The 144,179-nt window shown below is 38.6% G+C and overlaps 1 protein-coding gene across 1 annotated transcript; it reads left to right on the plus strand.

Moving 5' to 3' along the window:
- Window positions 1-2,973: 2,973 nt before the first annotated feature.
- Window positions 2,974-71,159, plus strand: SLC26A7 (solute carrier family 26 member 7). The gene is made up of 18 exons (XM_059857044.1): window positions 2,974-3,360; window positions 16,508-16,618; window positions 20,299-20,471; window positions 28,587-28,751; window positions 36,470-36,622; window positions 37,972-38,054; window positions 39,632-39,779; window positions 41,809-41,922; window positions 45,174-45,251; window positions 46,734-46,829; window positions 53,625-53,731; window positions 55,873-55,939; window positions 59,616-59,732; window positions 61,481-61,529; window positions 64,286-64,386; window positions 66,643-66,697; window positions 66,786-66,889; window positions 68,902-71,159. Exons 1-18 carry the CDS (start codon window positions 3,168-3,170, stop codon window positions 68,935-68,937), a joined length of 1,950 nt encoding a protein of 649 aa, XP_059713027.1. The 5' UTR covers window positions 2,974-3,167; the 3' UTR covers window positions 68,938-71,159.
- The last annotated feature ends 73,020 nt before the right edge of the window (window positions 71,160-144,179 follow it).

Consider the following 144,179-nt stretch of genomic DNA (forward strand, 5'->3'; position numbering starts at 1 on the left):
AATTTCTCCTTTGGAGGTCTAAGTTGGAGTACGGTGTCAGATTATTTTTTTTTTTTTAATCCCTTGAGGCCAGAGCTAGAGAATCAAACCCCCTTTCTTCATATATCCACCGTGTATGTAAACTTCCCATGTATGTAAATGTTAGAGGAGCTGAGCTTACCCCATTTATTTTTGGAACCTGTTGCAAATCAGGTTTTAAAAGCTCACCATAGCTGATCTATGATGCAATAAATATCTCCTTCTATATACTATTTGTATTCTAATTTTTGACTTATAATAATTATCTTTTTAGCATTGTACATAAAAATTCTGCTAGAATTAAATTTTTATGCATTTCCAGAACAAAAAACTGTGTAATCACTTGCAGATAGCTTTTACTTATATGAGATTATCAAAAAAGCTAATTGTGAAGCATCTAATATTACAAAGTATGCATGAATACACTGACTGAAATGTACAAAACTGAAGGTTTCTCATGCTTATCCTTTGGTGTTCCAGAAAATGAAGTTTTATTCACTTGTTTCAGAGCAAGAGCAGGTCTCATAATCCTGATAGCTCAGGTACATCATGAAACAATTCAACCTAGGGAAAGCCTGCATGGTCTGGGAGTGTATAGACTAAAGTTTTATGACTAATGAAAACCAGCTGATGGGGAAAAGTTTAAGCATTGTGTCTGTGATACAACGTGTTTCCATTAGGATACTGGAGTGTTCAAGGAAAGTGGAAGGGATTTTTTGTTTCTTTAAGATTCAAAGGTTGTAATATTTTGTAGTGAGATACAAGCTTGTTATTCATACCTATACATCAGTTTTCCCTTAAAAAGGTTGATTTCTTTGCAGGTTTTAACTGAAATGTTGCTTTGTGTCATAGGTAACTAGGAGTATTTATTAATTTCAGAGTTACAACGAAGAATTTATTTCAATAGTGATAGCATTGTCAACTTCAGGTTTATGGATAATGCAGATTTTACTTATCAAAATAATTGTTGGGGTTAAACAAAGTTTCCACAAAAATTCCACAACAGCTGTAGGATGTTTGCACTTATGCATGCACAAACTTAGAGAGAGATACCATCCTTGGTTGTTGGTGGGGGATAAAATCTGTTGATAATGGAAATCCTAGGTGTTCAGATACTAATCTGGGATTGATGAAAACTTGCCCAGTTTAACTGACTCTGCAATTAGGAGGTGGGAAAATCTCAATTACAGACTTTTTCAAACATCGTCAGCATTTTGGTGGAAGAACTTTGAGGACTGCAGAATATGTTCTTGTGTGTTTAGCCATGGTTCTTTGGTTTCCCACTGTGGGTTTTTTGCCTGTTTCAGAATATTCAGAGCTTCTAGCAAACAATGATTAAAAAAAAAAAAAAAGAGGCTAGGCTTTTTTACACAAGTACCTATATTTGGGGATGGTTTTGCACATGTATATTGAAGTGTAGAAATGCATTTTGATTTTGTGGTAAATACTGTTATAGTTAGAGGTACTGAACATTTCATCAAATCTAAGCAGCACCTGACTGCTGAGTTGCTCTCACTGTAGCTGTGAGGATTCCTGTCCACTTCTGACTATTGAAAAAGGAAAAGATTTGTGTTGTGAAAACTCAGCAGACATAAGTGCCTCAATTATGAAATCCTTGAACTGCACTTTCAGGTTAAAAAAAACCCCAAAGAAAACAAGAAACACAAACCACAAAAAGAATAAATGAAAAGAATTGATGCTTAGAGGTTTATTCTAACGAACAGAAGTAAGATTACCTGCCTTTAAAAAGAGTATGTTAATGGGTGGGCAGGGCAAAGAATAAGGATGCCAGGAATAGGTAAAAGCAAGGGTCTGTCTCAAGCTAAGAAACTCTCTCTTTCTTTTTTCTTTTTATATTTGCAATGCTATGGGACACAGTTGTGGACATCAACTAAATGTCACTCAGTACCTGTTGCATTTGGAAGCAGTCTCATTTTTCTAAAATTGTTTTGGATGGAAAATGCTTTAGGTTTGGTTTTTTTTTTTTTTTGCCTTAATCTAAACAATAAAATGTAAATTAATTTCTATATTTAAAAAAGGAAATATTAAAAAAAACTTTATTGCTTACTACAGAACAGTGATTGGGAAGACATTTCAGACATATAATGGATCTTGTATTTCAACTTAAATTTCTTTGCCATCCAGAGATACAGAAAACTTAGAGGAAAGCTTACTGTGTCCTTGCTCCATTTCAGCCAAGGCATTTAAATGCCTGAACATTTAAAGCTCTTCTATGTCCTTATCACTTTGTGTCTGAGCACTTTGTATCGTACACAAGGTGCATGACATTATTACAAGAACAAATGTTACTGGGTGAACTGTGTGTGCTGAGAGAGCCTTTGCTGAGTGGACAGCCAAGAGCAGAAAGGACTGGCTTTGAACAAGAATGATTGTCACAAGAATTTTTGGCACTGCCCATGTGAAGCCGGTACCTTGCAGTCCCTCCCTGCGCTTTGAGCTTGTTACTCTGAAGTTTGAGGTTTCAGCCTACAGAGAGATTCTGATGTTTATGGTAGGACTTATTGCTACCTGATGTTCTGCATTTGCTACATAAATAAGCTTTTTTGTGTCCTTTAGAAGACAAAATGCTGATGGAGTAAGACAAGTCTTCTAGCAGGAGCTTTACTGAGGTCTTAATGCCTCCTGCCTGTGGCCAGAAAAGCTCCCCCAGGAGGGACAAGGCTGCTCTCCCGGGCTTGGCAGGGAGATGCCTGCTCTGCTGGGCACTTGCTCAGATTAGCATAGCCCAGCCTATATCACACACACACCCAGTAATACCTCATTTTGCCACTGGAATGAGGCCAGAAGCACAAGCATTACAGGGATATAAAGCGGGAAGTTACTGGAAAGAATCGCAAACTAACGTGAGGGTAGATCAAATTTTTGCAAACAGCAGAAAATGGGAACTTTGCTGTAGACAGTTCTTGCATTTAATGTAGCTGTTTATATGACTGAAGCACTTAATAAGTGTTTTCATTGAGTATAGTTACAGAACAGCTGCAGACATCTTAAGTGCTTCTGTTCATTTTTTTTTTTCTTTGTAGTTTGGAACTGAAAAATCTCAGAAGAAAACTGGACACTGACAGAGATCTGGGGGATTCCTCCACGGTGCACTCTCCTGCCAGGGGCACTGCTTTTGGGGGGTAGGAATGATGACAGGGGCAAAAAGGAAAAGAAGTACAGTCTGGAGGAAGATCCAGGCTGTTCGCTTTGAAGATATCAAAGCCTGGTGTATGAGAAGGCTGCCTGTCTTGGAATGGGTGCCTGTCTACAACTGGAAGGAAAATTTGGTTCCTGATACTGTTTCTGGGATGATGCTAGCCATCCAACAGGTGACTCAAGGTACAGTTAACTCATTTCAAATTAATATTTTAAGTTTGTCTGGTCATACGTCATAATGTGGATTGAATCTAAATAAAAATACAAGGAAAAATATATAGTCTTAACTAATTTATAGAGTGGATGTGCAAATGTGGAAGGAAATGCATTGTGATATTTTAGCTAATTTCTGTGGAATTTTGCTATTTATCCTTTGACAATTTTTCAAACATTTAATATGGAAGGTGAGAGAGCAGTAACTATATTCATACAGGATATGGTTATATACAATGTTTTATCAGTTAAATGACCATCTTTTTTCTCTATTTCACATGGAAAACAAAATATAACTCAGTGATAATTGCACTATAAAATATGCTTTTGTGGAATAAACACGTGCATGATTACACTACTACCTGTAAAATTCCAAAACACAGTGGGAAGAGTTCACAACTTTCTGTGCCTAAAGAGTTCCTGTCAGAGACATTATCCAGGGAGAGGATCTATGGATCCATAGCTTGTGTGCTGATTTAATGCTGTATTGCATCACCTACACACCTCTTTTCAAACAGCAATACAAAGTAGGGGTGGAGCTAGACTCCATTTTACAGCTTAAAAAAAAAAAAAAAGGAAAAAAAAAGGAAGGGAAAAGGAAAAGCTTCCCAAATCCTTCACAATGACCTGCAGAAACTTTAAGTTCCAGTCATCTTGCTTAGTAAAGTGATTGCTGCGAGGAAATAGAAGCTTTTGTCAGGTTTTGATGTGTCTGATAGCATCACCTTCTTATGACAATCTCTTGTATTTCTCTCAGACAAATCACAGCTTCTTATCTCAGATGGACTTTAACTCCTTCCTTCATGTGAATGACATCTTGACATCTATTGTTTCCTAACAGTCTTCCATATTAAGTGTGCTTAACTATCATTCATGTTGTTAAACACTCCTTTAATTGAATTATGCTGGAACTTGAAACAACTGATTTGTATAAGTATTTGTGCTTTTAAAGTAATTAGGAACATCTGCATTGGCATGATTTAACTTTAGGAACCTTAATACTGTAACTCTGCAAAGTATCTCATTTCACTGGGATGTGGGTATACAACAATTGTAATTAAAATGCTGCTAATAATAGTCTGTTGAAAGTCATCAGAAATGCTATGTTAAACAGCATTTCTGCAGTGTTGGTAGTTTTAGCCAGTATTTTCATGTTTGACTCTTGTACCAAGAAGTTGTAACAGATAAATCTGTGAAGACAGAAAATACAGGTTTGTGTTTTCTGGTTTATTTCTAAGTACTCTAGAAACAATTTTATCCTTATTTTATGCTGTTTGAATACTTTGAAACTCCTGATCTGTTTTTTTCTTTTTCTGCTTGCTGCTTCTCAAGATTTTGGAAAGATTTTAGGGGATGAAATAGGAAGAGAATTAGAGACAAAAGCATTTCATCATGTTTGTGGTGCTTTAATTTGAATGCAAATATAAGTTCTTTCCCTAGTGTTGTAAGCATCCCAGCTACCAGCACTATCCTAATATTTTCACAGGAAGACTTATGGATGAAAAGAAGTTCCATTTGTTATATAGCACAAAGCAAAAACCCCAAATTTTGGGAGGTCTTAGTGTGACTGTTTTCTTCCACCCACAAGAAAAACCAAGAAATTTTGTAATGCAATGCAAGGCAGAAATTCTAATAATAGTAGGAAAAAAAGGTAATTGGTGATAACTGACTTGTTGAGCACGGTGTCAAGCTCAGCAACAAGTTTAAGCAAATCTGAATATAAGGAAATAAATCTGAATAATGGAAATATTTGGAAAAATGTACAGCTGTATTCATATGCAACAGTTTTCTGAGTGATGAAATGTGCAAACTCCTGGGTGGAGAGCAGTCCAGTAGCTTGAAAATAATTAAGAAAGGCCCTCCAAATGAGCTGTGTTTTTCACACTTTCCTTCTGTGGGATTCCTTACTCATCTGGTATTGGTCATATTCAGACTATTCAGGTTGGCAACTGCTCTGATTTGGTGTAATGTGTTTGTGTTCCCACTTCTAATCTAAATTTTAGATAAAATTGCTGATTTCTCTTTGTATTGTAGGGAAGAAAAGATGAAAGTGACTGTCCTTACTGTGTCATAGTGAAAGCAACAAAACTGGGCTGGGGAAGAGGAGGCTGAGGGGTGCAGCAAGATGGAAAGTAAAGGCATGGGATTATCATAATGTGCTGCTGGGCATTTGTGATAAAAGAGTCATTGCTGAAACCAAGCAGCCATTCTGGAAATGTTCCTATAGTTGTTTCATTGTCTGCTAAAAATAATAAATAAATATTAATTCAGAAGTCCCAAAATTCAATGCTTTTTACCTATTGAGACAATACTTGTATTTTCTCTGTATGTATCCCCTACTTTAGACTCCTTTATCTTCTTGTACAGAATATGGAGAAAGAAATGTCAAAGATAATTATGTTTCTAAAAATTTTATGAAATATCATATTTTAAAAATATCTCGAAGGAAAAAGACCCTACAAGTTCTAACAAAAAAAAGTCTTTTCAAATACACCAGTTGGCACAAAGGTCCAGCTGGACTTGCACAGTCTCAGACTGCCAAGTTAGCCAGCCACAAGTCAAAACCGGTGAAGGAAATCAGGTTTCATCAGTTCCAGCTATTTAATATTAGTTCCAAGTGTAATTTAATAATGCTGACATAGAATCCTTATTCTTACTTTGATACCTAAGGTTGAAAAAATAATCTTTGAATCGAAAATGAACACCATGATGCAAGCTTGAAGCTTGCTATATACTGTCATAGAAAGTTGAGAAATTTGAGCTTTTATGTTTTGGTAATCACTACATAATTTTTCTCAAAAACTTCTCAAAACTCTGTTATTGGTAGACCAGAGCAATATGTCTCTAAATTAACAAAATAAATCCCTAATTTTCTTGCTGGATTAGCATTCATTGCCCTCTTCCCTTTCCCTTTAAAACTTATTAATACCCCATCAACAGTCATTCTATGAAGAGTCTCCTTTCCATTTAATTCTGTATCCCTCATTCTTGCAAACAAATTCAATTGCTAGATCCATGTAGATGTATCATAAGTGCCTGACTTTCTTTTTCCTTTCCAAATTGCTGTGCAGGTAAGTAGTTCTCAGCATTATGTTCTTCACTGGTCAATGAAGACTTAGTTGATAGGAGTTAATGAACGTTATTAGAGAGCATCCAAAGGAAGGTAATGAGGATGATGAAGGGCCTTGAGGGGAAGCCAAATGAGGAGCAGTAGAGATCACTTAGTTTGTTCAGCCTGGAGAAGAGGAGACTGAGGGGAAACCTCAACATGCTTGTGAGAGGAGGTGGAAAGGCAGGCACTGATCTCTTCTCTCTGGTGACCAGGGACAGGACTTGAGGAAACTGAGTCAGGAGGGGCTTGGGTTGGATATCAGGAAAAGGTTCTTCACCCAGAGGGTGGCTGGGCACAGAAACAGGCTCCCCAGAGCAGTGATCACAGCACCAAGCCTGACAGAGTTCAAGAAGCATTTGGACAGTGCTCTCAGGCACATGGTGTGATTCTTGGGGTGTCCTGGGCAGGACCAGGAACTGGACTCGATGATCTTTGTAGATCCCTTCCTACTTAGTTTATTCTGTGATTCTGTGCTTGTGAGAAGTGGTAAACAACTACATTTACATCACTTTTTTTCTTTTCTTTCATTCACTTATTAAGTTGTCTATCTTGACTGACAACTTTTCTCACTTGTGCTTTTCTGATTCTCTGCTGCATCCTTTGAGGAGGAGTGAGTGGCTGGATGGGTACTTAACTGCTGGCTAAAATCAACCCACCACAGGCGTGATGCATCTGACTGAATCTAACCATCTGCTTTGTTAAGGGTGATTAATCATATTAAAAATTTTCCTCTGAGTGTAACAGGGATGGGCTCAAGTGTAGACACTGATGAGGCAGACATCAAAGTTTAGGTGTCTTAACCATTATATCCATGTCATTGTAGGTAATAAACAGATAAACAGTTCATGTTTGACAGGTCATGGTTAAAGGCAGGTCTTACTGTTTTCTTTTCTGTAATTCATCCACTGACCTGTCACAATAGGATTATTTGTGGGTTTTTTGTGTGACTCATACCCATAACTCATAAAAGAAGAATACTTTGATCAGCCTGGGTCTGAATTTTTCTTGGTTTCTTTACATGATAAAATTAAGATGCATTATGACACAGTCTTTCCATGGAGCTAAATCTCATTAAACTGTCATCATGTTTTTTCTGTAGCCTTCTGAACATGTGCTATAGTCCCATCATATCTCTTCAGAACGCATCTGCTTAGTTTATTTTCACAGTGGTAACTTTTATTGCACCAAGCAAATTCATCTTTACTTTCAAGGCCTTTCATAGGTGATCTTCCCTGACATTATTTCTTCATTACCAAGCTCTTGATCCATCTACCAATAATCCACTTTGCTATCCTTCTCATGCAGTCTTGTCTTTTCAAACAAAGATTTACTCGGATTTAAATTTTACAGTTATAATTTTTGGTAGCCATTCCTCAGTATTTTGCTATTTAGAATGTGGGGTTTGGGGGTTTGTTTTTTCTTGTTTTGCAGTTTGTTTTTTCCTGGGCAGAACTATGCACACTGCTCATAAAGGCTGGCATATAGAAACCATGTAGCTAGCACCATGACCCATCAGTGAGCTTCCCTGAATGCAACAGAAATAAAGCCAAGTTTGTCTGAAAAAGTTTATAAAAGAGACTCTCTGTCATGCAGAAGAATTGTTGTCAGAAGAATTATTACCCAAGTTAGTCTGCTTGCATATATATTTTCTTCCTTGAATATATATTTTAGTGTATGTGACTTATTTATGTTCTCTATGCAGGTAGGGGACACAAATGTGTCTGAAGCATTTTGGTCATGAAATGCTGTGAAAATTAAGTGCTCTGTATAACACATGAAGTTGTTTTACTCCTTCTGGATGTAAATTCCTAATGTAGGTACCTAACTTCAGACAATGTCAACCCTTCTCTCAGGCTTCTGCCAAGATCTCCCTTGAGTTTTTGATAATATAAGCCTCACCTTCAAGCTATTAATGACCAGACAGTCTCCTGCTTATACCAATATATTACTTAAATTCTTTATTTTTTTTTTTTTTGTAATTTTTTGGGTGATGATAATACTTATACCCCACACTTTTCATTATAACAATTTAAAGCTCCTTACACTTACCAATAATAGAAAAGTTTATGGGTAGGGAAATTAGACACACAAAAATGCTTTTGCTTGAAACAGAGATTACTTATGCGACACTGAGAGTTTATGATGCAGAAAATTCAGATTTCAGTGTCTTGCTTGTGATATCCATGTCTAACACTGTAATTGAGTTAAACCCCTCCAAAAACCCCCAAACCTACAAGTGCTTTTACAGCCTTTAAAAAAATAAGTGCAAAACAAAGGCATGGCACTTTCTACTGAAGTATTTGGACTGAATGGAAGCCTCAGTGCAAAATTAGAACTTTGACTCAGTTTCCTGAAGAATGATGACTTTGCCATGAGGGAAATGGTCAAGCACATGGATATATATCTGATTTCAAACAGAGAAAATGAAACACATCCAGATTGAAGGCTGAGATAGGTGATTACCATCTCAGGATTCTGAAAAAAGAGGTAAGAGTCATTGTGGATCTGCTAGCACGTACCCGAGGTGACGCTGTCAAATTTGGAATTATATTCTATGATTGATAGTGAGTATAGTGTTGTAACCCCAGTTACAAGTTTGTACTTGGGATGAGGGACTGGACCAGATGCAACCCATGGTGTTGTATTTCTCTTTAGTAATAATAATAATATTAATAATAATAATAATGTATTTTCATAATTATAATTATAATTATAATTATAATTATAATTATAATTATTGTTGTATGTTTTCTTTAGTAATAATTGTAATGAAAATACATATCTATGTAGAGCAATAAAGGATACCATAATGATGGATTCAGCTGTGCAATTCTGAGCAAGGCTCAAGGACAATTGGTGGGTTTTACTTTAGATTTATGTATTTGTTCTAAAGACAAATCTGCTGCTGCTCTCAGTTAGAGGTGGTTTTAATGGTGAGTTAAAATAATTGGAAAATAATTAGGCTATTTGGAAAAAAAAAGCCTGCTGCATGAATTGGGAGGGGCAAAGAAATTGATGGGCACTGGCAGTGCTGTCTGTTGATTCATTATCACAAATACAGTATGTTGTTTTGGTTGCCTCTGTTGGTAGAAAATGATCTCAGTAGAAGAAAAGGCTAGGAGAAGGAGCAGAAAAACAGAGATTATATTTGGGAGAAAAACAGGTTAATTAAAACATGGGAAGGCTTTTTCTTTATCAGGAAAGGCGTTCAAATTAAAAGACAGTTTCAGTACATAGAGAAATGAAAATAAAGTAACTTGAATCTGTTAAGATTTAAAATTGGAAGTAGTTCTAAAAATATTGTATTTAATTATTGGGTTCAGAAGACAGATCTCCTTATGACATAATTCGATTAATGGATGTGCTAAATTACAAACAGTTGTGTTTGGCTGTCATAAAGGGGAGACAGATCACAAGAGAAGGTCTTCACAATTTTATGCTACCTTTCAATTTTATGATCTCTTTTGAGCTGCTGCTCAGAAAAAAAAAAAAGTGGAGTTTGGAACTTCTGTATATATATGAAGAAGTTAAGACAAATGTGTGGGAGTTTCAAAATGAAAACACTGTCACTCTATTTCTGATTCAGTCTTTGCTTGCTAAGTTTGGGGAATCATAAACATTTTTCTGTTTCTTTTGAAATAAATATTTTTCTGTCTGTTATGTACTCAATAGCTGCCCACTGGAAGCATGAGGGTGTAAGATTTGGACTTTCAAACTTAACCAGATTGCAATGATGTCAGTGTTCGTAGCTTAAAAAATATATTTTTTTTTTGTAGGCAGCTAGTACAGGGATATGCTTAATGTAGAATTTATATATAGTATTATACATTTGCTGCCTTTCCTGTGACCTATCATGAACAAGAAATGCTTTGGCTCAAGTGGATTTTGGTGGGCTGTTTTTTTGGAGGGTGGAGGGCCCTTGAGACATATTTCCTTTAAAAGTTAAATATGTAGATGGCATCTGATGAAACCAGTATTGTTATTTCTGCCAACTTCTTTTCTTTTTCATTCTTCAAGCCCAATAATAACTCAGGGAGTCTTGGTGTGGTTTGTATTTTTTAATTAAACTTAATTTAATCTGGAGCTGGATTTATTGCTGAACAACTAATTCCTTAACACTGGCTGGAGACCCTGACATTATAAAAAAATTAACTATACTGCCTTCCTGCGTTCCAGAACTGGTGCCCAGTGTTTTGGAAGGCATAATGCCAAGAACTTATATAATTTTTTTTTTTCTTAGCTTTTCATGGAGGAACCCCAGCTGTGTCTTCTCAAGGGTGATAGTTGACAGGGGTTTATTTCAGGCTCTGATCATAAATGTAGACATAAATACACTCTAAGCTGACTAACTGGAGCTAATAATTTTATTAAGGGGTAAAGCTGCCTTGTAAATATACATCTGGCTTACAAATAACATGTGTAGATGAAATTGAATAGGCACATTTGGAAACAGAGCCAGAAAAACCTCCTACAGAATGCATTGGAGAATGCATGTAGTTCATGATTTCTGGAAGAGTGTCCAGTTGAACTCTGTTATAGTTCTCTCATGCAAAGAATAATGATGTAAGCAGAATATGAAATTTAACGTGTTAGTGAGAAAATGTGGGACAATGTTTCACACTTTACAGCTCTCCAGTGGAGCAGCAAGGCACTTAGGCTGCTGTGCATGCAATATTTTCTTTCTAATGTCTATAAAAATTCTTCCAAGTTACACATGTGCTAATGCAGACCTGTCTAACAGACTGCTGGAAATGTGAATTCAGCTTCTGGATGACCTCTTCCTCCTGTCCAGGTGCACTCTGGTGTGCATGCACTGCGTGCCCAGATGAGCTGCGTGGATCCCTGTGCTTTGGGTGCCTGAGCACCATGGACAGAGACTGAGAAACCCAGGAAACTTGGATCCTGGAAGGAAGAAATGACACCATAGATAACCTTCCAGATCAGAAAACTGTTAGTGCTCAGATCCTTGGCCACTGATTTGCCAAAATGGATGCCCTTTTCATGGATGTCAGAAAGTCCAGCTCATCTGGATTAAGGCCTGCAATCACTCACGACAAGTTTTTGTTTCTCCATAGCATTGATGCTTCTCAGAAGATTACCTCATAATTACCTGCTTGCCAGAAACTTCTGAAGGCTTCATTCTCTGTTTATGCTTACTGAAATACAGATACTCTTACCTATAATCCACTTTCAAAATTCTTTATTTCTGGAGGTGGCTGAATTCTTCAGGTATTATGGCTGACTAGTGGATAATAGCTCAAAGAACTGACTGTGAATCAGTTTATAAAGTCTTTGTGTTGTTCAGATATGGTGTACAATTTATCCTAAAGGGGTCTTAATGTTTCAACTCAGATTGTCTGTCAAGGCTGATAGCTTTTTTTTGAGGAGCTCTATTAAAAGAAAAGGAAACACTAGGAATTTTTTAATGCTCTGTTTTGTATATATCTATCACATACAGAAGGGTCAAGCTGTCTTGAACAGTGAAATCGTAAGCAGGTCATGCCATTCCCTTGTTTCTTCCACCATAATGCTTGCATATTTTCCTTTTGAACATTAAGATACTAATGTCACTACCTGAAGATCTGCAAAGTGACAGAATAGTGCAGTGTTTTCTCAAATCTGCCTTTGATGTGGTTGTCTGATGGCACATTGGGAGAGCTGCACTCAGGATCTGTGAAATACAGTGAATTCAGGTACTGTGGCCAACACAGCTGAGGTGCTTAACTCTCACCAGGCTGAAGGGGACAGCTGCATGGGAAGGAGCTGCACTGCACTGGAGGATCCTTCAAAACAGAGGAGGGTTGCCAAAGCAACATTGTGTGGTCTCTGAAAAATTTATGGTTCATTTTTGAGGGTCTGTCCTTCCATTTTGTCTTTACATTCTTCATTTGCCTCAGGCTTTGAATGACAGAAGAACCAAGGAATGATTTTAAGTTCTTGGTACTTTGTCACTAAGTAAGTGAGACAGAAGGTACAATCCACTTGTGCAGCCCCAGCAAATGTGCATTGAGAGAACTGATACTGAGCTTCCCAGTTTTTGGAGGTTAATGATATTATTTCCAAAAGATCATTTTGTGTTATGAGCTTTTACGAAGCCATCATCAAAGAACCCTCCAGAACTAGGTTTGTGTAGGAAAACTGTTATGAAATATAATACTAATTTTTTTCTTGTGGTGGAAAAAATTTTCTTGCTTTTCTTCAGTAGAAGTTAGCTGTCCTGGAGTTAGAAAATAAACCCTGGGATATGAGTCATTGGTTGTCTGATTTGTTAGTTCTCCAGGAAGTATTGATAGGAGACTGATTAAACATGTATTTTAGGGCATCCTCAAAAAATACCTTTCTTACTACATAATAGAGCTTTGTGAGAAGATGGAGAAGAAATGGAGAAATTATATTTTTCTGAAGCATTAGAGAGTGCCCACAACTGCAGATAGCATTTTTGAGTGGGATAAGACAAATTAGTGTCATTAAAGGTTCCATAAACCTGGGGTCTGACCATCTTAGTATAGTCACACTTAAGAGTAAAAGGTTACAATTCCAGAAAGTTATTTGAATATGCACTCTATCAGAAAAAAATTTAAAATATATATAGCTTTTTTTACAGTAAATATTAAATGATACTAATATTGATGCTCCTCAAATTAATTATAGGCTCAAAACTTTTCCTGTTTCTAAATTTAATTTCTGGTTTGCACCGACTATTTCCGAAAGATGTGTTAGAGTTTTCCTCAGAAGAGATGTATGTATCATGAGCATATTTCCAGATGCAGAGAACTGCTAACTAGTTGACTATGCTCTGGTGATTCATAGCTCTTCCTATGGAAAATATATTTTTATTGCTGTAGTTTTGGCTCTAATCTAATTAGCAGAAACTTCCAACTCAAACTGAGACCTTTCTCCTGCAGCAGGAGATGGCCTTGTTTCTCTTTGCATCAAGTTTGTTATTTTGCAGTTACTTGCATTGACACCAAGTGTTAAACATCTCTTGCTTTCCAGCCTGATGTGCCAGAGGACTGCAAAGCACCTGGTGCTAGTCACAGGTCGTGGTTTTCAGTGGAAGTGTGTCCCACAATGTTATCTTATGATAAGGAGGTAGTTAAAACAAACAATATTAATGTACTGTATCCAAACTTACTGTTCAGTATTTGTTTGCATTTCTTTTCATGGAATTTATATTCTTATATGAAAACCTTAATGTCACTGCCATGGGGGCTTCTCCATATTACCAGTGAAGATTATGGGAGATCCTTACTTTATGATCTATTTTCTTTAAGTATTACTCTATGGAATGAAAAAAAAAAAAAAAAAAAGAAAAGAAGATAATGTTTCCTGTCTTTTGACAGGAAAGGTTCTTGAGCAAACAGAATACATTGCCGTGAAGTTTAATATGAAAATTAATGAAATAAACTTAAATATACTACTGATTACATCTTGAAAAGTATTTGAACCTTTAGAGCATTTTATGCCTAAAAAGAAAACATGAAGTCTTTACTGATTCTATTTTATAATGCCCCTATGCTCTTACACATTTCAGTAAGTGCTACACATGCTTCAGTAATGGGAGTAAAAACCTGACAAATAGAGCCAGGACTCAAACCAAAGGCTGGCAATTTTAGCTCTGGCCTGATTGCCACAACTTCACCATGAAAAAGAATGACACACTGCCTACAGAAACTTAATACAAAATGTAAAAGGTCTAGGCATGAAATGGAGAAAAACAAGGGCCAAATTTAAACTCAGATTATCTGCCTGCAAACAAGTGATATTTATCAGCAGCAGATAATCTGGATTTATAACCATAACAAGGATTAACAGGCTCTTCCCAAAAATATTCTAAAGTACATATCTGGCTCAACATTCAGTACTGGAGCTTGTGGATTCCCTTATGCTTGGGAAGCACACAGACAGGTCACTCCATTTCAATTATGTTGTTATAATTAAAATGAGACTGAAATTATACTGATTTTTCTGATTAATTCACTTTTTAGAGAGTCAAATAATTAGCCCAGAATAATGCTTTGTTACAAGGCTGGAATATGTGTGTCTGAGTAGTATTCAACTAGTAAATTAATTCCAAATTTTCTCTTTCTGTTTGGTTTTGTTCATGTTCAAAATGGTTATAACAGAAGAGCTTTCCAGTGTTAAACAAGCTTTAAAAATTTCTTTCTCCTATTCTCCATTTCCACCCCTCCTCCATGCTCAATTTTATCTGGACTGGGTCACGTAGTTCTCTCTTGTGCTGTTTTTATTCTCCTCAGGCACACCCTTCTGTGTTGCTCTTGGTTCAGAATCTTCTTTTACCTCTACTGATCATGTGAACATGGACGTTGCACCACAATTTCAAAGAGCTTTCTGGCTTATGATACTGCTGTGCTAAGAGAAAAATGCAGAAGTGACTATCAGTCGATGCACTCATTATAAGGCTGAAGAGCAACCAAGTCCATTTCTGTTTAAAAGAAGTGTAAAACTAAACACATTTTAAAATATCTCTTCTCCAAGTCATAGTGCTATTTCGCTGAGCACAATGTGGGTGAAAATGATCCATGTAGGATTCACCTCAGCAAAATCTTCACTGTGAGGTTTTTCTAAGAACAGAGGAGGGTTCTTAGATGAACTTCTTCATTGAGAACTTGACACTTCTGACCTTTTCACATTTTCTTGTCTCCCCCCCACCACAGGCACTTTGTTACAGACTCAAATGAAAATGTAAGAAGTAGATTTTGAATAATAATGTTCAGAATTGCCTCTTTCAACCATAAGCAAGGACACTCTTTGGCACTCTCCATATTATCAAAGCCCCGTAACACCAACACTTCAGGCAGGGAATGCTTTCTGCAGCAGTTAGGAAAGCTCAGTGAGAACAATGAATCCTACAGGTTTAGTTTTCTTCGGGGATTTCACATGTACACAGAAGGCAGCTCCACTGCACAGATCTGAATCTCCTCTGTCACAGACCACACGTGGTCAGTCTCTCAGTGCACACACCTCTGCCCTAGGCTGGTGAGTACACTCAGGTTGAAGGTGGACTTCAGAAAGGCACCTTGTGTGTTACACAGGCCAGTCCTTTCTTCCAGACTGCGTGATGAGGTATGCACCAAAATTTATGGAGCAACTGTGCAAGCCAGGTTCTACTGCTCTTGGTTTCCAGGAGTAAGAGCTGTGAAATGGCTGTGGTGCCTGCTGATCTGGAGCAAGTCTGGGGAGTCTCCTGATGACTTGCAAGAAGCCAGTGCAGTCTGACTTGCTATCTTAGGTATCTAAAGCTGAAAAGCAACCAAATCTGCTGCTCTGCAGGAGTATTTCTGTTGAATGATGAGTTCCTGTCCAAGTCTTTCTAAGAAAAGGATAGCTGCTGTCCTCTATAGCTAAGCAATGAAGGTAATTAGTAAGTCTATAAAGTTAAACCTGAACAAATTCTGTTCATTCTCCGTCTCAATGTGAAAGTCAAATACTTCTGTTTCTGATCTGAGCTTTACATGATGAAAGAAATGTCAATGTCTAAAGGCTTACAAACCCCAGGCACCTAAAGAGGGTGAACTCTGGAATAGTTTTTTGTTTAAGAAATTAGGAGAAAGCAGACTGAATAGGCTCCATCCAAACCAAAATTACAGGTTTTGAAATATTTGTAAAAAATAACCATCCCACTGCCTGGAGACCGCCTGGCAGTCTCAAACCCACATTTGTGAGGGTGGGGGTAAAACATTGCTGCCTCCTCCTGTGAGGCCTGGCTATTAAAAGAGGCTTGGAACCACTAATGGAGACAACTTGGAAACATGGTAGATATGTGGATTTTGATGATGAAATGAAAAACCTTCCACTGTTATTTCTGATCCTTATTGTACAGTAGCTCACTTACACTCTAGGTTTTAATAAAGGAAGGTGAGTGTTCTTTTCTCCTGCTCTTAATACAATTGTAGACATTTCCTCATGAAAATAAGAAACAACAAAGCAAACAGAACAGTTTTATCTTCATACAGTGAAGTAATTCTCTTTAAATTTCTGTAGGGCTGGCCTTTGCTGTTCTGTCTTCAGTCCATCCAGTTTTTGGTTTATATGGATCTTTTTTCCCTGTCATTATTTATGCCATATTTGGAATGGGACGTCATGTTGCAACAGGTAAGTGTCTGTTTGCTAAAGTCATTTTCAAAAATAAAGAACCGTGTACTGAAATTTATTCTTGTTTAAAGGTCAATGGAAGGAAAATTATCTATGATTAAACAGAAATGAGATGGTTTTGTGCTTCTCTTTACAACTATTTTTTGTCAGTTAAAGTACTTTAAAGAGCCTCATTAAGAATATATTGGAGTTACTCCTGCCATTATAATTTAATATCGCACTGACACTTCCTTTGTAAATGTAATTTAGTAAGAGCTTTTGTATTTGAACTTTGCTTTAGAAATCTGCTTCAGGCTAAGAGTTTAACACAGGGCTCTGCCAACAAGATGTATGTAAATGGAAATTAAAAAAGTTCGACTGCCTCTTAAACCACTGAAAACACACATTACTTCTCACCTGTCTAAAACACAAATCCTGCATTTCTCAGGAAAAGAAAAACAAAACCAGCCTTCTGAGCCCATTACCTGCTATTGTATTAAAGCTAGAGACTCTCCCAATAAGGACTCTTATCCTCTTGCAGAGTACTTGGGTAGACAGTGAGAGATGCTGCCTGGCTACTCTGTGGGTAGTTATGAGTTACTTGTTTACCCTCAGCAGAGCCTCAGCAGCTGAAGAATTGAATGGCTTTGTGCTCCTAATAGGTTGATGAATGTTCTGTTTCTGAGCCCAAAGAAATCAAATTATAGAGGGCAGCTGGAAGTAATACTCATTAGATTGAACCACAAATCCTTTGCTGTGCAGAAGTGGGCACTTGATGGCCCCTGAAGTTTGCAAGAAGGGTGAGGTAGGCGCAGTAGCAGCAGACAGCATGGCTAGGGAAGCACACAGCATGGCTGGGTAAAGGGAAGCAGCCCCTGGGGCTGTCAGAAGATTTAAGCAGGGAGGAGGTATCTCTTCCTTGAAGAGGAGAAAATCTCCTGAAAGGACAAAAGATGGTTCTGGGTAATCGCACTCCAAATGAACTCTGCAGAGTCTGATTGAACAAGTGTGTATGCATGTTCTACTAAAAAGTTAGCAACACATTTTGAGCACCCTTTTTGATCAAAAATATTCACTTATATTATAAAAAAATACAATTCTGAATGGCTGTAAATTGTCTTAGAGAAAAAGGAAAGTTGAAAGTTTGTTTTCCCTGGATGTACAGAGAGTATTTGAGCCTTTTGATGTCCAAAAAGGATCTGTAGACGTGTTACTATACTCACGTTGAAATGACTGTATTCAAGTCATGTTAAAAGGGAAGCATTCCAAGAAAAGGTGGAAATTTAGAATCTGGAAAATAAATTTTACTCTTGAATACAGACAGATTAAAACTTTAGGCTATATTAAAAAACTATTTCAAAACAAAAAAAAATTAGAAATGTATTGTCAGAAGTTTGTTGGTGTATGATTATTAGGAAGACAAGAATCCATCATATGTAGGAAAGATAGGTAAGCATCTGGCTGCCATAAATTCTAGTAATGAAAACAGTTGAAAAAATAGGTAAGTATGCTGTTAAGTCTGATGTTTTATCCTTGAGAGGCAATAGTGTTCAGAGAATGCCTTGCTGAGTTCCACAGGTTCATGCCTGGTGTGGAAACTCTTCCCATTTATAATTCTATTTTAAAATTTAATCTCAAAAAAAAAAAAACCCAAACAACAAAAGAGTTTTCTTGCACATATGGATTTTTTTTAATTAATAAATTTGAGTGACATATATTGTTGATCTTTTGAGAAGGAAGGTCTGATGCTTTTGTTCACCCAGCCTCAGTAAAGGCATTGTGGTGTGTAGCTGAGTGTATAGAAGCCATACTGCTTGCCTCAGCTGCTCATAATTCCTTATGGACATTGGAGACAACCTCTTCACTTACCAGAATTTTCTGTAAGATCTGTGATGCTCTCCATATGGGCACAGGCTGTAAAAATGTTCTTTGTGAAGGCAGTCAGGTTAGTATGAAATGGAAAATCCATCAATGGCCCTGCTCAGTTAACTTTTATTCACTTGAAATGCCTCTTCTTTGGAAAAGCTGATCTAATTGAAGAGATTTCTCACCTGAGCAGCAAACACATACAGCTTTTCTTGACTTTTGTTAATGTAACTGATTTTGAACCATCCTCTGAGACAGTTTTATCTGCCATAAAGAACACACACACGTCTTTAAGATAGAATTTCATGTAAGCTCTTTTCAAATTTCATTTTATGCAAACATCTTACAACCATAGAATGGCCAGGTTTGGAAAGAACCTTAAAAATCTTCTCGTTCCAACCCCTCTGCCATGGTCAGGGACACCTTCCACTAGGTCAAGTTGCTCAGAGCCCCATCCAGCCTGGCCTCGAACACTTCCAGGGATGGGGCAAAAAAAGCTATGTATAATCAGACCCTGTTGGAGAGGAGTTAATGTGACTTCTGTAAAGGAAAATCCTACCTCACTACCATCTAGACTACTGTATGAATGTCAACAAGTGCATGGAGAAGGGATATACTTTGAATATAAGATATCAGAATGGTCAAACAGCTACTGATAAGGTTCCGCACAAAAGGTTACTAAAGGAACTAAGTTGTCCTTGTGACAGAAGAAAAGTCCTTTTATTAATTATTAGCAGGTTGAAAGATATGAAGCAAAAAGCTGGACCTCATGGTCACTTTTCAGGGTGGTGGTATCCCTGGTGAGTTCTTGAGGAATTCATGCTGTGAGCTTTACCCTGTGAAGGCCAAGGTGAGGGCAGGACTGTGTACACCAGGTCCTGCAGCAGTAGAAAAAAGGTGAGTTCAGAGAGAAATTGCTTTAAAAGACTTTTAAAGTATAATTAAAGAAAACAGTACAGCAGATGCTGAGCTTCTGCACCCTGCTCTCAGAGGACATTACGAAAGGAGAAATTACAGGCAGGTTCAGACAGACCTTTGACAAATTCATGAATGCTATCCACAAACAAAATCAAAAAAAGCCAACTAAGGAAGTACTTCACTAACACAACAGCTATGGATGCTGGCAATAAGGGCAATAGCCCACAGAAAATACCCCGGCTTGTGTGCTTTCCCCAGGTAACACATCTGACTATCACAGCTGGAGGCAGAGTACTGGGCAAGATGGGCCAAGAATGGCCAAGATGGGTCTGAAATAGCAAGATATTCCTATGCTCTAATAGCCCTACATATCTGTGTCTTTTAATGTGGAATTGCCATCCTCATTTATCTTTGTGTCATTAAATGTACTTTACCTCTTTCAACAAATAAATGGTTTTTTCTCATAATTTTCCTCCATTTATTAGAGTGCTAGGTACTCTTTAATGGGCTAGGTACTATATATATACATATAGTGTGAATTAATTGCCCTAGACATTTGAATGGTGAACACTTGGGAATCTCAGACAAATAGCTGCTTTATCACACCCAGGGTGAGTTAAAAGCATTTCTCATAACTTGAAATCATTTTAAATTGTTGTATTTGAATCTCTTTTGTAAACCTGTCTTAACAAATGTGCTAAAAAAAAAGATTCACATTTAATTTGCCCATATAAATGGTATTTTATGGGAAGAAATGTGTGTTACATAGAAAAATTACCTTAAAATTGTTCTTATGATGACAGGAATGTAAAAAATGGCACTTTTACTTATAATGGCTGTTTTGAAAAAGAGACCATGAGTGATGAGTACAGACAGATATACAATTATTGGTGATTAATGTGTGGCTTTTTTTACAGGAACTTTTGCTTTAACTTCCTTAATATCTGCCAATGCAGTTGAGCGTCTTGTTCCTTCAGTCAGAACTAATTTCACGGCAAACAATAATTCAGGAATTTTGGGTTTGTCAGAATTTGAAATGCAGAGGATTGGAGTTGCAGCAGCAGTTTCATTTCTAGGAGGAATCATTCAGGTTGGTGGTGATCCCATTTTCTGTATGCTACTGATGTACTGCCTTGGTTACAGCCATGACATTTGTAATAGTTTTTATGCTTCTCTGAGAAAAACTAATGAAAGCATCTGCTTCAATGGTCATAAATGATGAAATTAATGTAATTTAAGAATTTGCTATTTTTTTGTTGAGATGTAGTAATTATCTGTATGCATTCTCCCAGTGTTTTACTATGCGAAGTAAAACCACCTTCAGTCAGCTTCACCACAATACTCACTTGCAGTTGGTGTCCCTTTTCCTTCTTCAGAAACAAATATGAATCAGCTCCTGATAAGCACTGACATATTCCTGAGGCTTTCTGTTGCCCTTGGCTTGAAAAGCAATACTATACAATATCCAATAATTAAAAACAGTAGGGAAAGTTTTCAATTCTCTTTAGGGTTCACACACCCATCATTAAAGTGAAATAGTAAAACAGATGTCTTCAAATGATTCTCTAAAGTTTATTTAATGATCAGAGGCCTTTTATATTTCTTCTTTTTTCTTATTTTGGCCAAAAGGGCCAAATGTCTTTGTCCATTGCCAGTTGCTTAGGTCTTCAATGAAGGCTTCCCTCTTTCCTTGTAAATATTAAAATAGAAGTAATGTGCCAGCATATGACATTGCAACACCTCCTAGGTATCTGGGCTCCTGAAACAAACCCAGACCCCTCCACTTGGTGCTTTGGATCTCTGTCCTGTGCAGAGGATGAGCAAAGGGGCCCAGAATGGGATCTTCAGCAGCCGACGTGCTTGGCAGGAGCTGGGCGTGTACTTGTGTTAGTCAGTAGGATATGGAAAGAAGCATTGTTATTTCTGCTGTGTTCTTATAATTCTTTTATTGGTTTATGACAAGGATTCTTTTATTGGATTATGACAAGGATTCTTTTATTGGATTATGACTTGGGGTAGGAGCATGAGGGACAGCCTACACAGAAAGCAGAGCTGATGCAGATTGTGCCTGGCTGTGGAAACCCAGAGCACTGGGAATATTTCTCTGTCTGCTCTGGGGTACCCTGACCCCCAGGGGAGCACTGACTTTGACCCTCATTCATGGAAAAAGTTTCCTAGACTTCAAGAGACTAAAATCCACAAAAGTGTGCAATAGATTATAGAGAGTAGTGTAGGTGTATCACTTGGTGAGAAATTTAGGTTTTGGGTTTTTTGTGTGTTGTAGATGGAAGCAAGATGGAAGGCACAGGGTGTCATCCTGGGTTTCTTCTTCATGCTTCTTTTTCCTTCTTCTTCATGGGTTTGAGTGGCATTTTGTAATTGAGCAGAAAAGTCTGCATTGTGAGCTCTGTGGGATCAGTCATTGGGTTAAAAGGGGAAATAATCCAGGTGTCAGTTCTTAATTGGGTCGTTTAGTCTTAAAAGACCTTGTAACACAAGATTGTTGGCCATTTTGTGCCTTCTAATGAAAAGCTGCCAAAATCACAGTAGTGAGACTGTTTTACTGATAAGAAATAATAAACACCTGAGTTCCAACATGAGCTACTGTCTCAAGTGCCTTCAGTGCAGACCCAGAGAAACTGATATGGGGCTGTGCCTGCACGTGCTGTCCCAATGTGCAGCCCAGCACTGCATCTTACGCAGGGTGCTCGCAACAGCAGAGCATGAATGGAGCTTCTCATGCAGGAGTCCTGTGCCCACAGCTTGGAAAGCTCCTGGATCACCCCCAGAGAGGCCAAAATGCCTCATGTGGGAAGTGGGTGCCTGCATTCATTTGATGTGACTTCAAAATCCAGCACAGAAATTATTTTGCTCGGTGGCTGCAGAATCCCGTTAGGTGTGTGAGTCCTCCAGACCTCTTACTCTTTCATCCTAAAAGTTCTGCTTTTTCATATGCCTTCCACTGCATCAGCTGATTTATCTCAGCCTATGTCCTGTTTAATCCTGACTGGAATGAGAAGAACTGGTAAATCCTGTCTGCCTCTTCAGAGAGGTCTGGCAGGGAACCGTGCCACGTGCATGGGCTGCTCTCCCAGGTCAATAATGTCACTTGCATTAGAATCACACTAACACAGCTGGTGCTTGCCATGCTGCCACTCGTCCTTTGTGTGAGTTTCATGGTTGGAGGCCAGAGTAAAACACTTATTTCCTAAAGATATGCCTTGAAGATACTAATACTGCAATATGCAGGTGAAAGTCCTGATCAAGGCTGAGATTAAACTCTGCCATCTTCCCAGGTGCTGTTAAGTGTGGGAATCTGTCTCATCAAGATTCCAGTCTCCCAACTAACAGTTGCTGCAAACCCCAGATAAGGTGACAGGGCACATCTTGCTCTTAATGGAGAGCTAAATCAGTCACCTTCTTCTATTTATCAGATCAGATTAGATTAGAAATTAATTAACAGCCTGAAATTAATGTATGTTCTGGGACAAGAAGAATAGCATGATGCATTTTGAGGCAACAGCTTTTCATTAAAGACATTCTGAAATACAAAAAGAAGTTGTTTTTTCTGTGTAGTTGGTATCTGGGATGGTAGTGCTCTGGGAAGGGAACAGATCTGGGTAATGTTATCTAGTATAAGAATTTAATTTTCTGAAAAACAGTCAGAATGCAGTTCTCTAATCAGCCACTAATTGCACAAAAACAACAGATGCTGTGACTAATCCCTACCTTGGGCATCCTCCAGACAAAGGATGAAAAGGCCTTGCCAAAACAGCTGTTTCCTTCTTGGAAAGAGTGGGCAAAGAGCTGTACACCCTTGGCCTAAAAAGCAATTTGATGCTATTTTTCCAGTAGCCTGGCTAAGTACTCCAATCAGCAAATAATGTTGAAATAAAAGGGAAAACATAAAAAATAGTGAGTAATGGAGGGAAGGCGGGGGAGGTGTTTTTGAGATGAACTGCTCTTGGCTAGTTTGTGTTTATTGCAGACCACAACTGTGCATCTGTGTGTGAGGCAAACTCTGAGCAGGCTCTGTGAATTTCAGTGCCATCTAGATATTAAATAAATTAGCACTGTTTTCTGATCATAAGACAAGGATAGGTAGAGATTGTCACAATTGAAATTTGGGGTTTAGCTGCTTAAGTTTTTCTCAAAGTAATAAATTTAAGAGGCCTAAACTACTTCTGAAATCTAATGGTTGAGGAAGTGTTCATAAAAGAGAAAGGATATTTAGTTATATTAAGGGGCGTTCTGATGAAGTTAAAATAGTATTAAAATAGAAAATAAGTAAACCCAAAAAAAAAACTGTAATTATCAAACCCATTTAATATAATGCATTCATTATTTCATTTTAAAAAGCAGAATGGAAGGCATAATTAAGATTTTTTTTTTTTTATGTTTGTGTAGCTGCTGCTCTATAAAGATAAATAGGGCATGGAAAACAAATCAAACTTATAAAAATCTTCCCTGATGTCAAATACCTCGGAGGTATTGATGGGGAGAGAAAATGATGGAACACAGCAGACATCTATGGAGTAATTTTGTAATTAAAATTGGATGCTGCCTTTATAACATTAAAAAAAATCCTCAAAAGAGCTTTTGGGTAAGATTTGTTTTTTCCTTATTAATATATGTGCAAGAATGCTTGCATAAATAAGTGTCTCTAAAATAATCTCAGCATACTAAAATGAAATTCAAGATTAAGATTTGCTGAATCTTAGAGGAAAGGTCCTTGCAGATCAAACTGAGGAAAAAAAATACCCTAGGAAAAAATATCCTAGGAAAATACCCTGAATTATCTTAAGACCACTGTGTTATAGACTTCAACTGGGTATTCTTCTGCAGAGGAGAAATCCTTGTTTTTTGCATTCCAGTCTTGTAACATTTTTATTAGCAAGTTTTTCATCTACAGTATTTTAAAAACTAACACGTAATTAGTTGCTGATATACAGTGTTGGATATAAAAATCTTTCTGGTTTTCAGGAGAACAAATTTACACAGTCTATTATCAATTTGCTTAATAAAAAAGGAGCACATTTGAATAAGAAGTGTGTTTTTGTAAGGCAATATTCTTGTCCAAATCTCTATTACCCTGTGAGAAAAATGATGCTGCAGTATTCTGTTACACATAGCTCTGCATGAGGAAAAACATGAGTCTATTATACAGTGATAATCATGAAAAAAGTTCATCTTTCTTTTACAGTGGAAATACCTTATTGCAGGCTCATATTCCATATTTTGAAAACTACAAGTAGGCTGGGTGGGAGTTCTGGTTCCCACAATTATGGTAACTATGTGTTAGTACAAAAAGACCATAGAAAAGAATTTTAAGGTCCTGGAATGAGAAAAATTCTCTGTGCACACCATCAGAAGTTACCAGACTCTCAAGACACCCAGAATGAACATAGGAGCTGCGAGCTGCAGACCAAAATCTAGACATCTACCAGTTAGATGTCTCTTGAAACAGGCCATGGAGAGTTTTAAATTGGCAACTCAGCTGAGTTGAACTGTGTCTGACTGCTGTCTTCAGAGGTTCCACAGAAGTCTTCACTTTTGTTGCCTTGGATTTTGAGATAACCAATATAAAGTACTAAATGAGTCTCACAGCCTGTGCTGGTTTCCTCCAGGAGATGCTCCCATGTCTGGCCTCATCTACCCAGCCATGCAGCAAATGATCAGAAAGGGCCCCACCACTTTGTCTGCTGTAACAGTGGAAAACCCCTTCCAGAACAGTGGAGTTTTGAGGGGTTTGAAATTCATTCTCCAAAGCTGAATCTGTGCAGCAGGCAACATGATACCACTCTTCCAGTTTCTGGGGACAGAGAGTTTGACATTAGTGATTTCCAAAGAGCTGTTGAGTGATAAAAATTTTTACTGGCCATGAAGTTAAATTGACTACATGTTGAATGGAATTTTAATAATAATAATAATAGACTGAGCATGTTGTCATGGGAAGAAAGTATTGAAAGTGGACAAGAACCAAAGGTTCTGAATAATGAACATAGAGGGCTTTGCTTTTTGCAATTGCTCATTTTTCTTCTCCTGGCTAAATTCCCATTCTGTTCTACTTGTCAGAATAAAATTATGGAGCAGTAAAGACAGCTGCAAAAAAGGTTCCCTTTGTATTGTCTTTCTTTCATTTTGAAATTTACTTATTTTTTCCAATTTTTTTCTTTTGGGAATCACACCTTCCCCCACTTCTCTCTAATCACTTCACTGTATACCTATTTTCTGTCATCTTTTCTCCTTTACTGTGCATTAACTCAAGGCTGCTTTTCCTCACTTTCTCATATATTGCTTTTTCTTTTCTCTGAAAGGTCTTGATTTTATTTACATGAATTTATTCAAGAACATATACGTGGTGAAACCAAAATTCATCTCAAGAAATTTACTTCCTAATGAACCTTTTTACATGGTATTATGAACTGGAAGTGCCACACAAATAAACAATAGCCAAATGCCTTTCAAACCACTTTTATACTGTGCATATTCTTTCCCTGAAATCTGCTTTTATCTTCTAGGAACTAAGTTCTTAAAAATTAACAATTATAGATAATTTTAAAATATGGTAATTTTTTTTTCTTTTATGGGTTAAGAAAATCTCAGTATTATGACAAATAATAAAAGGAAAAAAAATTTGGACTTTTTTTTTTGTTGTTGCTGTTGTTCCAGCACTTTACTGTCACTTTTCTCTGTAGTTTGTCTGCATCAGGAACAAAAATAAATCATAAAATATACCAGAAAATAAAGTGGAAGACCTGAAAAAATGAGCATCACAACCAATAGCCAAAATAAAGCAGATTGTTAGACATTTCTTTAAGAATATTGAACTTTCTAGGCTTTGGTCAGTATTACTGGGTGAAAGATTTTATGACATAATGCAATGTAACGTAATTGAGTGCTGTCAGCTTAGCTAAGTTTCAAATGGTGTTTCTCCAAAATGCAGCGGCAGCCAAGCTTAAATGGCTCTTGCCCAGCATGGAGGGTTAATTGCAGAGTCAATCTGAGCCTGTGTAAATACTAATAATTTTATCTGTCAGGAAAATTCACATGCAGGCTTGTTACAAAACTTTTTTCCTCCTCTCGATCCAAGCAGTTTCTGTCCATTACTCACATTGCAAGGACAGCATGAGGTTCCCATACCAGTTTGTGCTGAGAATAACACCCTCCACCCAGAATGTTTTCTGTTTTGGTTGCTTCATTTTCCAATCTTCTCCACGGAAGGTGTAGGGGTGCACATCATATTTATTTAACTCTCATGTAAATAAAGAGTAGCATGTTCATGCCCATGAAGTACTGCCTTTGTTTCTGGAAGTTCTGAGCTGCCTTCTGCAGGAAGGAGAGGGCACCAAGTGCTGCTTGTTTAATTGAGTGGCTACAGAAATTGTCTGACTGAAACCATACCCATGGTTTGCATGTATTTTACATAGCCCATGGTTCCATGCACTCAATAAAAACTGAGTTTGAAATGTGTTCTCTTAGCTAGTACTTCAGCATCCTCTTAAAATGCTGAAGACTAAACAAAAAAAAGTAAAAAAACCAAAAAAGTAGATATGAAAGTGATGCTAAAATTTCTAAGCTCAGAAATAATTTTTCTGTAACTCAAAATAATAACTTTCTCTGAAATGCTAATAGTAACTAATACTTCTCTGTGATATTTTGTAGTATACAGAATTGTCTCTGTGGTTTTGATTCCATGGCTAAATAAGCATCCAATTTCCTGGAAACTAAGCTATTACACAGTTAGAAATTTCACATTCAGACAATAGAAACCAATTTTACAAAACAAACAAAAATTCCCAAGGGAAGGGAGAATTGAATTCTTATTGAATTTTGCTATGGTGAACAATGTTTTAAATATAGTAGTAGACACACTTTTAGAACAAACAGCTAAACAAAGTATCTGAAATTAGTAATTATCAGTTTTAGGCCCGACTAACCAAATTACTACTCACTGAGGGTATACAGTAATTATCATTATTGGAGTCCAATCTTGAATGGCAATCAATGTTCCAATTGCTCATAGTAAAGAGCAATTTACATGCTATTAGTGGGAAGTAGAAGAAAAATCCCAGATTTAATCTCTCAAATGGAAGAGGATATTGCTCACTAGAGGTTTTGTGGTAAATTAAAAGCCACTTATTTTGATATTTTTGTTTGTTTTGTGGTACTATGCCCAAAGCTCTCTGCATACAGGTGAGTTTTATGGTGAGAACGTGAATGGTGTTCAGGCATAAAGAAAGATAACATCTGAAAATAACAGCTTTAGCTTCAGAAAAAAAGAATAAAACCAAAAAAAGCAAGGGAGACTGTGATATATTCCAAAATGATGATATTTAGTATGGTAAACACAAAATGAACCTCTTAGAAGGCACTGCAACAAACAACTCTGTGCCAAGAGCATGTAACTTTTCAGGGAGAAGAACAGCAAATGTGAAAGACCACAGGAGTAAGAAACTGCAAAACTCATTGTGAGGGGAGGTAATGTAACTTAATGTGGATCAGAAAAGCATGAAGTGTTATGTAAACCACAGCAGCAGCTGTAGTCATGTAGAATTTTTTTCAAAGAATGAAGTGGTATCAAATCTCATACTTTGGAGAGAAAGAATGTTCAAAGCCCAGGGCAAGGGGAGAAAACAGTTGAACACAACAATACCTACAATAGTTGCAGATCCTGCTGTAGTTTAAATTTCTGGATTAGAGATCTCACCACAAGAGTCTCTATAGCACATCATAAATTTGGTATCTGTTGAAATTACTAATTTTGAGAATCCTGATAGTGACATTATGGCAATCAGTAAGCTGGACCAAGATATGGCTCTTGGCCCATTCAGGCTGTATAGCAGTGGAGCAGGAATAAGTCTAAGAACCAGCCTCACTTTTTGAGTTGCTGTACTTGTTGCAGTGTTGAGTTGATGTTTTTATGGTGTTTATTGTTCTCACACATTCGAGTAGGAGAGAATATTTGGAGTTTCTCTGAGTCTGCTTTTGTTACTAAACCAGTGTTAGAGTCTGGTAAACTAGTGAGTAAAATAGTGCAGGAAAACCCACAGAACTTCAGTGGGTTCCATTTTCAGATAGATTTGTCCTCCAAACGACTTTTGCTTTGTATCTTTAGCTCATTTATCTTATAACTTATTAAAAGGACTCTGACTCATTGTCCTATCACCAAGAAGCTGCTGATCCTCCTGCCTTTGCCTTTTAGGTAGTGATGTTCATGCTGCAGCTGGGCAGTGCCACTTTCTTGTTAACAGAACCCGTCATAAGTGCCATGACAACAGGAGCAGCTACACACGTCGTGACTTCACAAGTGAAGTATCTGCTGGGGATGAAAATGCCATATATGTCAGGGCCACTGGCATTTTTTCATGTGAGTTCAGTGAAAGAGATATGTTACTTGATTACTTACAATTTTATTATATACACTATTTGCCTCTGTGTAAGAGAATGAATTTGTTATGCACATGTGTGAATGAAGAGAAGATGAACCTTCATCTTGCTTTAACTGTTTGTAAGATGAGATTTGGAAAACCTGATAGAGAACTAGCAGGGAGGGGTACAGTGATTAATTTAAAATATGTTTCAAAGGGTATCAATAATCTCTTTTATTATCCTGAGCCATTGTACACTTATACAGAGAGGGTAATCTCTCTCTGGGTCAGCATATGGAAGGAATATAAATGTAAATATATCTTCTTCATATGCTGCTGAATGAAATCTGACCATCATTGTGGTAAAAGGAAAACGACTTGTGCATCTCCTATGCAAAAATTACTCTGGATACGTAATTTATTATTTTATTATATGATACTACTTTGCCATAAACACAGCAAGTGGACAGCTTGAAGGTAATTTTTATAAAATGGATGCTGCATTTCATGCAGTATTGTTGCAAATGAGTGGTTAGGCTGCGTAAAGCATCATCATCAGGGGTATTGGTAAAAAGCAGGTATGAGCTTACTATAAACTTATGAAAGTTTGACTTAACAGAGTTCAGTGGCAAGGTTCACTCTCCTACTTTATTCAAGGATAAAGCATTCATAGGAAAATTACATTAGTATCGATTTAGAGTGGATTACGTGGAGACTGAGGATGAAAAAGGGTAAGGGTGCAAAGGGTATGGACACAAAAAATAAGGTGTGCAAAAGAGTTTAACAGAAATTCATCGCTGAGTAATTTAACATTTATTAAGTGATTCAATGGTTTTTTTTTAAATATAGCAGTGACTTAATTACAGTTTCATGATAACAACATTCACACCATAATAATTTCACATGCACACAGGCAGAGATAAGTGCATGTCTGTCTGTGAGTGTAAAGGTGCTATTCAAAAATTCCCCTCGACTTCAGGGAAATATTCACTGCAAATGCCTGAGTGTTTCTCACCAGGCAGGGGCTGCACCTCGAGGAGTCTGTGTGCATGTGTGTGTGTGTGTGTGCATCAGCCCAGGGGCTGCACCTCGAGGAGTCTGTGTGCATGTGTGTGTGTGTACCAGCCCAGGGGTTACACCTCGAGGAGTCTGTGTGCATGTGTGTGTGCATCAGCCCAGGGGCTGCACCTCGAGGAGTCTGTGTGCATCTGTGTGTGTCTGTACCACCCCAGGCCTCGCTGTGATGGTCTTTTGAGTATTGCAGACTTGAGGGTTCCCGAGCTCTGAGAGGTCCCCAGGCTCTGAGAGCCCCACAGAGAGGGAGGTGCTGGCACAGCCCACTGTGGCCCAGAAGAGCTCAGAAGCCCTCATTTGGGACTCTTGTGTGCAGGGTCATAAGGTGATTTACTTTAGTCATCAGTTGGTTTCCATCCTGGCCATAACCCACGCTGGCAACTACTGGAGTTCCCAAAACATTTGGAAATTGTTTCCAAAACTTCAGCAACAATGGTGCTGCTCTATTTGCGCTCCAGCTCAGGTAGGGAATGTTCCAAGGCTGTCAGGGGATGAGTGATCACCCTTTGCTCCCCACCTCAGCCCCACAGTGGATGTTGCTGTCACAGTGCTTTCCCACCCGTATCATGTGACAGCACCTGCTCTGCTCAGGGACACGTCCCCACCCGGCTGGTTTGGGCAAGGCCAGGAGGTGATGCACCACCACCACCAGTGCCATGGCTACAGCCCGTGGAAAGGACATATTTTTGGCTGATGCCTTAAAGAGCAAATCTGAATAATCTTATTGCACAAAAGTCACAAACATATTCTTGAAGGTAACTTATTCCAGAAAGCCCTGAGTTTCGATGCTGTGAGCATAATCTCTTGGCATTATTAGTGTTACAACAGTGCCTGTCAAAATGATATTTTGCTCATAATAAAACTGTATTTACTTGCTGAGGTGATATCTACATTGCACTGATAGTGAGACCTCATCTAGGCAGCCAATAAATTAGAACACCTTATTTAAAAGCACCGACTATGTCTTTGTGCCCTACTATGTGCTTTATTTTTTCCCATTATTTGGAAAATTTGTTAATGTGAAATCTTGAATAGAAGATGTTGCTTTTTAGAATGTTTTTTTCATGGCATTTTATAAATTGGATAGCTTTTCATATGGATAACACATTTGTTAAGTTTTTTACAGGACCAATTTATTAATGAAAATTAGGAGCATGTAATAAACACAAGTAATTTATCCATTTATCTTGTAGAAATATACCTAAAAGTGTCATAGCTATTTTTATGAGTGATCATTTGGCTTATTAGACTATTAAAAATGGTTCTTCACATTTTTTTTCATTATTTAAAAACCTTTTCATAAATGATTCTTAATATAAAATGTGAATAACCTCTTTTTCGTGGTGTTTCCATGGAGACTATACTTACATATAGGAATATTGTCATCTTGTAGAGATGACTGGTGTTAAGTACTGCAGCCAAGGCATAATCAAAATATACATTATGAGCAATAATAAAGAACAGCAGTGATATGAAGAAATATTTCCACCTTGGTGTGCTGATGATATCATAAATGAGGTCATTCAAATGCTTTGAAAGAAATCTATTCCCTTATCCCTTGTATTTTTAATGCATTTGAAACAAGTTCTTTGCCTCTCTCTTCTCTTTTGAAATCAAACCCCTTTGAACATATTCCAAAGAAAAACTTCCCTGATTTTTTAAGGTTCTGAATTGCTCTGTAAATTGTGTGAAAGTACATGACCAAAACCCAAATCTACTCTGTACAACTTGAAAGAATGATAAAAAAGGGGCAGTTTTACTACATAAATCTTTTAAAATATTTCTGGTGTCTGTTCAGACTTACGAATTGCCTTAAGAAGGTCCAGTATCTCAGTCAAAAGCACCAGAGCCAGACTTCAACAATAATTTTCTTCTGTGGTTGTTAGTTTCATGTAAAAATTATATTAATTAGATATAAGGTAGTTTGCACATATATCTAGAGAGTGAAAGGCAACTTTGGCATGTCTCTCTGGACACGTTCTTCACTTCAAATTCTCAAAGTCCAAAGACTGGTACTTGTGCTACATTTTTTTTCTTTGTCCACTCCAAAACACCTCCCACTCACAAAACCAATTGCTTTGCCTCAGGCAGCCTTTGGGTTGGCAAAGCAAGAATAAGAACGTTTAATAAAGTGTGATAGGAGAGTTGCAAGCAAAGCAAGCCAGTGAAATGAATTCTTTATAGCATGTGAGATCATGGTTAAATACGTAGGAAGGAACTTTGCATATGGAGAACAAATCTTGTACATTGGCCCTGAGCCTGTGGTATTTCTGTGTTTACACATAGGTTATGTAACTAAATACATTTTGTTTTCCCTGTACATAGTTTGTAACATTTCAATTGAGCTGCACAGTGCAGCATCATCAGCTGGTACTTTGCAAATGGAAAAGTGAAGGTGAAGAAGAAAAGCAGTGAGGGAATAATGCATGTGAGATCTAACTTTACAAGGGAAAAGAAAAGAGTCATCAAGTTTTACTCAGCATCTGAAAACAGAAGAACATACTTGTATTTCCCCCTTATTTGTGTATAGATATATTATCTTTCCACATGTTTCTGAGAAAATACAACACTGCAAAATGACCTCTAATGTAAGAAACTTGCTTTGCAATATGGGGTCTTTTGTGGCTCTGTTGCAAAATCCTTGTGTGGTTTTGCTGCAGAAAAAAACCCCAAACCTTCACATTCTGCTATCAGTCCTTTCTTTTCACCCTTTTTTTCCCCAACTACCTCTACAGTTTACTGCATTTGCCTGTACATTTTTCCTCCAGTGTGACATACCTAAAAAACATCAGAATGAAATATTTTGAAAATGAAATTAATTTGTCCACTTTTAAAATGTATTTTCTTAAATAAAGTGTTCCTTTAATTCCTTTGTTTGCTTCAACCTCTATACATATTTTAGAGCTAATCTTTTGGGATTTCATGTAGACATTAAAAAAAACCAACTCAGAGCACTTAATTAATACATCCAAATACACACCCTTTCTAGAATATAAATATTTCCAATGTTCAATATCACCTCAAAACTGATGGTTTCCCATGAGAAAATGAACATTCAGTGTCTGTATATATATATGTGCAAAGCTTGAATATTTTTTGTTTCACTTAGGTCCAAATTTGCATTGATTACAAAAAAGTCCACTGATTGCTCATTATATTGTTACAAAGGTTCTATTAAGAATCTTTACACAAAACTAGCAATGAAACAAAAAACACAAGAGGTAGACAGCTCAGTTAATATATTATTGGTGATTTTTAAAATATTTTAAATTATAGAATGAAAAAGATTTCAAAATATATTTTAAATTATAGAATGACAAAGATTGCTTCATACACTGCAATATCAAACTAAATTCTGCTGCATAATTTCCAAATTATTTCTGTATGTGCATCATCTAAATATGTGAAATGCTGAACTTATAATTACATTTTTGATTAAAAAATCTGTAAATACTTCTATAGAATCAGATGCCAATGCTGTTGCGTGCTTGAGCTTTATGTATTTAGGTTTAAGATTTATAGTTTGATCTTGGATGAGTACAGTGACTAGATAAAATACAATATAAAATGTACAGTTTAAAGAGATGTCTGTTGTGTATGTTAATTACATTCCTGCTAAGAGCCACATGCTCTTTCTTTCTTGTGAAAGGGTCTCCTCTTTTCACTGGTCATACCATGCATTGAGTGGTTCCAGGTTTGCAGAAAATGGTTACCCAGGAACCAGCTAGTCAGTGGAAGCTCCTTAGCCTAATGAAGTAATTAATTTAATACTAATGAATTGCTGCCAGAATTGTTCTGGTGTACTACAGACACTTTGGGGGTAGGGCTGTTTGGGCTACTGAATTCAAATGAGCTACAAAGTACGGGCAGTTCCATTATTTTTCATTTATTGGCTGATGTAGACTGCCTACAGAAGGGTATGATTCAAAGAAACACCAAAGGATGTACTAGGCAGTTCATATAAAGATTTTGTGGCAAACTCTGAAAAACCTGTGGCAAAGATTTACAAGATTTGGCCACTTATTTTTAAAATTAAACGGAAATGTGTTTTTTACTCAATTTGAAAGACAAAAATTCTTGAAGCCAGTGTGCATTTTTTCACTTTGTCCAGGAAAATTAGATTTGATGGCATGAACACAGATATCTAATGCTTACACTTTAATAGCCAGCATTCATATCAAAACAAATCCCATCTCTCTGACTTCAGCAAGTAGGAATCAACCCATTTCTTCCCTTTTCTTGCCTCTTCACCTTAGATCTAGCTCAGTCTTTGGTGAGTTTGTGGGCACAGTTTTCCAGATTGCCTCCTTTTGTCTTAATTAATTGCAGCTTCTGTTTGGGCACTGGGCCAAGTCCTGTGTCTTCTTGAAAATGCATTCTTGGAAAATTATGGGTACAGATCTAGTCCCCAGCCACTCAAGATACAACCCACATATTTTCTGATTACAGTGGGGCAATATGTGGCTAAAAACTGTGGTTTAATTGCCATTCTTCAGATTTAAAACATATCTAGATCATACTACTTAGCAAGTTGATTTTAAAATACTTTTCTGGTTTCCGAGAAACGTTTGTGCTGGGTTGTATTGTGCATCCTCAATCAAAACTCCAAGGGCTACATTGGCTCTTTATGAGGAAAGTTAGTTTTCTGAAACCATATTTAGGTTGGGGTTTTTTCCCTTGCTAGGTTATGAAAATATTCACAGAGAGAAAAAATCAGGAAGTTATTTTAATTTATTCATTCTTCAATATGATCATCACTTCTTAAATGAGTGACAGAATCAGAAGAGTAGAAATAAATTCTATCATCATATTGAGTACCTTTCTGCTAAAACAGGATTCTTTCCTAAGATAATTTTTCTAATACTTTTCCCTGTCCAATATAAATTTATGAATTTAACCTCCAAACTGTCAAAACTCGTTAGCATTATACATGTATTTGAGAATAAGTTCTCTGGAGCAGAAAATTATTAATCTTTATTTTGACAAAACTACAAGTGTCACTTTTGATTTATTTTAGTGGTTTTCTTAGTCATTACCAGAGAAAACACCTACTTTTTAATACTACTATTGTTATTTCAAGCTTCACTTGCTTTATTTTATTATCCTTTATGTTGAGTTTAAAAAAAAGTTATTTGTGATGATGTCTAAATCTACATCCTAACCTTAACTTCTGTTCTCTCCATGGTTTATATTTCAGTATGCAGAATAGTTCCCAGAATTTAAATGCAGAACTCAAGGGACTGAACCTGTCTTGTTTTTTCCCTTACAGCTTTAGTAAGCATTTGTATTGCATCCATTTTTATGGCTTGCTGTTCTTTCAGGCAATATTGCTTTTCTTCATGAGGCCCAAAATAAGTTATGATGAGATCTCATTATTTCTTTATCAGAATAGATAGTCTCTCTAACTTTCTTCACCCCTTCTGTTTCAGCAAACTTGTAATTTTTTTCATTACTTTCTGTCAATGTACTACCACACTGATTTATGCCTTATTTCCTGAACCCCCAAATTCAGCATAGAGCAAAAATTATAGTTCACTGTGTCACCCGTGCTGGTGCAAAGGGAACTGCATTCTCCTGTCTCTTACTTACAGCATGATATTCATCATCAAAGACCTCTGTTTCTCACCACCTTTGGTCATTCTATTCCTGTTCTGTATTTCTATTCTGCATCTTCCTTATAATTCAGCACCATATTTCCTTTGTTCATCACAGATCCACCACATTTTTCTAACCTGTTTTACAGTTTATTGCAGCAGATATTAACTGCTGAAAAGCTGAGCTCCATAGCTCTGGCCTTGTGTCCTCTTTCCCTCTTAACTCTGCAGTGAGTAGAAAAGGAACAAACAGGGCTAGGCTGATAACTTCAATTATTTAAATAACCAGTAACAATTGTATGCAAGCTTGGCAACTATTTAGTGTGTGCAGCACCTGGACCTGACCAAAGCATGCTCCATGGAGCACTGTGTAAGGGGCAAGAGCTACCAAAGCAGGGGCTGAGGATGCCCTGCTGAAATTAATCTGGGAAAATGACCCACAGATTGCAGAGGATGCCCTGAAGAGGATGCTCATCTTGAAGATTCCTGTTGCATCTCTTCCCATCCAGCCACTATTACATTTTTCTTTCCCTTTTCTTTTTTTCTCTCCTTCTCTTTTCTCTTCTTTTCTGTCTTGTTTTTTTTTTTTCTCTCTCAGAAACAACTTTTACTACTAGCAGTGGTAGATGTTATATACTATGGCCACTACAAATAAAACTTTGTGCAAGAAACTTTACTCAACATTTTTATTCAACACTCCTTTATCTCACTGAACTTAATGAGACTGAAAAAGAAAAGGAAACATATCACATTTCTTGTAATTTTATAGCTTGCTTCTACTAATAGAAATTTGTAAATTAATATATACAAATATTCATTACATTTTTATGTATTTTTTTTAGTTTTTAAAAGTCCATAGGAGTGGTAAATTGATGATTTTCTTCTCTGTAAAATCTAAAATGCAGGCCAAAAACTTGTCCAATGACTCAGCTCCTGCAGTATTGATTCAGCTCTCACTCATTATCTGTCTGAGGTTGTGAGAAGATGCAATGGCATGTGATCCAGAATATATTTTTTGATCTGTGATTGTTATTTGCTGTTCACTATAGATTTATGCCTATGTGTTTGAGAATATCAGATCAGTTCAGTTGGAGGCATTACTTCTCTCCTTGCTGAGCATTGTGGTACTTGTTCTCGTTAAAGAGCTGAATGAGAAATTTCACAGAAACATTAAAGTTGTCCTTCCCATCGATCTACTTTTGGTAAGTACAAAATTATATATCAGGCTTTTTCTTAAAAAGCTTTCAGTGGCTCAATCTGCTAAAGTTTACTGTGCTGTGTATAGTTACCCACACCCACACCTGCCACTTATTAAACAGACAGCTGATTTTCATGGCTGTAAGTTAATTGTAAGAACAGGAAACAGTTTGGCTTAATAATAAAGAAATTACATAAGCTACAATTTGTATAATATTTTTCATATGTTTACTACTTTTTACATAATCACAAGAACATAAAGCCTAGAATGTGAAAGTATAAGAAGTTTCAAATAGAAAATAAAAAGTAACTGGCATATTGTAACTCCAAGCAAGTCTTGTGCAGGGCAGCTGTGCTTTAGATGTTGCTTGTGATTTATCTGCAGCAAAATCAAATAGTTATGCTATTACTTTCTGTCATTTTACTAACATGTTTTCTTTCAACAGTTTTTAATTTTCTTTTAACTAAATTAAAATTAGCAGTTGCATTATATTACCCTGCTTTAAGGATTAAGCTGTAGTCAAATGATGAGCAGCAGATCACCAAACAGTTTCTGTGTTTCTCTAAACCTCTAAAAGAAAATACAAAGTATGCACTCAGTTGGCTTTCTGAGTGCATTACCGCAATTACTTTTCTGTTGCTGGAAAAAAATATTTACAAGGGCAAAATGCTGGAAAAGGAGGTACTAGGGTCCTGGCCTCAGTGTTACCTTCTTAAAAATACTGGATAAAACGTACCAGCAAACTAAGGATTGCAGCCTGGAACCCTGTCCTATTGGGATTTGTGTGTTCATCTCCTTTGAAATACAGGAAATGAGTTTGAACCTCCTCAGGGTCAAACTTTATACTCCCTCTTTGTACCTGCTAGAACACAAAAACAAGAGGCAGACGCCCCTTCTGCCGTGTTCTGTGCTGAAGTCAGCGCTGCCAGCCTGGATGAGATGTGCTCAGAGAACACCAGCTGAATCAGACTGCTCAGGAACACTAAGCCATGAGCTACTTTAAGGTGCTTAGATGAATGGCAGTGCTCTGGGGCATGTGCTGAACAGAGGGGCTTTGGACTCTGATTGCCAAGGTTCCTGAGGCTTTGCAGAGAGCCATACAAATCTCTCTCATTAACACAGAATGTACAAATTCCACTAGAGTCTCACATCATTATTGTGTCCAAATCTTAGTTTCTTTTGACGCTCTTGCACATTTGCAAAAAAAAAAAAAATCATGATGATACTTTCCTGTTTTACTGGATTGATCTAAGGATAAAGGTATGAACGGCGCCATGTGCTCAGGTATGGCAATAATAGGGACCATGTCAGAAGGAACAGAAATGTAACATCTTTTTCTGCTTGAATCAATAGATAATTGCTACATCCATGGCTTGCTACTATGCTGATATGGAATACATCTACGGGATAGAAGTTGTGGGAAATATTCCTAAAGGGTAATGTGGGTTTATTATCTTGTGGCTTTTAAATACTTTTATTTCTGAGAACAGTCTCTGAAAAGGTCAAAGGAGTTTCTGAAATAAGAAATGGTAAAAATCTATTCTGCTTTTTTTCTATCTCCTCAAACACTCTCTCACAACTCAATTCCATGTTAGTAAGTTATATGTGCATAGATATCATCACAAAAATGTATCCTTGTACATTTTCATAGCTTTTATTGCTTTGTGAAATAAAAAGTAGGTACTAAGTACTTGATGATGTATGACAGGAGGGCAGGACACTCTTTACAAAATTATTACAAACTGCTTTCTGAGGGTTGGGTTAGGTTATTTTAGCAGAATTCAGAATTCTCTCCACCCACATAGCAATTTTAGAAAATGCAGTTTCTGAGAAAATGTGAAAGATTTAATTATGCTTAATCTAGAAAAGAACATTTTTACTATAGCTAATGATACACTTTTCTCCACGACCTTGAAAAGAAGGCCAAAAAAATCAATATAATTTTCTAGAAAGAGAAATTAGATTAAATGTCAGAGAAGATATTCAAACTCCACAGGTTGGCATAGAAGAGCACAGCTGTTGTGTAATCTCCTGCTTGGATATAAGAGGGTTTCCCTAAATTTCACAAAGTATGAGTCCAAGACAGCACGTTTGGAAATGTCCCTTATTTCATCTCTTTCAGTGCATGTGTGGCAGCTTGCACTGAAAGAGATGAAATAAGGGACATTTCTGAGAAAGAAAACGGTTTTTAAGTATTTAGAGCATGCTACAAATCTGAGACTAAAACACGGCTAAGTGTGCCCCTTCTATGTGTAATGAACAAGTCAGCTGTATTTGCGCAGATTTAATCAGGAATTTATTTTCTGTCTAACCTCATACAAGTAGTGTTGAAAAACAGAAGCAGAGCCTGGATAATTCCTGCATATTTTTGGGCATTTACCTGAAATACCTAACTGCCTTGTCAGTGGAGAGCATCAGAAACCTCAAGAGCACAGTTTGCTTTTCAGGCAGTGTGATTTGTGCTCTGGAAAGACCAAAGTCTTCCTGAAGAGTTCAGAGAAAATCTGGGGTAGTTTGGTTCATAACTTGAGTAGTTTTATTGCAATCCCCATTAGATGGAATAAATGTCTGTACTGTTGGTAACTGACAGGAATACAAATTTTTTTAAATATTTAAATTTAACTTTACAGGAAAGCCAACTATATTAATAAAGGAGAAAACATACAGTAGTCTCTTCTACTGAACATTATAAAATTAGTGAATGGTTGCTAATTTTATTTGTCAGTCATGGAATTAATTTATCATCATCTTTTTATGATTTCTCAAATTGAAGTATTCAAATTGAATACTCCATCTGAAACTGTTTCATCTTCTACAAATTCTCTTCTGCTGTTCCCAACAGACTGAGATCTTATTAATCTAAATTATTGAAAAATGTCACCTTACAAGTTTACAAGTAATACACAAATTATCTGTTCCTGCAGAGATTGTTTCTGTGGTATTCCCATAAATTGCAAGTATATAGAGACTACTTATCAAGTCTTTAAAAAATTACTGTCTTTATTTTTTATAGGTTGCCATCACCAAAAGCACCACCCATGAGTGTCCTGCCTGAAGTAGTCACTGAAGCTTTTGGAGTGGCACTGGTTGGTTATGTAGCCTCTCTAGCTCTTGCTCAAGGCTCTGCTAAAAAGTTTAAATACACTGTGGATGACAACCAGGTAAAACTCTTTCTCCTTACTGTCACTGAGCCTTGAAATCACCTTTTGGGGAAAGTGTTATAGATGAGTGCCCAGTAGGAAAAGTTATGTTCCATATAGCATCCTGACACCTTCTAGTGTTTACAGTAACACCCAAGTTTTGTTTAAATTATCTCTGCAGAATGCCCTCATTGGTTGAACTGCTCCTTTTGGGGAAGCTCATCCTTCAGGATAATCTTGTAATGCTACATTCAGTGCAGCATTTGGGTATTAATGCATTTTTCACTGCTCTAAGATGAGACAGCTTCTCCTCTGGCAGTTGAGCTGTTATAGATAAGCTATGATGTTAAAACAGCCACCATTAGTGAAAAGCAATTCTAAGCCAAAACCAGGTATTTTTAGTCCCAGGACTTACCTGATGTTGTAATAAGAAATTATTTATATTTATGCAAAGTAGAATTCTCACCTGAAATAAAGGTTTATTTGTGTCTAGGAAGCTGGGTGGGTTCAGAGAGTGCTGCCAGCTTTACAGCCAAAGGAGCTTTTTGTTCCCAGCTCCATTTTGCAGAGGATGTGCTTAAGCAAAGTGGGCTGTCTCTACACTACTACAGTGCTTGTCATGGTGGGTGGGTAACTCCAAGCCTGCTGGAAATCCATGGAGATGCTAATTCAAGCACTGTGGGAAGAAAGGCTCAATTTCAGATAACTGGCACTAGTACTGCGTGATAAAAATGTTGCCTCCACCTTTATGTTAAGTGGTTTGGGATGAATGGCATAGGGTTGAATGAAGACCAGTTGTTTGGCAGCTGGAGGTCTATTTGAACACCCTATCTACACAGGCTGGTCTTGCTACATCAGGTCCTGTCCTTTACCACTCGTATGTCATTGCAAAACACAGTGGGAACATTCTTGTCTGTTCAGGTCTCTGAAATATTTCTCAGTTTGAATACATTGGGCCATGAATTTCCATTGATGCTTCAGAGCCATGTTTCGAAGGAGCAGAGGGAGAATGCTTTGAGCTTAGTGCAGGTCAGACTCCAGGGTGACACACAGCTTTGTTTCAAGGCATTCCATGGAATGCAGCAAGCTGTGTGTCCCTCTGCACCTTTGGAAGTCTTGTAGCTAACACAGGTTCATTACTGAAGTCTTGGAAACTCTTTGTATGTCCTCATCAAATAATGGAGCAAAAGAGCAAACCCTCCATGAGAGGAGAGCAGTGAGGTGGTGCAGCTGTACTGCCTTCAAGGACAGGCATAGGGCTGGGCACAGGGGCTTGTGGGTGTGTGAGGCTGCAGGGTGAGCTTTAAGGGGGTGCTGTTCTGTGCTGTGAACACAAACTCCTGAGCTGGTGTTTCCCTGGCTGGATACAACACCATTTTCCTACACATTTTCTTCAGCAGACCAACTTGCTCCTTAAAGTCTGTGATGCTGAGTGGCCATGGTGGAACACTTCCTTAGAAAACACTGCTCTTCTTAGGCTGCACATACATGGTGGCTTCTCCACTTTTTGTTCCGTGAATCCTTTGTTCAGACATGTCTGCATTTTGACTGTGAACAAACACCAAATACATTTGTGATGAAGGACAGCATGCATAAGTATGGCTACCACGCTTCACTTTCACTAAAACATGCTCTAAAGGAAGAGAAATCAGCAGCTGTCTTCTTCCAGTGAGCTATATACCAGAAATGATCTGGACAGTTTCCAGACACCAGTACTTGGGGCTCTGGCCAGTTAAAAAGCAGACATGGATCAAGATGTAAATATTTTGGTTGAACTTAATCTTCAAAATTTAGCAATAGCATTTATTCTGGGAACAAAATGTCCCTCCTGCTTTTGATGAAACTGGTTCAACAGCTCTATCATTCAAATTAGTTGGGAGATCTGTTCTGTTGGGAAACCCTTTACAATGTACCTGTGGGATTTTTTCCCTCAAAAATGTGTCCATCCTTTATTATTGCTAAATTTTACATAGGGAACTCCTTTGTTGGCAAGAGGCATTGAAATGACAGCACAATAGGAAAAAACATCTTCTATTTAACGACTTTGCAGGAATTTTTGGCTCATGGCCTCAGCAACGTGATTCCTTCATTTTTCTTTTGCATACCAAGTGCTGCAGCGATGGGACGGACGGCACTGTTGTACAGCACGGGAGCCAAAACACAGGTGATGTCTTTTAAAAACACAGGCTGCAAAAAGCACAGGCTTAGAGTGAAGGATGTCAGAGAATTAAAGCTGTGATTCTGCTCACTGAAATTTGTACTGACTTATCATTTTCCTAGCCTCCCTTTTCCTCTTTCCTGGAAATGCCTCTGCCCTGTCATTTTTAACAATCTGCATGAAATTGCATCTGATCAGTGATGTCTTCCTAGGAAAGAGAATGGTCCCATTTATTAATTTTTACCTGTTTCAGTCAGTATAAGGTCTGTGGCAGCAAGGAAGTTAGGAGTTGTGTTTTCAGACTGCAGGAAAATACGTAAAAGCCTTTTCAGTTTATGTAAACTTGTCAGCATTGTAACAAAAGTGCCCTCTAATGGTGTTTAATGGATTTAATGCTACAGTCTAAACTGAAGTTTTAGGAAAAAAAAAATCACATTTCATTTATCTGATTTAATTTATCTTCTCTCTGATTTCCAAAATAAAATGAAAGTAACCTTTAGAGCTGTTTGTTAAAAAAACACAAGTAATCTCCCAGCTTCTGCCTCGTGACATGGTGTGCTTGTCCTATCCCTCAGTGTACACTGAGCCCACAGAGATGACATTTAGATTTTTGAGGATGTTTGTTGCTATTTCCTACAGAGGAATCTAAAACCACAAGCTGTTATTACTGTAGCTCAGAAAAGAGGGGGCTGTAACTGCTGAGAATGATAACTGTGGCCCTGTCAGCCTGTCATCTGTCCAAAATGTGCCTGTGAACAAGAGTGGTGGAAAACCACCTGGGGCACCTGGAGCATTGCCTCTTCCTCTGAAACTCACGGGCCCTTCAGTGGCAGCCTGCCAGATCAATGTCGTGTCCTTTGGAGTTCATTGTTATTCTCCCAGATAACAAGTGACAGGACAAGAGGAGGCTGATCCAGGGAAGGTTCAGATTAGATATCAGGAATTTTTTTTCACAGAAAGGGTTGTAAAGCATTGGAACAGGCTGCCCAGAGTAACGTCAGAGTCACCGTCCCGGGAAGTTTCAAATATTGTGTGAATATGGCACTTGAGGAGATGGTTTAATGGTGAACATGGTTGATGGTTGAACTTGATGACCTTAAAGGTCTCTTTTAGCCTTAACAGTTCCATGATTCAATGATTCTAATTTCATTTTATAGCTGTTTCTCTTGCCTTGTGTTGTATAAAGGACATTAGCTGCAAGGAAAATGTTCATGAGGTGCAAGACTAAATACAATCCATCGGTAGTTTCTCCTCAGCCATGCCTTGCAATTATTTCTCATGCAGATGCCACAATATTAAGGAATTATACAGGGCTTTACTTCAATAATCTACATGTTAAATAATTGCTAATTATCCTACAGAGTACTCTGAACTCACTTAATCATAATGAATAATCTAACAAATAGTAATCTTGAAAAGTATTTATATTAAAATATTTTAGCTACCACTTAGCTATTAGTTATTTCATGTATTTATTTGAATTTTATTGCATACAACAAGCTGTAATCCTCCCAGACATTCTCTTCTGTAATCTGTTAATGTACTGATTGTACAATTTGCAGTTGTTCTGCATCATGCTGTAGTGGCTTTTCCATGGAAGATTTGAGGTAACCTGCAGACCTATAACCTTGAGACATTTGGAGTACTTGGGCATGTTAGCTCTGGTACATATAGGGAAAGACCCTGATAAAAGGTTATTCAACACATTAAATGGAAAAAGAAACCACTATAATTGATTTCAAGACAGCAAACACACAATAAAAATCTGCTTGGTGTATCTATTGGTTTCACAGTACAGCAGTGCATACGTCCAAAAGTTAAGAGTGTGGTTATGAGCTGGCACTATGAGGGTGTTTTATTAGGCATAACAATCTCTCCCCTGCCTTCCTGGAAAACAAGACATCAGCTTAATGCTCTCCTTTGTGGCTGTCCAGACAGAATGAGGAGATGACAAGATGATCACCTATAAATATTGGTCAGGCCATAGGCAAAAAGAAGCCTTTCCTTAACTTAGAGGGAAGTCAGTTTGGCATAGCACATGGAAGAGATGCAAAGAGCCTTTCAGGGGCACAGAGCAGTTCTTTTTTCTCAAATGGCTATACCTGGATTGCAGTTTTGTCATTTGTTCCTCAGTGATATATTTTCCTGGGAGAAAAGAGAAGCGAGGAACTCTATCATGGACTAGAAGTGTCCTTCAAATAGAATCAACACTTTTTTTCTTGCTCTTCATGAAGGCAGAAAGAGGGAAAAGTTCCTTATGACTTTACCAGCAGATTTTCTGTCCCTTTTTATGTAAACACTCTGTCTATCCTTCTTGATGGTATTTTTAAGTACACCATGACTTTAATTTTCTAGTGTTTTAACAACTTGTCTGGTTTTGTTTTTAACAACTTGTCTCTTAAAATGAAACCTAATTATTTTAGTAAAGAAACATATTATCAATATAAAAATAAAGTGAGCATCTGCCTACTTATCGTCAAAAACCTTCTGTGAATCTGAACTGTATATTTATAAGACCAGAAGTACTCAGTGAGCACTCACAGCAGAATAGGACAGTGCAATTTTACTGTCATTTTCCATCAGATTAATACCATGTATACTGTGAAGAAATATGTAATTATTAGACCATATATTTTTCTGAATTTATATTACTTGCATTACTTACAATCTTTAATATAATTTTTAATGGTACCTACATTTTCTTAAGTAAATACACTGATATTAAAATGAAATTGTTAGTGGTTTCTGGTTTAAAAATAGTTTTCTTTTAGCGTTAATCCCAACAAAAGAAGTTAGAAGTCTTCTCTTGTGGAAAAAATGATAGCACACATAATTCTTGTTTAGTGCTATGACAGATCTGTGATTTAGTACAACACAGGGTGCATGGCTATAAATAAGTTGCAGAGTGACAGTGGGTGCTGAGAAACTTCTAGGATGAGACATTGCACACACACGTTCCACTTAATACCCAAATGTGAAAGTGATGCTCTGATCTGTGTCAGTGTGCTGGCAGCAGGGTCAAGCACAGATGTTGAGATCTCTCAATATGTTATCACTGTAGTTGATTAAAGGTAATAATCAGAGATTAAAATTGAAATTATATGCATCTGCAATCCACAGATACATTAACAGCTAATGCTTTCAACACCTGATTCTTGACTTTGCCTAGAATATTTTAAAATTAATCCTTTTCATAATTTCTTTTGTTTTTGCTGTTGTTAGACTGAATGATCTGCAACTCTTGGTTATTGTTTTAGGTGGCTTGCCTTATCTCTTGTGTATTAATTCTTGTGGTGATCTACACAATTGGACCTCTGCTGTACTGGCTTCCTATGGTATGCTATTTAACCTTTTTAAAGATTAAGATGTCAAACATTTTCTTAGGACAGTTTCTTTCAGGGAAAGACAGTGCAACATTTAAAACAGCTCTATTTAATTTCAGTGGCCAAAAGAATAGTAAGGGTATGATAAATCTCAAAATCATAAAGTACAGAGGTGACAGCATAAGACATAGAGATTTTAGACATATAAAGTTACATATATAGGCTATCACATAAGAGTATAGAAGTGAATTTCTCTTCTGCTTACTTTTGGCATGTAGTTTACGAAAAATATACACCCAGGTTGCTGTGGATTTGTAAATTAACAAAGTGTGGTAGAAATTAATGAAGATTCATGATATTTCTCCAGATATGCACATGATACACAGTTTTGCTTTTCAAATAAATATGACACAAATTATTTTAAATAGTGATATAAGCTTAATTACGAAAAGATTATAAAGTAATCTTATATCTCTGTCATGGATTACATCTATGCTAAGACTCTTTAAAGCAGTGTGGCATCTTTTTCACATAAGCTATATCTAGCTTTTGGTATTACAAATTAATAGTTAATTTTAACTAGAGGCATGTCAAAGCTGCTAAATACAGCTCCAAAATTATCCACAATTCTGCCATGTATGTACAGGAAGTTTTAACTCAACTATGTTTTAAACTTGCTTTGTGCTATTGTTTACATGGTGTCATGAAAGTTCTCACTTTTCAAACACAGATCCTTTTATAGCTTATTTTTACCATGCAAAGTAAGGACACTTGAAGAAGGGTACACAATATGTCCTGGGTTTTTTTCCTATACTTTTTCCCTACTTTCATTTGTTTTCCTATGGATTATATGTAAATTTTGACTGGTTTTCTGTAGGCTTTCCCCCCCATATTTTAAAAATACTTTTTGGTTTTTGCTTTCTTGATAATTTATTTCTCTTCTAATATGCTTTTTCAGCCCCATCTATGCACTGTAAGTCCATCAGTTTGTACTCCATTCTTTTTGGCTCTAGATGATTTCTTCATCCATCTCCTTCCTGAGTCAAAGAATAAAAAAACATTTTTTTTGCTTCAAAATTAATGGACCTTTGCCCTAGAGGCCTTCTATAGGGGAAGGAAAGGAAGTGAGGGAGTTACAATTCTTCACTGCATAGAAGTTGAGTGATGATTTGCTTTTGAGTCCTTCAGACTATGGCAGAATGTATTTGGCTGGTGATGCATGGAAGAGACTTGAGTAGCCCTGAGGTTTCTGTCATTTTTCTCTCAATTAGGCAGCCTGTAGATTACCTTCACCAAAAAAAAAAAAAAAAAAATGGGGATAGGGTGGTTGTTGCTGTTAGCAGCTGTCACAAGGACACCTGTGCTTAACCCATTTTCTAAACACCTACCAGTTTTTTTTATAATTTAATGATGATATTGACTGCTAAATTAAAGAAACAGCATTTGTTTTCACTAGCAACTCTGTAAATGGCTTTTGTGTTTATGTCTTTGCAGTGTGTGTTAGCAAGCATTATTGTTGTGGGCTTGAAGGGGATGCTAATGCAGTTCCGTGACTTAAAAAAATATTGGAATGTGGATAAAATAGACTGGGTAAGTAAAACTTAATCTAAGGAGGTTTTCCTGAGACCATTTGGCAAACAACTGCTAAATAAACTTTAACAGTTCTGTGACCCTAGAAGAAATAAGTGCAAAATATTATTAGTACTACTTTTGTGCACTATCAGCTCAGAGTAACAGCATCTATAATAACAGTTGTATTAAAAAATAACATTTTAACAAATGATAAAGAATCAAACCTGATGCTAGAGATGTGTATACAGACAGATCAAGTTAATGTGAGCAAATATGTGTCTAATTTTTATGTCATTTCTATCTGTTTAACATGCTATTGTAGCTCTTGTAGCATTATTGAAGAGATTTTGGTATCATCATCCTCTGGAAATACGGAATGACCACACAGGTCAAACAGAACTGGAAGCACTAGTGATGCAGAAAGATAAATATTGAGGGGTGCTGTTGGTAAATTGCCTTAACTCTTTCAGATTTTGCAAAATCTATTCCATCTACTGTTTGAACATAGTGAAAGATTCTGCACTATGAGAGAAGGAATACATGTGAAAAAGTAGATAGGTGAAAAGAGACATAGTATGAAAATCTAGTTAAACGTAATGTCTAGTCTGACAGAATTTGCACAGAATTCCAAGCAAATAGTAAATATGGATCCATGTGGAAGAAGACTCCTGGATTTCTCTTTTGTGGGAGATTTTGGGTGTAATGGCCAATTAGTGGAACCAAAATTTCTGCTGACGTCCTGCATGTTTGAGTTAACAATATTCAAAGGTATTTTGGCCACATAGTCCTTTTCTGTGGTGGGAAATACAGGTAATTGGAGTTAATATCAAACTTCTTTGAATCCACCAGTTACTTAGCATTCTATAGCAGTAATGGTTAAGTCTAGAAAAAATAATACTTTTTTTTATTAGACTACAGGGTTTTAGTATAGGAAAAACAGCTGAGTAAACAACATCAAGTTTGACTGTGAGATTTTTTATACTTGGTTGCAGAAAACTAGAGGTTCAAAAAACTTGGTTTTGGAGGTTTCTTTTGTATTATCCAGACAAAAAGTTCTATATTATTTCCTGAAATATTTTCTTCCTCAATCCGTATTCTGAAAATATTTTCTATTTCTTGTTTTTTATTTGATCTTTAGCTGAACCCATATTGCCAATGACAGAAATTATGGATGATGAGGATTGAGAATCATTTTGGGAACAATGGACTTATAAACATTGGTAGTTATGGGAGAGAGATATATCTTCTCCATCAGTTCATTGAGATAATAAGTAGTTACACTTTCCAGCAGGATATTTTGGAATCCCTCTAGATTTGACATGTCTTCACAGATAGACTAACCTGATTGAATTTTGCTTTTCTGGTTTTGGCAGAAAAGGTTGTGTGAGTAGTTAGCTATTACATCTCTGACATCTGTCATCATTTCTGACAGAGGTTATAGAACGGGGGAGTTTGCTGGGTTCATCTTTTTGACTAAACATACTTGAGCAATGATTTATCTTCAAGTAGTTTTACCATCAGTCTTTAACTTGACAGGATAAATCATCTTGCCTTAAATAACATAAAGTAAGGCTATAAACACTGATCTTGCATTGCTGCCTGCTCTGAGGAGCCCCACCAAGGCCAGTGATTTGTGTAACTACACTGGTTATTTTGGCCTGAAAGGATTCACCCCAGTAATTGACAGAACATTAGAAATGAATCATTCCATCACCCAGGTTATCCAAAGAGTTTTGAAGATAGAAACCCTAACAAAACATTTGGAAATAATTAGCAGTTGTCCTTCCTGGAACTGATTCTTTGAAGGGTGTGTGTCATGTAGAATTGAAGTCAGGTTTGTTTTGGTTATAGGTCTGGCAAATGATTGTGCATGGAAATAGAATATTATGGAGTTTGTTACCTGGTTCCTTCACACTTCTTTAAGCATCTCGCTAGACACAAATGGGATGAATAATATTTATTTGTTGATTAGTTTTCTATAAACATAATCCTTTTAAATGTAGAAGGTATGATATTGTTCAGGGGTTGGAGTTGAGGAAATAAATTGGTTCCTTGATCACAGGATATTTGGTGTTTCTATGAAATCTCTTTCAGCCATGGGTGGCTTTTTCATTCAGATTTACATCCTGCCTCTCAAATCACATTCAATTACTTTCCAGCTAATACCCCACTGTCCTTATTCCAGAGGTTTTTTTCCTACCATCTGAACTTCAGATGTCTCCTGCTTCAGTTAAGGTCTTCTGTCAGCCCCTACACCTTGGTTGGATGACTTAACAATCTCAGATTAATAACTGCATTACTCCACTATATATGTTATATGCATTACTGAGAGTGATTTGTCTTGATCTTTTTTTACGCTTTTTTGAGAACAGCCATGAAGCTAATCTGGCCTTGCCTGTAAATGCATCTCACTTTTCAGGTCCTCAGGTCAAAAGATTATTTCCTTGTCCTTCCTGTAAGCCTAATTTCTTATGCAGCTGTTTTTATTGACTTGACTAGCTGTTTTTATTCTCCAGCTTGACAGTGCTGGTGATAGTGGTGATACTCACCCAGTACTACTAAAAAGGCCAGTGAAGTTCTTGTTAAGGCTCAGGATCACAGATAAGCTGCCTTTTAAGATAGGCAAAAAGTACTGCCTGGCAATGGGTTGTTGAAGAAAAATGTTCTCTTTGCTGTTAATAGTTGGACTTGAAAGTAACCATGATGGGGGAAAAATATTTCAAAAGGTGATGTTCTAAGTGAAAAAATTATAACAGAATAAGGATCATTTTCATGAGTTAATTATATAGCAGGGATTTGAGAAGTTCAGCAATGAAATACTCTGGCATTTAAAGAGAAAAAATATTTTAAATTTACACATATGTCTTGACCAGAAAATGACCACAGCTGAGACAAAGCCAGGTTGTATGCCTGACTTTTAAAGCAGAAAAAATGGCCAGAATTTATGGTAAAAATTACATATTCCCAACATGGTGTTATAATGAGAGGCAGTTATGGATGCACGAATTGTAATTGTATGCACATATATTAATATTAAAGGATGTAAGGAATGTTACTAATTCAGCAATTAAAGTAGATCCAAGTATGAGGGTCTCATTTTTGACCAGTATCCTCCAAGATCTTGCCATTGTGAATTTCTAGGACACGTATCCAGCACCCTGTCAGCCTATTTTGTCAAAATATTTAGAGGAGGGGCCCTAGAAAGGGTCTTCCTTGAAATTTGGAGCTCATTAGTGGATTTTCTTGGGGTTTTTTAGAGCTTCTTCAGATACTATCCTCAGGAGGAAGATGGCCTTTTAAATTTGTTCATCACACATGGGTCCTGATTCATGAGAGGGCTCTCAGAGCTCTCAGGGCTCTGCCATATAAACAATTTTCAACAAAGTGGGAAACCATCTCTTCTGTGTTAATAATTTTACATCAATGACTCTTATGGCATCTTAGGTAGATTTTCTATTTTTCCTGCATTAATGAATATGCTAGTGTGAGTTATATTACTTGTGCTGTAGTTGGTATCAAAGAACTACCATACCACTTCAGTTTCATTTAGCATCATTTAGGTTGGGAAAGACCTTTAAAGATCATCTAATCCAACTGTTAACCCAACACTGCCAAGTCTACTCCTAAACCATGTCCCTAAGCGCATTAGGCAGCTCCTGCTCTATGGCTGTGGTGGGCTTCACTTGAATGCCAAGTTTTGATGAAGGGTGTGCTGAGGATGAATGCACACATTAGTCATTTGTCTGCAGAAGGACGTGGGACCATGGCCATGTCACTCAGTCCTTTGAGCCAGAGCCTCCTCCAGGACTCCAGCATCTTCTGCTGAGACAGTTTTGGAATGAACAGGACTTTAATGGGATTCTTGTTCTGGCTGTATGCTGGAGGGCCTCTATTTGAGCAGCTCATCACAGCCTCACATTACAGATAGCAAAGAACTGGTCAGCTGAGACAGGTTCATCTCTTTTGGCAGAAAAGGTTGTGTGAGTAGTTAGCTATTACATCTCTGACATCTGTCATAATTTCTGACAGAGGTTATAGAACAGGGGAGTTCTATAATTAATGTTCTCCATTAAGCAACAGCATAACCAGGTAGGAGTTAGATGACCTGCATCCTAAATTTTATTCATTCTGATAACCAAATCTATTGATTATGGTAGGAAACTAGACAGCTGTGTTGCAGATAGTTATGTGCAAGGAACTCTACCCATTCAGGCAACAGCTGATCATCTCCTCAGTTTGCAATGAAACAAGGAAAGTGCATAATCTGGTTCCAAACTGGTACAGAAACACTTATTATCACCATACCTTAGCATTGCATTGTTTAGCCCTAGGTTCAGAAAGTATTCTGCTACTTGTTTATATGATTTTTTTCCTACCAAATGCAGATTTTAGACTGTCATAAATGGTGGATGATTAGACTCTATGAAATGGAGAGTGTAGAGGAGGCAGCTGGTGTACACAGTCACTGTACCTATCAGTGCTTCTGATACTTTCTGATACATAGAGGAGTTGACATAAATCTATTTCTGCTTGTTTCTTTTCTCCCTCCTTAGAGTTTTTCTTTAGTGAAGTACTTTGAAGGTGGATTTTGTTTTGATTTTTGATATTAACATGAGCCTATAACATGTTATTGCTAAGATTTGAAAATTGATTAGATTCTATCTAATCAATAGAGTACAGAGTATCAATATACTTGGAGTTTGCAATAACCATACTGAAGCTGCCAAGGATAACTTTGATATTTTTACCACCTCTATGTTGAACTTTGCAATTACCCATGGATTAAATAAAAAGAAAAAGTCTATCAGATCAACATAACTTTCTACAAGTTTGATGCTACCTTAATTAAAGAAGAACTGCTTCCAGGCCAATACAAAGCACTGAAAGGGTGGTTGATTAATGATGGGTGGTTGAGTATGATTGTTTTGGCTCAGCCTCTACAACAATGGCAGTCTCTGATTACAGTTAAGATGTAAGATACTAGGCTGCTGGAGAGGCACTTAACTAGCTTTCTCAGTAGTCAGCAGTACTTAAACATTTCTGGCTTTGATTCTTCCTATGCAGACTTTGTATTGTGTTTTTATGCTGTTTTCTTCTGAGACATAAGAAGTTTGGAGGTCTGCAGCAGAGATTTTAGTCAGATGTGATGAGGTTCTGTTCTGCAGCTGAACTGAATTGCACTGGAGTGGATTCAGGTGTTGTCAAGGGTTCAGCATTATTATGATAGTCTAATTCTTGATCTCACTGATTTTCAGTTTTTTAGTAGTTTTGTTAGCCTTTTCACACCCAAGTGAGCTTCTTTATAAATGCATATTGGATTTATAAATCTTAGCATTACTTTCTTATTCATTAATCAGACCTCAATATCTGTTGTTCATAAAGGTGGTCTTTGCAAATACATGCACAACAATTTGTATAAGATGTCATGTTAAAATACAACTAGTGATTAAGGACAGTTTCAGAGGAAGAACTACGTCCTAACCTAGCAGCCCTCCTGTTGAAGAAACTGAAAAGTCTTTTGCAGTAGTTAGCAATCTTGAAGATAAGGGAGGAAAAGATTTCTTGACAGTCATGTAACACTCTGTCCTCTGTGAAGCGCAAGTTAGTATGGTATGAATTACACTTAATAATTCATAAAATAACAGCTCTGAAATCTGCTCAAGAAAAATCCCTGTGGTTGGGCTGAAAGTATTCTATTGTCTCTGGCTTTTGTGAGTTAAGTGAAATCATCAGAAAAGATAATCTTAAAAATGACTGTGCCATTGTAATGTGATCTGTTATTCTGCAAACATGAACAAGCAGCACTGTAATTCTTGAAATGGGCACCTGTGGGGATCAGTATATCCAGAGAAATGAAAATACTTTCCATTCTTTTTTAACACCTTTTATATAAAGATTAGATGGCAATCTTGGCTTAAGGCTCCCTCAAGGAAAAAAAAGACGTGCTTCATTATACCAATTAGGTTGGTATAAGAAATCGACTGATTTGTACTTTTCTTTTAATTGTAAAATCTGAATGTCTCTTAGCTGTACACATCATTGTAGTATGGAAAGAAAAGTGATAATTTCTGGTAAGAAAATAATTAAAGAAAAATTGAAATGTGAAAGGTTTGTAAAGTTTTTTAAAATTTCTTTTTAAAGTGACCTTAGTTTCAGATTTGCTTCTGAGTATTTTTAAAATTTGTATTTAAAATGAATCCAAAGTTTTAGTAATCAAATATTGAAAGATGGGGAAGTAATATGAAATCTCACCATTTCCATTGGAAGGAGTTAATTCCCCAGTTATTTTTATTTGTAATAGAGTTGTTTTAGTCAGCTGTACTCTGATAAATGCCACTTTTAATCAGCCTCCTTGCCAATCATAATTCCCAGTTGTATGATTAGTGGAAGAAAAGCTCTCTGTATGTGACCTCATTAGGGCACCTCTTTATGTGAAAGGAAAGGAGGATTTAAAATCTATGCAGCGAAGAAGGTGACAAGAATTTGCAATGTGAAAAATAAAATACGGGTTTTCCAAAACAACTGAGTTTATTCTGACTTAAGCTGTTAGCAGAAGCACAAATGCTATTTTAAGTAACCCTGGAAGGAACCTCTGTGAGCACTGGGAAGAGCTGTGCCATGCTGCATGGGGTCCCGCATGGGGAGGCATTACTTTAATTGCTAATTCAGTCTTCAGTATTTGCCAGTTCAAAGATCCAAATGTTCACATCTAAGAAACTATCTTAGTTTTAAAAATCTTTATTTCTGATTCATAAAACGCACATTGCTATAAAATTTGAAACTAATCACTTCTTTTTGCTCCCCTCCTTAAAGAGCATCTGGGTTAGTACCTATGTGTTTACAATATGCTTTGCTGCTAACGTGGGACTGCTGTATGGCGTTGTGTGCACTATAGCAATCGTGATTTTCCGCTTTCCCAGGTAAGAAACAATTTATTGAAATGTTCCACTAGCACTTCATTATGTGTTCATTCTGCATATTGCTTCACAGTCAGGATAGACATACGGTATACTAAATTTAACAGCTAAACTTCAGGTTTTTAGTTGCAAAAAATTGCAAGATAAGACAATTCAAAAGTAAAAGTCACATCTGTCCATTTACCGTAGACTAAGGAATCTCTAAAACATTCTATAAAATGGCATTGTTTTGTGATTTCTCTTATTATTCTACATCTGTAGGATTCATTATGTGAAGGTAGCATAAAATCAGCTGGAAGATTAATAATATTTTTTTCCATTAGGTATTTATTTGCTCCTTAAGGAAAAAGTATGTCTGGCAAGCTTTGGTAACTAAGAGCCTTTATAAACTCTTAGGTACTATGTTGCACAGGAATTGGTAGTTGAAAATTGCACTGCTAATATAGATTAATGAAACATAACTCTAGGACTATTCTAATGTCTAACAAAATGTATAAGTTCTGTGCATGACTTAGAAAAGTCGACAAATAAACTAGAGCCATCAGAAGTTTTTCTGTTTTTTGGGTTTTATTTTAATTAAATATATTATAGTTGCTACTTTGGATCATGAGTAAAGGGGAATATAGCTGAGGCTCATGATTGATTTGTGCTGCAAAATTAATTCACAGCTCACCAGTTGTGGAAATTACTTGCTGCTTGCATGCAGTTGTTTGCATGAACATTGAATCCCACTGAAATTAAGCACAATATAGACAGCTCGATTAAAATGCTTGTTAAAGTTAATGGTGTTAGACATTTGTGCACAGCTCTATTCTCATAGAATAAGTTAAAGAACCAGCATGAAAATAGTTCAAAATTTCAAGGCAGTTATAAATGATGGGAGATTGCTTCTGCTTGAATTAACCAGTACTTTTGTGATAACACTGTGCTACTCAGCAAACTAAAATTTTGGTAAATTCTGTAGTAAAGCGAAAGGCAAGTTTTCATGTTGTTTTTGTCCTGAGCCTGGATGTTTGAGGTTCTCCAAGAGCAGAAGGGGGTGGATACCTAACACAAAAGAGCCTGATCTAGTGGAGACCTCAGTCTGAACCCGCACTTATTCATGTAAATAAGACTCTTCCCAGTGATCTCTGTGCTCAGTAAAGCTGCACATGATTGTCCATACCATGTAAAGGCATTGAACAAGGTAGCAGCCTTAAAACTGGCATGGCACAGATGGGGTTAACAAGATAACGTGTAGTAAGCCATGCAGTCATGAGCAGAAGTGTTAGCAGAAGTGAAGCAAGGAAAATACCATAGATTATTTATTGTAAAGTTTCTGTTCAGATGTCAGAGTACTGGATGTGGTACATGTTATGTATCAGAGTGTATTAAAAGCAGCAGCAGCTACAGCTTCATTTCTGCAAAGATGCGAGAACAGCTGATGTTTTCAAGGCTCATTTATCTGGCCCCAATACCTGCAAACACTCCTTGTATATTGGTGCATCTGTCTCAGAGGATAGATAGTTCCATAGTCTTCTGCAGTTCAATGTGTTCCTGTAAATGACATGTTGAATCAGAAGATCCTAACACTGAGCTCCTTTTCCAAGGCAATTTTCTCTTTTCTGTCTTTAGAGAGCATAGGAAAACTGGTGCTTTCCAGTAAGTCCCCCATTTTGATAGCTAGAGTGCAATGTTCTGCTTCATCATGTAAAGATGTGTCAATTTCAATGACAAATAAAATATATTTGTTTTTCACAACCCACAGCTATTCTACATATTTATTTTCCCTTTCCTTACAATATGATTTTGCAGGTAAAAATTAGTAATTAAACTTCTTTACTTTTGAAGATATAGATTATATGAGCTACCTTGACTTGAAAGTAGCTCTGCCCAGCAAATGAAAATTAAAACTAAGATATTCTTCACAAGATAATTTAATTACTCATATTTTCAAAGTGATCTCACAATTCTAAAAGAGCTTTTTGCTCTTTAAGAGAATGATTATCAGAAAAGATAAGCAATCACCAGTAATCACAAAAATACAGATTGCATTGTTGGACCTTTAAACTGCTATGCTGTAGCTTGGGGTGTGTGTCTTTTTGTTTCTGCTCAAAATTACTAATGATTAAATGTACAGATTTTTCTCTATGTATTGATTACAGAGCAAAGACACTGAATTTGAAAAATATGAAAGAGGTGGGATACAAATACAAAGCAGAAGATAATTGTGTAAGTTAATTTATTTTTGAACTTTCTGTTTGTGTGTGTGTTTCACTAATTCAGATTTGTTTGTTTTCTCTAATTAGTTACCAGATCGTAATCGGGGAGTCAAGGGAATGCCTTTATGATATGACCACTTGAAATCTAAAGCCAGGATAATATAATAATATTATAGTTGGCCATCAGAAACGGGAATGTTTTCATGGTTCTGCTGCTTGTCTGCAAAGTGAAGTTAGGCAAGTCCTCTTAGATTTATCTATCTTAGTTTATTTGTCATTTTTAGTTATGAATTGCTCTTTAAATTTAAGGAAATATCTTGCCAGGAATGGCAAGGGCAATCTGAGCAGACAATAGCAGTCTCTGTATTATTATCAATTTTCCTAAAAGTACTTTGGTAATTTTATCATCCCTAATCTCTTTTCTGAAACCATTTCTCTCACCAACCCCTCGTGACCAGATTGTCCCAGAGGACACCACGAGGCTGGGCAAAGGGGGGTAGCACCACAAAATTGTTACAGACTGCTTCACAAATTTCATCACCCTGTGCACATGAAAAATGGATGGAAGAATCTCCCAAAGGCTGTGCCTTTTAAATCTGGCTTTTTACAAACTTCAACCAACCAGTCAGATTCTTTTGGTTATTTTCATTGCAATTATCATCAAAGTTGCTTTTTGCTCAGGTCTGTGGTAAGAAGAGAAGGGTAATGACCCAGAGAGGTGAACTCCCTCCTCCAAGATGAAATGGTAGGTCAGCAGCCAAGAGAGAAGTAGAACCATGTGTCCTCTCAGCACAGAGCCCTATCCCCAGGACATTCTGCCTTCTCCACTGTGGCAGTTTCTCCTATGTCCTTTTTCCCTTCTTAGTGCTGATGAAGGGTCTTATGTATCAGTAAACTACATGCTCAGCAGTTAGTGCTCCACCATTAAGCAGATTAAAGAATTTATTATTTCTGGCAAATGTCTTCCACCAGAGCTATCCTGGGCTAAAAATCTGAACTTCCAAGGGCTCAGGGGCATTTACTGTTTTGGCATGCTGAGAAACACTGGAATGTGAAAGGTGCATAAGAATGAGATAGACTCTGAAATCTGAATGAAAAACACTGTTTTTGAGGCTGGAGGAGCTGTCAATTATTATAAAACTTTTCATTTTTAATAAAAATGTTGTAGTAACTTTGTCAGAGATGGGTAACCAAAATTTGATTTGCTTGCTCTTTTTCATATCAGTTCATGAAGCACTTTGTACAAATGCCTATACATTTTTTTTTTAAGCTTACTGGTCCCCTGCCTTATTCCCCCCTTAATTCAGTAAGATTAACGCCAGGAACCTAATAACAAACTAGTGTCTGCAGACAGTGGGGAAAATAACATTATGTTAGAGAAGCAAATTGCTCAAGAGCTATTTCACAAAACAAAGAAGGGAAATATGCCTTTAATTGAATTTCGAGTCACTGGGTTGCAGCAGGCATTTAGGGTAATTTTTAATGTATGAATGTTAGACTGATCCAAGTTTCCCTGGTAAGTAACAGATTAGACACAAACAACAGGACTTTTAAACAAGAAAACATGCAAGCTTAATGATCTACCCTGCCATTAAGGTCTGTGGATTTATAGGGGTTATTTCATCAATATGAGAAAAGACACTTTAATGTGGAAAAAATCAAAGGGTATTTAGAAGCTTATGTGAAACACATTTCATCCCAGGCGTTCACTGGCACTGAACTCGCACCCGAGCAGAGCCAGGGCTGTGCAGAGTGCGCAGGGCAATTGCCCCGGGCCGTCCGAGGGTGGCAGGAACAGACACGTGAGATAAATTTCCTGCTTTCTTAGCAAGGACACAACAAAGAGGAAGTTTCATTTTTCTCTGAACAGTTCTTGTTAACAAAGAGTCAAACCAGAGCCAGGAATAACTGGCTGGTCAAATTTAGGCACAGTTGACCTTGTCCATTCTGGACAAAAATTATACCTAAGTCCGCCATCTGCTTGATCTGGCCTTATGATTTGAGCCTTTCAAATTTTGGACCTTGTACTTATGGAAGCTTGATCATCACAGGATTTGATCTTTGCACATCGGTCTTCCTTTTTTTTTTTTATCTTTTATCTTCTACTTTGCCACGGCACTGAAGCGTTCACTTGTCTCTACAACAAGCTGTGTATCACATCATTTTTGTGGCAATCTGTGGGATGTCAGAGCATTTCTCCATTCAAGCATATACCATGCTTTGTTTTGTCCTTATTTTAGAGCGCTATTCCATACAAACTGATACATTTTAACTGCCAGTTGAGTTTTGCCACATGTCTGACTGTGGCAAAGCTCATTTGTGGTATTTACTGCAATCACATCCATAGGTAAATTGCGCAAAGCCCCTACACATAATCTGGGGCTCTTTGCCTCAGTTTGGGATGTTTAAAATGTTTCCTTTATTTCATGGTCACTGCGGTGGTGTCTGAGAGATCATCTCATTCCCAGAAGTCTGAATAGCTGTCTACAATTAGGAGATAGTTTATGTGGTTTGTGGTTCCATTTCTGTTATGCTTGAAAGTCTGTTGGGAAAACTGCATATCTTCAATGCAATCCCAAACAATTTTTAACTGCCTAAAAAATAGTCCGTGTCAGCTCCACTTGTATTTGACTGTGACCTTTGACTGTGACCTGTTACATGACTTCTGTTAGGAAGAAAGAGTATTTTTTGACCTATATTCTCTTGCAAATTCTTGATTTTTGCTTCAATTGTCACACAACCTGTGGAAGATTGGGAGTTCAGTAGAAGCAACTTCTACAGAAGTTCCCCTACAAAACAAGTCTTTAAGTATGTCTTACTGCTGTCCAATGTATTTATACATAAATATTAATTTTCTTACTGACTTTTGAAGATGTTTTATATGTACACCTTGAGAGTGAGAGAAATAGCATTTATTTTGTGCAAAATGTCTCCCACTTGGAGACATACCTGGGGTTTTCAGAACATTATCTGGTGTCCTTCCAAAATTGTTCTGCTGTGTAACATTTGTGTTTTGAGCTACACAGTCTGACTGAAGGTGCTGGTAAGCTGGTTGTAGCTTATTTAGTGAAGTGCAGAGACAGGCTCCAGGGCAACGGAGAGCTCTCATGTAGATTATTGCGTTGGTTGTAGAAATGTGATGGTAAAGCTTTAAATGTGCCACTCAAGGTTGATCTGGATCCATTAAGTACTTTCATGGAGAACAGTCTCTGTACTAAGGTCATCTTCAGATGACCAAGATGAATATTGCCAGCTTTCCCCAAACCACCAGCAGTGTTTGCCCTAAATCCTTGTGTACTTTTCTCAAGATGCATTTGTCTTATAAAATAAATTCCCTGTCTGCAAATGTTACCTTGTCAATGTTTGGGGATTATACCAACTGAAATAGTGCTGTTATTATTGTTAGCTAATAGTTCTCAGTATTATGCCTCATAATGTGTGTGCTTTTTTTCATGCTAAATTATATTACAGATAATTTTCATTATATATTACTTGTGTTTCCATTCTTACTTCAGTTATGTGTGAAGGCTGATCAATAGAATTATCTGTTAAATCATTCTCACAATCCAAAGCTCCTCCTAGGTTAATTTACAGGTATTTTCAGGTTTTTTTAAAGAAATGAGTCTGGGGTTTGTTCTCCAAATCCAAGATGAACTTTTCAGCATTATGTTTATTTCATTCCCCAGGAATCACTAAAACAAGTAAAAATAGTTTCAGTCAACAGCCCATTAGTCTTTTTGAATGCCAGAAAATTTCGCGCTGACCTGTTAAAGATAATCCAGAAGGATGGCATGAGCAGTCAGGTATGTGATATTGTAAACAAGGTGGGATGTGCTTTACACTTCAGTAATCACCAGGACTGGCTTGAAGATTGTGTTTACTTTCCTTGCATTTCTTAGAGAATGCAATCAGATACTGAAACATAAAAAAGCATAAAAGAAAGTATAAAAAGCAACATTGGAAATTATTCATTTAGAATAAAGCTAATCCTAATCTTAATCAGATTCAATATGGACTATTTTTGCATTATTACTTGAAAATAATATTCCTTCTATTTCTGCATGTGATCCTGCAAGAGACATTAAAGCACTTATCCAAAACTCAAAAATTTCTAGAAGAACTTACATAATCTCAGCTGATATAAGGCTGGGATTTTAGAAAGACAATGAGTAGCTAAAAATATGCTTGAATAAAATGTAATTTCTTTTTTCCTGGAGATAAATCCCAGAGAGATGGACACTTCATTTCTAACTATAAATAATTTTGGGAGAATTAGGAAGAAAGTGACTACTTTTTTTCTCAATGGTATAGTTTCTTTTTCCTCTTTTGCACTGATTGTATTAGAAAAAGAAACAGTATACAAATTAGGTATATCACATTTTTGGAGAACAACCCTCTAAGTATAGCCTTTTCCAGGTTCATCTGCACATAACTACTGCAACTTCCTGCAACACTTCCTAAAAGGGAAAAAATAAATTATAATTTTTCCATCAGTGCCATGAAGACATTTCTATATGATACAATGCTTACTGTAGACAATTTCATCCAGTTTGGCAAATTGGGCTGAGAAAATCTCAGCTGTGTCTTAGATGGGTTGTTAAGAAGCAACATGTGTCTACCACCTCTGCTGTCCCTTGACAAAGAGTTGTGCTACCCATGTGTGCTTAATGGGTGGAAATTCAGCTCAGAAAATGTGATGCTTTTTTCTCTTAGTTTTGCTAGGCTGACTGATTTGGATTAGTATGATAAAAAGCCTCCAAACAGAGAGAAATTACTTAGGATTTCCATGGAATTAATTTGAGTCAATTTAATAAGTTAATTTGTACGTTACTTATAAAGGAGATTTTATCCTTTGTCTTTTCTGTAAGGTACTCAGCAGTACAGCTGCCTGAAATACTGTATTTTTTTTAAATTTTTTTTTTTGTTGTTGAGTAAATGTCTTTCTGTAGCACATAATGGGTTTGAAAAAAATGCAGTTTCACTTTTGTTTCTGTGCTCTGTTTCTGGTTTTCACTCATGTTTCTACTGAGAACTTACATATTGAAATAACCATTATAAAAATTATCCAATTAAATGTTATTCTCTAATAAATTTACACATCAAAAATGTTCTTACTAAAATATTAGCATATCAGATGAGAGAGCAGCAAGTCGAAAATTAATCAAAAGATAATCTTATAAATTCACTGCCAAGAATTTTTCTTGTCAAGAACATTTTTCCCATCTTTTGGCCACTTCTTAACCAAACCCTGCTTCCCTAAAAGCATTGTGTCCAAAACATGCTTTCTAGTGAATCCTAACTTGACAGAGGTTGAGCCAGCTAAAAAGAAATGCAAATATCAGTTTGAGCATGTATCTCAGTATTCTTCTAAAGTTATACCAGAAAATATTATACATCCAATAGGCTATTGCATAGGACATGAATTTGGAGAGAATGAGTTAACTTTGGTACTGAGAAACAGAATTCTTATGTATTGCATTGGTTTTCTCTCTTTACTGTGCAATGGATTGTTTTTTCTTGGTATGTTAATAATTTGCTGCTTTTATTTCAGTGTGAGCAGAATACATTGCTCTGTTCATTTTCCAATGGAAGTTGCCATGGTGAGTTTATTATCTACAAATGGTGTTAAAACCAAGATGGATGTAAGTGTGCAAAATAGTTCCACATTTTTCTATTTATTTCTAGGTGCACACAAGTTTTGTGGCAATAAATATTTTCAGTTAGACCAAACATTCAATGAAGCATGAATGCTAAACAGTCTTAAATTATGCTAACCTTGGCCTAGTAAGTCCTGTAATTCATTCTGGTTTTGACAGACTTTTTAAGATTTCAAAGGCAGGGAACCCCTTGAACATGCCTTTTTTACGGGAGTGGAAGGTTCTAGTGGAAGTCTCATTGCCCATCACATGGGGGTTGGAACTAGATGATTTAAGGTCCCTTCCAACCCAAACCATCCTCTGATTCTGTGTCCCTGCTTATTGCACAGGGATGAGTGTGCCTGTAAAGAGACAGGTACACAGTGAGGGAAACACTTCCTGTATTGCTGCCTGGACTGATCTTCAGACTAGGCTGAAGAGACTGTTTTGCTAGGCTCTGGTCTTGGGGTTTTTTGCATGCAGATTTGAATGTTAGTATGAAAAAGTAAAAGTAAGATTAGAACCATGTTGAATCTTTGGGATCTTTAAAGCCACATAGGAGAAAATCTCAGAAAATGTCAACTGAATTGTTGGTGACAAAATAACCACCAATATCATACAGTATATCAATACAATATATAATAAAAACCCCCTGAGGTTTTCTTTCAATTAAGGATTACGCTGGAAACTCCACTCTTTCCTCATTTTGTAGGACTTAAATCAAACCAGAGCATATACATTCCCATGGGAGAGCTGCAGCAATCTTTTGCAGTGGATACTTTATACAGATGACTTCATTGTGGATAGAATTAAAACAGTGTTTATTTAAAACACTTATAGGCATTTAAGCCACAGTAGAAAATCTGATTTGGAGGCTGTTGTCTGAATGTTTGCATTTGTTAACTAGACTCAGGACATTTTTATAGTACTACAGTGTTTAGTTAACTTGGGAGTGACAGAATGCTTTACTGTAGTATAGCAACCTATGAAAATGGTTATTGAAGATTATATTGTATTTTATTGACTATATTGTAAAATATAATGTTTGAGAAGATCATATCAGTACATATTTCAGTTATCTTGAAGATGAACTGGTTTCTCGTATTACAAAAGTGACAGAAAGCAGAAGCCTTCTTTTCTGAATGTCTAAGACCTGCCTTGAGGACTTAAATGCTGTCATTACTTATACCAACCAGTCTATGGTGATTCTTCATGGGGTCTTTTCAACAACAAACAGAGAAAAAAGAAAAATCTCTATAAAAATAAAAGCAAAATGCTGAGCTTTAATTTTCAAGGATGGGAGCATGAGGACACAATCCTTAAGCTTTATGGCAGTTGTCCAGGAAAACACGGAAAAAAAAATGTATGTCTTCATCAGAATCTTTCCTTTCTCCCTTTGGGGAATACTGTCTGTATAAGCACAAAATGAAACAGCTGCTCGGGCTCAGGCCACTGATCCAAAGAGGGCGCAGGTCTTTACCTATCCCCCCATTTAGAGGCCAGGCAGCCTCTACTGCAATTCAGGATGCAGCAGGAAATTATTACACTGTGCTGGGAAGATCACATGAACCCTTTCTGTGTTTCTATCACAGTAAATTTCCGGAGGTTCCCTCTAAAACCCTACATTTTTGTTTGTATTCATGTATGTTGGACAGAATAGAGACAGTAAATGTCTGGAAATGCAAGTCCAAAAATCTTTGCTTTCAGACTACGGTTGGAAAAGAATTACCACCGTAATAAATTTACATCATGAGGAAATTCCAAGTCCCCTCAACAGTTTAAAATCTTTGCCTCTGCTCTGCCAAAGCCATTTATCTTAACTCATCTTTACAATCAGAATTCCTTTCTTTCATCTTTTTCTTTTTTTTTCAGTTGTGTGCATTATGATAACAAACATTTGTTCACAGAACAATATAAATGAGATGTGCATTATTTCCTAGCTTTCCCTTTATGAAAGCCAGGAATCATTTATCTATGTGCTAGTTCAGGATGCATTTAGAACAGAGTGTGTTTTGATTTAGCACAAGATGGTCTGAGGCTGAAGAATGAGTATAAGATTTTTGCAAATCTTACCAACACAATTTTCTTCTCCAGCATCATTATGTAACTGTGTATTAAAAAAAAAAAAAAAAAAAAACAAACCCAAAACAAACAAACAAACAAAAAAACCCCAAAAAACCCCCAAAAACAAAACAAAAAACCCAAAACAAAACAAAAAAAAAAACACCAAGCAAAACCAGCACAGTAAGACCTTAGGAAAATTAAATACTCCACTTTACATACATTTCTTCCTTATGGGTGAATATTAAGTAAAGCCATAGGCAGGTGTTTCGGGACTACAGAAATCAGTATCATATCAGAACTTAAAAGAAAAATAGATATATTTTCTGTTTAAACCATGAAAAATCTTCCAAAAAAGAGCAGAAGACTCAATAAGAAATTCAAATTTGAAGAAAAAAATTGCTTAATTCTTGAGACACTGTTGCTGCCTAAAACATCTCCATTAATATAGTCTGTCTGTCATCACTTCTTTCCATTGCCCTAAAAGTTCTTCATTTGTTCTTCTAAAACATGGCACTTGCTTGCCTTATACCCAGAACATAACAATAAAAACTTTATTGTGATAGTTTGGGCTTATTTTGTTGAGCTATTGTCATTTTTATACCAATTTCTTGAGTATTCTCCTTTTAATGAAAGGTTTTCATTTATCAAATGTGTAGGTGAGTTGGTGCAGCCATGTCACAGTGAGCGACATGTTTTGATATTAGACTGCAGTGGACTGAATTTCTTTGACTACACTGGAGTCTCCGTGCTTCTTCAGGTATTCATGACACTAAAAATAGTCTGTATATGTTATAATTATACATATGAGTTATTGGGGCCAGCTACTAGTCACTCCACCAATGTTACTGGATAAATCTTTCATTCATAGAAAAGATGAACACAGATTTGGTATTAAATTGTACTGTGTTTGTATATAAAATTACATTAAAATATTTCTAAATATTTTGGCTAACAGAGCAAATCTACATATCTATGTGTAATGAAGAGGGGTTTTGGAACTTTTCCTTTTTTTTTTTTTAAGTTGGTTTTTGGTCATATTTGACCTTGCCATGTCAGTTGTAGAGACAAGTAAATTTACTGCTTTAAAATTTCAGATTTAATTCTGTGATTTTATTTGTATATTCTACTGTCTGCTAAGCCAGAGGTCGAAACATGATCTCCATCTTTTTTCCTGTGGGCAACTTATGTTGCAGACTGGGTTCAGGCAGTGCAGGAGTTCCAAGATGCTCCCAGAAGAATAAACCCAGCAGTCACTGGTTACTGTGGTGAATGGAACTGAGTCCAGATGGTGGCTGGCCACAATTGCTCTTCCCTTGGGGCCAGTCCTGTTTAATATCTTTGATGATGATTTGGACTAGGGGATTGAGTGCACCCTCAGTCAGTTTGCAGAAGAGACCAAGCGGGGTGGGACTGTTGATATGCTGGAGGGCAGGAAGGCTCTGCAGAGGGGTCTGGGCAGGCTGGATCAATGGGCCAAAGACAGCTGTGTGAGGTTCAACATGGCAAAGTGTTGGGTCCTGCATTCAGGTCACAGCAACCCCAGATAGTACCCCAGGTGGTGCCACAGGCTGGGGCAGAGTGGATGGAAAGACACGGGTGGACTTGGCAATGCCAAGTTAGTGCTTGGACTTGATGATCTTGGTCCTTTCCAACCTAAACAATTCTATGAGTCTATGGTTCCACATAACAAGCAGTTCTATATAGTGGATAAAAAATTATGTTCAAAAGCTGTTTCTTACACTTACATCAGATCTGGAGCTTAAAAGTTTTGTAGTGAGTGCAGAGTTAAGTGGGTATGGAAGACTTGGTTTGCATAATTTTTCTGAGTAAGATATAGGACTAGATTTGAACTTGGGTCTTGGCCCAGACCTCTTGTTGCCCAAACAATTTCCTCAATCTACTGCAGTGATTGCACAGTGAAGTAAGTGCTGCCTTAAAATATTTTAAATTAAAACTACACATATAGGCAGGGATATAATGAAAAAGAAAACTGGAAAAATAGTGGGAGTGACTATTAGCTATCCCTTTGAAATATAGGGCATTCAATATTGTATTAGTTGAAAAACTTGTGAAACTGATTTTCAAAAGGTCTTAGAGACCACCAAATTACAAATTATGTCAAAGAAGTGTTTGACAAATTTGTGAGAGGTAAGTCTGGCAAGGGCTGTAAAGTGCACAGGTTGGTAGTGCAGCCTCTGAATAAACAGTTGGTCCAAAACCAAGTTACATCTCCTCCTACCAAGATGACCATGCTCAACATGTCCTTGTTACACTCCTTCCCAAAAGATCATCACTGAAGTCAGAGATGGAGGATTTTTGAACTGAGTAAGACTTTTGCTTTATTTTAAAAATAGAATATTCTGATGGGGTTCTCACTGAATCTTCTCTCAGAATTTTTCTACTTCACATGGATCATTAAAGCATTTTTTGAAGCAGTAACTGTTTTGGATATTCCACATTTGGCAGAAAAATGCCCTACTCTGCTTTTAGAGTAATTTTTTTTTTTGTTTTGTTTGGTTTTGTTTTCAATCTTATTAATATTTTGTCTCTGAGGAGTTGAACACTTTCAAAGAAAGAATAAAGAACAATTTACTGCTGAATGAAGCATGATAGTTATGGTGCTTTTTTTGATATAAGTCTCAAAGTTTCCTAGATCTGAGTCTGGTCTGTGTGGACTGGTAGTAAGCATATGGTAAGAACATGGGAAAACACGCTGAAAAAAGAGACATGGAAATAATGCCCCTAAAAAATTCAGTCAGAAATTGTAAACTTTTTAATCAAATTCAGTTTTAATTCTCAGCAGAGCTGTAGAGTACTGTGAAGAGGCGGCAGGAAATAAATGTGGCTTGGTGATGTTTGCATTATAGAAGGGCTCGCTCTGGTGGCTGTTGGCAGTACAGCTGCTGCAGCAGCACTCCAGGCTCTGCCTACCTTGAATTTGGGCTTTTTGTGAACTTTCTTCTCTGTTGGTATTTTAAACATTTTTTTTTTTATTTCTTGTTTTCAAACATAGATTTACATGGACTGTAAAACCAGATACATCGATGTGTTGCTAGCACACTGCAAAGGCAAGTATCAGCTTACAGTAAAAATTTTAACATGATGGTTTACATATCCCCACTACCTCCTCAGTGCTCATGTTTTGTTTTATTACAGGTTCTTTGATAAAAGCAATGCAGTACGGTGGAAATCTTGACTCTGAAAATCCTGTATTTTTTGAATCTATTTCTTCAGCAATTGAGGCCATTCGGATTCACAGGGTAAGACTTACAAGCAGGAGTAGGTGAAGCTGGAGGGCTTCTTGGATGCTCACAGTGATTTGTTAAAGTCTGGGAAAGTCTTATTCACCCAGTGAACCTTTTATGTAGAAATCTTTTATCTCTCTGTAATCTACAACTAGTCCTCAGGCTGAGGAATGCAGTTTTCCGTTTTTTGCTGCTAGCACTCTCTTCCCATCACCACATCTCCTTTTGCAACAACGTCTCGATCTTCTATGATAGATCCAGAGGTGCTGTGTTGCAGTGCTTTAATCTGGGCTCATTCTCCACTGGAAAGATTTATGTCATCTAGAATCACCTAACACAGCCTCTCAGTGAGACAAATTAACTCAGAGCCAGTTCTGCATTACTGAAACTACACTCCTGTTTCTCAGCCCAGGATGCTTGGAGCTGCTTCACACATCAGAGCACTGGTCTGACTGAAACAGTTATGGATCCCCAGATGGTTTGGTTTGAGTTAAAGTCTTGTCTCTGCCCTGCACTGTACCATGCTGTGTTGGCTCACTGCTGGAAAGAGGGGAATTGCACGAGGTAGAAGAGAGAGCAAGAGGGAGAAGGGAGGCTTGAGCACCTATTTACTTGTTCAATGATTCCTGCCTTCCTTTTTAAAAAGATTGTAAACCTGGACTTTCATCTTGAACTATGTGATCCTTTTCCACTGACATGGCAGGGCAAGTGAGTGTCCATTAAAAGCAGTGTGCTTTCCCGTGGTTTTATTTCTGGCTCAAACATGGCTAGAGCTTGGCTCAGAGCCTTCTCCAAGAGACATTAAACTCATCATGGTCTGCGGTTTGGTCATTTGTCTTTTGTTCTTCACTATGTATTTAACTAATTAAATCAGACTTGCCTATGGACAAAACCACTTTCCATTGATTTATCCAGATTAAGGTGAGTTGGCACAGTTGGTCTAGTGAATTGACCAGAAAAAACATGTTCTCTTCAGCGCTTTTCAACATTTTTCATTACATTGTCCTACAAAAAATAATTTGTTAAAATGGTAACTGCAGGGCAAAAATAATGGGGTTGGCTATTGTATATTTTGTCTGGGTCTGATTAGATAAATTAGAATGATCGTTGTGTTATAAAATGTCTGCATTTTATATTGACATAATTAACTTTCCTAACATTCTTGTAAGATAGTTATGTTCCAGCATTCCCATTTTATGGAAGTGGAACATGGATAGACCAGGACAAATGTTCATAATGAAAAGGGGAGTTAAAACTCAAAGTTAAAACTTTTTATGGAACTGATTGCTGGTTTCTATCAGAGCTGCTAGGCAAGTCAAACCTCTGCATAGTGGCTTAACAGTTTAGTCTGAAAGGCTTGGTTGCAACCTCAAATTTTAAATGTAATTATGAACAGTGTACATATACTGCTGGTGCTTCTTCAGAATATTCACAGTATGTGCTTCAGGGATTTTTATGTATTCATTGTGTTGAACACCTGAAGATAAAGTGGACAGGAGTGAAAAGGCAGGGTGACTGCAATAGCAGCAGCACACTGTAGTTTATGTACTCCTCCTGTGATTTTTAAGGTGCTAAGGTCAGTAGGACTCTTGAGTGTAACACAACGGAATGGGCAGAATAGGATAGGAAAAAATACGAGGAAGGAGTTGGAGACTAACAGAAAGTGATTTGTTCTGATTCACATTTCAGCTTCCCCATATAGCAGGAAATAGTCTTCCACTGTCAGAAAGGTAGAGGTAAGAGGCCTTTGTGGTCCATTTTCATCTCTGCTGCTGTTCAGAAATGCAAAGATATTTTTAGCTACATGCTCCAATGAAAATGTTGTGTTGTTCTCATTTATATGTTTATAAATTGCTAAGATACTAGCCTATAACTTTATGCAGTTAATCTTAAATAACTTTTTTTTAATCATAAATAACTTTTTGAAATAGTGGAATTTTCAAGCTAGCAGACCTTCATATCCTAATTTTACATTATATACTAGGAAAACATTTTAATACTTTTTTTTTCTGTTTCTCTCATTTTAGAATTACAGCAAGTTCAGTGAACAGAGTGAAGTGTGATGCCCACCCATTGAGCATAGCAAGTTTCATCTGCTCATATTCAAAATGAACTACAACATGGCTACTCCTTCACTTTCTTTATCCAGTGGATCTCATAGATGATCTTTTGTATACCATATATATTTAGTACATTCAGTAATGACAGTTCTACCTTTCAGAGAGAAAATCTTTCAGCTGTGATCACTCAGAGAATTTTTATGCAATTGTTTTATAGTGTTTTATAAAATGTTTTTATATACATTTAGATACAAATTATTAGAAAGACATGAGGTATTGGGTTTACCAGTAAGGTGTATTCATTTAGGTATCTTGTATTGTAACAATAGTTGTAATATGCATCTGTAGTTTTGTGTATGTAATAGAGACATGAATTCTTAAAAGAGTATAATTGATACAGTATCTGCAGCAAGGCATCTACCAATGCATACATTTTCTAATGGCTTTACTTTGTTTAAGACAGCCATTTTCAGTAACAGGATCACATCACAGTTATCACATGCTTCCACTTTTTGTACTTAGTTTTGTATGCTTTTTAACACCTGCCCAGATCAGTGGGAGAACTTACAAGTGTATGTAGAAAAGGCAGATACATGTTGACTAAGAACACTGGATTGCCTCCCTCTATATTTGTTGTCTTGTGCTGTTATGGTTTGCTACATTTTCAAAGCCACAGATGTTCTTTAGCTCAGTCTGAAGAGGAAAAACTGGTAATCTTATAATTTTTTCCAGCACGTTTTTTTCCAGTTTGAACTGTGATTTGTTTGGTGTTGAAATCTTCAGCTGAGGAAGCTGAAAGGTAACCATAGTGACACATAAGGTGTGTGTCACACTTCAGCCACAATCCTGATGTGATGTGCAGTACACTGTGTGTGAGCACACAAAGTGGGTGGTGGTACTCACTGGTTGAGTATTTGGTTTTTATTTATGGGTTGTCAGCAATTGTATTAGATCATACTATCATATAGATACCATGTTATTTGGCAATATATTAAGGTCTTCCAGTACCTGAAGGGAGCCTAAAAGACACATGGAGAGACTATTTGCAAGAGCATGTAGTGATAGGACAAGGGGAATGGCTTCAAACTGGAAGACAGTAGGTTTAGACTAGATATTAGAAGAAAAATTCTTCACTGTGACAATGGTGAGGCACTGGAACAGGTTGCCCAGGGAAGTTATAGATGCCCTGACTCTGGAAGTGTTCAAGGTGAGGTTGGATGGAGCTTTTAGCAACTTGTCCCAGTGGAAGCTGTCCCTGCAAATGGCAGGGAGATAGAACCAGATGATCTTTAAGGGCCTTTAAAACCTAGGCCATTCTATGATTCTATGTATGATTTTTCTCCTCTTGCCTTTTCCCTTACGTGAACACCAGCAGTAAAATGTGAGTTTAGCTAAAAGGAATCATCAAATGAGAAAGATAAGGAAATAGAGGTTTTTGGTTTTTTTCACCAACTTAAAAAAAATCTATGGAAGCTAAAGGTAAATGAATATGGCACAGCCATAACAGCCATCTTACACTACAGAGAGGAGGGAAGTACAAGGAGGCTTTGTGCAGCTGACACATACAGGCAAGATCTAGTTCCAAGCATTCTGTTTTCAGCAGCAGTTACATCTGTATGTTTGTCTGGACCCTCCTTGCTCTCTCTGCCCAAAGCTGCTGCCTGCAGGAGATGAGGTGGATCATGGAGTGACTTTTGCATCTCTGCATAGTTAAGATATTGATATGCTTTTCCTCAAGTCTTGGTCACTCCACACTAGTAGATGATAATGGGAGAGAGCCACAGGGTTTTTTGCCCTTTCAATTATGAGTGACTTTTGTAGTTATTCCCTGCTTTGTTCCACAGAGGACTAGAAATGTTCTGTACAAGTTCTTTTGAGACTGCTTTGGTAATTACTATGCAAAAGGCTGATAAGTAACTGTGAGAAACTCATTATATGCAGGAGAAATAAATTCTGTATATTGTCCCAAGCACATTAATTTCAGATGCTGTAGTTGATTGCAAATGGTTCATTACATCACTGGACTCAGTAACAGGCTATAACATTTGATTAATAATTTCCTGAAACAGTTTTAGTAATTTATTAACACTTTAGAAACTATTTACAATGTACTTTAATCGTAGAAGCATCAATTTTATGTCACAGCTGAATGGAGATTTCTACTTAACTGCAAACTGAATAAATGAATAAATGGTATCTTTTCTACTAGGTTCAGCATTTGTTCTTTGTCAGCTAAATGTTTTTTCTGAAAATTTATAGATTAGTTGATTAATGACATTGTTAAAAATAGGGTCTTTAGCAAAGATAACATCACTTTTCAGGAAACTTTCACTTTTATTCTGAATGATCTTGTAAATGGAACGACACAGATACTTTAAAAATTCCTTGTAGTATTAGCCTTTTAAGAAACCTTCTGCATTAAATAATCAATTTTGTAGTTCTTATCAAAATAGCTTCTAATTTTTACTGCTTTCAATAGGAATAATTTTTGATCAGCTAAATGGCTGGTTTAGGGATGAACATTTATCTCCCATTAGCTCCACATTTATCTCCCATTAGCTCTAACCTTTCAACACTGGGCTTTGGAATAATATTTCTGTAATCTATTTTGCTATATATAATTAGCCTAAATAACTTTCTGTCTCTGAGAGTGTGCATTGTTAATTATATTCCCTGTATGGCAAGTGGCATCACTTAGGATAGTTGTTTCTCAGCAGAACAGTGTTTAAGGGGCATGTGAAAGTAGCTGCCCTTTCAATTTCTTCTGAAATGCCTGTACTGAGTTTAAGCTCTGTCAAACCAGAACTGTTCTATACAGCTACGGGCAGTGAGGGAGGGAATGTCATTTCTTTTTTACCATTGACTTGGAAGAGCAAATTGCAAATTACAAACCGCTGATGCAGTTTCCATTTCTCCACCACCCACCCTTCTGAGCCACTGATGTTTACTAAAACATGTGACTGCGCTGTGCCTGTCTTCAGATGGCCAGGAGGACACTGCCATCAGACCTCATGGACTGCCAGGTCCTGGTTGGTCTGCTGGTGGGATGGCAGTTACTTCATGTCCTCCCTGAGTTGCTCTCTGCAAATCTCTAGTGATGGCATGTTTGTGCCACTGACAGAGTCAACTAGCAAACAACTGCTTAATTCTTTGGTGAAGATTTAAGGAAACACCCTAAACCTTCTGGATTAAGCTTTGGAGGCAATCCCCACTATCAATTTCTACTCTTCTCTCTATGCTTTTTTATATAGTCTGTCCACTGGCTTTCCTCTGGCTCTCAGAATTATTATGTAAATATATGGAAACTCGACCCAAAACATCACAATTAGCTTCACTGGAATGGAACAGAATTAAATAGAATAGAGTAACATTTGAAAGAAACCAACAGGGATCATCTATTCCAACTGCCATTATTATAAAAGAATATAATAATTAGAATAAACCATACTTATTCTTCTGATCTAGAAGGGCGAAGGGAGCCAAACCTATCCTGTAGCAAAGAGCCTGCACAAAGTCTGTGCATCCTTATGGCTGTGCAGACCTGGCCACACTATCCCAATTGAGTTGGGAATTACAGTCAGGAACAATAAAGGGTATAGTTATTTGTGCCCTTCTGCTGCAGACATTCATCTTTGTACCTTCAGCCTTGTTTGCTTGAACATCCCTAGGGACTTTTCAGAATAATGCAAAGTTTCATCAAGTGTGGTTACATCTGTGAGCTTACGCTGTGTTAGCAGTAAGAGCAAACTGTGGAGATCCTCTGTCCCCAGTGATTTCTAAAGCAAGAGAGAGACTGCACCTGCCAGCAGAGGCTTGGGGAAGTCTCATTTACAAACAGGTTTCAAGTAATGAAACTAATGAGTTTACTACTCTTAGTAAGCAATTCTGAAAATCTAACAATTCACTTTGGTTCCTGTATGTATATTTACATGCTCAGACTTTATGTTGCAAAATTCAGTACATATGAGTCACCAAGCTTTTGCAAATCAGTGCTTCAATTTTGCACATTTGGTTTATTCTGCACTTCATAGGAGAACTTAAATACAAGGGTTTTTTTGCAGAGATGGTTCAAAGTTATCAGAGATTATATATTCACTTGACGTGTTTAGGAATTTTAGTTATTTTTAGGAACTTATTCTACATTTTAAATAGTATATCATGTGAGTAAAGAGTTTTTCTCAACATTTAAGATTTGATAACCGGAGTATATTAAAATGGTGATCTGATCACATGCTCTTATAGAATTTGTTTCACACATTCCAAAACAAAGCAAGCAATGAGGAAAAGAAGAGAGAGAAACTGATGTTAAAGAATGAGTATAATGGCAATTAAAAATTAGGCATAAAATATGTAATAAGGAAGAGACTGTTAACATTATATTTATGCAAATTAAATGTTTCTAATTCTTGTCATATGTCTTTCATTTTAAAGGTTATTTGCCCTGATTCTATGATTCAAGTGTCACAAGGTCTGGCTGTAGCTGCTTTGACATAATTTATTTGACAGCTCTGTGTGTCATAAATATCTAATGTAACAAGGAAAGGTATCTTCACTGTTGAATGAAAACATTAATGTGTCAATACTGTGTATGAATACTGTTTGACATTTACTAGTTTCAAAAATAAAATACACAGTATGCCTTGAAAATATGGTATTCCTATTTTTGGAAGATACTTTCTTTGTCTACAGGAACTCATAAATAAATGAAGCAGCGCAGTTCCAGAGTGCATGCTAAATGGTGCCTTCATTAAGATAGATTTTCTAAAGATCACATAATCTGTATGTTTCCATATGTTTTATAATGCATTTAAATATTTTTTCTTTTTCCAATTCCATGTATTAGCATATGCAAGAATAAATTTATAGTGAAATAAATTGGAATATGAGACAATTTGCATGTAGAAGGAGGAAAATGCCCTCATTATTTCAATTCCTTTTTTTTGCATTCTGTACTAGACACTTTGTTAGGAGATATGCTGCCTTCTCCAACCTCAAAATATATTAAATCTTAACAATGAAAAAAGAAAATTTGCCTTACATTCAGAAGTTTTATTTCCTCACAGCTCTTACGGGAGTATGGCATGTAACACATTTTTACCTCTATAAGAAATACAGAAATCTTGGTCCAATTTCTCCAGTATTGCCTCTTTGCATGCACAGTCATTTGAATATGTCTTTTTTTAATTGTCATTTGCATCTACAGATGGTGCACCTCATATCCAACTGGCACATACTGATGGCACTGCTTATGTACAGTCTGTGGCTTATCCCAGTAGAGAAGAAATGATGGGCAAACCTTCCCACCACCTCCCAATAACTGTAATGACATTAATGAAAAATGGATTGACATATCTTTAAAACTTTGGCCTTGAACATAGCAGCTTAATTTTTCAAGCCTGGTAATTTATGAAAGCATTTGCTTCTACCAAAATGAATGCAACTGTTACATTTTTTTGATTTTACAGTGGTATGAAAAAGTATAAACAATTTACAGTTCCATAAACTCCTAGATGCTAGACAGCTAAATATTCTTAATGTTAATCTTAATGGCATAGGCCATTCCCTAGAGCTAGGCTATTTTTTAGAGCTATCCTTTCCAATTACACTCACACAATAGCAAGGAAAAATCCAAGTTATCTTTCTTTGGAGTGAGATAACAGAAAAGATCATCATTTTTATTCCCAGAATGTGCATGTAGAAGCCCAAGATCAGCTCTCAGCAGGAACTTGAAAGGTAACTTGAAGTGCAACTCCTTCCCTACTGGGAATCCTCTGGCTCCACAACAGTTCTAGAGAGCATGACATGCAAAAGCAGAGAAATATCTGCTTTTTCTCATGTATTTTCCAATAAAGAGGTCTTTTGTGCTGGATAAATTCAGGTGGTTAATATTTAAGAAGAACCAAGAGAGTGGCTCATGTTGCTCTGACTGACTCAATGATGAGAAGTGTTCTCATTCCCATTGTGCTTTGATTGTGATATTGTTGCAGTTTAAAAACACAGCAAAATTGTAGGAATTCTTGAAAACTCTACAATGCTGAATTAAGCTGTACCCTGTACATTCACTTATATCCCACAAAATATATCCCACTAATTTGGACACACTGTTTTATAGTCCATTTGAGAGGCAAAATTATCTGCTCCCTTAATTGCTACTTGCAACTAATAGTTGTAAGATTTTGGGGAAGGTGCTTTTTTACACATTTGCTCCAATTTATAGGCTCGGATAGTGTAGTAAAAATGTGTACTGCTCATTGGGTCTGGAAATAAAGTCTCTCTGAGTTCACAGCAACAGTATTGGAATTGTGAGTTGATACTGCAGAGTGCATACTTTATACTCCAGTATAAATTAATAATTTCAAAAACTCTCAGCAATTTGCTTCAAGCTCCTTTTCCTCTTCTCTCTTTCTCTGTGACCGGTTTTACATCTCAGGAATTTCATTATTTTCTGGTTTAGCTTGGTTCCTATAGCCAACATCTTAATTCAGAATACCTCCATAAAGGAAGATATGTTTTGAAAGGACAAGACTAATCCTAACTTATCTGTTAGGAAAAAAAACCAGCACTTTTTTGGTTCTGGAGTGCTTCCAGTTTTTAAGCATGCTTTGGAGTATTACATTTGCAATCTGCAATTTGTGATCATTTTGATCTTATTTTTAGTAATAAAATTGTGTTTAAATCTGCTGATCACAGATCAGCTTTGGTGCTGGCCTGACTTCACTGTTGCCCTGATTTCAGAGGTCTCCAGTACACTGCGTCTTCAGTTCCCAATCCCATGAAACAGAGACGGTGACTTGTAAGTGACCCGTGATGCTCTGCGGACCTGGGGACTGCTCAATTTGCTGCTTCCTTCTGCCTCTCTCCTAGCAAGAGACAAGCTCCTCTACAGACTGCAGAGCACCACCAGCTGCAGAAGTGATCAAAATACAAGTGAAATGCTGCAGATGCAGAGCTGGAGACCAGGGCTAAGATGCTGAGCTGTGAGACTCCCAGTCATGCATGGGACTGGGAGGAGAAGGGTGCTGGGGGGGACAGCAGGATATGGGAAGAGGCTATACAGGAGAAAAAGTATCAAGTGAACAAGACTGTGATACTGTGCATGAATGAAAAAGCTAAAGAGCAAAGGTGCAGGTGGGATGTCAGGCTGCATGGAGGTGCTGGATGAAAGGGAGGCAGACCACAAAAATTTGAACAAACTCCTATGGGCAGGCCCTTGATCATTACAGAAGGTAATTTTCTTCCAAAGTGCAGTTTGCTTCACACAAGAATAATTTCCTCACAAGTGCAATTGATCCTGTTAATGTGGTTTTACCAGCATTTCAATTACTTCATACCAGTAAGAGTTTGGGGTTTTTTCTCAGTCAGACATCTTCTTCAGAGAAAACACACCATTTATAGGTGTTTCGTTCATAGAAGTACGAAGTACACATATTACAAAGCTCACATCTGCCTCTTTTCAGCCTCACAGACTGCACCTATTCAGAGAGACAGGTGGTTCATAAGGACCGGCAGGTGTATCCCAAGTCTTGCCACCTCCATGCTATGGGCAGCACTTTCAAGCACTGGGCTCAAAGCACTTCAATCATTTCTCCATCATATTCACCATTCAGATACCTCACCAGGATCCACCTGGGACAGTGGCAGCTCCATTCATGTCATGCATGAAAGAAAATTTAGCACAGGACTAGAAGTGTGCAACAAAAAGAAAGTTAAATGGGAAAAAATTTCAGTTGAAAGACTAATTCCAAGCTAGGATAAGAGTTTTAGAATAACCAGTCCCTTAGGGCTAATTAACAGTTCACTATGGGCAATGTTGGTAGAGTTTCATGGGGTACCCTGTACCCCGCGCCTTGGTGAGTGCCTCCACTCTGTCTGTGCAGGGAAAGGCCAAACCAGACAGTGCAGTAGAGCCTTCAGTACCCTCAGTACTCATGAGAGCAGCACTGAGATGCACAGCCCTGGAGATATGCAGACAGTACACAGGGGACCACCATGACCCACTGAATACCGGACAACCAAGCGTTAGCACAGGCAGAGACACTATTGCACCTTTTATCAGGAGAGTGACATCCATGTGGCTTGGGACAGCTGCTGAATCTGTCTTTACTAACATGGTCCGCAGCTTAGAATGGCATCATGCTGCCTGCCTGGGCTGTGCGCACCAATGTGTGGTCTGAGAACCTGAACCAAGTGTTTCCAGATCGCCAAAATCTACAGTGCCCAGGTCTGGACTTACCTCAGGAAGGTATCTTAACTCTTCCAGGATTTCTCCTTCCTGTGGACATTATCTGGCTGCATAGAAAAGAGGGCAACAAGATTCACTGGTGACAAGGGCAAAGACAGCAGAGGGTACGAGCTGGCGATCTAAGTTCCTGGGGTCTGGTCTTCATTATGGTGGTTTAACATTAAATACACATATTGTCCTAGGAAGAGGGAATGGTGCCCATAAGTTCCTCACTCCTATGACTTCCCCAGCCACAAAAACACAGTGTCTCCTTTTGCCAGGCAGCCCAATTAAGGCTTAAACTCTTTTTGGCATAGTTTTGTTGTAAGGTATCCTCACCAACCAGTAGGAAGGTTTTTACCCTGAAGGTAGAATGATAAATGTGAATGTTGCCAGCCTGAGAAGGAAGTTGTTTCTGCATTTCTCAACTCATACAGCAAAACCTGGGCTATTCTATTGAAGGAACTGCCCTAGCTTATGCATGAAAAGAGGACTAGCAATATGTTAGCTCTCTGCCAACCCTGGAAAGATCGATGAGAAGCATCTCTATATTTCTGCAAGGGATAAGAGAAATGGCTCACTGCTTGTTCTGGTCAGCTGTGGACAACTCTGGTGCCACCAGAGCCACAAGTCTGACCACTAGGTAGAAGCAAATGGAGTGTTCTAATACCTGAAGTCATAAGCAACTGCCTAAACCTTTTACTAGGTGTTGGAGGTATTTCCTCTGCCCACACAGTTGTCAAAAAAGACCAAAAAAAGAAAAAAAAGGTGATGTTTAACTCTGCGGTATGTAAAGTGTTTCTGCATCAGTGATTTCTCCCCCATGGAACACAGCAGGTAAGTCTTGGTGACAGTCAAGCTTAAGCTTTTTTTTTTTTTCCCTTCAATTTCCTAGCATTTGTAAATATGAGATAGGTCCTTAATGTTATATTAACATAGATTTTTATGTGTCAATTAACAGATAAATTCATTATGAAAACTCATTTAGGAAAGGGCTGACACCAGACAAAGCCTTGAGGCAGCTGTGGAGTGCTGGGATGAAACATCTGCTCCATCAAATTGCACTCAGATGCTCCCATTTCTCGGCTATTCACCCCTGCTCCACAGCATCTCAAGCAGCCACTTACCTCCTTGGGACATACAAGTCTGGACACAGACCCACACAAAGGCCAAATGTCTCCATCATATCTTCCAGGCATAACCAGCTAAAGAAAGTTGTCAAGATATGCAACCCTTTGACACCATGAAAGAAAAAAAAAATCTGTACAAGCTATATGCCATGTTCACTTTTCATGTAAGATTTGCTTTTGTTGACTTATTTATTCAGTATTGAATTTGACAACCATCTCAAATATTGAATCTACTTCTGAAACCCACCTATTTTCTGTTATGGGCCTCATTTGCTATTTTAGCTAATGCAAAAATGCCTTCCATTACTAGCTGCGTTGCTTCTCAAGACATAATAGAAATTGACTCAGAAAGTAGCATATGCTGTTATCACCCATAATAGATCAACCACATCTCAAGGACTGGAAGCCAAAATTACCATTTGGCATGTCTGTAAATTCAAATATAACGTCTGTCCCAAGTTGGAAATTAATGGAATTTTATCTATTTTATAGATATATATCAAAGCTTTCACTACTGCCATAAGAGATTTTTCATTTAGTATTTGTGTTACAGAAATTCTCCGTGGGTGTTTAATTTTGTTGAAGAGCTCATCAGGCTCCAATTTGTAAAACACATCTCCTTCTGCCTCTCTGCAGATTGTTTCCTCCACTTTGAGGTTCAGCACTTCCAGAAACAGAGAGCTGGGAGAAGCTCCCGAGAAGCTGCTTCTCTGTCTCCCTGTCCCAAGGCAGCACTCACTTAGCCCCTTCCAACAGTTATTTCTCAACAAAATAGAAGGCACTACTAAAATATTTTACACTTGTACCACATCCCTTCGTATATGCATAGTGTATGTCAAAAATTCTTCCCTATTGGTTGGTACTATTTTTAGCTTTAGTTTTTAAAGGGCCAATAATACAGAAAAAGGCAATTATTGAGGATGAACCTTATCTGAACACTTTCAGAACAGAAAGCTCCCTGACAGCAGTCAGATTTCTGTGCACATACATGGCAGGATCAGACCTTTCATGAGTAGCTCAATTCTTACCTGTAGCTGGGGTGCATTTTCGACCAGCACACAAGCTCTGGTGGGGATTTTTCATCCAATTGTACAGACTTATTTCATCCTCTGCCACTTGTGTTTTTGATGAGGATTTCTTTTCAACAACTATGGTTTCTAAAAGGGGCAAATTATGCGTCCAGTTCTGCAAACCTGCCTGCAATGATTGCCTTTAGAAATCAGTGGAGCTTTCACATGGCAGATGGCTCCCTAGGATTGAGCTCTACATAATTTTGCGATATTTTAGCTGGGGATATTTTAGTGGCTTTTTCCCTATGCATGACAGCATGATTTGCTAGCTGCTAGAAAATGTCATCGGACCCTTTCTCATTCCACAGTGAAACCCTTGGGTTTGTTTTGAACAAGCAAAAATGTTTTCCTTCCCTGTTGTACAGGACACTCTTATCCTATGAAAAATATTTCCAGATAAAAACAGTGACAGTAGAAGGGTATAAAGGTAAACCAGAAATGTTATGATTCAAAACAGATGTAAAGAAGGGGGAAGGGGTTTTGCTAAAAGCCTTTAAACAAATGTTCTATTACTGAAAATGCGTCCATCCCCTAAAATCCTTCTGGAGGACTTATTATTTCATTTGTGGTGTCAACTGATTTCTCTAACAAAGCAATAAATGCAATATAATAAATTCACGAAGTTCAGCTTTTTTGCATTTGTTCAAAAAGGATGAATTCAACGATCATTGCATGTCAGTCCACATCTAGACTGCTTCCTACAAACACACAGCAAAAGCAAAAAAGAAGTTGCTTCAAACCTCTCTCTATTTTGCCAGCATTTGTCCCAGATCCAGAACGAATTAATTCACTATCCCTGGCCAGGCCTATATCTGCACACAGAGATTGCAGTGGAATATTTTACACTAGTTTTGCCAATGGACTCTGCAGAGAACATTCCCCTTCAAGCTGGTCACACAACTGGTTAGGGGTAACAAGACATGTTCTAACCAGCTACTATAGTGCTTAAAATGGACTTGCCATGTCCATCCGATGTTTAAATTCAAAAGACTTGTCAGTGAGTGAAGTAAAGGTTACTGAGCTCCCTGGGCAGTCCACAGAATGAATTAGGAGCCCTATTTAGAAAGTTTACATTTCTACTGTGTCATTCCCCCGGAAGATACATGTAGCTATGACTTTCCATCTCTGGCTAGTAAGACTGACTCTACAGTCAATTTTTTTGTATTTTTTAAAAGTCAAAGCATATATGTCTCTATTCTGAAAGAAAGCAGATATTCAGAATGCATCTCATAGTCTGTAATATCATTTACAGCACACAAAAATACACAACTCCTTTTGTAGTTTTCTCCATTCTGATCTTGTGACTAATAATTCCTTTCCAATGTTTCCACTTGTTTTCAATAAGGCATTCCTTCTTCTCTGACCCTTCAGTATGATGGCTACTCAACAAAACTAAAATTAATGTGGCCTCCTTGTTTCCTTTATACAACAGTGCAATCAATAATATCATCTGACTTCTGGAGACAGGAATTGTTAGTTAACCTTCCTTATCGCTCTTGGCTGAACAGTTGCTGGACATTGCAGCATGTAAGAAATGTGTACAGACATTGTAAATTACAGAAAAATAGTTGCTATCTTCAAAAATATGGTGATACACCAGTCATTTTAACAGCAGGATATTTTGATTCATTGTTCACATTCACTGTTCACATAATAAACACTTCAGGACTTGAGTCTGGGCTATTGAAGAGGGGGTTTTTGTTCAAAATAATTCTTAACCACTGTACCCAAGGTATTCTGAGCCAGACACTTGACCAGAAAGGTCTGGAGACTTGGGAGACTATTCAGACTCCCACCTGAGATCTCCATGCAAATTTCATGGGATGTTCTACTTGAGCATGGAAATACAAATGGGAAAAAACCTCAGTAGTCATGGCAAGGGATCATGTTTTGTTTTGTTTTTTTTTTTTTAATGATATTGTATCAGATGGACAACAAAAAGTTAAAAGAAAGGAGAATGAATAACAAAGAATTTGCTTTGGCAGTAGAGAATCATGAATGTGTTTTGCAGCTGGTAACCAACACAGTCCAGGGAGGAAGAGTGCTCATTATTGCACCAGTGATAACAAGCCAGTACATGAAGAGTTAATAAGACCACATTTAGAAAATTAGGGAAATGGGACCTTAAGGAAGCACTCTAAGGCACAACATGCAAAGCCTTTTTTGCTAATCAAAGAGGCATTGCAAACTAGGCTAACGTTTACTTTAATGAAAGACATTCATTTTTGTCCAGCTCCTCCACAGAGTTCAAAACTGCGTAGCTGAACTCTGAACTGTCTAGTATTTTGTGTTGAAGGTCTGAACCTCTTTGTCAACAGAGAAATCAATGGATTATGCATTCCCATTTCTCAAACTCTGTTCAGCCAGTGTAGTTGAGCTCTTGCTTACAGTCACAGACTTGTAGGCCTATGTTAGTTCATGAGGATGAAACAGGAATTAATTTTGCTATAGGATTACTAGATCCAGTTTAGCATTCTTTGTACAAACTTACTGAACCACACCAGTAACTTCCTTTATGCATTCACTTCAAAACATTCCCATTTCCTCAATATACAAGCACTCCTCTCTATTTTGGAGGAATGTGTTTCCTGTCATCTAAGTAGAAATCTACACATACACATGTACAATATTCTAGAAACAGACAGTCTCTTGGTCTCCTTTCACAGTCTGAAAGATAAATCATATATTGGATGTAACTTTAAAACTGATATATCCGTTTGAGTTTTTCTCTGCTAGGGTCCTTAAAAAGTTTAGTAAGTCTAACTTACATCAGAATTCAATCACAAAGGACAGAAAATAAGGAATATTTAATATGAGAGATAATGTTTTTTGAAATTGTCATAATTTTTATTACAATTTTTTGTGAGGTTGCATCTGGAATAAAGGCAATAGTGTTGTCTTCTCCAATCTGAGATTTGAGGAGAAGTAGGTCTTACCACGGCAAAAAAGGCAGAGCATCCCTGAGATCAGTTTATCTGCCATCAAAAAACATGATCAAAAAAGAGCTGAATTTATGGATTGAACCCTTAAGAAGAGCTGATGTGCTGAGGTATTCCCTGCCTTGCCTCATAGGTGAATTCTGATAGCACCCAACAGCACCACAAACCAGAGCTGGTTAAAGAGAGGGTAAGTATGTAAAAACAAATTAATTCTTATATTTTCTTATGGAAATAAACCCTTTATTTTCATTCTTTGAGAAGGGATTGAGCAGGGGAAGTAAACTGTTTTGATTAGAAAAGCCCCTTGTTCCACCAGTTATACTGATTTGGTACCTGACACATGAAAGTGAAGTGCTTTTTGTCCACTGGCAACAGAAAAAATATTTAGTTTTATTTGAATTTTTGCACTATTAATTAAAAGGATGAACATTTTAAAATTATTTTAGAAAAATTTCATGTTAATTGCAAAATAGTTTTTCACTGGGGAAAATATCTTGATAGAATGTTGCCAATTTAGCCTGATGTAAATGAGAATTAAATCATTACATGTTGCTAGAGAATAACAATGATGCAAATGAAATTACAATTTACCAGGGAAAAGCAAGTTTAATTTATGGGAGATAAGAGCCTCAGTGGCTGTTCAGCTGAAAACTCTTAACATCCTTCCAAAGGCTCAGTCTGAATTGCATCCAATGTTTTAGCTGCAAGATATAGATTTTAATGTACAGATTTTAATTTTCCAGATTTTAATTTTAATTACAAAATACAGATTTTAATTCAGAGGATGGAACTGTCTTGACCAAAACTTCTGTGGTGTTGTGTTTCCAAGCTGTTATCCACTCCAGGAAATGCTAACACAGGCAGACTGTGAATGGCTGACACCCTTTTAATACTTCGATGCTGTTCCATTAACTTACACTGAGCTGAGCTTTTTTTTTTTTTAATTATTATTATCCATTAACAATAAACAGCAACTCAGTTCAATAATCCATGTATTTCATGGACTGTCAATATTGAAAGAAGGTGAGTTTTGGTCAGTATTTTGCACATAAGTCTTATTAACACTTGAACAACAGACATGTAAAGTTTCTCTACTTCTTTGACAGTGATTTTGAAGAATTCACAGCTCGCTTGAACACTATTACCAGGACTGAATGCAAAGTAAATATGCTCTTAATCTAAGAACACAAACAATGCTCTATTTCCACAAGATGCTTGTAACAATAATATTAATTATGTAAACAAGGCTATCATTATTGATTTCAATAATTTCTTGGTATTTAGGGAGATTTCTGCTGAAAGCACTTTGCACTCAACTTGCATTTGAAAATGTTTTAAAAAGCTGAACTAAAACTGAATAATGAACTCCATGGGTATTTCACTGCCTAACCAGACTTGTGACTTGCTATCTGAGAGAAACAGATAACAATTTTATGAAATAGCTTCTTGATAAAATTGCAATTTCATTATTCTCAAAGCACTGATTTTGAGCTAATGTACCATGAAAAAAGTAAAAAATAAAATTTATTTATTCTTTAATTGGTTCCATTTACTATCCTATTCAAATGCATTGAATATCATACTATTTGTAAGCGAGAATTTAATATAACATAAAGTCCAAACAAAATATTTAGAATTATAACTGCCATCTCAAGAATTTTTACAATTTGAAATAGAGTAATTTTTATTTTGCTAGACTGATATTATTGAGATTAGACTACAATAACACTAGATAGATTGCCAAAATAGATTGCTTCAACCAGCATGTACTGAAAAATTTTTAATTTAATGAGAAATACCAGAATTTCAGCTCTCCCCTTAATTTAATTCAAAGAAGAAAAAAAGAGAAATTATTACCCAAAAATTTCAATGGCACTATGTAATAACAGAAATTAAAAACTATGAAAGTAGACGTTGGGAAATCTTGGTCTATGAGGCTGCATGAAGACTGATATTTCTTATTATATTAACAAATCTGTATATGTGCATATGTTAAATAAAACCAAGGATTTTGGCCTGACAGTTAAAATATTTGGGGGTTTATTTTTGAGGGTTTAGGTTTGTATTGTCTTAACTGGTAGAGTATATTTATCACTTTTATCAGGGCACATAATTCATACCTACTCTTCACTTGACCTGAGCCACTAAAGCAAATGGATTACCATCAGTTCAAGTCAGTTTATACAAAGACCCTTTTCACTGACAATGCACTGCTCCAGCACAATAACTTAACAAAAGCCCCACAAAAAAGACTTTGTAGTGTATTTTTAGGACACTTTGTATAATTTTGATCTACTTCAGTATACTTTGCATACCTTCTGTGTGTTGATATTATTTGAGTTCTAAGTACAATGCACTTTGTATAACTAGAGAGGAATGAAATAGGGAATTAAAGAAAAAAAAGAAGAATCCCTTCAATGCTTTCATTTGTGGTCAGTCACCACTGTACTCCCTCTCATTTCTTTTGAGATTTGTAGCCAAGCCGAGATCTGCAGCCATCTGTTTTTAATCTCTATTCAGGATGATAGTCTGTGGATCAATGAACTCTATCCACAGTCTATAGAGAAACTGCAAATCTTTTGGGGATAATTTCCAGAGGATAATAATATTCACAAGAGACTTCTTTTGCCTTCCTTATCTCCAACTACAGTTTTTCATAAAAGAATGGTATCATAGCTGCCTGTTCCAACAATTGCTTCTATCATGATGCATTATTGCCAGTGAGCTAAACAATTGAAGTCATAAATCTTTGAGCTTTTAGCTCTGCTACCACTGCCCAAAGGAGATTTTGTGAGACACAAGTGAGCTAAAGAGAGTCAAGTGACTAAATGCAGGAGGGTGAAATGGGACAGAAAAGCTCTCCTAATACATTGTCTGGATTTTCTTGCAAGAAAACATAGCATGAAATAAAGTTCCTTCGCAAGTCTGAAATTAAGCATGGCGCACTTGCTTCAGTTAATGCCCACCAGACACCAACCATACTGACAGAAATGAGTAACTCTACTAATTGTACATTACACTGAGAAACACATATGAGCAGAAAATAATAACTACTAGTTCCTGTCCTGGTGCCCATTGATGTGGCATCTGTTGAGGATAAAATGCCAAATGCATATGCTAAGATGGGTTAATCTTGCTGGCTCTTGCACAATTCAGTGCTGAGCACTCCCCTACACTCACAGTTCTGTGCATGACCTGCAGCCATCCTGCCAAAGCCAGAAAACACATGGCTTTGTAAACCCCTGATAGGGTCTGCAATGCTGCTGCTTCTCCCCTCCTCATACTGAGGAAAAAGTGGAGAGAGCATCTGGGACTGAAGGAGGTATGGGTTCCCCAGTCCCAAACTGAATTAACTACCGGACTGGCGGACAGCACAATACTTTTCTCAGAGCTGGCTGAAACCACTGACTCTAAAGGGTCATTACCACATAAGCATGTCCATTCCCTGCAGAGGGGCATGAGGGCATGATAAATCAGCCTACCAAACTGCTCCAAAGAAAAAATAAATAAGCAGCGGCCCTTAACCCTTAGCTCTCCCAAATGTGCTTTCTTATTTCTTTCAGACAGCTGTCCAAAATGAAATTGGCATAAACTCAGGACATTCTTTTTGATCTGAGATTCAGACCTCTTTTCTGAATTGCATCCCTGCACTTAAAAATCACATCCTTGTTGATGTGAATATCCATCTTTTCAAATTATTGTCATGTAAGTTGCAGCAATCTTATCTCTCTTGAGAAAAAAACTAAGCTATTTTTTTCAGCTTCTTGCAACATTTTTTTAGGATGTTGAGATTCTACATTTTAAACATGAACAGCTGAATTCTCCCCTTAGATACATAAATGCAATTCCCACTGAAATCAATTAAAGCTGTCTTGAAATCTCGCAGAGTATCCTTAACTTTATATCCATTTATATCTTGAAAGTAATTGGACATATATAATGTGAATTGTCTAATGGAAAGATGAATCACCCCCAGCTCACTGTCTGGAAGGAGAGTTGGGATACTTGATACATAGCTTTTCACTTCCTGTAAATTTTCAGAACCACAGCTTCTCTCTACACCTCCATTTGTATAAAATATTTCAATTTCATGGTGCTAATCCCCTTTTTTTGTGAGCTTTATTTCAATATCTTGCCAAGAAAGGAAAACTATGGGGGAAAAAATTAGTTCTTAACTGAGTCTACTCTCCTATAAAATATTTCTACTCTACAATATTATGGGCAACATTTTAAAACAAACAGACTTTATAAGAAAACTGCAAGGCTATGGTATTAACCTGAGAAGTATTTACAAGGAAAATTACTACAGTGATGGAAATTACAATTGTTCCAGACTAGTTCTTATCTCATCCAAGTCAATAGATTTTTTACCACTGATTTTTTGTGCTGGACAGTTTCACTGTGCTCAAGAGCTGGGACTTTTCTCTTGCAAGTGGAATCTTCAGAGCATGTGAGAATAAAAATGGAATGGAATTTTCTTGAAAATGTGAATGCACATCAAGAGTCCACAGTAACACTGATAAGCATATTGCTTATTCTAGAACAGCTTCTTAATTCCAAACCATCTCTAGTTTCCACTAAAAATAATTATAGCATTATGCAAAATACTCTATATTAATTGCAAAATATTTTTTCTGAAGCAAATTCTGAGATACCAGTTTCACTGTTGAAATGCAAGCATTTTCTTGGTTTTAACAGCTTTAATTGTGATTTAAATAAAGTTAGGCTAGGGTGGAAAATCCACTTTTAAAGACATATCTAGCTGAAGATATAGGTACAAGTCAGAAACTGTCAGAAGCCTTTTTAGATAGCCTGTGTGAAGCACCATTCTTGGGAATGGGAGTGTGAGGACAACTGGGAGGCAGCATCTGGAGCCAAGGACCAGGAGAAGCAGCTTTTTCTGTTTCTACCACAGAGCTAGTAAGCTTTAGCTTTACATATGAAATTGTAATACTTATGAAATTCCTGACAATAATTTTAATTGAAGAGCCATAAAGTTTTAATCAAGAGGTAATCTGAAAGAAACAGCCTATTTTCATAGAGTAATAGTCTCTTGCTGGTGGCAGACCAGGCGTTTACAAAAATGAGATTTATCTTCAAAGCAGAAGATATCGATCATTTGCTATTACAATCACAGCGCTATTTCTTATACCAGGTGATGGATGGTGAAGCAATGATCGTGAGTGATGGATGTCAGTAAACAACACAAACAGTGGTGTAATGCTTTTTTTCAATAGGAGACCTCTGAACAGTTCAAGTTATAATTGCCCCTTCTGGGGGCCAGAAAACTAGGACCATTTTGAAATGAGAAAATAATGGGTAATTCATCCATAGAACAAATTTTCTATTTGAAATACCATGATTAGTCTATTTCTCAATCAATGGGCGTATAAGTACTCAATTACAGTAATTTTAAATTATTTCAAATTATTTCTGGAAATAAAACTATTTCACTAATAAAGTATAATAGAGAATAAAGAATTCTCTTTTTTTGGCATTCAGCCTGAGAGTTTCACCCAAGATCTATGAAGTGTTTCTATGAACACAGAGTACTCCTGCTGCAATCACCTGCTTGTGTATTTTTGGGTGTTGACTTCATTTGTCCACAAGTTAACTACTGGGACTTCTGGTTCCCCTCTCCTGTGGCTATAAGAATCTCAATTATCTCTTAAGATCAGTGATGAATTTTTTGGGTATCATAAGACGTGGGGGATCTCCTTTCTAATCTCTTCTTGGAGTACAGCCCTGCCTAATCCTATTTGGTCATCAATTTGCTCTTTAGAAACATCCATCGTTCATTCATCCTTTCTCAACATACAAAGAAAGTATGTGAAAATGCAATTTTTTAAAGAGAGGTGAGAAAACCCAGGTTTCTTTTATGCTGGCCATTTTGTGCTGAAAGCTGTAGGCAGGATATCTTATTCAAAAAAATGGTAAGAACGCTAGCTATGGCTTCCTTACCCCTTTTCATTTTTTTCCCCGTTCATTTTTTTGTCTTGCTCCTGAGAACTTGTTTTATCTCACAAATCATGGGATCTGCTCTAAATATTGTGGTTTATTAGCTTTCCAAAGTTCTGGGCCTCTGCCCTAATGATGATACAATAATATTGGGTAAAAGTGATTAAGCATTTTTATTTTTATTTCTACTTCTTTAATTAATTTACTGGGGATTTAGAAGCTGTGGAAAAAAAAATTCTTGTGGTCTGTTAGATAATAGAGTTGGGACCCCTACAGAACACATGAGAAATTACACTCATATCTATTTTCGCAAGTTTATTTGGCTGGCTTCAAGTCCTCTGTACTTTCAAAGAAAAACTGCAACAGAAATGAATAAAGCATTTCAAAGTTTGGAAAAAAAAAATTCTTCAAAATAGGGTGCGTAATAGGTTTGACATTGTCTGTCAAATGTAGATTTGTGCGGTGGGTACCTAATCAAACTGCTAAACTCAGTGCTTACATTCCTTTAAGAAGTGATGGAAAAAGGATAAGGGGCTTTGAAGACCTGCAGGGGGCAAGTCTCTTCTGGCAAGCTGAGGCATCTAAATGACTCCTCCTCTCTGCGGGCCTGAATGGGAACCTGGGGTTCTGATCACTGATCATACATGATGTAAGACAGATGATGCAGTCTACGTTCCCATCTCTGGTGACCGCCATGCCCGAATACTAAATCCCTCTTGCTCCTGCTGGAAGGAGGGCAGGACAAGGGCAGGGACTTTTGCCTTTCACTAGACATTTTCTTGGCTCACATCTTGCTCTCTGGTTCTACTCTGGTATCAACTCCAGCTGGCACGGGCTTCTGTTGTTGGTGGCAGACAAGGCGTGGGGTACAGGGACGGATCGAAATCTGGGCATGAAATGAGGTGCTGAGATACAGATGAGAATGAAAATGGAATTTGTCTTCTATTTTTGCACCTGTCTTTGCTGCCTTGCTCGGTAGGATTGGCCATGTCGGTGTTTCGGGGCTCCGTGGAGCGCCTGGAGCGAGCTCTCCCGCCGCCCGCCTCTGCGGGCTATCCCTCAGCAGCGGCACGGACGCTCCTCCTGCCCGGGGGCTCGGGCAGCTGCCCAGTCCCGGAATGCCGCGGTCACCAGCCGTGTCCGGCTGCTCCCACGGGCAGGCCTCCGTGCTAGGGTGCCGGCACAGCTCTCTCGGCTCCCCGGCTCCCCCGGGGCGGCCCCGGCATGGCCTCAGCCCCGGCGGGCCCTGAGCGGGGCACGGACCCGGAGCGGGACGCCGACCCTGAGCGGGGCACGGATCCTGAGCTGGGCACGGATCCTGAGGGAGGCACGGATCCTGAGGGAGGCACGGATCCTGAGGGAGGCACGGATCCTGAGCTGGGCACGGATCCTGAGCGAGGCTCGGACCCTGAGCGGGGTACGGATCCCGAGCGAAGCTCGGGCCCTTCCTGGCGCCGCTGGGAGCAGCCCCCGGCCCCGCGCTGCGGGCCCGCCTCGCCCTTCGTTTGAAAATAAAAACCGTCACCAAAACCATTGGCGTGAGTTAGCTATTAAACCACTTAATTCCCAAATCCATGCCATGGGTGATTTAGAAAGGACAATTAAAAAGCCAGGGAACGCTCTCTGTGTTTTTTTATTGTGAGCTTTATCAGCCGGTAATGCTGCCTGCCATCCACTGCACTAAAAAAAGCCTCAATACACAAATTGCAAAGGTGTTTTATAGGTACCTGCTTGGCTTCCCCTCCTCTGCCCAAGACTGTCAGAAAGTGTTTTCTTTGATATAAATAATTATTTAATTTAATTTTATTCTTTAATATTTTATTTTATTCCATTTTAGTTTAATATTTTATTTTAGTTCATTTTATTCTATTTTATTTTGCTCTGACTGTAGATTTAGTGCTGGGTTGAAAATAATCAGAAAGAGAATGGCAACGAGACAATCACCTAGTGAGAGATCAGCCCTGACTTGCTGTGAGCTTAACCACCCTTCTCCTGGGCAAAGTAAAGAGCAGCAGGAATTGGGAATGAGCCAGCTCCATCACAACTCTGTTATTATGCCAGCAACCCTAGAACATAACCCTCCTCAGGACTGGGACCAAGGGTTCAGTCTCACCTTGCCTGTCAATGCCAAAGAGGATAGGACTTGCAATTAAAACAGACACAATTCTGCTTTAATGTCTATTAATTCTTGAGTAACAAAGCTAAGAGTAGAGTGATGAAAACAAGAGTCACAGCAGGGTTAACAAAATAATTTTTTGTTCTCATGTTGTCCTCCTGGCTGCTCAAAAACAAGCTAATACCATGCTAATGTTTCTTTTAATAGACACTGCATGAAACTCGCCTGTTCACACCCTGCAGTATCTGAACAAGAACCTGGCCCAGATCGTATGTTCTGCGTCTCCATCTGTGCTGGTGGGTCAAACTGCTCTGTGAAAAGAGCTCTCCAATAGCTCCTGTATTCAGCTAAACTAGTGAGAATCTGAAGTGCCAGGGATTTGGATTGAATTCAACTTTCCTTTTGATTCAAAAAAATCCAGAGAAACTCACAACTGAAAACCTTCCTGTCTTTCCCAGGCTAAAAAGAAGGGTGAGCTGGAGTGGGAGGGCCTTTGCTCTCTCTGCTGGAGCAGAAAGGGGCATGGCACTAGAGCAGCAGGAGCAGAAGAAGCCTCTCGTGCCTGCAGTGAAACTTAGCAGACAGAAGTTGCCCCAAAAGAGGGGATCTAGTCCGCAACAGAGGTCCGTGACTGTGCTGTGTCCAGTGTGTGAGCCTTTGTGAAAGCACTTTCTGTCTTGTTCTTCACCCCAGACAATTCATGACACTCCCTGGATAGCATTAATGGAGTTGTGCTTCCTTGCATTTTCCGCAACTGCCTGTTTTTCTACTTGTCTCCCCTTTTCCGTTTCCTGTTGGCACTGCATCTTCAACTCCTAACCTCTTACACACATGCACTGGATTTTTTCACTTGCTGGAGGAGGTGCTGCACAATGAGATCCATGTAGTGAGAGTTCAATTGCTACATGTTGGAGCACGGCATATGCTAGCCAGTTTTCTCACCCACACCCCTCTCCGTGGGATTTCTCAGCACATTTGCTTCCCAGCTCCTGCACTCAACATGTGCTGCAAAGTGTCGTGGAATATCTGGGTCTGAGGCCCTGCAGTGTACAGGAGGACTCTTCCTGACTTGTATTAATATTGCTGCCAGTGAAATCTGTGGCATTTTGATTGCTTTGGAGCTCCAGTGCTGAAATGTCTTGCTTTCTGCCTACCCATATGACTCTCCTTTCAGTTTTTTGTCTTCACATGAAAGAGAGGGCAAAAAAATCTTTTGATATTTTTTGAGAATATTGCAAGATATTCTCATGAAAACACCATTTCATTTGCTCAGGCTCTTGTTCATACAGACTTTCATGACTTCCAGGATTGACTATTTTAATTTGTTCCTGGTGGTGTTCCAGATTGTTTGCTAAACTGGCTGCAGATGGTTTTGAATGTTGCTGCTGCCAGAATTGTTACTAGGACTTGATCTGCAGATCATATTTCTCTAGTCTCACGTTCCCTCTACCCTGGTGCCTGTTAAGCAGCATATGGCTTTAAAATTCTTTGCTGACTTTTAAAGCTTGCACTGGCCCTGATTCTTTTTACCTTCCTGGCCTTATAATGCTTTAGACTTTGGCTTAGGCTCATGGCTTATCTGATGTAATGGTCACTGACAGTCCAGAGCCAGCATCCAAAATCCAGGGTCGAGTATTGCTTTGGGTTTTGCTCCTTGTCATACTTTTCTTTCAGTGAAATGAAGGAAGTGAGTAGATTTTCTGGCTCCGTTGCCTAATATTCTAATGATTATTCCAAGCTTTACACTAAGCTTTTCTATATAGATTTACACACAGATGCAGACACACACAAAGTCAACATACAACCAGTATGCTCCTCCTTTAAAATTCAGAAGTGCAGGGGAAAGAAGCTTGATTCCCAGCTGATGTACAAGACAACTGGTCTAATTAATTCTGGAGAGCCACCTCATGATGACACTAGGTGAAGAGGGATAGGTCCTTGTATGTGCATGGCATGGAAAAATTTGGGAACATCATCTTATTTGTCTGCCCTTCAAATACTTTGATTACTGAAAGCTAAGGAGTGTCACTCTTAGCTGTCTATCAACTTGTGTTGCCTCAGCTGAAAAGGAAGAATGCAAGAACACTGCCTTGCATTGGTGTATTTCATCACACAATGTTTCGCTCTCCCCCTAACTAGTGAGACCCTGCTGCTGGATTTGATCCCTGCCAGATGCAGAACAAAGGACAATAGAACTGGGTTCTTCTCATCTGTCACTGAATGTGCTCATAGAATTTTTATTAATGGTGGTACAGCCCAAATGCACAATGCGTGAAATTTTGTATTTACTGAAATCTATGGGAATTTTCTTGGTGGCTTTATTACAGCCCAGGCTTTAAGGAACAAGGTGTGGAAGCAGAGTTGGCTTGTATTGCAGGGTCAGCAAGCACATGTAAAAAGTTCTTGTTGTCAGTAATTTGAGTGAGAATTGCTGTGGGGGTCACTGAGGCTCAATCAGGGGTTGCCACAGGTTTAGATCCCCTTCCAGAAAGCCACTCTGCAAGCCCAACCACTGGTATTTATTCTTCGAGTGTTAGTTCAGGGAGAGTTCCTGTCCTCTTGCTATCTTTGAGCCCCTCTGGACACTGAGATGTTTGTCTCCATGTGGGAACATAGGTTCTGCTTTCCCTATGGAAAACCATTCCAGACTCTTTTGTTTCTTTCACTTCTTTCAGAATTGCTGCAGATTACAAAAATTTCTAGAAATGAAAATTAAAAAAAAAAAGGGGGGCGGGGGAGGGGGAATCTGACTAGGGAAAAAAGTGAGAAAAAGAGGAAAAAAGGGAAAAAATAGAAGAATTTGAAAACTTACATCCATCGCCATTTAGTCTGAATGTATTCTGTATGTTTTGCTTTTGTGTTGTTCTGTCAAAAAAAAAAGGGGGAGGAAGGGGAAGAAAGTATGGACATATCAGCACTTCTTCATAAAAATCCTTTTCTCAAGAGAGTTGTATATTTTATGAAAGAAAAAGTCAAAGTTCAGATTAATTTTTGGATCATAGAATATATTAAATTTATTCCTGTGTGGTAAATTTGTCAAGGGAGAATTGTAGTACTCTATAAAAAGTTAAAAGTGCCCTAGTAAGGTTAGAAAGCAACTGTAGCCATAAGATGGGGAACACAAGACAAAGGACATGGAAACTCATTAAAGTTCATGACAATTTTCTGCCATGATATTGAGGCCAGAGGACTTATGAAGTCCCCAGGTACACGATCAGGTCAGTGATAAGTAGAAATCAGGAGTTATTTTTCTCCTGTGTGTGCATTTTAAGACTAGTGTGGGAACATGACACACGGGACTGCAGTCAGCTTTTTTAACAAGATGTTGAGCAATTAGAAAAAATTAGCTCTGGAAAATAAAGAAAAAGAGTAAACAAAAGTGTCTAAGAGCTAGAGAAGTTACTTTCCCTTTGCAGACTAGAAGCACAGTGTGTTTATTCAAGTGAAAAGGTGGATGTTGAAGCAATCTCTAATCAAACAGATATGGCCACAGCAAGAGTCATGGCTGGAAGCTCTGGCCATATGAAGATAAAGTCAGAAGAAAACATGAAACAGGCCCTGAGCAGCAATGGCAAGGAACTACTGCAACGCAATACCAAAAAACCCCAGTGATACTGCCTAAATAAGTCTAAATGCTTTTTTGGGAGACTTGTGTTCACACAAGTTTTACTTTAGTCACCCATATTACTGAGTTCACTCACTGCGTGGACACTGGATAAAATGCTGTGCTCTGAGTTGTTCAGGAGAACAGACTGAAAGAGATGTTGGCTCATCCTTGCCTTAAACTTTAGCAAACTGTGAGGTGACTTTCTGCGTCAGTCTAGGTTTCTGTTACATCTTGCTTCACACAGAAAGGTAGAACAACAACCCAAAGACATTACTTGTCTTTGTATTTTAAGGGGGAAAACAATGAATATCAATATTTTTACAGAACTAGTTAAAATGCATTTCAGCAGATGCTTTCAATTCCTTTGACTAAAGTTAAATTTCTTAACAACACCAAATAAAATTGTTTCATTTTGATTTATTTACTTGAACATTCTGAGTTCAGGACTCAGAGGGACTTTGATTCCTCACAGGAATTGTAGTTCAAATGCAGCATCCCCATTTTTCCTCAGTGATTTGGGGTCCCCAGTTCAATTGGACCTGGTCTGGTGTTTCACCTTCAGGAATGTCTGTGATGTAACTCACGCAAGGAAGCTTTTGCAGAAAAGAACTGGAGAATGTATTATCTGAACTAAACTGCTATGAGACATTTCTTTGACTTTTGTGACCGTGAGGTAAGGTCTGACTGATCTGTCTGAAGTGTTTTAACCAGCCAAGTGTTTTTCTTGGAGTCAGTGTTGCCCAGTGAAGATTCAGAAACTTCAAGGAATATTATTGTTTCCTTGCAGTAAAGTTCAGTTTTGCAGAAAATGCATTTTATATGAGAAAGCATTTGTGGAAATTTCCTGACTAGTTTTATTTAAGAACTAGAGAACCACCTCTTAATTGAAAGGCGGATGGTGCCAAATATTAACACCCCCAGGGACAGCAAAACTGATTAAATATGTGTCTAATGTTCTGTTTTTAATCCAAAGGAAACTGCTTCGATGGCATACATGTTATTTTAAGGTTTTTTTCATTTTCCTGAAAAGGCGTCTAAGTGAAACAGCATGTTCTTTATGCTGGGGTCTCATTCCCTCGGGTTGCTCTCATCGTGCTCACAGCACATAAGTGCCGCTGTTTCCTCTGAGCCAGCGGCGTGAGGCCTAGAAACAACAATGAAGAAAACACTGCAGTGGTCCTTGTATGTGCCTGACTAACTGCTGCGTCGTGAGCTGCAGGGATTGGAGACTTGAGCTTTCTTAAAATTGTTCTACATTGATGTGTCCCTTCCTGAAGTTACAGCTCCTATGAACAGCCCCACTTGATGATTATAGTGAGTGGTGGAACACTAGAAATGGCAAAGTTTTCTTCTCTTTTCAAAATCACAGATTCACAGATTGCCTGAAGTTGGCAGGACTTCTGGAGGCCATCTGGTTTAGTTCACCCCACTCAAGCAGGGCCACCCAGAGCCCTGGGACCATGCTAGATAGCTTTTGAAAGTCTCGAAAGAGGGAGACTTCAGAGCCTTCCTGGGCAACCTGTGTTAGTGCTTGGTCATCCTCACAGTAAAAGCGTGTTTCCTGCCATTCCGAGGGAACTTCCTATGCTTCACTTTGTGCCTTTTCTTCTGGTCCTGTCACTGGGCACTGCTGAAAAGATCCTATAGCCATTGATAAGGTCCCCCTTGAGCGTTGACTTCTGGTGAACAGTCCCAGCTCTCTCAGCCTTTCCTCATAGGACAGATGCTCCAGATGCTTAATCATCCATGGCCCTTTGTGGCACTCTCTCCAGTATGTCCACGTCTCTGTCATTCTGAGGAGCCCAGAACTGGGCACAGCACTCCAGGCATGGCTTCAGCACTGCTAAGTAGAGAGGCTGGATCACCTCCCTTGACCTGTTGGTAGTGGTTTGCCGAATGCAGCCCAGGCTGCCATGCATCATTTTAGTCAGGAGGGCACATTATTGCCTCATGTTCATCTTGGTGTCCACTGGCATCCCAGGTCTCTTTCACAGCACTCATTTCTAGCAGGGTTGCTCCAGAATACAATAGTGCATGGAGTTGTTCATTCCCAGGTGCAGCACTTTGAACATGTCCTTGCTGAACTTTGTGAGGACTTCCTTGTAAAACTAGGTGTTACCTGATAATAATCTTTGCTATTCAGACACAAATTACATTAAAATAGAGTGGGTGATTTAAATAAAGTCATTCTGATCTTTTATCAACACTTACTGTTATGTATTCACCAGCAGCACTGTCAGAGTCATTAAAATATCCTACCTCCTGCCATACCAGATCCACCTTCTCCAGAAAATATCCTTGTTGTTGATCTATATGCTTTAGCAATCATGAAAATTTAATGAGGTGGAGCTATTGAGGCTACCTTTAACTCTGAAATAACATTACCAAAGCTTCCAAATCTCTGCTGCCAAGAGAAGAAAGAAAACATCTTGATTTTTATCCCTTGACTTACTACCATTGCTGCACATGCTGAGAGCACAATGTACCATCTCTGAGAAAAAAACACATCTCTAAAAGTACAGATCTTTAACTTACAGACAGTGATCAGATGGTCTATTGCAATACAGCCAGGTGACTTAAGGAGATATGGATCACAGTCAAGGTTGCCGTGGTAGCTCTAGCTTTTCAATGATTTTAAGTCTCTAGGATGAGTTGTAGCAATGTTACCGTAATATCATCTGGTTTAGTGCTTATTAAGCTGCATCAAACTGTATGATTTTTCTTGAAAAACATTGCATATTTGTAGGTATATGCATATACAGTTTTTTAAAATTAAATTTGTAACATGAGCAGCTGATATAAATCTAGGTGCAGTGCCACACACTTTATGGTACTTACTTCCTGGAAAGGCTGATGAATAATTGTGATTCTGGCAAGTACATTTGCTTAGGTGACGCTAAAGCTGAAAAATGTCTTTATAATCTGGTGTTAAATCCCATTTAAGAAAAAAAAAAGTCTCATCCAAAAGTCATGTGCAAATGTAAGCAAAGGTTAAATCAAATCTGAACTTTTTTTTACAGGACAGAAATCCAGAGCTGAGGTCACATTAGACCACAATCCAATTCTGTGTAGAGCATCCTGAGAAAAAACAGAAATTCTGAGAAAAACTCAGTCATCCATAACAAGCAGGTTCTTCTCATCAGTGAACACAAAACCAGAGGAAGAGAAAAGACCAACAAAGCATTACTTTACTTCGACCGCTAATTTGTGGATGGCTAACTGGAGATGACTGTGTAACAGCAAGCAACAAATGCTTAGTGTTTATATCAAGTAATCCAGTGACATGGTCAAAGACAAGCCAAATCATTTACAGAAGGCTTTCAGTGTGGCAGAGGGTTTCAGAGGGGCTTTGCCAGTACACAGCTAAGCTCTGCTGGAGATGTTGCATTTAATTGATTCTTCATGACTGATCCTGGGCTCTGGATGCAGGAGTAGAACCATATCTTGTCTGTGTAAAAGTATTAGGTTTCTGGCTGCTGCTGCCTCTCAGATGGTTTGGAACATGGAGTTGGAAACCCCTTTTGGGAATGCCAAATACAGTCTCTAGAAAATAAATGCATTAAACATTTCCTTTCATATAGGCATCTTTAAAATATGATATAGAGCTATTAAATTTTAAAGTCACAATAAATCCAAATTGAGAAAGGTGGGAAACCTTTTGAATAGCAATGTTAAAAAAAGATAAACCTAAGAGTTCAGTGTGTACAGGTAGGAGTTAATCTCTGATCTGCAATGCCAAAGAAATGCCTAAGGGAGGAAGCAGAAGATTGTGGTGATTGGCACTTGTTTCCAGATCTGCTCCTGGATTAGATTAGGACTGCTGTATTTGTGACAAGGGTTTCCTGGCCAGAAGTATGTGTGCATGAACCACCCAGGTGGCCTACATATGAACTGGAAGTGCATCCCAACCTCAGCATGTCTGATGTGCTCTGCATGTGCTGTGCAGCTGTACACAGACAGTCAGATGGATCCAGTACATGCTGCATTTACACTGTCATCTGCACAGTCTATAAACTGCTGGGGGAATCAGACAAATGACACATGTACACAGTGTAGGATTTCTGGTTGCTTTTGGATTTCCTATATCCTAAGATTCATTATGGAGGTAAAAAGAGGACATGTCTGGGACACCCCAGACACATGGGGAATGTTCTTTCTAATGCATGATTTACCCAAAAAGTGATTTTTAGAAGTTGTAAAATACCTGTTGTATGTTTGTGGACTTGGACACGGTACTCTATGAGCAAAACCAATGCTTTTTTCACCCAATGAAAGAAAGCAAGTGTTTAATACATGACTCCTGGACCAAGCTGAGAATGAAATCATATCAAAGCAAAAATGCACCATTCAAGCAATGCAACATAGCTCCCAGATGCATAAACCTTTGGAGTAAAATAAAACCACATGATCTCCATTCATAAAAGCAGCCTTTGGTGGCATTTGCTCTGCCTTTGGCTTGCAAACATTCAAGTGTGAAAGCTTTTGTTCATGAGGATATCTGCAGGGATGTGAATACTCCTACACATGCACTGCTGATATTAAAAAGTATATAGGTATACAAACCCCTGTGTAAATAGGCTTGTCCTATAGTGATTCTCTTGAAAGCTTCTCTTCATTTTAGGAGTCAGGAAGCAGGTACTGTACGGTTTTGATGAGCAAAGGCAGACTTGGAAGAACAGAGCAGATAAGCAGTTCATGTAAACTGCTATTATACAGAAGTATTTGAAGAAATGTGTGAAAATCAATTCTGTACTTTGGTAAAGCAGTGTCTGGGAAAGGGAATATAAAGGAGATGATGCATTGCTTATAGTGATAGGTGTGCACAGTTTTCAGCTGTTTGTAAGGTAACATTTTATTGTTCACAAGGAGAGAGGCTTGAAAGATTTACAGAAAGGAAATTCACAATAAAAATGCAGCAAGTATTTTTGCCAATAGCAGAACCTCTTGCAGCATGTTTCTTTCCCTTGTCATTTCAATTCAAGACCTAAATGTTATTCACTGACACACAAACTAACAATGACATTTTAAAGCTTGCACAATGCACATGCATCCAGCTCCCCTAGGAAAAGTCAGGCAAACACCTGATGCCTGCTGGGAATTTCGCTGTGGGTGCCAGACAGCTGCTGCCCATCAGTGTTTCCAGGTGTGCTTATTCAGTTGGGAGGTCGCTCCAGCTGCAGACACAATCATAGCAGGGACTCAGGCAGGCTGGGGAGACAGAGGACATGCTCAGATTTTGCTGCTTGGGCTGTCTTGGTTTTGCCCTGATTTAGAGCACCTGGCTTGTTTCAGGATGCAGATGTTTGTTCTGTTGCCCAAGAACCAGCACTTCATTCCCTTTATAATGAGCACTGTGACCTGGGGGAGTTATTAAATCTCTGGTTCAAAAGAGTCTAGTTTTTCTCTCTCTTTGTTTCTCAGCTGACAGTCTGAAGTTCACAAACAGATTAGTGGAAGGAATATATAGAAATTAAAAACTTAATTTTCAAACTCCTCTGAGTCAAATCTAATTGACGATTTGAATTATGGCCTGTGCTGTTCTTTGTTTCATTTTTCTTTGGGGAAATCCCTGCTTATAGTTTTGCTTTGTCCTTAACTATAATTTTACAAGCCTATATTTAAAAATTATTCTGAAGCAACTTCTAGAGGCTGAAGCAATTTTAGGACTACTGCAGTGCTGGTGTGAGACCATGCAATATTCAAAATTGAAAAGATTATACCTTACTCAGGAGACTAGGTACCTTTTTTAAGACCACCAATTTAATTAAAAAACACAGGCTCTATATTAGCAGCAAGCTTACGGATCACCATATGCCAGTCAAACATAATGAAATACATGCAAATGCTAGATGGTGTATTCTTTTGTCTCTGAAATCAGCTATTTCAGTGAACACTTTCTGTGCTGTATGTGGGGATTTACTTTTTTTTTTTCTTTATATTTAAAAAATAGTGCCTATCTGAGTACATACCTTTTGAATGATAAGAAAGGTAAGAAATGATCTATTGTCAAGAATGCTTTCTTTACAGCTTAAGTCTTGGAATTCTTGTCTTCCATCATGAATGTCTGCATCATGCACAACATCGATGTCACATTGAGGTGTCCTCTTTCCCATAAACACATTTCTGCCTTTGGAGGTTGTTTGCATTGAAGGGGAAAAAAGTCATGAAATTGAAGCCCTGGAGAAAATCACTTATGCTCAAGAAACACATTTCAGCCTTTCTGTCTGAACAGGTTTGTTTTCAATTCTAACTTCATTCTTCATCACTGTCACCCATCCACTCGGCCATTTGTGTTTGAGGAGTCGGGACAGGCGAACATTTGCTCTTTGTATTGCTGCCACAGAGAACCTGCAGAGCTGTAATGTAACAGCTCCACTGACTGTCTCTGAGAATCTTAATAAAAGCAAACTAGTTTTAAGGGTCAACCTCACAACTGATAAATGTGCAAATAGAGCAAAATATATTGGGAAGAAAATCTAGAGTGTGAACCTGATGTGAAGACAACTGCAGGCACAAGCTTTCTGATTAAACATCTGATAAGAAAATAGAGTCTTAAGACAAATTCTTCAGGATGTTGCCAGTATATGACACTAAATTTATGCCAAAATGAAGGAGTTCTGAAGTTCTTTTCTTCTACAGAAAATTGTTATGTTACTATTGCAAGGCCTTTGTAAAGTTCTTTTGGTATAATTTTTGGTACATTATCTGAAAATAGTGTCTGTCTAAAGATACTATTTCTACCAGTACAAAATTATCAGAAGTTCCATAATGACCAAAATAATGTAGTGTAAAAGGGTCTCATGAGGAAATTACTTTTTAAATTAATAAATCACTTTTTTTTTTTTCCTTTGTGAATATGACCATGCTTTGCTTAGTTATTACATTTGCTGGTGCTCTCAGCTTACCCTGAAGACATACCATCATATTCTGAATGAAGTCTATTCCTTCAAATACATTCTGGTAACAGTGATAATCAAAGTATTTCCAAAGACCAAAAGCTGCTTCTGAAAGAAAGGCTTGAATCCTAGACCTGATGAGACTTTATTTTTCAAAAGTCACTTTTCATACCTATTTTTAAGTGTTTTTCTAAGTTACTTTCTCTAATTATTATTATAATTTAAAATAACTATTTTGATTAGCATGAAGCTAGAATGTCACATTTATCAAATGTCTTCAATTTCTTCATGTCTGTAATCCCACATATACAGAAAGATAATTTCCCAAGTAAAGTGCTATCCCTCCCCCTTTTTTTTTTTTTTTTTTTTTGGTGGCTAAAATTTAGATTCTATTCTTGCTATTTTACACAGAAGAAGAGAAAATACATCCAAGAAAGGGTAGTGATAAAATACATGTTTTTACTATAGTTGAGCCACAGGATGTCACTGTTCCTCTTTCACAAGAAACAAACTTCAGCTGTGAAAGTAGACCAGATTCTTCTTAAAATTACAGAAATGCACAAAAATGACATAAAAAGCACAGAAATTAAGTCAGACATTTCTTTTTGTATGTGTGAGTCAATCTAGGCAATGTGTTGCCTATGTAGAATAACAATTTAATATTCAATTCAGTCTCATCATGTACCAAGATTGATATATTTTTGGTACATCCCTCCAGACAGAACTGACACATATCAATATGTCCCATATTGCGTAAAGAGTCAGGCAGAGCTGAATAGAGTTCAGGCGAAAGTTAATGTAAGACATTAAAACTTCTTGTAGCCTTCCCTAGTTAGCACTGAATTTCTAAAATTTAGCACCCTTTGCAACCACAAAGCTGGATCTTGACAAACACATGCTGCTTCTAGAGGTTTAATATGATCCCTCCATAAGATCCTTGGTTGCCTTCATACATAGAGTTCCCCATCCTAGATGTCCCAGGAGGAAGGTGGAAATTAGCTCAGAGAGGCTTTAAGATGTCAGTATGCTTCAGGCAGTGTTTTTTGTCTGAGGGCATTGCAGAATAAAATCCTTTCCACATGGTCATCCTGACACCTTTCTTCACACACTTCCATGTGTCTGTCTAAAGATACTATTTCTATCAGTAGAGGATCATCAGAAGTCCCATAATGACCAAAATAATGTAGTGTAAAAGGGTCTCCTGAGGAAATTGCCTTTTAAATCAATATATCAGGTCTAGTTTATATAAGTCTTTTCTCATTGGAGTACATGGGGCATCTCCCTCATTCACTTCAAATCTCCTCCAAAAATACCTTGTTCAAAACTCCAGTAATATTGATCTGCCAGTTCACACAAGCCCAAATCCAGTTTTTCAAATGACCATTGGCTATTAATTCCACTTTCTGACTTCTTGCATTTTCTTAGGGAGTTATCTTGTTTTTTCTGAATTATTTCTTTATCCTGAGCACACTGCGCACATGATGAAGGAATTGGATTAGTGGCAGAGGTTTTAAGAAATATTGTGTGTGGAAGATGACTGCTCCCTGTTTTCTGTGGAATGGCTTGTGTGAAATGGAGGCATTCTGGCATATTTTACTCACCTTTCTGGTTTCTATACTCTTCTTCTCACAGCTTTGGTAAAATGGACTCTTCTATTTTCATTCTTTTTGTGGGATGACATGTAAAATATATGGAAAATGTGTAGGAAGACTTTTCACAATCACCAATTTCATCCCTGCAGCCCACTGAGATCTCGAACTGAATCACACCCCATCTTCTACATGTCTGAAATAATTTCCATACTGTTCTTTAAAATGGCAGCCAGGAGTCAGTGAGAGGCGGGTGCAGAGACATGAAACAGAAGAGAGTGCAATACCTGCAGAAATCTTTTTTCTGAAATCCATGACTACATCATCTGGCATCTCTGTCTGAAATCTAGATTTTCCTATCACTCAGGAACTCCTAAAAATAATTATGCTTTTAGTGTTTTTTATAAACAATGAGGATACTTTGCATGAATCTGTCTTTGTAGATACTCTTCCAAAAAAATAGAGAAGGTAGCAGTTTGGGGTGAGGGATTGTGTGGTGGTTAGCAAGACATATGGTGTGCAGCATAAGGACTTTACTGGATACAACTCAAGGCAGCAGCAAAATTCCCACCCACACCACCAGATCCAAACCTGGCCCATAAACACTTTCTTTATTTGACAAACCATAGTATAAATGACTTTCTGTTTTATAAATGGACTCTATAATTCCCCCTAAATAAGGGTTATTATGAATGCCACTGAGCTCTCCCATGCCAATGACATCTCATTGCCATAGGAGCTAATACACTTGAAATGTGGGGAAAATGTATGAAGATTAAGAAGGGTTTGTAGGACCTAAGCTTAATATACGGTGGCAAGGATTTCCCAGAAATATTTCAATATTTTGGGGAATATTTAGGTGAATAGCACAGAGGTAACCATAGGCTGAATAGCAGGGTTACAGTATTTAATCTGTTGATGCAAGTTGGCTGGATGACACATTTGTTCCTTGAGCTTCCTGCTTCCACAAAGAGGAGGAGGAAAATTGCCTCCAAACACTAAATTTGTGGTCCCTTGGGTCAGCCCATGCTACTCTTGCAGAGCAACTGGGTGTGAGACAGAAGTGTGGCAGCTGCATCTTCAGTAGCTTCAGGAGGGCTAAAATATAAGAAGCAGCACGGAAGATATGGAAGCACAGATATCAGCACAGGCTACCAGCTAAACCCTCCTCTTGTGTGACAAAGTTCAACTCAGGGTCTCCACTGCAGTGTTCCTGGGGCTGCTGAAACATGGCATCTTTGCTGCAGCCATACCCTGTGGTGCAGTAATAAGTTGTTCTGTGACAGCACTTTCATTGGAGCTTTTCTCCATATACACTGCTGGCAGAATATGCAAACAAACACACCAACGGTCCTAATTCACAGCAGACACAGTTATGGCAGCAATATTTTTTGCCTTTCCCAGACCATTTGTCAAATTCTACTTTGAAAGAAAGCAGAATTTTCTCCAGAAGAAAAGATAAAGGAGATCCCATTAGGTTGAAGACGAAACACGGTAGGGAGAGTGAGGGGGTTACAAAACTCTCCAGTGTCTTTTTTTCAGCTGTATTGATTTTTTTTTTTAATTTTTGTTTCATTTTAAATGAATAAAAATAATTTGTAGGCCTTAGGACCCTCAGGGGTACTGAAGCCCGCAGCAAATTTAAGCATGCTTACCACTTCAAAGTCAACTGGGCTTTCTCTTATAGCAGACTAGTTAGCATTGCAGGGGGAAAAATTCCAGGGTATTTCTCACTGGAGATGAGTGTGGAGGAAATGTGCTTGACTTCCAGGAGAAGTAAGGTGTTTTTGAAATGTTATCTTTTCTATATATTTTTATATTTTTTTCATTTTTATTTTATATATATATATATATATATATATATATATATATATATATATATATATATATATATTTAATACCTCCTCAATCCTCTGTTGTCCAGACAGTAACAGCTTCAGTCAATATGACCCGTACCATTCCAAATCTCTCCAAATCTGAGAAAATGGGCTCTCTGAGGGCTTTTAGATCCAATAAGTTCTGATTTTGGTGATCTTAGGGATGTGTGGAAAGCTGTTCTGGTTTGAAGAGACAATTACTACAGGTTTGTTTGATATGTTATGGCTGGACTAGAAGATCCCATTGGAGATGTGTGCCCAGCTGTGCAATGTGTCAGATGTTAATGTATATGAGGTCTTTGTCAGTAAGAAAGTATCCAAAGCACATGCTTAGTGCTTTCAATATTGTTGGAGAAGCAAATTAAGAGCTTGGATGGAAAATCCTAAATTTGACTCATAGCCTAGCCAAGAGTGAAGGCTGAAAAGAAACAGATTTCCTGGAGTTTTAGTGGCAGAAACTGGAGGGCCAAACCCCATTTTTTTGGAGCTTGAGCATTGGTACCAACCCATGGAAGCCACAGGTGCTTGACTGCCCCCTCCTTGGGGAGTTCTGCCAGAACTTCAGGGACAGAAATTTGTTTGGTGCTGATGGCATCTTGGCAATTCCCAGTGTCAGGCACTTAGTAGCCTCAATATCTCAGACACCTCCAAGATAAAGCAGCAAGTGAGGGGAGTAGACATGGCTGCCAAGTCCCTTCTTGACTCTACCTGTAACTGAAAATTTCATAAATAATTTTTCCCAGCTCCTTTTTCTCCAGTATCAAGAGTATGTTGGATCAGTAACTGATGGAAAGAAAGAGAGAAAGAGAGAAAGAAAGAGAGAAGGAAGGAAGGAAGGAAGGAAGGAAGGAAGGAAGGAAGGAAGGAAGGAAGGAAGGAAGGAAGGAAGGAAGGAAAGAATAAAAAAAGAAAGAAAAAGAAAAAGAAAGAAAAGAAAGAAAGAAAGAAAGAAAGAAAGAAAGAAAGAAAGAAAGAAAGAAAGAAAGAAAGAAAGAAAGAAAGAAAGAAAGAAAAAGAAAGAAAAGAAAAAAAGAAAATCCCTGTTTCCTGTTTAAATCTTTCTAACCACCTGAAAGGTTGCATTTCTATTGTGCTTAATGAGGTCAGTTCTCAACTGGGTACAAATAGTAAGAAAACAAAATGAACGCCTTGGTTCACTTCAAAACCCATGATGAAGCCACATCAACAGTTTTGCATATATCTCTCCCCTCAGAAGTACACAGGCTACGTTTTTTAAGACCAGAACTTCACAGGCTTCTTGAAATGAACAGGGTGTAAAAGAGAAGGGAATAATATCATTGGCTGGATACTAATGTCCTTCTTGCTTAAGCTAGCAGGTCTCATTATGGTTTTGCATCTTTCAGCTTACTCTGACCAAAGTACAGCACTCAGTGATATTGTGCTCATTTATTTTGTGGGCTACATCTCTTTAGGCTTGTAAAATAAGGACTGGATAATGCTTATTCATAGATTTACTACATTTCATTTTCCAATACAATAAAATCCATCTAAATATTTCAGACTTCTTTGTCATAAAACTAAAATAAAATCAGTCTAAACCACAACTAATTTCAACCATCAGCAGAACTTATTTTTCAGTCACCCTTTCAAGGCCTTTCCTGCAACCATCCCCAAGTCTTTAAAGGCAAGCACTGTACTGGGAAGATCATTAATACATTTTTTTTTCACCAAGTGGAGGAAGCAAGTTCAAAGAAGAAGGCTTCCCACAGAGAACAAACTATGCTGTGAACGTCTGAGCTACTGGAGTCAGGGTTTCTACTAAGCTATGTCTTATGATTGATTGGTATCTAAGAAGGTGCTATTTTGATTGACATTTGGGGGAAAATTGTTTCTTGCTTGTTGGGTTTTTTCCCCCTTCCCCATGTCCCCTCCCCCCCGACCCTGTCCCCCTCCATATTGATAGAACGATGAAGTCTCTGTCCAGAATAGATTCTTTGGTTGTTTTCACAAGACTGTCTCATAGAGGCTCTCTCCTTAACTTCTCATATTTTTTAAAGATGGCAATTACCTTTGAATCCCTGCATCTGTGTCAAATTTGATTGAATCAATCCAGAAGGATCAAACCCTTTTTGTCTGTGTGAGAAGCTGGATTTGCAAAACACCTGGAGACTCTATTTTTAGGAAACCAGATTCTTTAATAATCTCCCTTTCTAATGATAAGAAATGACCATTCTTTGCTGACAGTGGCTAAGGCAGTATCCCACAGGTGTAGGATCCCTCCTCTACACAAGCATGGTATGAACATGACATAGCTTGATGAGCTCTCCAGATACAAAATGAGAGAGGTGACTTGCAAGTAGGATCAATTTACACAGGAAGCCAGATTTGCTGTCACTCACATTACTCTTTGCCCAGTTGTGGCACCAAAGCTGACTTCAAAGGTAGCTCTGTCAGCAGTCCCATCACCAGTGATTCCCTGGACTGAATAGTTTCCTTTCCCATGGAGCAAACTGCTAAGTGACTCAGACTGTGCAAGATCCTTCCTTGTCACCTACATGTTGCCTTTGCTCCTCACTCATCTCAAGACCATCTTTGTAAAAAAAACCTACTGAGTTTCCAAACAATCAAGCAGAAGTCTTCTCTTCCCAGCCTCCCCTGCCCAAATATCTGTTTTAGAAATCTAAGAACAAGGTTGGTCTAGAGACATCTGGCTTCCCTCATGGTGCAGCACCACCTTATGACTGATGGCTAGACTTTGACAAACCTGTGGAAGATCCAGAAGTTTATTGGAAAATGAGCAAACAGAAGAAAGTCGTAAACGCCAGGAGGATGACCTCAGGGCTGCGCATTGCAATTCTCTGCTTTTTAAACCACATCCAGCCCAGAGTGACTTGTTTTGAAGCACTTAAAAATGCAACTGAGTGGAAATTGCTGAACAAAACATGTTATAATGAACGTGGGAGTTTCGCTGAAGTGAGAGGCATGTTGCACACTGTTTTGTCTACTGACTAATGCCACAGTCTAAGGGACAGGCATCACATCAAACAGAGGAGAGCAAGAAAACAGTGGCAACCCCCATTCACCCCAGCTGTGCTCTCTTGGCTCTGTACTGAACGTGGTGATCATAGTCTGGCAGAGCTGTTGTAGAAAATGAGGTCTGGAACACTTTAAAACATTTTGGAGTGAATTCTGTTTATTAAACACCACTGAGACCTTTTATATCAATTTTCAATCCTTTCAATAACTTGTTTTCCAACAGCACTAAATCACCCACCTCTTCTTCAGATCCTAATTAGGCCATCAATTAGGTAAATCACATCTGCTTGTCCTTTTTTCCACAGTTCCCTGTGTACAGCAGCTCTGGATATTTTAGAGTATACATCCATGTTGGCAAGGCAAGATTGGCACTGCTCCCAATGCTGTTGCCACCCTCCCTCTGTTTTCGCAAGGGTGCACACAGATGCAGCAGGGTTGAGGATCACTTCTGCTGCAAATGAGTTGGGTCTGAACAAGGGAGTTACTCTTGGCTGAAAACCCGTTAGTATACAGAAGTATAAACAAAATCAGCAATAAACGTGATCAGTTTGCATGACTCTGCACTCAGACTAATGATGAAATAGTTGCCTGGGCTTAAGCAGCTGCCAACTGCTGTCACTGCATATTCCATGTTGTGTACAACTTTTCCGTGGCATGGAGAAGGAGGAACTGATTCAAAGAGGATGCAGGTGTTGACTCACACCTGGCATGTTAGGAGGATGTACCTCCTTCACTCTGCAGGCCCACCATGCTGCTGGCAGATGGAGTGCCAGGAGATGAACAGCTCCCCGTGGCTCCTCGGTCACACGTACTGTATGCAGGGGGCCAGGGACACACAGTGCCTGCAGGGCAGGCTCTCTGTCCTGCCTCCAGCCCTACTGCACCTCTCTCCTGCCATTTCTGTAGGCACCAGCTGTTTATCTCCCTTGTTTGCAATGGGGCTGAGCCCACCCAGGGCTTTCCATTGGTTTGTTAGTCCTGACCAGGGTCACATTGTGAGTCTTAAGTTCTTGTCGGTGTAGGTGGTATCAAGAAGCCCTGAATCCTTCTATGCTGAATCTCTCACTCATCAGATGGCTTTCACTTCAGTACCTCACAACTTCAGGTTTTTTGTCTTACTGGACGCAACTGAAGAAAGAACATTCAAGTGGGTGAAGATTGCAAAATCTGTCTTTGAGATTATAGGTCCTGACTCTTCTCATCTGAGCTCCTCACAGTCATTGCTAATAAGGAAATACAAGTATGGAGTGGATATAAAAAACTACTATTTAAAACTCCCCTCTCAGAAAGAAATGTACTTATTACACTTCCTACACTTGAAAACTACTCACTAACATAAAAGGCAGTGTGTAATTGGTCCTTCATATTTAATTTGCATGTGGAACGTAATAATAGCATGCATATTACCAAAGAAAGCAGATTTTACAAGGACTCCTTTAACAACTTAAAATTGTTGGATGAGACATGTTAAAATTATACTAGGCCTTTCAAAATTAAAAAAAAAGTTTCCGTTTTTAGCCTTCAAAAGTTAAAACCTGCTATTTAAAGATTGCATCTAAGACTATTTTGTTGCACTGTGTGTGCACTTTGAAGATGTTTCAGGTGCTCTGGTGTCATGATACTGCAGTGAAGGAGGGTGCCATTACCTGAAACACCCTTGTTAAAAATTTTGGTAATCTGATTGAATGTGTTTCAGCAAAGAAATTATTTCTTGCCAGTTCAATGAAATGCAAGTTTAGACAGCTGGATCTATGGCTCAGGATTCCTCTGTGATGCTAAGCAAGCCATATAAAACCTTATTTTCCTCTGAGGATCACTAACCTCTTTGCTCCTTGCTTTCTGATCTCCAATTGCAAGTTTCTTAAGGCCGAGCTAACAGAGATGCAAAGTGCTCACAAAGGTAGAACTGGTGGATTGGAGCCATGAGAGAATGGTTCTGAGCTAAAAATTGCAGTATCATCTGAAGTATCAGGAGCTCATCATCTCCAGAGTTCATCCAAAGGAAGGAACTTGCACTTACCTGTGACTCAGTTCTTCAGAGGTTAAATTGTAGGGGTGTCAGGAATGCCATATAACTGGCATTTTTAGTGCCTGTAGAAGAACCAGAAAGAGCTCTGTGAGAACTGAAGATGTGATCAGTGTCTAATTTAAGTGATGTCTGCTAAAGTAGTTGTGGTATTGCCTGGCTGTGTGCTGAATGGGGAACACAGAGTGCTAAACTTGTGCAGTGAGTGTGCAGAGGGGCATGTCACACCTTCATGGGCAAAGTAGACATCCTTGGTGTTTCCCTGGGCTAGACCTACACCCCAAATTCCCCTGGCTTTATTAAGTTAGGGAATATCTAAGGCATTACTAAATTAATCCTTTTGATGTAAAAGAATGACACATATATTACAAAGGCCAATCACATCACTCCACAATCTTCTGGAAAGCAGCAGGTGGTACTGCAATAAGGGATTGAGCTCTACTGGAAGCTGCAGTACACTAATGGTTCCAAGGCTCATGGCAGCATAATTTTGGCAATTAATCAATCTCTCATTTTCTTCCATGTTTTCTGCCCTATTGATTACCACCCTTCAGTCTTCCCACTCCTCTTTTGAGATGTCATGGATCACAAGAGCAAATATCACACGGGCATCAAAAGGGCTTCTCCTTCCTCTCCTCTCAGCAAAAGAAATGCATTTCCAGGAATCCTTACCTGCCTGTAAAAGGGCTGTGAGGGCTCTGGGAGCATCCCCCTCTGGGGATCTGGCTGTCAGTCCAGGGCTGGCTTAGAGACAGGGCAGCCTTGGCTGATCCATTCCTTTGGGGGCAGGGGAAGGTGGTCCTAGAATGCCTAAGCTCCTGTCCCAGCCTTGGCCACCACTTGCCCCACGGAGGTGGCTGATGCCCAGGACTGGGTCTGCCCAGGCTGCCCCCTGTCCTGCCCTGTCCCTGGGTGGGGCAAGGGGAATGACAGGCTGTGAGGGAGCCCCCAGCCCATGCAGTGTATTTACAGGGGGAGAGAAAAATTTCATCAGAAATACCTTGCTCATCATTCCTTTAGACTTTTTAAAAATGAATTTCCATTTTAAAATACCAGTGAGAAAACGTTCTGACAAGTTTATACCAATACATGTAATGTACAATTTGGAGTTAAATGTGTCTGAGAAAATAATTTTATGAACCCATATACAAAACCAATGCACAAAAGCTGACCCTTTCTTCTAAAATTAAGTCTTTTTTCCCCTCTGCTGTCCTGACCGCGGCTGTGTCTGGGTCAACTCTGGTTTGAAAGGCTGGACACCATGAGACCATTTATTCTTTCAGTGGGGACAGCATTCTCTAGCTCAGTGGATTGCCACAGAGGTTCATTGCAGCAAGAATCAGTTGAGCCACAGACCCTCCAAGTTAAGCCGTTAGGCTGGATCACTCCAGCCTTTTCCTGGAGGGGAATGCAGAGGTCTCCTTTCTCCAGATCAGATCTTCCCTGGTGCCATTTCACACAGTATTTTTAAAGAGGCACAAATACTTTTGAAAGTTTCCACCTTTTTCCCACCAGCTTCTCGTCTGCATCTGTCTGCCTGCTTGCCCTCACTTGAGCTGATTTAATGGGTTGTGAGAGAGCAATGCCGAACAGTCAGGAGAAGGATTCAGGACACAGACACGCACGACTTCCTTAAAAAAATTTAGCACATTTTTTAAACTCAGATTCTTCCTATGGATCCCAAGATGGGAGAGCTGGCTTCAGCATAATCAGGATCACAGCCACAGAGATGTTATTGTCTGTATTGCCATGAAGTAGATTCTGCCATCCTCAACTGTTTATTGCCTTCTGTGGTTGTGTATGTGACAAGCTATTCCAATCTATTTTTAACATTTCATCTAGTGTTAAAAAACTCTACATTAATAAGGGGAAAGGTCAGGGCTATATAGAACATTCAGAGAAGTACTACAGAGAAGTACTACCTGTCCTTTCTTTTAGAACACTTTTCCTTTACTAATAGTTATATGCCCAAGTCTCTTTCCTCCCTTGTCTCTGTATTTGCTGTGCTTTCCAAATGCTTGAAGTTATGAGTTGCACAAAACCAAAATGTTTCTCCAGCCCAGCTGCTTGAATTCTCCAGGGGTTTTTTTCCTGGCCTTTCTCAGCTGCAGGAGGGGAGACTGCCTCTTCTTTAAATTCCCAGATGAGTCATGATAAAAATAGTGTGGCATTTATATTCATACTAATGCACCTGCAGTATCATCTGTCTCCCAACTATGAGGCTGCAAATTTCTGCACTTGTCAGTGCACAAGTTGAAATGCTTATAAGTCTCTGCCAGCATAAAACATGTCTGCAATTCTGCAAGATCAGCAGAAAGTCTGCAGAGAGACAAGAAAGTGTATGTCCTGAACAGCCGTGGCTGATGGGAAATTCATACAACATGATACAAGTTACTCAGATTCACATGATTAGATTTAGATTTAAATCATGTGATTTAAAACTTTTTAGGCCAGTCTCCAACATATTTTTATGCTCATACAATGTTAGTTCCTCAGTAATATGTTAGTCCCAGTTATTCTTTTTTGGAGTTCACCTACTTTGTTCTAGATCACATTTGTCAGTGCTAGTTCTAGTTTAATCTCCAATAAAAGTATTTAATCATAATTTCATAACATTTTGAATTAATTGTCAATCTACTGTGCCACATTAAGACATCAGCCTTGAATATGCTTACCTGAAACTAATAAATATATAATTGCTGGATTTTGTATTTGATTTGATTCTGTCTAGTTAATGACACCCCCTCAACACTGTTCTTGTTCTTCTCCCATCCCCCCAGGCTCAGCCTGCTGCTCATGGTTCTGTTTGATTCTGACAGCTCTGTGCAGGTCTGTTCCTGGGCCCATAAGCAAACTGTGTGGCTTTAAGTTCCAACACACAACATATGCTTCCGCTGCTACTTCTTGCTAACTTAAAGGTCTGCTGATTCTGGGACATATTCTGAGGACATTTTCAAAACAACTGTAAGTTACTTTTGAGCCTCAATCTAAAAATGAAAAAGAGCTTGACAGTTTTGAAAATTAATTTCCTCCTTTATCTTCTGTGTAACCTTATTGCTTGCTTCACATTCAGTCATCGAATCTTGATGCACGCAGCAGAACTGCTTGTGTAGACACACAGCTGCTGGATTCAGTAAGTGTAGATCCTGCTTGCATAAACAAAGACTCAAGGGCGGAAAAAAACCTGACCAAAAGCACCTTTGGGGGCACTTTAAATGTATGTCACGATCTCACAATCTCCTCCAAGTTAACAAATTGTATTTTAGAACTGTGTTTGGTAATTATTGCATTCATACCTCAGAAGTAAGACCCAGGCATTATGGTTGGTTGGAATTCATCTGAATAAATAGCAGTTTGCCACATTCTTAACAAAAACATTATTCATTAGAACTATTACGTATTAGCAGCCCCGAATAACATTTGGCAATTGCTTTGGGTCTGTGTTTCTAAAAGGTCCATAGACGCATACAAATTGCTCAGTGCGCTAATATAAAACAGGAGCAATAATGAAATAGTAGAGTGAGTATTAAGCTCCAGGACTGCAGTTTTATTCTGCAAAATGTTCCTCTTGCAATTTGTAAACATCTTGGAAACTCGGGTGTTTTTAAGCTATTTAATGATTGTTAGTCATAAGTCTTGACTTGTATTCGCTGCCTGTCCCTCTGCAAAAGGCATTAGTGGCAAGCTGAGTTGGTCAGATGGTTTTCAGGCATTGCAACAATAAGCCCTAGGTACTTCAGAGGTTTTAGAACACAGATTCCTGCAGGTAGCTATTGAAAAAATCCTCTGAAGAAAGTGGTCAAATGGATGCTATGGTTATGATAGGGTAGAAGGAAGTGCATAAGTACAATGGAAGACTTGTCAGGTTCTGTAAAAGAAAAAATAACTTTTCAAATCCTATGTGACCTCTCTGCTCCATGCATGGCTCTAGATTGTAGCAAAAGAAGGCACTTCTAATGAGCCAGTAAATGAATACTCTTTCAAGAAGCTTACATTATATCCCACTCATACGAGATGTAGCCAGGAAGAAGAGAAAATTTTCCTTATTCTACACATACTCTCACAGAAAAGGAAAGGAGGCTCCAACAAAAGAATTTCTGAGATGTCAGTATAGTATCTGGACACTTCTGGCCCTTTAGAGAATTTAATTATGAACACTGCTGTGAGATGATTCTACTTCCCAAAGAACAGAAAAAGCTTGACACACTTCCTTAAAAATATTGGAAGTGCTTACATTCTATATCAGACTAAACTGCTTGCTGAAGATCTTTCAGAAAGCCTCTGAATGAAGAAGAAACTGAATTTTGTTCCCTCAAGTTCTATGGTTTATGACTCCAATTCAACTGCTGAAATCTGTACATAATTTATTGACCAAATAAAGGATCCTTCCTTTCTTGAAATCCAAATGGTTTCCAAAGCATCTGCTTCCAGTTCTGTCAGCAATCTGGAGAATACATTGCAGATACCTTAAGGCAGAAGAAGTAAAACTCAAGAGCCATGGATTTGTATATGTTAGCCATCACTGTGACAATGTCTGGGAAATTAATCTCCAGTGTCACCAACTTGAAATGTTGGAAGGAACAATATATTTTCTATAAGGTGAGAGGACTAGAGTGCTCCTTCTTGTGCTATCTATTAAAAAAATGTTTTAAAGAAAGGCAAGACAACATCTTGCTTTAAACTGATTTCTAATACAATGGTATGAGATATTTGAGTGAAGAGAAGGACTAAAGGAGGGAACAGGGAAGAAAAGCATATAAGCATCCAGTTGCTTCTTGTATTTCTGGGTGATAATGGTCTGAGGGTATGGACTTGTGGAAGAGTGTTCGGGAGAACAAAAATGCCAAGAAAAGAACCTGAACAGAAAGTGCTTTTCCTCTGGTGTTTGTGTCAGTCTTGCTAATACCTACTGTTAGGTTGCTTGCAAGGTAACCAGGATTCCCTTGTTCTTAAAAGCAATGTGACACTAGGGCTCTAACCCAGATCAGTTCAGAAGCAGTCAGGCACATGAAAGATTATATTAGTGACAAATACTTCCTCCTTAGCATTGGAAGTTTTTTGCTCTTACCATCAGGAGGGAAACATTGCAAATGAAATGTTTATTTCTGTAATTCCTTTATGCGACTCTCTTGTTTGTTTACCATCAGTATTTTTGGAGATTATCCAACAGAATCCAGAAATTCACATATCATAATCAACACTTAATTTCTGTTAGGTTTAAGAAGGTTTTTTATAAGGTTGTGGAACAGAAAACACTTAGCCTTAGCATTAGTTCCATAGCAGCATAGTAATCATAAAAGGGATGTGAGTGGGATAGAGAATTCTAATTTATTGCCTATGGGCATCTACTCTGAACTGAAATAAGCACATTCTTATTAAGGTTTCCAGTGATGACGTATTTAATTACTGGGCACAACATCGCCTTTCTATATTTTAGAAATGGGCGTTGTCTGGTTTTGGCTGGGATAGAGTTAATTTTCTTCACAGTGGCTGGTATTGTGCTGTATTTTGGATTTAGGATGAGAACTTGCCTTCATTGTTCCTGTTCCAGGTTTCCTGTTCAGTTTTCACAGAAAACCAGTGGCTTCACCTGTACTCTTCCACTAGCATAATTCAGTTCTAAATCACTCAGTATCATTCACTTTTTATAGCCAGGCCACAGAATTAGCAAAACAAATTTTAAATACAGCCATGAACAGAATAATGTTGCTGCTTCTTGAAAAGGGGAGGAAAAGAGGAAAACTGCTATATTAGAGGAGACCGCCCTTCGCCTTGAGATGCTCTTTGGGCACACAAAGCAAGTAGGTGACACACAGAGCTCAGGTCTCATCCCCTGTAATCTTGGGTAAGCAGGCTGGGAAAAGCATAGTTCAGAGCTGCCTCTAACAACAGCAGGCAAAGTCATTGCTTATCATTTCTTACAGGGGGCTAAAAGGCTGCTCTGAGCAGGAGCTCTGAGCCTCTGTGTCCACTCATTCAGTAGCACAACACAACAGAAAATGGGACCTTTCACTTCCTCTCCTATGTGGGTGTAAAAGCATTGTTGGAAAGGGAAGACCTTGGGTTAAAAGTAAAAAAATGGCTAAAGGGGCATGTAGTTTTTCTGTCAGGTGAAGATTGATAATTACTGCTCTGGGATTGCTTTTTGTATAGGGAATTTAAAAAACTAAAACAAACAACCCAAACCCCATGGAGAAAAAATTTTTATACTAATAGGTATTCTTTCTTTATTATACAACACTGATTGATTTTGGAATTCTTTTAAATGAAGTGTGACCATTTAGAAAATGCTGAGAAATTTGAGGTTCCGCTTAAAGAGTGCTAGTTACATGCATCCATATACAGTAAAGTGTCTCTTAGGCATTACTCACAGCATACGTAACAGATCACCACTGAAGGACTGACAACCATGTAGAGACTGTGAACAAACCCATCAAGAGTACTTCTCTCACTGAACCTGGAAGCTGAACAAAGAGTGTTGTGCTGCATGCTAATGCTCGAAAGGATTGGGTTATAAAAACTGTATTTACTGAGTTTCAGGTTAACATGGGGCACCTAAAGAAAAGAATGATCACAGGCTTTCCTGTCTTAGCTGTAGGTAAGAGGGCAGCGAAGAGAGGGAACTATTCATGCTTTTAGCTTGAGTACCATTGAATTTAATGAAAGATGAGTGCTAAAACCACATGTAGCACTTTGAAGATACAGGGGTCACTTTATCTCCTATTGTGTTGAAATGACTGATAAACCAGCCAGGAACTATATATAGTCTTTGAAACAAGTAAATATGTCAGCAATACAGTAACACTGTATGTTTGGCAAAAGAAATCAAAATATTAGGGGAAATTAATTATGCAAAAATAGAGCAAGTTGTAACTGACTACCTGACAGCCGAATTGAGCTACTATGGGACAATTTTGAACACCGTAAATTTAAGAAGATTCAGAGCGGCCCTTTAATTCTTTCTATTTAATTTGCTGGTTTAAAAATATTAGGAAGACTCTATATGAAGTACACTTGTTATTCATTCTGGACATGAGCCAGCAGTGTGTGCTCACAGCCCAGAAAAGCCAACTTAATCATGGGCTTCATCTAAAGCAGCATGGCCAGCAGGTCAAGGGGGTGATTCTGCCCTTCTGCTCTGCTTTCATGGCACTCCACCTGGAATGCTGCACCCAGCTCTGGAGTCCTCAGTAGAAGACATAGATCTATTGAGGCAGTCTGAAGGGGAGCAATGATCAAAGGGATTGAATACCTCTCCTATGAGGACAGGCTGAGAGAGATAGGGGTTGTTCAGCCTGAGGAAGAGAAGGCTCCAGCCTTTCAGTACAAATATAGGTCTTACAATAAAGGCAGGGACAAGACTTTTTAGTACAGCCTGTTGAGATGGACAAAGGTAATAGTTTAAAACTAAAAGAGGGTAGACTCAGAGTAGATATGAGGAAGATGAGAGCGATTCATCTTTTGTGATGAGTGATGAAACACTGTAACAGGCTGCCCGAAGAGGTGATAGATACTCCATCCCTGGACACATTCAAGGTCAGGCTGTTGGCAGCTCTGGGCAACCTGACCTAGTTGAAAATGTCCAGGTCCCTGCCAACCTAAACTCTTCTGTGATTCTACTCACAGTACACAAGCAATTACAAAGCCACAGCAGAGGAGAACTCGGTCTTTGGCAACAACATAACAGTGGTGAGCAACAAATAATAGCAGAACAAACTGTTCTCCCAACAATTGGAGATTTCTAGTTATCAAAGACTACCCTTACCTTCTTACCTTCCACCTCCAACGCTTCAGACGGCTGTTTAACCAGCTTGGCTCTGCCTGGAAGCATTCCCAGAGGCCAAGAGACTCAAGATACTCAGTACCTGCCTGTATAAACAAGGACAGTGTCAGCTGCTTTATTTGGGCTGGTTTTGCCTGGAGGAAGAACCTAAGGCAGGAAAACTGAGTGAATTGATTCTAAATACAGATTTGCTTCAAAAATAATCTTCAGACCACACTGGTAAAGCGAATGAGGAATGGAAAGGTTGTTGAACACTTTTAGCTGATAGAAATTTTTTTGTCATTTTCTCCAATGAACATTGCAGTACTTACTTTTTTCACCTAGAACAGCCTCACAGACTTCAACTCCTGGTTTGCTGGCACATTTCACTATTCTTCACACAAAATCAGAGATTTTTATGGCCATCACTTCCTAAGGCTTTCTTAGAACGTGCCTCTCCAGATGAGTTCTTCAGCAAAAGCAGAAATGTCACTGCAGCCATGACAGCTCAGGGGGAGATTTCTAGGGAGTAATTTTTATTTAGACAATCTGGTAGAGCTGGAAAAATAAGGCATTTTTGGTGCACCACAGTTGTTCTGCTCTGAAGAAAACTTGGCCATTTGTGTGTATTGAGATTGACAATTTTTACACAGTGCTTCTTTGAGTCTTGTCATTGAATAGTACCCTGGTTATGCAGAAGTAGCCATCAGTGTCTTAGTCCTCCATTAGTGTTCATATGAGACTGTTCTTTACCATAAAAAAGGTGGTGAGGGATTCACATTTATTGTGCCTGAGTGACTTGAATGACATTTTCTCAGTTTAGAAGCATCTCCACTTGCAGACTCAGCTTGGGATCTGAAAGTCAAGCTGTGCATTTTCTGGCTCATACAGCTTTGCCATTAAAGCTTCATTACATCAAATTCTACTCACAATTAAACCTTTGCAGATAAATTTTCCTCTGAGTTTGCAAAGTAATAGTTGAGGAGACAGCATTTTGGTCCTGGAAATGAAAAACGTTAAACAACTCTTTGGGTGACACAGGAGCCAGAATGGAAACCAGCTTTTTTCTCATACCTTTATCAACACTAAGAAATGAAAGAAAAAAAATGTAAAAATCCATTTTAGTACTAAATACATTGGATAAATAACAGACAGGGAATAGATAATTGAGTGAAAATATGCAACTTTTTGACAGTCACTTTTCAGAATAAAGACACATTTTAAGAAAGACACAGGTGTGTTGGAATAAAGAATTTTCTTTTATATATGAAGGTGAGTCAAACTGTCTTGGGACTTCATTTGCTTAACTGACAGGCAGAAAATAGGATTCTGGCTAGTACTGCAGCTCCTCTAGCTTCATATGGGAGTTGAAATTGAAAATAATAATGAACTGTAATGTTAATCACTCCTTTATTAGAGCAGGGACTGAGGATCAAGGGGCCTTAGTTAGTTCTTTCTTTGAGTCTTTTATTGAAGTCTTAGCTGATGTGAAAAATAGTAACTGAAATATCTGTTTGATGGTACCAATCAAAAAATTGTACTACTTGGTTCTGTCCCACAGTGCCAGGGCCAGGCTAAGAGCCCAGCAGGGCCAGCAAAACAGGCACATATGCCCATGCACAAACAGGACACCTCTTAACATTATTTCTCACATAAGCACTTTGCCAAGACATAAGGCTACATATAGAAAGAGCAAAACACCATTTCAAAGCACCTGGTGTCTGAGAAAAATGTTCAGTGCTCCATGCCAGTCCCAAAATTTTTTTCTTATGGCAGCATCTCTGTTTCCACAATAAGTTTTTTCCAGATCTAGTAGGATATCCAGGACAAACTGCTACAGGGCCTACTGTGCCCACTATGCAGGACACATCTCCCACATTATGACGAATGTTTAACCTTGTTAGAAATAGAAGGAATTTGTTGTCCTGGGATCCCATATCCCCAGGGACATTGGTGAGCACTAACAGACTGAGGGAAAATTTCTTTTTTCATCACTGTTGTTCCCCGAAGCTGCAGCAGCAGCTGCTGCATATTGTGACTGCTTTCAGAACAAAGCTTTCAGCCAGGCTTGAGTCCTAGCATTATTCATCCCTCTCAAAACTCTTCCTGAGCACTGATCAAAGTTGGATGTCCTGTGCCTCTGCACAAGTAGCAGTCAGTCTGTCCGGTGTGGCTGCTATGAAGCTCAGTGTGGTGGTGTTAGCCACTGCAAATGGCTCATGTATTTTTTTCAGACTTGTGCAGTGGTTAGGCTGACCCACGATTCTTTGTGCACTCAGCACTTACAAGCGATCCTTTTACTCATTCACGCCTACAAACTGGATGCTAAAATGCTTTCCAGGAATGATCTGAACTGAAGCATCAGAGAATACTTATGTTTTGATCCTGTTTCAACTCTTGCTATCACGTCAACCACCTGCCTTCCTTGAGTCTCTATTGACTCAGCTGGACTCTTTGTTTTAGTAAAGTTGAGGATTTCAATGAAAACCAGATGTGCTGTCTGATCCAAATTTTCCTGGGTAAATAAATGTTCACTCTGTTCCGTCCACTTAGTTATAATACACCAAACCATCTCTAATGGAAATGCTTTCACAGGCCATTTAGTAAAAATAATGTCCCACTTCTAGAGAGACACTGATCCTCTGTGCTAATGCAGGAAATGGTGGCAAGAATCACTCTACCCTGGTCAGCGTTCTTGTGAGCTGTAGTGAAGTCTTCGAGGAGAAAATAGCTTAGCAGAGATCATGAAAACCAGGGAAAAGCCTTAAGTGGACTCTGCAGTGTTATGTAATGTAAACATGAGGAATGTGGGAGAAGGTTGTGCAGGGAGATGTTGGGAACAGAACATGTAGCTGTGTGGATCAATCATCCCCCATAGAACAGCGGGGCCATATCAGCAAGCAATAACCATAGGAATATTTGAGACAAAATGTGCTGAAGAGCAGCATTTTCCTGCTTTCTCAGTAGTCCACCTTTTCCCCCACCTCCAGGCAGAGAAGCCAGATGTCCCTGAAAAACAGTTCATTAAATTGATGTAACAAAAGACAATTAATTCTCAGTGGCAACATTTGGTACTGCCGTTGGTTGTGTTCACGTCACAGACACCCTGCCCCATGGCAGTGGGGGGATTGCTGAGATCTCATAAACAACCAGTCAGATGAAGCAGCAACTGCAGAGTCCCCTGTACACAGTCCACAAAACCACTCTGGCCTTTTACTCCTTCAGCCCTCTTAGTCACCTCCAGCAAAAAGGTGACAACGTGCTGCTTCTGGTTGGGATGCAGGAATCAGGAATCTAACAAAACAGTGCTGTGGTATCTGAGAGCTGTCTCTCTAGTCTTTGATTAATAGACAATGTTTGGGATGGCTTCATTCAGCACTTAACTAAAATTATTTGTATATGAATAAATATTGCTCATTATTTTAGAGAGAATGTGACAGTCCTTTGTTCAGGGAAGAAATATGTATTCCAGCTCCTCTCTGCTAAAGAGAGACTGTGCCTTTTATGCCATCCATGAGATCAGTGCTCTTTAGCATGAGACAGAGCTGATCACGGCATTTTTTTAGCAGACCTGTGAAAATATTTTTATTCCCTTAGACTTCCAACATAAACAGATTCTGCTTAACCATGTTTATAATGCTTCATACGAAGCAGAACTGAGAATCTTAGAAGATGACAGCAGGCTCTTCCAGGCATTAAATTAAAATTACTTTATATAAAAAAATAAAGATGTATGCCTCTCACTATATTCTGATTGTAGATGGCTGTAGTCCATTTGCTCTTGCTGGCAGCTTTTAATTTTCAATATATAAAAAGGTTATTAAGAAGTTTTGCAAACAAATTCAGACCATTTCCAGGAGTGCTCAGAAGAGCTCCAACAGCAGGGAACTGGCTGAGTTCTGTGAGTGGTGGGCAGCAGGTTTACTTTTGAAAGCAGGGTGCTGCTGGCTGTGTGTGCCCTGTGTCTTGGTCGTGGAGAGGCAAAGGCTGCCTGGGCAATTTTGCTGTGCTCAGGTGATGGAGCTACCTCTTGTGAGGCAGCATTTTTTATCCCACAGCTCTCACTGACTGATGGTATAAGTCAGGAAGAAAAGTTGGCCTGGAACCCTTTCTCCACAGTGGCAAAATACTCCCAATCAGCTTCAGTGGGAAGGGGCTGATTGAACCTAAAGATACTCAGATGATTTCTTGTACTCTTTTGAGTAACTCTTCTCATCAGTCCCTTCCCAAATTTTTGTTTCAAAGCCCCAGATGAACCTGATATGTACCAGAGGCTGTGCTGGTTGGGATGTGCTTTATCCGAGGAATGAAGAGTAGGATGGTGGTTACCTCGTCATGCATGACTGTGAGTGATAGGCAACACCCAAACTGCCTGTGATGTGCTGCAGGACAATTTTACAGAAAAACATTTTGGCAAGAACAAGGAGGGAGAGCAAGGGAAAAATAATCCATAATGTATGTAGTCTCTCAGAGAATTAGTTTTGGAGGCTCTTAGAAGAGTTAGGAATGGAGAACAAAACAGAAGACAGCTTTATACAGTTATAGTCATCCTTGGAGGGAGCTCTTACCCTCTAACCCCTAATTTCATCTTTGTCCCTTGCCTCTGGTGAGACACAGTAAAGCTCAGGGACCAGCAGGGAGAGAGGGCACAGGCTCTGTGCACTTCAAACCCTGACAACCTCTCCTCATGGGCAATCTGAGCATCCATTCTCCTCCCCTGTCCTCACTCAGAGCAGCTCCATTAAAACAGGCATTTGCAAAATGCTGCCTGCTGAAAGCATGAGAATTGATCTCTGCACGATATGCCTTAAGGCCAGTAAAAATTAGTTTTCCCATTCTGCAAAGAAGGAAATGAAATGAAAATGGTTAAGTGACTTGCTCAAGATTGAAGAGGGAGCCTTTGCTGGAGCTTGGAAGGAACAATGGAAATCATGCAATTCACTTCTTAGGATGGATCCTTTCTGAAAGAGCCACACATCTCATGAGACCCTCTCTTATGCTCGGAGAAGGACAATCACAGCTTTAGTCAAAGAGGCAGAAGTGTTTGGTGACATTTCTCTAAGTCATGAGGTCTCAAACCTTTTCAGGCTCTCAGAAAAATATCTGGACTTGACTTAAAAACAAGAGGAGCTCTACTTCTCACACAACACAAATTCCAGCCCAGACATCCCCAGAGAGGCCATGAACTTAATGTGGTCAGGGGAAACTATGAAGGGTTTTCAATCTAAGGCTTTTCTTCTACCAGATCCCAAAATGCTGGTTTAAGGTTGATAGATTGAAGATTAGAACATATATAGAGTTTTCAACAAATTATTCAGTCATGGTGCATTGAAGGATTTTTTAAATGAGAAGTAAATGCATTTTTAAAAAATATGTAATGTCTTTGAGCCACTCTGGAACTGGAACAAAACATGTTTTCTTCATTTAAAATGTAATTTTTATGGATGCATGAGACTTGGAGCCAGAGAAAACATTTTTAACTGCTGAGGTTTTACAGCCACTCTAGGGTTAGGAAAGAAAGCTGAAAAAATATTCTGCCAGGCAGATTTTTTAACGCTTCATTTAAAAGTAAAATAAAAAATATTGTAACTTTTCCACCTGTACCATAGTTCATCCAAGTGAAAGAGACACCTTTCACTTCATCCCTCTCTCCTGCAATGAGCCCAAATTCAAGATAATTTGTCTCGTGTAGAAAGAAGATGCCGTCTCTGGGCTGAGAACAGCGGCAAAGGTACCGGGGCCAGTCCTTGGTCCACAACAATGATTAGTCTCTTTGTTCAACTGCAAGCCTCAGTTTCTTGGGCATAAAATGCAATGAAAATGTTGTTCCTTGTATCTGAATCATTTAGGTATATTTAGAGAAGCAATTTGGGCTGTCTCTGCTTTTTGCAGAGAAACCTTCAGAGATACCTGCCTTTTGATATAATTCAAGGCCATTGATGCCAGTCTGAAAATCTACTTCTGAAGATTAAAATGCATTCATTTGCTTAATCAAATAAGTTAAAAGGCAAAATATTTTGAGTTGTTAAAAACAAACAGTTTCCCTCTTTAAATGTTACTCCTGGAAGAGCACCTAAGGAAAGCAAACAGGATCTCCAAAGCTTCAGCATGTTAGGAAAGCCCAGGGCCTCCTACATGCATTGCAAAGGGAAAGACACATGCCAGACTTGTCTATAACTTAGTGTCTGGTGAGTCAGAGCTAGAAGAGGTTTTCTCTCCACAATCTAGGCACATTTTTTACATGTTGAAATTCTTGCACATGGGACCTGAAGATCCATTAGTGAGAGCAGATCCTACAGATGAACATACCCTTTATGAAAAGCCAGAGGAATAGACATGATATTTGTTTATGTGCAGAAAGAGACTAATCTCTTTGGGTGAGTAATTTTGTGCTGTTCTTCCTTGCTCACGTGAGGACTTGTGCTGAAGTACTTTAATTTCACACATGATAAATCAGAAGTTGGGCATCTTCTCCTGCACTTTGCTCAGTTACAGGTTGGCTGAGATTTAATTTGTGCATAGAGCTTTTACATACATTTCTTCTGAAATGTGCAGGTTTTTGAAGTGGGTGGGTTTGTCTGTAGCCCATGGCATAAGGCCATTCTCGCAGTGTGATTGTGTAGCCCAGAGAAACAAAGAATAGTTCTGAAATGGAGCAGGAAAGGCCATGTTATTCACTCCCTTGCTTTACGGGAAGATAATGTTATCAAATTAACACCTCATCTGACTCTCTCTGAAAACAAAAATAAAATATCTGTGTCTAAGGATAGTACATTTTTTTCTCTTTCAACTGTTGAATTGACTTCTGAGAGGTAGTACAGTCCACCACACCTCAGGATCTGAAGTCCATAGCAAGGTATCAGGTAAGCCTTTCACCTTTCTGTGTTTTCATCTCACACTTTCCATACTGTGTACAGTCTAATCCTAGGTCATATGTAGATTACTCTTACAATCAGTAATGAAGACTTCTTTAATTTTGTCTTCAGTTTTTACTTTGGAATTACAGAATGTGTGCTGCATTCATAATACAGCCTTTAAAAGAGATTTCTTGGTGTTATGAGGGGCCAGAGAATTTTGGGGTGCTTTGTGCTTCAGCAGACAACAAAAATTGCCAAACAGCTGCTCATTGGGAACCCTCAGAGCCCCCATGATTAAGGGTCCAGGTAGACCAAGAAAAGAAATGAAGCAGCTACACATATGGTTTGGGGAAGATGGGTAAAAGAGGCAAAAGAGAGGGAGGTGAAGGCAAGGTCCAGATGGATAACGGTCTTTAAACAAAAGAATGGAATAGAGGAAGTCAGGCCACTGGAAAGTTTTACTGAGAAACTGAAGATGACCAGAGGAACCAAAGGTGTATACTTTTCTGGGCAGAATTTTCAGAGAATGGTGAGAAGAGGATGAGTTTCGTTGTGGAAGCACCATGGAAAATGTAAGACCCGTGGATTTCACTTACAGCGTGGCTGAAGGCCTGCTGCAAAAGCTGGACTTAGAGGAAATGGCAGCCTGCATCATGGAGAGGCTGTTGGACATCCTTAGGAAAAATAAAATGAAAATAAAGGGAAAAATATGGGAGAAAAGCAGTGAGGCAGAAAAGCAGCAGCAGTGAAGGGACATGCCAGTTTACTTTTGGAGTTACATATGAATGCTGTCTCCTTTGCAGTAAGTGCCAGAACTGCTCAGCTTTTCTTCATGGTTCTCACACCTATTCTGCTCATGAGACAACACTTTAATATCACCAGATGTAACCCAGATGGTACATATTAATTTATATATGGATGCTGGAAAATACTTATATACTTTGCAATTGAAGTCTTTTAAGTATGATTTTTATATTCATTTGAAAATTGTTCATTTTTATTTGAGCCATAAGGCAGCTAAAATATAGCTCCCAGGTGAATGAAAATTTATCTAGTCCACCCTGAATGATTCCAGGTTTGTGTGAGACTACTTTCAGAGGTGTGTGATCACTTCATTTCAGAAATTATTCTCATTGGCTCAAAAACAATGTATTACTGTCAAATGCCCATTATTATGCTGAATGGAAATGTTGGGGAGATAAATTTAGAACATCTTTCATCTCTTTTTCAATATTAACAACTGTTCCATATACTTGCCAGCAAAGACCCAATCGTGTGACAAAGTAGAATGCCTTAATTTAAACATTTAATTATTTTTCTGAGTCAAACTTGATTTAATAAGTAATGATTACTGAAGTTGGACGTGATCTTTAGATAATCAAGCAATGGAGCTCACTTAATTGAGAGAACAAGAAGAAGTGGTGGTGGCATTTGTCATAATAATCTATGCAACATCAGCACCAGTATTTCCCCAGTGTTTGGAATCACTGAGAAAAGGTGATGAAAAAAGAAGAAAATACACAACTAGAGGTAGACTATCAAAACATAATGAAAGAACAAACTATGCTTCTTTATTGGTAGCTCCCAGTTCCTTCCAGCCCTCCACTCCATTTCTTATTCTCTGTTTCTATCCCAAAGTGAACACCATTTCTGCAATTGTATTTTCTAAGCTCAAAACTGGACTCCTAAGTGCTGTGTTTCTGCCACAGATGGATCTTTGGCTCCAGAGAGCAACAAGGAAAAAGCAAGCACTTAAAAATATCAATAAATAAATATGTTTTTAAAACACTAACCCGCAGAGTAGTCTGCTATTATTTCTGTTGTATTAAAGTGGTCATGCAGAAATGAACATAAACCTAAAACATGAACTTTGTACCCTTAAGAAAAACTGGAAAAGGAATCATCAGACCATTCTTTATAATCATTGCCACAAATATGCATTATTCCACTGGAGTAGCGAAAACCCTTTCCTGCAAAGACCACCTTTCCATCAGCAAAACAGAGAGTGAGGCTGGGGCAAGGGTGGAGGGCAGGCTTTACTGTGAGTATCTGAAATGCTGTATTGGTTTTGCATGGTCTCGTTTTTGGTAGCAGAGGAGCCACAGAGGTGGCTTCTGTGAGAAGCTACTGGAAGCTTCCACCATGTCCAGCAGAGCCAATCCCTGATGGCTCAGAAGATGGACATGCTTCTGGCCAAGGCTGGGGCAATGATGGAGGTTGGTAACACCTCTGTGATGGCACATTTAAGAAGAAAATCAAAACAAAGTAACACAATATTTCGTCCAGTCAGAGAAGAGGAGGAGGTGAGAACGTGTGAGGCAAACTGCATGGAGACACCAAGGTGGGTGGAGGAGGAGGGGAGGAGCTGCTCCAGGTGCTGGAGCTGAGATTCCTCTGCAGGCTGTGGTGAGCACCAAGGTGAAGCAGCTGTGCCCAGAGATCCACCCCACAGCCCCTGGGGATCCATGAGGGATGCAGAGATCCACCCACAGCCTGTGGGGATCCATGAGGGATGCAGAGATCCACCCACAGCCCATGGGGATCTATGAGGGATGCAGAGATCCACCCACAGCCTGTGGGTACCCACGGGGTCATGCAGAGACCCACCCACAGCCCGTGGGTGTTGCAGCCTGAATTGCTGCAAGTAAAGTCCAGGGTAAGGAAGCAAAAAGGGTCTTTGCGCAATATCCACAAATGTTTAATTCAGCTGTGCAGGGACATGTTCAGCTCTGAGACCCCCACACACCCATGGAGGGTCCAGCTTTTTCCTCAGGGGCCCCAGGGGCTGACTCTGGTCCCGGGGCAGTACAAAGGTGAGGGCTAATCAGGGAAATGGGAGGGAGTGGCTCAGGCACACCTATGTTCAGACATAGGAACAGGAGAAGGACCTAATGGGGTGTAACTTAGGAGATGCCCCCCCAGGGCTTCCACATGTGGGGATCCATGAGGGATGCATGGATCCACCCACAGCCCATGGGGATCCATGAGGGATGCAGAGATCCACCCACAGCCTGTGGGGATCCATGAAGGATGCAGAGATCCACCCACAGCCTGTGGGGATCCATGAGGGATACAGAGATCCACCCACAGCCCATGGGGATCCATGAGGGATGCAGAGATCCACCCACAGCCCATGGGGAAGTGCCCAGGCTGGAGTGGGTGGATGCCTGGAGGAGGCTGTGATCCAGTGGGAGAACCAGTGGAGAGAGCAAGCCCCTGCTCCAGGCTGGAGAACCTGTCCTTGCAGTTCTGCACCCCGTGGAAGAGTGACCCACACCACAGCAGTTTTGGGAGGTCTGTGTGCCTGTGGGAGGGACTCACGGTGCAGCAGGCACGGTTTGGCTGCTGCTCATGGGAGTGCACCCACACGGGGAAGTTCACAGAGAGCTGCCTCCTGTGGGAGGGACCCCATGGCCTCACAGGGGAAGGACTCCTCTCCCTGAGCAGGGGAAGAAAACCTTGGGTGATGAACTGACCAAAACCCCCCTGCCCTGTCTCCCTGCACTGTAGGTGGGAAGGAGGGAGGGGCTGGGAGGAAGAAGTTGTTTCAAGGGCTTATTTTACTTCTCATTATCCTCATCTGATTCGGTTAGTAATAAATTCACTTTGCAACCTTAAGCTGAGCCTGTTTTTCCCTTGAAGTGTGTCTCCCAGTCCTTATCTCACTCATGATGTGTTCGTTAATTTCTTTTTTCTCTCCTCTACCCAGCTGTGGCAGGGGAGGGTGAGCAAGCCATGTCTGGTGCTGGGCCAGTGTCAAACCATGACAGCTCCCCATGGGATGCTCATCTTGCCTGCTCCCAACTGCTTCTCAAAGTTCCTCAAATCTCAGACCTAATCCTTTCCTTCCCTTCAGGTCATTCAAAGTGTCTTCACTCCTACAGCTCCTCTCCCATAAGCATTCTGTGCTTGCCAAAGGTGGTTGGTTCTCCTTTCACATCTACTAGGTGCAAATTTCCACTCTTACTTGATCCAAATCCAGACAGAATGAAAATTATTCAAAAAAGCAATTAAGCTATGCAAGTGGTTAGCATGATTACACTAAAATAAGCAATGAAATGACAAATCATTCTTGCTACTTCAGGATGGAAAACACCACTAGTTCTACATTTTGGGTAGAAACTTCCGCTACAGGCATACTGTTCTTTCATTACCTGGTGCAAAGATATTGTGCACCTTAAACAATTTGCTGGTTGGTGCTGTCAGAGACCAACAATTCATCTAAGCCACTGGATTAGATGAATTGTTGGTCTGATGAGATAGGACAGTACCTCTCATGGGCCCTATAAGTAATCTCCTAATGAAAATATATTTAGCTACTTCTTGTAAGTCACTGCTGCTTCCAGTTGTTATTTTCCGAGTTCTTTCTGGTTTGTGGCATTTGGTATTTACAGCATTCTTTTGGTAATGCCAAATTCCAGCAGAGTATTTTAGGTATATTCATAAGGTACAGCCATATCTAGAGAAAGTACCAAGGGACCTCCCAGCAGCAGACAATTAATGGCTGTTAGGAGGACTGTAAGGCATCCTGCAGTAGCAATGGCACACATTTTCCAGCAATCGCTGCCCAGTGCTTTGGAAACAATCTCTCTCCTGTTATGCTGCTGCCTGTTAAATATCTTGGCATTTATCTCACAGCAGAGACCATTCGCCTGTGCCAGGGTTCTGTTCCATTGACAATGCCTCTTAATTGCCCTGTTGTTTAAATAAACAAGACAAGATAATTAAGCGATAATGACAAAGAAACAGGATGTTAGTGATAATGTGTGGTAGATCCCTCTTCCATGCTAACTTCACTATCTAGAGCAGCCCAAACTCTCTGCCTGTATTAAATATCACAGGAACCTTCTGAGTTTTGAAAGGGCCCTTTTATCCTTGCTGTTTGAATAACTCATAAGAAGTTAAAAATAAAAGTGAAAAAGTCTGGAGGAAGAATTCAAGACTAGGAAAACCAGAGAATCAGGTGATGTCAGGGTTTCAGAAAAGTAGGGTGTACCTATAGCACAAAGAAAAGCAGTTCTCCAAGGGGAATAACCAGCAGAAGAAGCTGCCTGTTTGCTGTTCCAGTGTTCCTGGCAGTCCAGGAGAGGCTGGCCCAAGTTGTTCTATTTCTGCTCCTGAGCAAAGCTCTTCAGTCGTGCAGTTTCCCTTAGGGCTGGGCAGCAGGAATGCTCCCCTGCTGATGCCAGCTACCTGGGCTGCTGTTGCACACACTCTTTCTCAGTGTCTCTGCTCACACTTCACCTTGCTATTCTCCCATACTGGGGGTAATCAGAAAGGCTGACTTTGAGCAACCCTTTAGGCAAAGATTAACCAAAGCAGGATTTTCAGCTCTTTGGCTCTAGGAACAAAGCAGTTTTCAAGTGTATTCATACACTTGGGACATTAATGAAGTAAATTGGTGGTCTTTTCCATTTATTATCTTATTTCCTCAATTGAGGATAATAGATGAAGATACAAATCCCAAAAGATTTGATTTGGAGAAACCTGGAAGTATTTTTTGTGTCTGAGATTATTTTTTCTGACAGCCTGCTAAGAAGACAGGAGGACTACAGACTGATGAAGCTCGTTGCTTTTCTGAGATTTTTGGTTTATTTTGGTACTTATTGGTGTATACAGTTGATGGAGACCAGTTCTGAATAGGATGATGCCATTGTACATTTCAGAGCATCAGAACAATCTGTTCGGGCAGAAGCACATAGCTGAGCAAAGAGTGGTAGTGAAAGGAAAGAGAAGTTCCTTTGAACTTCTTTGAAGTTCCTGTTCTCTCTCCTGGCTTCCAGCTTGGCTGTACACTTTGCTTCAAAGACTAAAGTATTATCATACCAGATTTGCTTCCAATTTTCTCAGTTCTAACATATTTCCTGCTGGTTATTGATATTGATCTGACAAGCTCCGGGATAGGTTTTCAGGGCATTCTTAAAGCACTTGTGTTGGCCTCAAACTGTTCAGGCTATTTGAATGTGAAAAAGCACCACGTGGACCAAAGGCCTGCTTTAGTGTTTGTCCTAGAACAGATTACACCTTACCAAGAAAGTTTTTGTACTAGGGTTAAAAAGTGAATTTTTGAGACAGAGGTGCAATATTTGCTCCACAGTCATGTCTGCCTATGCCACGAGCCAGGAGCTGTGATGGACTTGAAGGACTGGCTATGTGGTCTTGTCTGTTACTCAGACATCGAAAACAGGAACAGAAATGTAGAGCAATCTTGCTGCATGCTAGTTTTTTCAGCTACTGATTAATGCTTTAAGGTCAGTCAAAGGAGGGGTTAATTTTGGAAATTTTCTCGTATTAAGGAAGTATGAGAAAGATTGCCTCTGCAGTAGATTTACCAATCTACACTTTGTAGATTTACCTCATCTACACTTTCCAGCCTGCTCCTGGAAACTGGCAGAGGTTTGTGTCAGGCTGGCCTGGAGCAGGTTGAAGAATGAGTGCTAGCTTCAAAACAGTTTTACTAGGACTGAAGCACTTACATGATGCCACAGAGTCATTAGGATATTCTGTAGGTATTTTGGCCTTTGACTTTGATTTTTTTGTTAGTCATTATCTTCAGAGTTACAGGTCAGATATTTGGGTTAATGAATAGGTAGCTTTCATAAAGGCTGGGCTTGTGTTAGAGAGGCAAATTATACTGCAACTCAGAAATAAAAATGAACTGTGGAATATTTCCATACAGCAGACTAAGAAGCTGGGTTATTGACATTGAGGAACTGGACCAAATCAGTACCATAGTCTGATAGAAGCACCAAACCTACAACCTGCATCCTTAAGATCCTAGGGACACATGCTGCATGTTTAGCTTGCTCTTTAAAGGATAATGATTCAGATCATTATTCAGATCTCCTTTCCACACACTTTGATCAGAAAAAAATGAAGATACATGGTACATGTATCACTGATATATAACTGATATATATAACACATGTGTTTGTGTGAGCTGGAAATAACAGGCAAAGAGCTTGTAAAAAAGGGTGTTACAGAACACTGCCATGCTGCCCACACTGGCATTGCTTTTTTGAAGAAGGCCCTGATAGAGAGATGACTGCTTCTGTGATTTTTTGGCAATAAGAATTGTATTTTTGTCATTTCATATTCATATATTTGATTCTGACTTGCATTTTGAACTTATTCACTGGTAAAGATATGGGTTCATTTTATACATGGGAATTTTCTAGATCCTTATCCCCCAAGAAATCGTCTGAAATAATAGAGTCATTGGGTTTTAAAAGAAATGTTGAGCAGTTCATGAGCTAAACATGCCACTGTTAGAAAGAAACAAAGAAAAGACAAATAAAATGAAAGGTTATTTGCATCTGATTTACATTATCCTATAAGCATTGATTTCATTTTTATTTCATTCCTCTTAATACTATTCAGATTGCAGACTACAACCTTGCTGCAAATTTACAGCTGAGTTTCATTGTTCATTTAATCATCTCAGGTGTTACTGAAATAGGGAACACTGGTGCTTGAAAGATTTCCCCTGAGGTTCATGGGAGCTGCCTGTATCCTGAGGCTGGAGGAGGGGGTCTGCAGATACATTTCTGGCTGCTCCAGCTCTGAATTTTGATGATTGTCAATGTTGAAAAATTGCATGGGCCATCCTGTGTCAAGACAATCATTGCTGTCTCCTCCTTTTAGTCAGCAATTTGTCTTCAAGCTTACTACTTAGGTTATGCCTTTTTCTCCTCCATCCCTAACCCCTTGCTTCAGCTTAAATATTTGCAATAACTCATATTTCCCTCTCCCTCATTCCTCCTGCAGGCAGGAACTGTGTCAACACTGTGCAGATGTGTTTTAACCCAGCAGAATATTTTGGTGAGTTTGATGGTGAGTTATGAAATCTTTGTGGTTAGCTCACAACACAAGAGGATTCTTTCATAAACACAAGTAACTGGAGTTTACCATGAAGGTATCTTTGTCAGGGAATGTTTTTCTTTCTGTTTCCTGCAGCTTTGCTTTCTCTGGTTCAGAGTCTCAAGAAGTTAACAGCCTTGGGCAATGGGCAATACTATCTATGATTTGAAATTCTCTTTTAGCTAATATTTTATATTGTTTGGTTTAAATCTATTGTGTCTGCAAGCAACCCCTCCTATAAAATTATTTACCATTGAATATCTGCTGAAAACAAACATAAAAAGCATCATCAGGTTCTAAATAATTATGTTTAAAAATTTAAACAACTAAGAGTTAAAAATATTTTGAAATCTTTGTTTAGCTGCTGTGTGTTTTTATTGACATAGGCTTACAATAATCTTGTGGCTGGGATCTCTGATGTTTCCTTTTGAATTTTTCAAATGAAGTTTTGTTCCTGATTTTGGAGAGGTAAAATTGTGATGGCATCATAATGAATAAATGAATGAATTCATAAAAATGTAAAAATTTCCCCTTGGGCAACAAATTTGCTCATATTAATGCTGGAAGAGAGGGTTAAGTGCTATGTGACAGAAACTGCATTAGCTGTTGCAAAAGGAGCTACTCATTTTGATCAAGAGCAGAACGTTTGCCTTCGAATCTCTAGTCCCAGTTGGAGCAGCAACCTTTCCCCTATAATTAATTTTTGTGTGCTGTAGTCCATTAGAGAAGAGAGTGACAGCCTCTGGACACAGATTACTGTCTTAGGTATGGCCCAAAGGAACATTATGGTCTTAATTAAAGGTGGCTCAATAAGTCAGCCATTGCAATAGTTTGAGCATTTTTAATACTGTGTCAGTATCTAACCACCTTAAAAGAATTCTGGTAGCAAGCAAACTAAGTCATTTAAAGGCAGCTCATGTTCTCTGTAAGTTTTGCAGGACTGCTATTGGGAATACTTGATAATTTATGAAGGCTTACACCACCAAATTAATTACATTTTCCTGATGCCACATGTCTTTTTCATACAAGCTAGCTCTGAATTATAAGTAACAATATTGTCCTTGTTCATTCCTTCAGTACAGGAGACAGCTTACTAATTACACCAGTAGAATTCAGTTGCTGTATTTTAGAAGTGTCATTTATTAAACCTGCTGCAGTTAAGGTGGCATTTGCTTCCCTAATATTGACCCTGATTTCTGCTGTGTGTGTTACTGCATTTCAGTTCCGAGCCTTTGGCATGAGTTTCATTTGGGAGCATTTTTTGTAGCTTAGGAAAAATAAGTTCTGAGGAAATGACAAATGCAGAGACTTGCTGTGATGTGCAGGAGGTACAACGCCATGCACTCTACTGTTTTGTGTGGGAATGAGGTTATACTTCAAGCCACTGTTCTGACAAACAAAATAACCTTGGTGTCCTTACAATAGGCAACTCATTTTCAGTGGGTTTCTTCTGAGGTCCTGCAATCTTGACTTGTGCTCGGGTTTTGCGTTGACGATACTTCTTGGAAAGCCTGACAAACTCTCCTGATGTGGCTGCCTTAGAAAAAAATGAACGTTTTCAATTTTTATTTAAATTAAAATAAAATCAGTTTGAATAGATAGTATATGAATATAGCTAACCCCTGAACTTCAGTCAGCAAGGAGGGAAATAAATGGACCTTCCATTTTCTTTAATAAGATTTTAGAATATTGAAACTTTCTTTAGTGCCTCTTCCATTTTTTCTTTCCTGATTTGTATCATGATGATAGAAGAGCATCTAGGGCTGCTTTTGGATTAATTTCAAGTCAGTGATTTGTACAATGAAGCTATTTTTTCCCATTATTTGCTATTACTTGAAATAAAAATTAGATTGGAGATGAAATTCCAAATGGAATTTTTTTTCATGAGAAATCTTACTTTTCTGCAGTTCCTTTAAACACTAAAGTTTGATCTGTGAAAGAAGAATGCTGTTGTGAAGTTTCATCAGACTCTAAGTGAGATTGGGGTGAAAAGACTCTCTTTCACCTCAATTATGGGAAAATACAACTGAGAAAAACCCCAAAGGTACTGAGAAAGCAGTATGTATAGATGTGCCCTATTTGGAACATGGAACATGCAAGGAGATCTTGCATCCACTTTCTAGGAGGGAGTGAAAATATTATTGGACAATGACACTACTCCTCCTGCACTGATGTTGTAACTTTGGAGCTCAGAATTCTCCAGCACTTAGATTGAATGATTTTTCCAGTGAAATCTTCTGTTCCAGTATTTTCCTTTCGGATTCTGGACCGTTGTGGAACCACCCTTTACTTTTCAGCTCTATCTATTAAGCTGTATTAATATTATAATATATGTATTAAGACATGTGTCTTAAAGGTCAGCTTCCAATCATTACTGATTCTTCAGAGAAGGCCATACTGAACTAACAGTGAATTATGTTTTCTGCTGCATTTAGTCTTCAGCTCTCAGAATAATGTTTGGTCATCTTCACATTATGTTAAGTGCAATGGATGTTGAAGGCCTTCCAGGTAGCAACATCTGGTTGTGCTACTTTACAGTACAAAAATTGCCTCAAGGAACTAAGCCTCAAGTAGTTCAGCATCTGTTCCAGGTTGTTTCAAGAGATGGTGTACTCCTTGTAAGCTTGCCCATGAAGAATTCTTACATGAGCTTTGATAGCAGAAACATTTTTCTGCAGCATGCAGTTAGACATTTACTTTTATAATAAGTTTGGGGGTTATTTTGCTCTGAAATTTAAATTTGTTTGGAAGTGGCTGGTGAAAACATGTTTTAATTGCGCATCAGAAGTATTCCAAATACTTGCAAGGGCAAAGTTATATTAAACAGCCCTTCACACAGTCAGGATTTTTTAACTGGAATGGTACTGATCATGTTTTGTCCCCATCTCTGCTTGAAAGTAGAGGGAATCCAGGATTTTGTCAGCCCATTTAGAAGCTTGTCACTTATTCTCACCCTCTGTCTTCTGATCGCACTAATGTCCTTTAATTTCTCTTTACTCGGAGTAAAATTCTCTGTAACAGTTACACAGCAGGCAATAAACCAAACCTTCTTAGAAGACATTTGGATTTCTGACAAAAAATTAGATTCTCCATTTTTCCACTGTCTTGAACCAATGCCTCCCAAGTTTACTGTGTTTGCACACTCCTGATTGATTTATTTTGAACAAGACCTGAAATCTAACAAATTGGAAAGAACAGCAGTTAGATGGTGTTGTAACTTCTAGTATGCAAATATAAATTGTCAACTAATGGCCACCTGGGTCAGGCCATATTAACTGGGAACCACAAGATGGTGCTGCCATAATTGACCTGTGTAGTCTAGCTTAGCTCAGCAAACAAGAAAACACTTGGCCTTCCTCTCCTAAAGCGGCAACAAGAAATTTGAGCCATGAATCATGGCTCACCATGAATCATTCACTCTGCTGCTCCCCAACACATTTACAACGATGTGCTATTTGTTGTCAAAGTGTCAGGATGAGCTACATCCTCTCATTGCCTCTCCTTCAGTACCTGTAGTGGTTGGGCAACTTCACCTACCAGGAGAGATTGTTCATAAGATGCAGTTATATTGCAAGTGTTGCATAAGAAGTGCTAAGGAAGAAAAAATGTGAGATCCCTCATCTGGCATATCCAGACACAACAGTGCAGCCAGGCTTGTGCATGTCATGGAAGCTGAGGCCTGACTTTAATATGTGAATCATCCCACACTTGTAATAATTTGAAAGTAAAGGCCAGAATGGCTGGGTGTTTTCCAGCCACATTCCAGATGTGAATGATTCTCTCAGCCCTATACATAGTCATTGTAGTCTTCCTCAGAGCCACATAGTATTTGGGGTCCAGAGCTGATCCCCAAGAAAACAGTTGCAGACATTGTATCAAATGTCTCCAAGGATTATCATACAGGTCTTCTGCTGAATCTTGCTGGGAAGCCTAGAAGGTAACTACCTTTACGTGCCCCCATTGCTGAGTTTCTGTTCTTCTGGCTGCCCCTCTCCCCTGGATGCAGTGGTGAATATGTGCTGGTCCACATGAGCAGAAGGCTGCTGTGCTGTTTTAAAAGTCCCCCTGTTCCCCCATGCCAGCTCTTTTCTGCCAGGGCTGCTGTGGTAGAGTGGGAGGGAGCACGAGCCTGAGCCTCAGAGCCGAGGTTCCTGCAGCTGGCACTCTGAAGTGCTCAGCAAACATGACTGTGCTGTGGCTGGGGGTGGTGCTTGGGGGTCTTCACTGGCACACGCTTCTGCCAGCTCTGCTGTGGGGTGATAACTGCTGGCAGATGACTGTGAGCATCTAGAAGCTTTAAAATGTGCCAGAAAGTTCCCCATGGGTTTTTTGTCAGTTTTTGTGTTGTACCGCTCTCGTTACTTTCCATGTATTACTTGTCCAAGTGAAATGCTGAATGAGAGGAATGTCTTCTGTGGTAAAAATAGCATTAATTTCTGTTGGATTATTATTTCATTTATCTATCTATTAGCAAGGAAAAAATATTAAAAAGGTGTGTGCAGACGCATTATTAGACCCATAATAATTATTGTTGTTACAATGAGTTGCTCAGTAAATAGCCTGTTGGCTGCAATGAAAGAGGAGCTTAGAATAAACTATTCCAAGAAATAGCGTTGATATGTCCATATCAGCCATGAAGGAATCAGGAGGGACACATAAGGAGATCCAAATATTTTCTGGAGCTAATATACAGTTGCTTTGAGCACAGACACGCACATGCACAGTAGTGCACAATCTTTATTTATTGCATTCTCACCAAAGAGTACTTCTAAAATATTATGAGATACAGATCTAGAAATATATGATTTATCTGGAAGCAGAATGAATTTGATGTGTTAAGTAGTTTGGGTTTGAATGAAGATGTTCCCGTTTCCACACACTAAAGACTGGTATTGATTTGATGTATATACAGAATAAGTTTCTTCACAGCTGTTTAAACTGTGCCCTCTACAAACTTCCATGAATATTTAGATTTATGTTGCCTTTCTCATCAAATCAGAGCTACTAGGAGGGTTTATGACACTCAGGGAAGTGGTTTGGTTTTGCTGGGTCTGAATGAATTGTGAGAACCCCTTTGAATGGGAACAATCTCATTCTAAAGTGTCATGTGTGATCTGAGCCTTAGGGAAATGCTGACGTATCAACCACTTTGGTAATGCCTTTGTGATAAAACAGAAGGCAGCATTTTGGCCTTCTAGATTCTGAGGTTGCTTTTTAAGTTCTGTTGATACGTCATAGTTTACTACTGGCTACACCATACACAGCATATGTCTCACATGGTTTGCACAGAAGAATTTTAAGAAAGAATGAGGATTTCATCAAGCCTGTTGTGTAAAAAAATGGACTTCATTACCATTAAACTCAATGCTAAAGGTGAGGTGAGTTGACCATGCACAAGTAGCTGATTTTTCCAAAGCTTTTTACAGCTCCTTGCTGGAAAAAAAAAAAAAAGCTGCCATTCCATTTGTTGAATTCTTTAGCTGTATTACTTCTTTATGCTCTTTTCTGTAACAATTTTACTTTACAGTTTTATTTTCAGTTTATCTGGAAGATGACTGGCAATGGGCAGCACAAATAATTTAAGTTCCTCTCTAGTTCTACCATGTCTGTCATCAGCAGGAAAGAAGCTTTTGAAAAAAATGGTGAAAGTCAGTACCAGTGTTTTTTCCTCATAAGACACCAGCCAACATGAGAAGCTCAGAGCACAGTAGCTTTGCTGCAAACTGCCTGACAGACTTTTTATAAAGATTTGTCCTTTGTTAATGTTTCTGGTCTGTGGGCAGTTGTGGAGAGGTCAGTGATCTCCCCTCCATCAGACAGCAAAGGGATCTCTTGGGCTCAGGATGAGCAGTTGGGTTTTCCTCCTCAGAAAGACGAGTGAAGAGGAGAGAAAGTCAGATCTGGTCCTGCAGGTTAATCTGTGGAGCAGTCCCAGAGGCAAAAGCACAGAGGTGTCACAATCTCACAGCATTGCTCTTGGATCCATAGGAGCCCACTCTCTTCTGAGTGCACAGCCTGTTGATGTGTCTCAGTATCCTCTCTATTGCAACACCATTGCTCAGAGTATTTCAATTTGTATTTCTTCAGTGTGATCCCTTAGTAAAGTAATAATCTGTGCTTTCAAATGTTCAGTCATAATCAGCTGAATACTCTGTCAGAGCCAGCATCCTTTAGCTGGGGGTAAAAAATGTGACATTTGGGCATTCCTGTGGGATGGTGGCCAGGTTATCCTGTGCTTGGCACCACAGTGCAGCAGGTGGCTTTTGGGTTGGTGAAGAAGTGCCTATGCTTGGTGACCATTCCTACCCTTCTACATACTTCTCTGCCATGCTTTTTCTGCCCCTCTGCCAGGCATCATGCATATGCTGGAATAAGCAGGTGGGAAGAGGAAGATCCCTTTCCAGCAAGGTCCTGTTTATGTGCTGGGGAAAATCCACCTCCAGCATTAACCATTGATGAAGAGCATGGTCATTTCAGAATTAATCCTTATTCATTGATTTCTGGTGGGTTCAGCATCATAGTAATCCTCCATTCTGAGTCTCTGACCTTTGCTTCTCCTCTGCCTTTGGGCAGAGAAGGGTTTCTTTCTCTTGCTGGCTGGAGGAGGTGAGGTCAGAAGGAGAAAGAGCTTGGGTGGCCGAGTCACAGGTGGCAAGAGAGCTGGGGAGGTACTCCAGATGGCTGATGTAAGGGTTCATAAAGTGATGAGGACTCAACCTGCAATGTTCCTTTAAACCTAAATGTTTGTATGGGTTACCAAGCCAGCACGTAAAACTGTATAAACATTTTCATATGTTGAACTACAGATTAACTATGGTGCTTATGATGATAATTAAAACCACTAACACAACATATTGTGAAAAATTCCACATGCACATTTAAGTTCCAGTCTTTCAGTCAGGGAAAGGCGTTACTGAGTTTCTCTTGAAAGTTGTTCTTTGTTTTCAGCAAATTTTAAGGGAAGCTTAAGGTCTTGCAGAATTGAGCGTCCCTATTTGTAGAATTTGGAGAAGGCTTTTCATTATTTCTGGAGGTATTGTTTAGATCAGTTTTTTTTTTTTTTTTAAATACTTCTCAAAGTGAAAGAAACTGACATAGGAATTTGGTGTGATCTGTATATGGTATTTCAGATCAAATGACAGGAAACTTTAATTCTTGAATATTTCAAGCCATTAAGAGGAATGTAAATCAGCAGGGTGGGACAAAAAGGAGATTTCAGAAGTATGTTTTATTTCAGGCTTGTAGCTATTTTTATTTAATGCTTGCAACACCAAGGCAAATGTTTCTGAAAGTTGCTTTAACTGTCTTCCTTTGGGGATGGTTTGTCATGTTTGTTTCCTGTGCCACAAACTCTTCTGTGCAGCACTGAGTCTGCAGCTGGCAGTCAGAACTGAGTGGGCCAGGACATTCACTTGGGGTGTGCTGTTCCTTGATGAAACGCCAATTACTCTGAAATGAAATAGCCACATCAGCAGCTGAAGACAATAAAAATGGACCATGAATAATTACTTTTGCATGTGTATTTTTGATTTTTTAACTAGTCTCATAAATTTTTAAAAGTTTATGAATGTTGGTGGTAAGTGAGAGTAGAAATGAGGCAAGCAGCAGTATCCTCTCCAAAGTACTCTAGGGGCCAAGACACAGAGGTCATGACTCCTACCAGCAGAATAGAGAGAGAAACTGCTTGATGTAAGTAAAAATATAACCTGCAACTCAAAATGAGTCTTTTGATTTCTCCAGCCTCATTGAAATGCTTGTGTTCCAATGTGATCCTACACTGATCTATTTCACTGATATTTCTATTTCTAATTTTGAGCCTAATTCTCCACTAAAATTGTTCCTGGACAGTGCAAAGTGGTGCTGCAGGAGAAAGACTGAGAGCAGCTCAGAGCAAGCAGGAGTATCTCCAGTGCACAGCACTGCAGTGTGTTGTCAAAATTGTTGGCAGCATTGGGGATGCCATGATATTGGCACAGTGTGGATGGGGCTATCCATCAGTCAGGGAAAGATCAGGGATCTTTCCACCAAGTGCTAGAGATGTACCTAAACTACAGTAGTAGCAGCCCAAACAAGCAGTAGCAAAAGTTTAATGACACAGGGGAACTAGTAAAAACACCAAAGTTGGTGGTTGTTTTTCAACAATCAGAAATTAGAATTATCAAAATTAGAAATATTGAATAAATAGAAAGAATGACTTGAAGTGTCATAAGTCATGTTTAAGATTGAAACAGATAGAGAACCTAGAGTATTTCAAGAGGCAAATGCTTAAATGTTTTTGTTTGTTTTAAAAAATGAGCCCTTCATCTGCTATAAAACATTTTGTCAAAATTGTAGATCATATTTTAAATTATTTTATGCAGTGTTTTCTTCTCTGTTGAGTTTCTGAAAATTTTCAATTTTTTTTTTCATTTTAGGTTCTCCATAAAAAATCATCAAAAATGAGCAAAGCCATATTTCTTCCCATTAAAAGATATTTTTATGCAAGAAATTGACAGCAGTTTTTGTGAAATAATTACACTTCAGGGGAAAAAGGAACAACAATCCTTACACACACAAAAAAAAGAAGTGATACTTCCATAAAAAAAGATGTGATGTTAAATTCTGAGCAGCTGCAATCCAAAACACCTTGCAGAGTGTTGAGAAATTATAGCTACAGAGTCAGCAAAACACAGGTGTAAAGGCTCCCTCTGTGGAGCACAACTAACTGTGATGTTTGCTGTGTATTTGCATTTATTGGGATGTTGTCTTGGGAAGTCTTGCTGGCAATCTTCTCTGGGAACCTGAATTCAGAGTGAGAGAAAGATCACACTGGGCTGTTCAGCTTGAACCTTGCCCTAAGCCTGCCCTGGCACATACCATTATTATTTCTATTGTTTTTAGGTCGGGGCTGTGAGGTTTTTTTGCTCTGCATTAATGCAACTAAGATGATAACAGCAGCATATGCACAACAAAGCTGCTAACCAAGGAAATATCAGGCTTACAGCACTTTTTGCACCACAGTTGCTTATCAATGAAGCGTGTATATAGCCTAATTAACATAACTGGAATGACTATAATTATGCTATCATTTTGTTTACTTTAGCACATTCTGTTGAGGTATATGGGTGGCAATATTTGTTATTGAAATATTCCCCCTTGCTATATTCAGGCTGTTTAATTTTCCTCGTAGTCTATTTTATTTATGGTGTGATTTAGTTGCTTAAAAGTGAGGAAAGCATCAAAGTCCACAAACTCTTGGCCTACAGAGTTTCTCTGCTTTGGATCTTGGACAAAATCTGATAAAGCATTGAGTAGTTCTCAATCATGCCAGTAACATGGTCCTGTAATAATTAATGTCACTATTGTCATAAATAAGGCTTTGGAGGATAGAAGCCTAAAAATAACAATAATCAAGAACATGCACAGCTAAAAGCCTTTCAGGCTCCCATTTGAGAAAGTGCAATGCAACTGAAGCTGTTAGTTTGGGATAGCATTGCCAGACAACAACAATAGAGAAAAATTGCCTAAAACATTTCTTTTGCCCTGGCTTAGACTGCCCTACTGAAATGAAGTTGTATCCGCTTTTGATGAAAATATGATTTCACTCCCAGAAATGTTTCTGCAGAAGGTTCCAAAGAAGGGTGGTGCTTGCTTCAGCCTTTGTACAGTCCATGTGGACATCTGCATCTTCATGGCTTCAGGAGTGGATCTTTGCTGGGCTGTAGTGTGACTGCAGCTCAGGAGAAGCAACCACAGCATGTTCATATCCCTCATGCCTTTGTCTTGGGCAGAAGGAGAAGGGAGGGGCACATAGGACATCAGTCCTTGCTGAGAGGCATTTCTGGATGTCTGGGACTGTAAAAACCCTTGTGATGCTGTCATCTTGAACTTTTCTCAACCTCGTGCACCCACGGCACAGGCACACAAAGCCCTTCCCTGGCTTTCACTGGCAGAGGTCAGTGCTGGTGCACAGCCAGCTCACCCAGCAGGGACCTGGATCATCAGCTCTCTTGCATTTCACCAGGGCTAATGCCTCCCACTTTCTGATAGTGTGCAGAACATTAATAACAAAAGTCATGTTTGTACAGATATATGATTTCCATAATTAGGAATGTCAAGAGAGTAATTTAAGGTAAGGATGTGTAAATTAACACAGACAGACTGAGTGTGTTGACACTTTAAGGCACCTTTGGGTGTAGTCCTGGGTTTTTCTTCACATTAAAGGAATAACAAAGGTTCTCTCGGGTCTCTTGCTGAGTTTGATGGTCAGCTGGAAATCTCTTTTTTTTTTGTGCTTTTGATGGAGCCAAACTTCTTGGTAGTGCTTTTATTGGGAGAGTACCTCTTGTGTGCAAGCTGTCATACTTACAGTAATTTCTTATTGGGAACAACTTCTCAAGTTGACACATCCCACAGATGAAGTGCCTTCAGCATATGGCAGGACAGAAGTGTCCAAATATTCCCAGGGATCTTCTGATGAAAACCGGGTGCTCTGAAATCTTTCCTCCCCTTTCTCTACCAGTGCACTTACTCAAAGACAGTATAGACAGCTAATTTAAATGCACCAGGTATAAAAATATGGAGGGAATTGACTGTAATTTTTTTTCCTGATAATTGCGATCACATCACAGTCAAAAAAAGAGAAATAAATGAACAAGCAGCACATTTCAAGCCCACATTTCTGTTGAAGAAGTCTCACAGTGGCTTTGCTGTTCCTCCACCTTTCTTTAACATTCTTGATCAGGAACCATATATAAATGAATAATGCCTGCATGCAAGGTCTGTCTTAGAGTTGTATCAGCTATTCCTAATAAAAGCTCATCATGTGGAACTTAGTCATCTATCAGATGTTTTTATTTACTGGTTCTCATTTTTTATTTAAAATTGCTTGTCTGATTTAAATGAGTAGACAGAAATCCATCTCTGAAAATACATCATTAAAGTGACGCAGTTTTACATAAGAGAAGAATTTTATCCACACATCATATGTTTTTAAGAATAAAAAAAATCTGTTACTGGAACACAAGCACATACACACTTTCTCTAAACCCTGGCCATCACCACGAAATGAAGACTCGAGGACATAACCTTTCGAGACAAATATACATATGATTCTTTCCATTTCAGTGCCATCCCAAGGACTTTAGCATTGAAATGACAGCTGATTCTCTCTCCTGTTTTGCAGGCACAAAGGCAGAGAGAGGACTGAGGCTCAGAGACAAATATCTCAATGTCCAGTGCAAGTGAAGCTTGTGCCTTTGTCCTAGGGTGACGTTAGGATGCTGTTATCCCTATTTGTGTGTGTGTAATTTATGCTGGATATTATGTTCTGTGTCTTTAAGACTGGCAGAGTGAAAGTTTTGTTTTGGGCCTCTTATCAGCCACTCGGCGAGGCATACAGATAGCACATTACATAGTGCTGCTTTTCTGCTTTTTTGCCCTGATTTTTGCTTTTGCTCTTGCTTCTGCTTTGCTTCTGCTTTGCTTTTGCTTGCTCTTGCTTTTTTCCCTCTTCTCATTAGTTAATTTAGCTAAACAGTCCAAATTCCTTCCTGGACTGTTTCCCCTCTCCTGTTTTGACCTGCTGACTGCTCTGGACTGGGACCTGGAAACACCGAGAGAGAGTTTGCATCTTGTGGCTGCAGCAGCTGCCCCAGCGCCGGAGGGACTGATACCAGAGCAACCACCCCAGGAGAGACTTTCTGAATTTGTCATCTTTTTTCAGACTGGTGAACGAGTGGTGTCATCCGGTATTGTTCATTTTGTGTGCTGGGGGGTGCAGTGCCTGTTAAATAAACAGGTTCTTTCCACCTCTCTCCAAGGAATTCTTCCCGAACTGGTTGGGGGGAGGGGCCGTGTGGGTTTGTTTTTCTAGAGAAGCCCCTTTTTGGAGATTCTCTCCCAAATTGGCCCTAAACCAGGACAGCCTTAAGAACAAGATTTGAACTGCCTTGGCAAGTTGCAAGACTAGTCATGATTTTTATTCATCTTCTGCTCTCATCCTCTGATATGCTTGTGACATTTTCTCTCGTATTGCAGCCCATTAGCTGGTAATAGAGCACACCAGAAGTGTTTTGTGGGCTGTAAAGAGAAGAGATCAAATGTTGTGACGTGCTTGCCAGTGGCCATGGCTGGACTTGCTAATCCTTGTTTTCCACTTCTGTGCTCCTGTTTCAAACACTCCATATGCAAATGTCTTTCTGCTGCTTGTTAAATTGCCCTTGAAGTCTAACCTTTTCTATTCCCAGCTTGTCTTCTCTTACGTACACTGTCAATCACATTAGGACTTTCTAGATGTGTGCTGATTTAGTTAGTTTTATACAAAACTACATTGGTTTGCTTTGCCAAAAACATGTGCTTT

This window comes from Haemorhous mexicanus, chromosome 1 (assembly GCF_027477595.1).
Source record: "Haemorhous mexicanus isolate bHaeMex1 chromosome 1, bHaeMex1.pri, whole genome shotgun sequence".
NCBI lineage: Eukaryota > Metazoa > Chordata > Aves > Passeriformes > Fringillidae > Haemorhous > Haemorhous mexicanus.

Excerpts from the sequence above, each read along its gene's own strand:
- SLC26A7 (XM_059857044.1), top strand. The coding sequence starts at position 3,168 with ATGATGACAGGGGCAAAAAGGAAAAGAAGTACAGTCTGGAGGAAGATC. Across the intron at positions 38,055-39,631 it reads GTGGGAAATATTCCTAAAGG|GTTGCCATCACCAAAAGCAC; the intron begins GTAATGTGGGTT and ends TATTTTTTATAG. Across the intron at positions 55,940-59,615 it reads ACAAAGCAGAAGATAATTGT|GAATCACTAAAACAAGTAAA; the intron begins GTAAGTTAATTT and ends TTCATTCCCCAG.